This window comes from Myxine glutinosa, chromosome 5 (genome assembly GCF_964187855.1).
Source record: "Myxine glutinosa chromosome 5, kmMyxGlut1.1, whole genome shotgun sequence".
Taxonomy (NCBI): domain Eukaryota; kingdom Metazoa; phylum Chordata; class Myxini; order Myxiniformes; family Myxinidae; genus Myxine; species Myxine glutinosa.
In genome coordinates this window covers 3,945,032-4,050,525 of record NC_136265.1, presented here as the reverse complement: position 1 = coordinate 4,050,525, position 105,494 = coordinate 3,945,032, and the positions used below count along the sequence as shown (strand labels likewise).

Here is a 105,494-nt window from a genome sequence, read left to right as displayed (position 1 = left end):
CCATGTTTGGGAAGGTGTTCTGTTTGACTGTAGGGAAGGTGTTCTTTTTTTTAAAGGCTTCATTTTGTTTTCTGTAAACATAGAGATGATGTGCTTTAGCAAAAAGCTCTAATTTGGTCTCATCTGTCCACAGAAAGATTTTGGCTTGTTCAGGTGTGTTTTGGCAAATCTGTTTGGCATTGAATCTGTCAGCTTGAATCTGTTTGGCAGTTGATCGAGGTGCTTTCTCCACCATTCTAACAATCCTTCGCTGCAATCTTCGATCAAGTTCTCTCTTGCGGCCACGTCCAGGGAGGTTGGCTACAGTGCCATGGGTCTTAAACTTCCTGACAACATCGTGTACGGTGGACACAGGAACATCAAGGTCTCTGGAGATTAACTTGTAGCCTTAAGATTGTCTATGCTTGGATACAATCTTGTGTCTGACCTTCTCAGACAATTCTCTGGTTTTCTTTCTTCTCTCCATGCTCATTGTGACACACACAGTGACACAAAACAGCAGAATGACTCCTTTTCTCTTTTCAAACTGGTTGAATGAGTGACTTTTATATCGCAGACACCTGCAATGCACCACAGCTGAATTCAATTCCAAAGTGAAGGAGAATCACCTGCTTGAAATCTAATTATTTCTAACAACTTCTAAAAGGCCCCAATAATATTGTCCGTGCCATTTTTGGATTTCTGAGTGGAATAAGCTAAGATTTAGAAATTTTTTCAGCTTTTTTTGTTTTGTTCCACTGCAAACCAAAGAAATACATTTGTTGATACAAAAATGTTTTTTTTATTTCAACAATTTTCTGGAAAAAATGGTGAATTCTTTGAAAAAAGTGCAAGGGTGCCAATATTTTTGGACAAGACGACATGGATTGGTACCATACTGCAGATGGAGTTCCTGCTTCTAACTGGTTCGGATATGAAATCTTTCCTCTTCTCCAATGGCTTGATCTCTGATCATCAATTTGGTTTCAGACCTGGTCACTCTACTCTGGACAGTGGACATGCTGCTTCTGCTGTCTCAACAATGGATGGAGGTCCTCAATGCCAAACAGAAAATTAGAGCCGTCTCCCTCGACATATCAGGTGCCTTCGATACGGTCTGGCACCCTGCCCTGCTCACCAAACTCTCCTCCTTTGGTATCCATGGAAATCTCCACGCATGGCTGGCGGACTTCCTCTCTAGTCGTAGTCAACGTGTGGCCCTGAATGGGTTTCTCTCATCTCCTCTTCCTGTTCAGGCTGGAGTTCCCCAAGGCAGTGTTCTGGGCCCTGCGCTTTTTCTGGTCTTCATCAATGATCTCCGACTCTCTTGAAAATCCTCTCCATCTCTTTGCTGATGACTCCACTCTCTGCCACTCCATTCGTCATCCCTCAGATCGGCAGTCTGCAGCCTCCTCACTCTCTGCAGACCTGGACAAAATCACAGACTGGGCAAACAAGTGGAACATGTCTTTCAATCCTGACAAATCTCACACTCTTACGATGTCTCTCCGAAAAGACCGACTGGACAACCCTCCCATCCACTTTCTGAATAATCCTCTCCAAGAAGTTCTGTCACTCAAGCTAGTGGGTCTCACTATCTGCCATGATCTTTCCTGGGAAAACCACATTTCAAATCTGGCCTCCAAAGCCAGTCGCCGACTGGGCATCCTCCGTCGTGCGAAGTCCTTCCTTGGCACACCTGAGCTCCTCACCACATACAAGGCTTTCATCCGCAGCTCAATGGAATACTGCTCTCCCCTCTGGGCTGGTGCTCCTGCCTCACACCTAGCTCGTCTTCACGCTGTGGAAACCAAAGCGTTCAGAATCATTGGAATCTCCCGTGATGAAGCTACCTCCGAGGGCCTTTCACTTACTCACTGCAGGCAGGTTTGTGGTCTTTCTGTCTTCTACCGACTCCTCTCCGTCCTTCAACCGGCCCTGCTCCTCCAGCTCTCTCTGAGATCTGTCCCCCAAATATTCCTACAGGTCGCACAAGATCTGCCTGCAACCCTCTTATGGTTAAACTGCCAAAATCAAGACTCTCTGCTCACCTTCACTCCTTCATTCCTCCTTTCTCCTGCCTCTGGAACAAACTCACTCACTCCCACTCCACCCTCCAGGTCTTTAAAACAGATGTTCACCACCATCTCTTATCTTCCCCCATCCAAAACCTTGATCTTTTCTATCCCCGCTAATTCCACCCCAAATCCACTTTTTTGAAATACCAACTTTTTTCCTGGAAGTCCTTGGTGTCCTTGTATTTATACTTCTCCCACCTCCCCCCACCCCCCTTCCCACGCCGCCTCCCCCCAAGCCCTCTCCCTCCCACACATTCCCGATGTCCCTGCTCTCAAATGTTGTGTTTATGTGCTTCCCCTTCTCTCCCCATCTTGTCTACCGCTCCCCTTTTTATACACTTTGTTTGTTTGTCTGTTTGATTTGTTTGTGTGATAAATGTTAGCTCTTTCACGAGCCTCGATTATGTATACAAAAAAAACAAAAAATAAATAAAAAACTCACTTTGTTCAAGAATGTTAAGTTTCTTTCACTCAGATCTTCAGTTACTCTCCTCATTAAACCATGTTTCGCTTACTCCAACTATATCGCACTCCTCGCTATCTGCTTTGGCCTCAAGTCCTTAAATCTTATTTAAACTCCTGGCAATGGTGTAGAATATATTTAACTTTTCCTGAAATTACATTTCCCTGCTTTCGCTTACCAATCACAATTACGTCATCAGTTCCTCCCTTTGTTGCCTCTCCATCCTCCTCAAACCTAAAAACAGCCTGAACTCCTTCCTCAATTCCCATTGAAAATCTTGCTGTCCCCTTTCTGTTTAGCATATGGTGATCATTCTGGAATCACTCGCTTTGCCCCTGAAATGATTCCCACTACTTACCGAATGCAAACCCTTCCTCCTTACACAATTCTTCCAGCCATAGGTTTACATCCATCACTCTGCCATTCATTATTTTCCATTTCCAAATCTTTGGGAAATACCAAAAAACATTACCTCACAACCCTTTGCTTTTAATCGCTGCTAACCCAATATTTTTCAACTCCAATGAGTAAGCTTTAAATATCTCATTTACTCCTACATGTACCACAACCAACGTCTTCATTCCATGACCCAATCGTGATGTCCTTTAACCTTCCTTCAATGTCCCTGACTCCTGCTCTTTCAAGTTTGCACACAACTCTATGTCTACGATCCTTCCTGCAGAATGATCTGCATATTCAATAGTTTCATTGTCAACAAAAACTGTCTCTCATACCTCATTCCCACCTCTCTCTATTGCTTCTCCCTCACCACTGCCTGCACTCACTACACCATCACCACTGCCTGCACTCACTACACTCACTACACTCTCACCCTTGCCTGCACTCACTACACCCTCAGCCCTGCCTGCACTCACTACAGCCTCATCCATGCCTGCACACTCTATGCCCTCATCCCTGCCTGCACTTGCTATAAACTCACCACTGCCTGCACTTGCTGTACCCTCAGCACTGCCTGAACTCGCTACACACTCACCACTGTCTGCACTCGCTACACCCCCAGCACTGTCTGCACTCGCTACACCCCCACCACTGTCTGCACTCGCTACACCCTCACCATTGTCTGCACTCGCTACACCCTCACCATTGTCTGCACTCGCTACGCCCTCACCACTGTCTGCACTCGCTACACCCTCACCCCTGCCTGCACTCGCTGCATCCTCGCCCCCTGCCTGCACTCGCTGCATCCTCGCGCCTGCCTGCACTCGCTGCATCCTCGCGCCTGCCTGCACTCGCTGCATCCTCGCCCCTGCCTGCACTCGCTGCATCCTCGCCCCTGCCTGCACCCGCTGCATCCTCGCCCCTGCCTGCACTCGCTGCATCCTCGCCCCTGCCTGCACTCGCTGCATGCTCGCCCCTGCCTGCACTCGCTGCATCCTCGCCCTTGTCTGCACTCACGAAACCCTCGCCCCTGCCTGCACTCGCTACTGCCTCACAACTGCCAATCTCCTCTGCAAATTTACTCCACAAAGGTATCCAACTTTTCTATATAAATTATTCACACTCTGATACCTGCTGCAAAGTAATTATCTGTTCATTTAACCTAGTAATAACCGTCTTCATGTGAGGTATTTCCTCACACTTCCAAATCCTTGACTACACTCTGTTTCTACTAATCCCTGATATGGCCCACATCAAGCATCCATCACATCTTATTTCCTGTTTACATCACTCCTTGTTACCCCATTTCCCAACCATACTTCTAATTGATTTTACTACTCGACTGGAAGCATCAAACCAATAGGCCTCACCCTGACAATTAAATTAATACAGTTACCCCCGAATCTGCTACAAACACATCTGCAACCTTGAGTGCTAATAGATAATATTAGCTCTTACACGAGCCTCTACTCTGTATACAGAAAAAAAAACAAAAAAAAAACACAACACCTGACACAAATCATCTTATTATAATAGAGCGTTTGCTCCATGGTTATGTATGTATGTATGTATGTATGTTGATATGCGACTAAAACGTCTTCAAATAAAATTACCACCCTCTTAATTAACCCTCTTAATTACATTTAGACTGCTGAAACCTATCAGACGTTTGACGACCCTTTAAGTCCCCCAAGATCCTTAAGACCACCAACACCCCCTGAAGACCCAAAACACCCCAAAGACCCAAAATACCATTGAAGGCCCTGAGGCTCAAAAATACCCAAATGGCCCCGAAGACCCAAAACACCCTAAAGACCCAAATGGCTCCGATGATCCAAATGGCCCCGAAGACCCAAAACACCCCAAAGCCCCAAAAAACCCTTTTAGAACCAAAAGCCCCTGAAGACACCAAAGACCTTTAAAGGCCCAGAGGATCCAAAAGACCCTGAAGACCCAAAACACCCTGAAGACCCAAAACACCCTGAAGACCCAGAGGAACCAAAAGACCCAAAAGATATTGAAGACACAAAAGACGCTGAAGACCCAAAATAGCACAAAGACCCAAAACACCCAAAAGACCCCTCAGACATTTGGTGGCCCTTTAAGTCCCCCAAGATCCTTCAGACCACCAACACCCCTGAAGACCCAAAATACCCTTAAAGGCCCAAAATACTCTTAAAGACCCAAAATACCCCAAAGACCCAAAACACCCTGAAGACCCAAAACACCCTGAAGACCCCAAAGACCCTTAAATACCCTTTAGGTCCAAAATACCCTGAAGAACCAAATGGCCCTGCAGACCCAAAACACCATGAAGCCCCAAAACACCCTGAAGACACCAAATACCCTTAGAGACCCAGAGGAACCAAAAGACCCTGAAGACCCAAAAAGACCCTTAAAAACCCAGAGGAACCAAAAGACCCTTAAGACTCAAAAGCCCCTGAAGACCCGAAAGACATCGAAGACCCAAAATACCCCAAAGTCCCAAAATGCACTTAAAGGCCCCGAGGATTCAAAAGACCCTGAAGACCCAAATGGCCCTGAAGACCCAAAACACAATAAAGACCCCAAAGGCACCGAAAAGGTCAAGGATGCCCGATGAAACGACGTGTGTTGAGGCGCACGGAGCTGCCGAGTCACGCTCGTAATAACAATTATAAATTAAGAACCAGAACAATACTCTTCAATGTCATGACGTCGACCGATATGCCGCCGCCCACATTATTACATCATTATAATACTTGTACCAAGCTTGATTTAAATCCATTCAGCTGTTCACATGGTATCACATTTTTATCTGACATGACCTCTGACCTGTGGCCTTTGACCTCGGGTCCCCAAAATCTAATCAGTTAATCTTTACATCATTATACACATTTGTACCAAGTTTGAATTGGATCATTTCAGCTGTTCTCAAGTTATAGACATTTTACAGACTTTGACCTCTTGACCCCAAACTCGAATCAGTTAATATTTACATCATTATACACACCTGTACCAAGTTTGACAAAGATACCTTCAGTCATTCTCACGTTATCGCGGTAACGAAAACCTATCACGGACGGACGGACGGACGGACGACCTGAAAACGTAACGACTCCGGCGCCTTCATCAACGGAGGAATAAAAATAACAAAAAACAAGCACTGATCATGTACATCCGTACAAAGCCATGAAAATTTCACGTGCACCTTCAACCTGAAGAAGCGGAAGTGTCGGTGGTCCACCAGGTAATGCCCAGATCGTGGTGCTGAGGGCCTGAGGACGTCCTGTGTCAGTAACACTTCTTCCCTCCGTTTTCGGGCTGTGATTTGAGGTGACAGCACCGTCTGGTGACTCCGCACTTTGTTTTGGATTGAACAATGTGGGATGTTCACCTGTGGGTTAAGATGTGCCTAACAGCAGGTACTGCTTCGTTCAAAATGCCTTATTTGAGCACACGCCAAGCTGATTGGCCCATGTCATTTGGGTCTTTAAAGGTATTTTGGTGTATTTTTCCTCCCCATAAAGATTGGGCAGTGAAGCAGGTGTCCGAATGAAATTCCTCAGGTGCATTGAAAGCAAAGTTTGCCTTCCTCATCTATGGACCATCACAAGACCAATGGGCTTTATACCTGCTGAGCATCCAATGGAATATCATATCCGATCTAATGATGATCATTTTACCAGGTGTAGAAAAACGAAAAGAATCAATTAATTTTATTTCAACATATAAACTGTACAGGTATTTATATATTTCCACATATAAACTGTACAGGTATTTACATATTTCTACATATAAACTGTACAGGTATTTATATATTTCTACGTATAAACAGTACAGGTATTTATATATTTATACATATAAACTGTACAGGTATTTATATATTTCTACATTTAAAATACAATGGCTTCAAGAATACATCCTGTACCGAGTGAATGAAGATGGTTTCAATGTCCTGTGTCCATCAGTGTTTGTTATACACCTGTTATCTCAAACATTGCGTTCCCTGAAATCTGTTCCTCTTCACTTTCATCAACCGCGAGGTTTGTGTTCATCGTGTAGTTCAGTCTGTGCTTGTTCACCTGCAAGCCACAGCACACACGAGCACCTTTACCACGGTAACTGCAGGTGTGTTTCACACTACACGGATAAGTCACGCTGTAATGTACACGCTGTAAGTGTAAGTGTAATGCAATGTAAGTCACGCTGCGTCCATCGCATGATATTTGTGGAGTGCTGTTCTTGGTTTTTTTTTCTGTGACGTCACACAAGGTACCACAAGAGTTCTTCCACGAGCCTCGACTTTTTATACAACAAACAAAAAGAGCCAAACTGAGTGTGAAGCTCGAGTCAAACCTGCATCGTGTCTCATCATTGTGTCACAGTGCATGTAAAGGTAATACAGGTTGTGTCATACCTTCCCATTGGTTATGAAGGTATGGTGTAAACAGGCCTATCCAGTCCAGCACCATGACGTAAACCAAGGTGCTTTTGCCTCAAACTATGTAAACAAGATATTCCACTCAAGGTTCAGACATACATGGCGGCGGCCATCTTGGATTTTGACGTGGCGACCCAATTTTCAAAAGCCTTCTTCCTTACGCGAAAAATACACCCACACACCAGATTAGAAGTTAGTAGTTCGTTTATTTTTCAAGATATTTCGCTCACAAGGTTCAGACTTGTATATGGTGGCGGCCATCTTGGATTTTGACGTGGCGACCCAATTTTCAATAGCGTTCTTCCTTATGCCTAGATACACCCACACACCAGATTAGACATTGGTACTTCACTTATTTTTCAAGATATTCCGCTCACAAGGTTCAGACAAACATGGTGTCAGACATACATGGTGGCGGCCATCTTGGATTTTGACGTGGGTTGCACCCACACACCAAATTAGAATGCGGCCCTTCGCGCACGCCCGCACGGACGGACACACGGACGGAGGGGAAAACCATAGTCCCCCTTTCGCTCCGCGGTGCGACGGGGGACAATAACTATTACCTGGTTTATTTTAACGAGCAAACAATCTGTTTTTACGGACGGGTTAATTCCTCCACTGTCATGGCGTCTCCGACATTTTAATAATATCTGTAACACAGAATTCCACCATGTGATGCTGCACAACACGTATTTACGTGGAGACAATTGGGGTGTCACCCGACATTGACATCCTGGGGGTACAAATTGTTTTTACTGACGAAAACCTTCCTGTTTACTGTTTACTCAAAACACATGAGGTCCCTTCTTCCTCCTTCAAGTGAGGTCTCTTGTTCTCTTCTTTCCCCTAGGCGAAGTTCTCGTCTTCCTGTCCCACCCAGTGTGTGTGTGTGTGTGTGTGTGTGTACGTGTGTGTGTGTGTGTGTGTGTGTGCACGTGTGTGTGTGTGTGTGTGTGTGTGTGTGTGTGTGTGTGTGTGTGTGTGTGCGTGTGTACGGGGTTGGTTGTTATCTCCAAGTATGGGTTTCAGAAGGTGCAACAGAGCCCTCCCAGGTCTCGATGTATCCACCTTTACATGTGTTTGTGTGTGTGCATATTCATGAGTGTGTGTGTGTAGTGTGTCTATGTGTATTGGTGTCTTGGTGTAGATGTGTATGTGTATGTGTGTGTATAAACATGAAAGGCAGCTCTATCAACAACTATTCTTTCTCTATCCCAGTTGAGCTGACCTCTTCTTTGTCGACTCACAATCTGTCCAACTCTTTTTTTTTCTTCTTTAATTTTAATACCTTCCTGCTCTTATATCGTTTTCCCAGTTGTCGGTGTATATCTGTTGATATCAAGTTTTGTATTTTTCTTTCTTCTTTTTTGCAATCGTTGGGGCTGCACTCATTGTTTCGGTTTCTTGTGTGACATCATCCATAAAGCCGAGCACATGTCTTTGGAATTGTTTTGCTAGGTGGGTTAGGGATACTAGTCCAGCAGAACTTTGAGGTAACCTTGCACTAAAGGTCCCACAATGGTTTTTTCTTGATTTTGCATCTTCAGACCATGTAGAATCAGAAACTCGAGGGAGCCAAGCTGGCACCCTTGAGCGTTTTGCAGAAATCGCGGGTTGCCAAGGTAACCATGCCCATCGATTTGGGTGTAAATAATAACAACGAAATCTGCATATATTAGCAACTATAGCTTCCCTGATATTGATTAATATGTCAATTTGTATGTTTTCTGACACGAGGAATCCGTTGGACATATTATTCTGATGATTGAAGGTCAAGGTCATATTACAATGTCAAGGTGACACCAAAAATATGATAATTCGAACATTGTTTTATTGTTAAAACTAAATATTTCACCACACTGAGTAGTGTTATGGTGTTCTAAAGTGTACATAAAGTGTCACCAGTTGTAGATACAACTTAAACACTCGATATTTAAACGAAAACTTAATAATGTTGACACGAAAATAAGTGTGTATAAGTCCGACCATAAGGGCAACATATCATTACGAAGCTAAATATGAGTCTAAAGCACGGAAAAGTTCAGCGGTCAGCCCAACACAATTTGCTCAAATATGATAAAGCTCTTAATTGTTATTACAATATGAGCATCAACGGTTTCATATATAGTGGGGCGGCTTAGCCCAAATATTCAAAAGAATTGTGCATTTTGTGAAACAAGCACCAAATTTGGCACAAATGTACATTAATATGTTGCGAACATTTTCAGATATTGGGCCACTTGAAATTCCGTAATGTTTTTTTTCAAATTTTTTCAAATTTCGTAATTTCAAATTTTTCGGGTGACACCGTCACAATTTCGGTCTTCGAGGCCGGCCGATAGGCAAAGTGTGACCGGAAGGGACGAGGTTCTCCTTACCACATGGCCCTCGATCCGGGAAGCGAGAGGCGTTCCATTAGTGGACGCGCCCCTCACGCCAGACTTTTGGGCGGCCCCGGCAGGCCGTTTGTTTTGACGTTCCGTGACAGGCCCCGCACCCCCACCTCCGGGCCGACCGGAAGCTTGTGCTGAGTACATCATACCTGAACAACTCAGTGAGGCAGAACACAGCAGTGCACACCAGGGTGACCCCTTCAGTGCATAAACCAATTAACCTGTCCACTGCAGGGCATATAGAAATGAAGTTATTTTCTGCATATAATAATAATATAAGTTCAGTTCTATATAACAATTTCTGTTATCACCACTACCACTACAACTACCACTACTACAAGCTTTGTCTGGAATTTTGTGGACTAACAGACAAACAGACATACAGACAAGCTGGGATCAAAACATTACCTCCTTCCACCATTGAGTGTAGAGGTAAACATCATGGAAATTATATCATGCCCTAGATTTAATTCATGCTTACCCGTGTATTTGCTTCACTGGTTCACAAGGTCTTTTGCATACATGTAATTCAGACTCTCGTCTTCATTGCTGACCACACAATGTTCGCAACATATTAATGTACATTTGTGCCAAATTTGGTGCTTGTATCACAAAATGCACAACAGGTTTGCTATGCTGCTACACTAATACATGTATATTATATGTACAGTCGGTACTGTTTATTACCCCCCCCTGGGATTTCAGCAAAATGTGAGATAAGCGATGCCGTAATAAGCAGCACAAATAAGGTATTTGTGCTGTGTATGATAATGTTTTTCAGCGTCCTAGTTTAATCAGTTTATCACGTTAATTGTTTATAATTCTGCATTTACATCTTCCTCATCAGGTACGTCCGGCACTACCATTTTAGTACGTTCATTACAACAGTCCGATCCACCTTCACAATGACAGAATATTGTGTAGGGCAACATTGAAGATGAACATGAACACCTTGATGACTTGCAGTTTTCGCAAGTGCACTTGATCAGTTTGAGTATGTCATCCGGTGCAGATGCTGTGTCCTGTGGAACCATCACAGGTTGCAAAGTTTTGTTCTCTGTATCTCGTGTCCATCCATACATGGTAGGGTCCATGTCTGGTGGACTAGCTTCTGCGGCATGTTTCCAGAGGCAGGCTTGTAAGTGGCCCCTCATTACATTAAGTTGAAAAGATTCATTGGTCGGGGGCAGAGACATGAGCTTTGGAGCAGAGACAATATTTGCCCTTGCTGTTTTCACTTTCCACATTTTGTAGCGCACGTCGGTCATAGATGTGGCTTCAGCATGTCCATAACACGCAGCTATGAATGTAGTTGCCTCTTGGACAACATCTGCAAGTTGAGCTGTGATACTTCCCATTTCAGATAGTTGATGGCCTGCTTGAAGCACTTTCACTATTTTAACTTTTCCAATGCCCCAGTACTGAGCCACACTATCACATCCTGATAGGGCATGAGTTGATCATAGTTGGCCTGCAATGTCTTTGTGCTGGAAGGCAGTCGCTTGGATGTCAATACATTTCCTGTCTTTTGATGTGGCTTCCATCGTTACAGGGCACGTGAGCTGCATTTGCTGATAAAAGTGGACTAACAGTACGAACACGTCAGTATCATCCGAAATGACATTGATATTAACGTTCATAGCACCCTCTTCCACAATGGATAACATCTGGTGGATGATGATCAAATCAGCCTCCTCTTGGGTGTTTCTCATGTCTTCCCGGTGGATCATTAGTCCTTGGTTTATTTCCACAGGGACCGGATCGCTTCCTGTTACCACCAATTTGTGGCGGGTCGTCCTTAACTGCTCTCTCTGCTGACATAGTGTGTCAACGATCAGATGGATCAGCTGTACTTTGTTACAAGTCACAGTTAATACAACTTTCTGTGGTGGAAGAAGCATCGAACGTGAGAGATGATGTTTTCTGCTTGCTTCCTTCCCTCTTGATGCACGAGTAACACCTTTGATACTATAGTCTACATATCTATCAAACACTAGGTATACATCAGAATACTTCATCTTACTTGCCACATATGCAACAAAATTGTCGAGAAATTGTTGCACTGTACCTTGCGTTGGCCAGTGAACGACCCACAATATGGCGGAACCGTCGACTATCACACTGGTAGCTTTGTGTACAGATCTTGCAGTTACTTCAACTTTTAACCGGTTTCTGAGTTTGGATTTATTTATTGCTAATCTCATTTCGCCAGTGTTAGTGAACATTGAAGTAGGCATCGGTGCTAACTCGTACTTCAGAACTTCTTCAATATTCAAGTCCCTACCAGAAGCCTGCAGACCGATAATGCGCGAATAAATCAGATTGGTGTCATATACCTTTGTCGAGCCTATTTTAATATGTCTTTTTGAGTCTGCCATAGTGTGCACATGTTTAGGAAGAGTATCATGGAAACCTTGAGGCCATGTGCTTTCATACTGCTTCATCATCTGCTGACCTATTGACACCGCTTCATGTACATTTACGTTAGGATCGGTAGCTATTCTACCACTCACAATCTGGATGATGTGATCATTTGGGTGAGTGGCTGGATCAAGTGGATCAACTGATTCTTCCAGTTTTTGCTTGATTTTCGTTCTGTCCTTAGCATCTGATGTCACCCGAGCTTTCGTTTCCTCTTTGTGTAGATATGAGTCAAATTTCTCCTCTGAGGTCATCTGAGATATGTCTTTTGCCAGAACACTAAAAATGTGAAGGCTGAGGGCCCACGTCTTCAGGGTGTTTGGTTTTAGTGTAATACCGATAATGCCATTGGGTCCCTTTCCATACCGCATGAATGTCGTTTCAATCATCATGTCGGTCCACATGCCATTCCAAGTGCCTGGCGTGTGCCGGGTAACATGATCTCCATTCATGAATCTTTTGAGGATGTGTGGCGGCATCGCTGCAACTGAGCGGAGATAATAAAGACCACAGTGAGCATAATTGGGATGATGAGCTGCAAAGAAGTAGGGTATCATATACTCCACAGCAAGCAGGTGAAGTGCCCAGTCTCCTTCCTTCTCAGCTCGACAAAACAACATCATTAGTAGAACTGGTTTGATCAACATATCTACTCAGAGCCGCGTGGTTCTGCTTTGGTTAGCTCTGTCTTCTAATACGGACATTAGGTCATTTGGATCGTCAGTTTGCTGCACGATGCTACTAAGTAGCTCCTCAACTACCATTCGCAGAGCTCTATAGTTCTGTGGAAACCGTTTGCCTGCCAGCATGTGAGCAACACCTCCAAAAGCACTTTCAATGACATCTGACAGCCCAGTATCTGCCATCAGGGTTCCGACACACCCAATGAAGTTCATTATGAAGTGCATACCTCCCAAACGTAGAATGAAGTTCTGGAATCGTTCTGGGTATGCCCATGTAATCTTCACTGCTACTTTATAAAGTTGCTGGTCACATGTGAATACTACTATATTTTGTCCGACTGATTTCATACGCCTCTCTGCCTCTAGCATAGCTGTTAACATAGTGTCTGGGTCAGATGGCTTCATATCAATCAAAGGCGTGTGATCAACATGCGGTTGCTGGCCTTACCGTGTGACCCTCGTGTCTATTCAAAACGCTATTGAATCCATTCCACTCTGGACATGCCTTGCCCCATACTATTTGTGATAGAAAGTCGAAGTCCCTCAAATATGCCCTCTGGAGTGTGACAATGACTTTGACATTGTAATATGACCTTGACCTTCAATCATCAACATAATGTGTCCACTTTATGTACACTTTAGAACACTATAACACTACTCAGTGTGGTGAAATATTTAGTTTTAACAATAAAACAGTGTTCGAATTATCATATTTTTGGTGTGACCTTGACATTCTAATATGACCTTGACCTTCAATCATCAACATAGTGTCCAACGGATTCCTCGTGTTAGAAAACATACAAATTGACATATTAATCAATATCAGGGCAGCTATAGTTGCTAATATATGCAGATTTCGTTATTATTTACACCCAAATCGATGGGAATGGTTACCTTGGTAACCCGCGATTTCTGCAAAACGCTCAAGGGTGCCAGCTTGGCACCCTCGAGTTTCTGATTCTACATGGTCTGAAGATGCAAAATCAAGAAAAAACCATTGTGGGACCTTTAGTGCAAGGTTCAGCTAAAAATCCCTATTTAGCTGCCGGACTATACCTTCTCTAGTTTTTTTTCTTCGTGTCTCCTTACAAATTGGATTCGGTAGTCTGCTACACGTTTTACGTATTCAGCTAGTCCTACACTCATCGCTCTGTGCACCTGGTTGAGTTCCATCAGGGTGCTCCCTCCCCTTATCTTGGCAGGTACATTCTCGAGATGCACTGGATTTTGTTAAACATTTTCTGGATGGTAAGGAGTTTTCTTGTTTTAACGTCTCACTTGTTGATTTCTGATTGGGCCCAGTTTATTATTCCACAGCTATGTCAGAACACTGGTATTGCGAGCTGGTTTATGGCTTTGATTTTGTTTTTATGGGTAGAGGTATGTTTTCGGGATCAGCTTCATTCTACGTAGGTATTCTTGGGGAGAGGTATGTTTTCAGGATCAGCTTTGTTCTACGTCGGTATTCTTTGGTGATTGTTTTGTGCATTTGTTTGTGACATATTTGGTGGCCCTCTTCGACTCAGAGGTATTTGTGTGATGCTTCGTTGTCTAACTTGGTACAAAGACGATACATATGCAGAGGATTTTGTTTTGTAGTCCAACCAAACATGGACGACTGGTGACCTTTAACTCCGTACAGCAAAATTACTAAAACCACGGGGGCCATTACATATTATGTCTTTTTCTCCTTGTATGGCTCTTCGCCAGGTTTATTCCCTTTTAAATTCATTTTCTCAGCAACTGTTGGTCCGTTTGACAGGAAATGTTCATCATATTATGCGCCTACTCATCTACATTCTTTTTTAGAAACTTTACAAGTTTGATCTAGTTCTCAAGGAAAATCCTTGATGTTTTTTTTTTTTTTTTTTTGTATACAGAGTCGAGGCTCGTGAAAGAGCTAACATTTATCAAAGAAACAAATCAAACAAACAAGCAAACAAAGTATATAAAAAGAGGAGCGGTCGACAAGATGGGGAGAGAAGGGGAGGAAGCACACAAACACAACATTTGAGAGCAGGGACATCGGGAAATGTGTGGGAGGGAGAGGGCCTGGGGGGAGGCAGGATAGGTATAAAACGCAAGGACACCAAGGACTTCCAGGAAAGAAGACAAAAGTCACCTCAAAAAAGTGGATTTGGGGTGAAATTAGCGGGGGTAGAAAAGATCAAGGTTTTGGATTGGGGAAGATAAGAGATGGTGGTGAACAGCCATTTTAAAGACCTGGAGGGAGGAGTGGGATTGAAGAGAGTGAGGGAGTTTGTTCCAGAGGCGGGAGAAAAGAGGAATGAAGGAGTGAAGGTGAGCAGAGAGTCTTGCTTTTGGCAGTTTAACCATAAGAGGGTTGCAGGCAGATCATGTGCGACCTGCAGGAATATTTGGGGGACAGAGCCCAGAGAGAGCTGGGGGAGCAAGGCCGGAGAGGAGTCGGTAGAAGACGGAAAGACCACCAACCTGCCTGCAGTGAGTAAGTGAAAGGCCCTCGGAGATAGCGTCATCGCGGGAGATTCCAATGATTCTGAACGCTTTGGTTTCAACAGCGTGAGGACGAGCTAGGTGTGAGGCAGGAGCACCAGCCCAGAGGGGAGAGCAGTATTCCATTGAGCTGTGGATGAAAGCCTTGTATGTGGTGAGGAGCTCAGGTGTGCCAAGGAAGGACTTCGCACGACGGAGGATGCCCAGTCGGCGACTGGCTTTGGTGGCCAGCTTGGAAATGTGGTTTTCCCAGGAAAGATCATGGCAGATAGTGAGACCCAAAAGCTTGAGTGACAGAAGTTCTTGGAGAGGATTATTCAGAAAGTAGATGGGAGGGTCGTCCAGTCGGTCTTTTCGGAGAGACATCGTAACAGTGTGAGATTTGTCAGGATTGAAAGACATGTTCCACTTGTTTGCCCAGTCTGTGATTTTGTCCAGGTCTGCAGAGAGTGAGGAGGCTGCAGACTGCCGATCTGAGGGATGAGGAATGGAGCGGCAGAGAGTGGAGTCATCAGCAAAGAGATAGAGAGGATTTTCAAGAGAGTCAGAGAGATCATTGATGAAGACCAGAAAAAGCACAGGGCCCAGAACACTGCCTTGGGGAACTCCAGCCTGAACAGGAAGAGGAGATGAGAGAAACCCATTCAGGGCCACACGTTGACTACGACGAGAGAGGAAGTCCGCCAGCCAAGCGTGGAGATTTCCATGGATACCAAAGGAGGAGAGTTTGGTGAGCAGAGCGGGGTGCCTGACCGTATCGAAGGCACGTGATATGTCGAGGGAGACAGCTCTAATTTCCTGTTTGGCATTGAGGACCTCCATCCATTGTTGAGACAGCAGAAGCAGCATGTCCAGAGTAGAGTGACCTGGTCTGAAACCAAATTGATGATCAGAGATCAAGCCATTGGAGAAGAGGAAAGATTTCATATCCGAAGCAATGATGGATTCCATGACTTTGCTGATAATTGGGAGAAGGCTGATTGGTCTGTAGTTGCTAGGATCTGTTTTTGCACCTTTTTTGTGCAAAGCGGTGATGTTGGCTGATTTCCAAGCAGATGGCAGTTGACCTTGAGCAAAAGAGAGGGTGAAGAGAACAGAGAGAGGGAGTGAAAGAGCGGAAGAACAGGATTTTAGGACCCGTGGGCTGATGCCGTCAGGTCCAGTTGCAGAATCAGAGTCGAGGGTTGACAGAAACTTTTCCACCTTGTCAGGAGGAAAGGACACGGAGTCCAGGAGCAGCTGGGTACGACTGGGTACGGTGGGTACAGAGAGGGATGGGTTTGGGACACAAGATTTGGAGGCAAACACAGAGTTGAGGCATTCAGCTTTTTCACGTGCGGAGTCAGCCGTGCAGCCGTTTGAGGTGAGGGAGGGGATGGAGCGGGAACAAACACCAGAAACAGATTTGACCAGACGCCACCAGGATTTGGAAGAGGGAGACAAATAAGAGAGTTCGGTCTTGAGAACGGAGAGATATTGTTTCCTGGCTCTCCTGAGGGTGGACACACACTTGTTTCGGGCTTTGTGAAAGGAAATGAGATTTCTTTCCGTTGGATTTGCTTTACAGGAAACGAAGGCAAGTTGTTTCTGGGCAACAGCCTCACCACAAGATTCTGTGTACCAAGGACGGGAGGAAGGGTATGACAACTGAAGACGAGATGGGATAAATCTGTGCATGAGAGAGAGCAATTTACTTTGGAAGAATTCCCAGGATGAGTTGATGTCAGAGGTGGTAGAGATGGGAGACCAGTCCAGATGATTGATGGCTGCTTGAAGACCGTGCCAGTTGGCCTGAGTGAAATGCCAGACTCGTCGATGCTGAGCAGGCTCCCTGAGAATGGTCAGAGAGATGTCCACTTTAACAAGCACATGATCAGATGAGCCGATTGGAGCAGAAGAAGAGCAGCAGACATTTTCAGGGAAGTTAGTCATAACCAAGTCCAGAAGAGAAGATGCTCCGTTGACTGAGATCCGGGTCGGGAAATTGACAGATTGTGTCAGTCCCAGTGAGTCGCAGAAGTCCTTTGCTGAGGAGCCATGGCTGGTGAGAGTGGTACCCACACCCAGCCAACTGGCATGGTGACAATTGAAATCACCACATATGAGGAAGAGAGAGTTGGGATGAGTCGACAGAAGTTGGTCCATATTATCAGACAGCGAGATGTAGATGGAATCATCACTGTTTGGTGGACGGTACAACACATATATGAACAAGAGGTGGGAGCGAAGGGGAAGCCGTAGCCAGAGGTATTCCTGGGGGTGAGGTGGAGAGAGTGCAGTGCAGGGCGAGTGAGGAAGAGAGTTTTTGATAAATATAGCAACCCCACCTCCAGGACGAAGCTCAGGTCTATCATACCGGAGGAGGGAGTAACCCGGGAGAGATACTAAGGAATCAGAGACATTATGAAGGAGGAAAGTTTCTGTTAAGCAGATCACGTCTGATTTGACAGAAGCAACCTGTATGGAGAGATCAGTTGAGTTTGAACGAAGGCCCCGGATGTTTGAGGTCCATACCGTTAATGAAGAGGCAGGGGGAGCATCCGATACAGAACAGGGGGGAGGAGGGGTAGGGTAAGATGTGGAAGAGGTGGAAGAGGTAGGGAGAGCTGTTGAAGGTGTGTCAGAGATTTCAGAATAGCTCGGAGAAAGGGAAGGATGGGGCGGACAAAAGGTTTGATGGTGATTGGGTGAGGCACAATGAGGTGTTATTTGAGGAGGGGGAAGAGCGAGGCAGAAGGTTGGGGGAGATGGAGGTGAGAGTTGGAAGGGGGAAGAAGCGGGGAGGACGCTTTGAGGAGGGGGAGTGAGAGGGGGGAAATTGAGAAGAAATGAGGGTGGGGAGATTTGAAGGGGAGGGGTGAGGGGGGAGTTTAGGAGGGAAGGGACAAGGGGAGGGATTTGAAAGGGATGGGATATGGGGGAGATTTGGAGGGGAGGGGTGAGGGGGGAATCTAGGAGGGGAGGGGTGAGGGGGAGTCTTGGAGGGGAGGGGTGTGGGGGGAGTTTAGGAGAGAAGGGGCAAGGGGGGAGTTTAGGAGAGAAGGGGCAAGGGGGGAGATTTGAAAGGGATGGGTGATGGGGAGGATTAGGAGGGGAGTGGCAAGGGGGAAGATTTGGAGGGGAGGGGTGATGGGGAAGATTTGGATGGGAGGGGTTATGGGGAAGATTTGGAGGGGAGGGGTGAGATTGGATTTTAGAAAGTGTACGATTAATGGGAAACGAACATTTATTGCAAAATGAGTTTCTTGTGACCGAGTCAAAAATACGTTTCAGGACATTCTCCTCATTTGGCTCCATTCATTGTTTCCTCTATCCTGACAAGTCTCCCAATCCCTGCTGCTGAAAAGCATCCCCATAGCATGATGCTGCAACCACAATGCTTTACTGTTAGGATGGTGTTATATGGGTGATGAGCTGTGCTCAGTTTCCACCAGACGTAGCCAAACAGTTCAATTTTCATCTCATCAGACCACAGAATCTTTTGCTTCATGCTCTGAGACAGTCTTTCATGTACCTTTTTACAAACTCCAGGTGTGCTGTCATGTGCCTTTTTCTCAGGAGTGGTTTCCATCTGGCCACTCTCCCATAAAGCCGAGATACCTTTAGAGCCTTTAGACCATCTAGAAACTTTGAAACTCACACCATGCAAACATCTATCGTCTTCCTTCAAAACGCAGACTATACCTTTTTCAGCAAGTAATGCCGAAACTCGACCCGCCCAGGGGGTGCGAGCTCTGTAGGTAACATTAAATTATGCTGTTATCATTAGTGTTATTACTTTACATCGTACTTTGATCATGGGCTTCCCAGCACGACCTCACATAGTACACAAACTCACCTTATTCTTCAGCATGTACACCATGCCAATGAGCAGAGTTGAAGTTGCCATGCCCAGCAGGAATGTTCCGAATTTTGTCAGCCATTCTTCGGATCTTTGTTGCTGGTCCGGTGTTGGGTTCGCTGCCCAGGAAGAGGTTAATAAACATTGTCACATTATATTCAGCAACATTTGGCCTACTTTTGGGAAGGGGAACAATGGGCATTCATATTAACATCGGGCAACTTCATCATGACATAACTTCATATATATATGTATATATATATATATATATTGTTATGGTTTTTAGAACCTTCACTAGTGAATTTTAGTAAATGCATCCCTTATAAATGTCCCCCTGTAAATATTCCCATCAATTGGCTTGTTAAAGATCGCACCCTAGTTAGTCCATGAACAACACGTAGCGAACCATAGGACCTCTCTGTAGTTATTTCATTATTATGTGTTTCAGTTAAGGATCTGTTCCCAGTAGTTGAATCTGCGTTGCATTAATGAAATAAGAGTCGGCTCCAAAGTCCCCTTCAAAAGCGGTGCGAGTGGTTTTCTACCTCCCGACAAGACGCCATTGCCCATGTGCTCCATCTCGGAGAAGAAGGGGGAGGAGCCGCCAGATCACGGGCGTGGCACGCCGACGCACCACCCGAGGCGGGGCGAGCGAGCCCCCACCAGCCAACCAGGGCTGACAAAAGATCATCGCGGGCGTGTCTCCATGAAGCGCGCATTGATTTGCAGCACGCGTAATATAAGCGCGGGCGCGAAGCCTTTTTAGGAGTTGGAGGAGTGGGACGAAAAAGGCAGAGAGAGTCGGGTGAGAAGGTGATAAACGAGAATCCACTTGGGTTGGAGATGGTGCTTGGTGGGGTCTGGCTGTGAGAGACGAAGCTGCGCGGAGCTGCTTCGGAAAGCCCTACCGTATGAAACCGAATACGTGGAGCTGCCGTTGGCTGTTCACTTCCAGCCCGGAGCATGGACCTGGAGTGGACCTCCTTGCTGTGCCTTCCCCCCGAACCTTCCAGCCCTGCTGTCCCACACGGACCCTTCTCCTTCTTCCAGCCATTCCTGCCTGCTATTCCCTTGTCGTGTAAGTCTGTTTGTCCGTCCTGTTTGTTGTCTGGGAATTAATATAAGACTGTTTTAAGGTTTGCCCTGTGTATCTGCTTCTTCCTCTTCCTGTGCAGTCTCACCTTTCGTTTCTTCTTCATTTCTTGTAGATAGTAAATAAACCTGTGTTCTTCCTTTACCCTTTTTGGTTCTTTGGCTTCCTCTCATCCGATCGCTTTAGTCCTTTCTTTCGATTGAGTACCTGTGGCACGATTTGGCCAACGCGCGGAATCGGGTTTAGTCAATTGATAACGGCTCGAACCACGGATTGCTAAACCACTCGGCAAATACCATCTTGTCCGTGGTTCGAGCGGTACTTGTCTCCCTGTTTTGCGGAGGGATTGGTAAAGGTATACAGGAGAGCACCTTGACCAATAACCCTGATCAATTCCACCCCGCAAAAGAGCGTTACAGGTACCAGGACCAGAGACGGCCAGCTTAACAGGCCAAGGGGATTAACCCCCCCTTGCTAAGGGGAGTGCCGTCTCTAAGATCCATAACAATATATATATATATATATATATATATATATATATATATATATATATATATATATATATATATAACTCCATGGTAAGATCTCCAACCTTTAATTGAACGAACAATGACTCAACGTTTCGATTAACAACATGTGACAAAGCCACACGCCTCCGTTAATCTTCCTCAAGAGTGATAAAATCATCTCAACATCCCCTTATATGCAAAGTGGGCGGGGTATATGCAAAGTGGGGTGGGCAAAGCTGGACAGCCAATTAAACCGCATCACACCACTCTCGTGAACTGAGCACGTTACTGACCAAATTAAAAAATCAACCGCATATTAACGGCTCAAAATAATCCTGTAAGCAATGCTGGATTATAAATCAAGTGTTTAGAATATCCGGAACAATCATGACATTTAATTAGAAGTTAAACTTGTCAATACTTAAATTGTAAATTAAATTAAAACTGTAAATATATTAAAGCAAATTTTTTTTAAGATTGAGGAATATATATATATATATATCTGTGCAGCGTCTGTCCTGTGTTGTGTTGTGTTGTCTTGTCACTGAACTACTTTCTCGAACTTTCCTGAAATCGTACCAAACTTCTGGTATGCACATATCTCTCCCGTCGGTATGTCCTAAGGGTATTTGTTTTGAAAAAAATTCCAATTATTATTATTTATTTTTTGGGGAATTTTTGGGGGAATTTTTTTTTTCAACTTCAATTGTTTATAAAAACTAATATCACGTATATTACAAATACATTTGTGCAAAATAATTGTTTGAATTATGATTGGTTTAAACCATGACAAAAGGGCAACTCAGGTACAGTCATTTATCTATATATCTACACATCTGGGCAGTGTCTGTGTTGTCACTTAACGACTCCCTCAAACTTTTGTTTCCGTGGTTGTGAAGTGTTTTTAATAATGTTGTGGTGGTTTTGAATCACGTGGTGGTGAGGTATTTTGAATTATGTGGTGGTGAGGTGTTTTTAAATGATGTGGTGGTGAGGTGTTTTTAAATCACATGGTGGTGAGGTATTTATAATTACGTGGTGGTGAGGTATTTATAATTACGTGGTGGTGAGGTATTTATAATTACGTGGTGGTGAGGTATTTATAATCACGTGGTGGTGAGGTATTTATAATTACGTGGTGGTGAGGTATTTATAATTACGTGGTGGTGAGGTATTTATAATTACGTGGTGGTGAGGTATTTATAATTACGTGGTGGTGAGGTATTTATAATTACGTGGTGGTGAGGTATTTATAATTACGTGGTGGTGAGGTATTTATAATTACGTGGTGGTGAGGTATTTATAATCACGTGGTGGTGAGGTATTTATAATTACGTGGTGGTGAGGTATTTATAATTACGTGGTGGTGAGGTATTTATAATTACGTGGTGGTGAGGTATTTATAATCACGTGGTGGTGAGGTATTTATAATTACGTGGTGGTGAGGTATTTATAATTACGTGGTGGTGAGGTATTTATAATTACGTGGTGGTGCGGTATTTATAATTACGTGGTGGTGAGGTATTTATAATTACGTGGTGGTGAGGTATTTATAATCACGTGGTGGTGAGGTATTTATAATTACGTGGTGGTGAGGTATTTATAATTACGTGGTGGTGAGGTATTTATAATTACGTGGTGGTGAGGTATTTATAATTATGTGGTGGTGCGGTATTTATAATTACGTGGTGGTGAGGTATTTATAATCACGTGGTGGTGAGGTATTTATAATCACGTGGTGGTGAGGTATTTATAATTACGTGGAGGTGAGGTATTTATAATTACGTGGTGGTGAGGTATTTATAATTACGTGGTGGTGAGGTATTTATAATTACGTGGTGGTGAGGTATTTATAATTACGTGGTGGTGAGGTATTTATAATTACGTGGTGGTGCGGTATTTATAATTACGTGGTGGTGAGGTATTTATAATCACGTGGTGGTGAGGTATTTATAATCACGTGGTGGTGAGGTATTTATAATTACGTGGAGGTGAGGTATTTATAATTACGTGGTGGTGAGGTATTTATAATTACGTGGTGGTGAGGTATTTATAATTACGTGGTGGTGCGGTATTTATAATTACGTGGTGGTGAGGTATTTATAATTACGTGGTGGTGAGGTATTTATAATTACGTGGTGGTGAGGTATTTATAATTACGTGGTGGTGCGGTATTTATAATTACGTGGAGGTGAGGTATTTATAATTACGTGGTGGTGAGGTATTTATAATCATGTGGTGGTGAGGTATTTATAATCACGTGGTGGTGAGGTATTTATAATTACGTGGAGGTGAGGTATTTATAATTACGTGGTGGTGAGGTATTTATAATTACGTGGTGGTGAGGTATTTATAATTACGTGGTGGTGAGGTATTTATAATTACGTGGTGGTGAGGTATTTATAATTACGTGGTGGTGAGGTGTTTTTAATTTTGTGGTGGTGAGGTGTTTTATGGCTGTGAGGTGTTTTTATTACGTGTTTTATGGCTGTGAGGTGTTTTTATTACGTGTTTTATGGCTGAGGTGTTTTTATTACGTGTTTTATGGCTGTGAGGTGTTTTTATTACGTGTTTTATGGCTGTGAGGTGTTTTTATTACGTGTTTTATGGCTGTGAGGTGTTTTTATTACGTGTTTTATGGCTGTGAGGTGTTTTTATTACGTGTTTTTTTATGGCTGTGAGGTGTTTTTATTACGTGTTTTATGGCTGTGAGGTGTTTTTATTACGTGTTTTATGGCTGTGAGGTGTTTTTATTACGTGTTTTATGGCTGTGAGGTGTTTTTATTACGTGTTTTATGGCTGTGAGGTGTTTTTATTACGTGTTTTATGGCTGTGAGGTGTTTTTATTACGTGTTTTATGGCTGTGAGGTGTTTTTATTACGTGTTTTATGGCTGTGAGGTGTTTTTATTACGTGTTTTATGGCTGTGAGGTGTTTTTATTACGTGTTTTATGGCTGTGAGGTGTTTTTATTACGTGTTTTATGGCTGTGAGGTGTTTTTATTACGTGTTTTATGGCTGTGAGGTGTTTTTATTACGTGTTTTATGGCTGTGAGGTGTTTTTATTACGTGTTTTATGGCTGTGAGGTGTTTTTATTACGTGTTTTATGGCTGTGAGGTGTTTTTATTACGTGTTTTATGGCTGTGAGGTGTTTTTATTACATGTTTTATGGCTGTGAGGTGTTTTTATTACGTGTTTTATGGCTGTGAGGTGTTTTTATTACGTGTTTTATGGCTGTGAGGTGTTTTTATTACGTGTTTTATGGCTGTGAGGTGTTTTTATTACGTGTTTTATGGCTGTGAGGTGTTTTTATTACGTGTTTTATGGCTGTGAGGTGTTTTTATTACGTGTTTTATGGCTGTGAGGTGTTTTCAATTACGTGGTGGTGAGGTGTTTTTAATTACTTGGTGGTGAGGTGTTTTGAATTACGTGGTGGTGAGGTGTTTTGAAATACGTGGTGGTGAGGTGTAATTGTCCCAAACTTCCAGTCTGCACCTACCCCTCCCCTATGTATGTGCTGAGGGGTTCTTTCTTGAAAAAAAATCATTCAATCTAAATCTTGAACCTAAATTGCCTATAAAAATGTAAAATCACAAACACAACAAATACATTTGTGCAAAATAATTGTTTGTATTATGATTGGTGTAAATCATGACAACACAGCAACTCAGGTACAGTCATTATTCTCACCTAAAATAAGCCTGTTCCTCAGTAACAACGCGTGGTGAGGTGAGCGCAGCGAGCCGAGCCAAGCTAGTATATATATATTGTTACAGACGCGGTTAAAGATGTTATTTTACCGAGCGGTTGGTATTACCGCGTCCGAACAGTTACTCCCCGATTAGCCCGATTCCACCCGACGTTGACCAGATCGCCCCACAGATATTCAATCGGGAAACCTCTAAAGCGACCGAAAGAGAAGGAAAAAGAGAAGACAGAGTACGGAGGAAGAACAGATTTATTATACACACACAAGCAATGGATGGAAGAAGCAGTCACACAGCGAATCGTTAACTTACACTATTCATTTTTACTTAACCCCAAGACAACGAGTAGGACAGACGACGTTCACACTTACTCGGGGGATATTGCAGGCAGGTAGGGCTTGAGGTGGATTGCTGGAGAGGGAGGCAAGGTCGGAGGCAGCAGCTCTCAATTCCTCGCGGTTTTGGCGGGAAAACCCTCCGTCGCGTATCCGCTGCTGTAGACGTCACGCGCTGGCTCGGCACACCTGCTCCGCTCCTTCTGGTGGAGCCGTCTCCCTCCTTTCAGCGCGTCTCTCCAAAGCTGGTTTCCTTTCCGAGTACCTCTCCTCTTTGGCTTGGAGCGTTTCGCATCTCCCCGCTCCTCTTGGTGCCGCCTCTTCGCTCCTCTCCCAGGTCATCTGGTAAAGCAGTCCCTTTCAGTCGCTTTTATCACTCGGGGCGGAATCAAGCCGCCGGCTCCGAGGGCACGCCTACCGGGTCGCTCACCGCGGTGCTGATTGGCTGTTAGGGCTGGCTCACTCCTCCCCTCTATGACGAGGTGGAGACACGCCTTTCTTCTCCGAGGTTAGCACATGGGCAATGGCGGCTTGCGGGATTGAACACAACTCACACCCTTTTTAAAGGAACTTTGGAGAGCTTTGATGTTTGGGGAAATTGCAAGGGCCTATGCTTATTTTGTTTGATACAATGCAAAGTCAATCTAGTGGGAAACACATATTTAGCCTACATAGAATAAGGAAATACACTATTTAAAAAGATATATCGTGACCTGCGTGTAAGTTTCATGGAATTAACTAGGAGGACGGCTGCGACCATTATTTACATTAACAGGGTGTTACCATACTTTTGTAACGTTCACATTGTAACGTTTTCACATTCGTTACACTTCCTCCAAAATTGTTACACTTCTCAAAAAACCCGTTACACTTCTCAAATTCGTTACACACTTCTCAAAACCGTTACAATATATATGTATGTATAGTGCCCTCCATAAGTATTAGAACAGTGAAGTCGAATTTGTTATTATTGCTATTTACTCAAGAAATTTGAATTTGAGACCAAAAGATGAATGGGGCAAGAATATGTGTTGCCATTGTAGAAAAATATCACTGTTTTTATTCAGCCCCCCATTTGAGGTGAGCATAAGTATTGGAACAGATTAACGTAAAGTAAATTAAAGGAGTATAATACTTAGTATTTGGTTGCATATCTCTTGCATGTAATTACTGAATCGAGCACGTGACCCATTTACGTCACAATCACCAAACTTAGACCATAGGCCCAAACCGCTAGTCTGTCACCTCGATGCAAATTTTCACACCAGATGTACTTATGATGTTGAGATTAGGAATCACCGATGTTTCCGCATTGCCATTTGCACATTAATAATGAGGGAACAACTGCGCCAGTATTGGTTGTTGTTGGTTCAGTACCTAGGACGTGACGTCATCTGGCGCCGTTCTGCGCATGCTCAGTTGTGACTTTTTGTCGCGTTGATGATCTTCTTCCTCTTCGCTCTCTGATTTCCTTGGGCTTGATGTGTTTTGCGTGAGCTTCTAATAAAGCTCGATCTATTCACAGAAACGGTGTGGTGTACCGTGTGTGTGATCCGATGGAGTGATAACACGATAAGGTCTATCTCGGCTAACTGTCGTGGTGGCAGCGATTCCGACCCTACGTTCCAGCCTTTCAGCCGACGAAACGTGCTGCAGCCGAAGGCCTCGTGCTTCTTCTTCACAATCTGTGACGGACCACCCGGGCTCTTACGACCTGAGTAACGCAGCCGTCGACACGCTTTCTGTGAGTAACGTTTGTATCTATACTTACAACGATGGCAAACTCACATCGGGCTCCCAAACAATGGTGCCTCACTAAATCAGAGACGATTAATTCTTTTGAAAACTGGAAACAAAATCTCCATCACACGTTATCGCTAGACCCGAGTTTCGACCCTTTTCTTGTGACTGGCTCTCAATGGCTCAAGAAAAACGAGGACAACACCTCTCCGGGGCTTCACTGGCGATGGTGAAGATGTTATTCAAGGCAATCGCCGCACAGCTCAGCTAAAAGTGAACACATTGGATTTGATGCTTGGTCAAATCGCCAATCATTGGTCAAATCGCCAACCATTGGTCAAATCGCCAATCATTGGTCAAAGAGCCAATCATTTCCCAGTCATTGCACGCAACACGATCGTCCGTGATTCTATGTCCGCAGATCATATATGTCAAGTCATCCGCCTGCATTTAGGTTTTCAGTCGACACATTTCCTAGATTTGTCTGATATCCGTTTAGAACCAGAAGAACGCCCAGAAGACCTGTACCAGCGCTTGGCAGCTTTTATCGACGACAATCTGTTCCGCCATGACGGAGGCATCTCGCACCATGGTGAAGTTCCTGCAGATGATGAGGAGCTAACTCCATCCCTCGAAAATGTCGTCGTCCTCAGCTGGCTTCAACTGATCCACCCGACGCTACCGAAAATAGTGAAACAACGTTATGGTACTCAACTACGTCCTCGTACATTGGCTTCCATTAAACCGAAAGTCTTGCTGGCCCTACCGTCCTTGTTAGATGAAATACGGTCCGGTGAAGACACAACAGTCATGCTTTGATGATGAAGATGAAGGGCCCGTCTTTCTAAAAGTCAAAAGAGAACTGTCTTTCCACTAATAACATCGACTCCTAAATCAAGATACAAACCTTCTCAGCGCTCCCAAAGATCCTGCCCATTATGTCACCAAGCGGGGCGTGCGGACTGCCATTTTCTCGGCGAGTGGAGCTACCACTCCCTGAACAAGATCGTAAATATATGGTAAAGGCGAGGCAGATATCCAACATCTTGGACCCCTCTGATGATGGTGAGGAAGTGGTAGACCCCACCATCGACTCTCCAGATGACTCTGACAAGTCCTCCACCCCTGCGTATAGAATTCAAGTACCCCAGGCACCTTACTTGGACACATTTTACCGTCGCCACACTATCTGTGCCATAAGTGACAGTGGAGCCATTGGAAACATGATGAGCCTACCGACTGCCAAACGTCTCAGTCTACCCATGAGAAAGAGTTCTCAGTTAGCTCACCAAGCTGATGGCTCCTCTGCACTCACAGTGCTTGGTGAAGTCAGTTTTATCATGACCTGTGACGACCGACAGTTTACCTTCAAAGGCCTTGTTGTTGAAAACCTGGATGTTGATGTCCTGGCAGGAACATCTTTCATGGAGCTGCATGACATTTCTGTTCGCCCGGCTAAACGCCACATTATCCTCGGCTCAATGATGGGTCCATATACCGATACGGTTCCTCTGATTTCTCTCCCACTCACCATGCAGTCCATCGTGTCCATTTGTTACGTGCCCCTCTACAAAGTACAACTATATGGCCCGGCGAGTACATCGAGCTAAACCTCCCTGGCAATTTGTCTGATTCTACATATGCCCTTGAACCTCGCAGTGACTATCGGCCTCATCGTCCTTCAACCGAAATATCGCCTTCCTCGAGTCTCGCATCGAGCGTATCTGTACTTGTACCTTGCAGAACTACAACGCAAGTTGAATGAACGAGAAGATTTTTTTTTTTTTGTATACATAATCGAGGCTCGTGAAAGAGCTAACATTTATCACACAAACAAATCAAACAGACAAACAAACAAAGTATATAAAAAAGGGAGCGGTAGACGAGATGGGGAAAGAAAGGGAGGCACATAAACACAACATTTGAGAGCAGGGACATCGGGAATGTGTGGGGGGGGGGGGGGGGGGGAGGTGGCATGGGAAGGGGGGGGGGTGGGAGAAGTATAAACACAAGGACACCAAGGACTTCCAGGAAAGAAGTTGGTATTTCAAAAAAGTGGATTTGGGGTGAAATTAGCGGGGGTAGAAAAGATCAACGTTTTGGATGTGGGAAGATGAGAGATGGTGGTGAACAGCTGTTTTAAAGACCTGGAGGGTGGAATGGGATTGAAGAGAGTGAGGGAGTTTGTTCCAGAGGCGGGAGAAAAGAGGTATGAAGGAGTGAAGGTGAGCAGAGAGTCTTGATTTTGGCAGTTTAACCATAAGAGGGTTGCAGGCAGATCTTGTGCGACCTGTAGGAATATTTGGGGACAGAGCCCGAGAGAGCTGGAGGAGCAAGGCCGGAGAGGAGTCGGTAGAAGACAGAAAGACCACCAACCTGCCTGCGGTGAGTAAGTGAAAGGCCTTCGGAGGTAGCTTCATCACGGGAGATTCCAATGATTCTGAACGCTTTGGTTTCAGCAGCGTGAAGACGAGCTAGGTGTGAGGCAGGAGCACCAGCCCAGAGGGGAGAGCAGTATTCCATTGAGCTGCGGATGAAAGCCTTGTATGTGGTGAGGAGCTCAGGTGTGCCAAGGAAGGATTTCGCACAACGGAGGATGCCCAGTCGGCGACTGGCTTTGGAGGCCAGATTTGAAATGTGGTTTTCCCAGGAAAGATCATGGCAGATAGTGAGACCCAAAAGCTTGAGTGACCGAACTTCTTGGAGAGGATTATTCAGAAAGTGGATGGGAGGGTTGTCCAGTCGGTCTTTTCGGAGAGACATCGTAAGAGTGTGAGATTTGTCAGGATTGAAAGACATGGTCCACTTGTTTGCCCAGTCTGTGATTTTGTCCAGGTCTGCAGAGAGTGAGGAGGTTGCAGACTGCCGATCTGAAGGATGAGGAATGGAGCGGCAGAGAGTGGAGTCATCAGCAAAGAGATAGAGAGGATTTTCAAGAGAGTCGGAGAGATCATTGATGAAGACCAGAAAATGCACAGGGCCCAGAATATACTGCCTTGGGGAACTCCAGCCTGAACAGGAAGAGGAGATTAGAGAAACCCATTCAGGGCCACACGTTGACTACGACTAGAGAGGAAGTCCGCCAGCCATGCGTGGAGATTTCCATGGATACCAAAGGAGGAGAGTTTGGTGAGCAGAGCGGGGTGCCAGACCGTATCGAAGGCACGTGATATGTCAAGGGAGACCGCTCTAATTTCCTGTTTGGCATTGAGGATCTCCATCCATTGTTGGGACAGCAGAAGCATCATGTCCAGAATAGAGCGACCTGGTCTGAAACTAAATTGATGATCAGAGATCAAGCCATTGGAAAAGAGGAAAGATTTCATATCCGAAGCAATAATGGATTCCATGACTTTGCTGATAATTGGGAGGCTGATTGGTCTGTAGTTGCTAGGATCTGTTTTTGCACCTTTTTGTGTAAAGCGGTGATGTTGGGCGATTTCCAAGCAGATGCAGATGACCTTGAGTAAAAGAGAGGGTGAAGAGAACAGAGGGAGGGAGTGAAAGAGCGGGAGCACAGGATTTTAGGACCCGTGGGCTGATGCCGTCAGGTCCAGTTGCAGAATCAGAGTCGAGGGTTGACAGAAACTTTTCCACCTTGTCAGGAGGAAAGGACACAGAGTCCAGGAGCAGATGGGTACGGTGGGTACAGAGAGGGATGGGTTTGGGACACAAGATTTAGAGGCAAACACAGAGTTGAGGCATTCAGCTTTTTCACGTGCGGAGTCAGCTGTGCAGCCGTTTGAGGTGAGGGAGGGGATGGAGGGGGAACAAACACCAGAAACAGATTTGACCAGACGCCACCAGGATTTGGAAGAGGAAGACAGATAAGAGAGTCCGGTCTTGAGAACGGAGAGATATTGTTTCCAAAGACATATGGGTGTCTTTGTCAAAGCAGAAGATGCAGGAGTCAACATGGAGTACCTAAACCTGTCTTTCTTGGTGAAAAAGTCCAGTGGCGGGTTCCGACTGGTCACGGCATTTGCCAATGTTGGCCGATATAGCAAACCCCAGCCTTCGTTGATGCCCAATGTCGATTCCACTCTTCGACAAATCAATGGAAGCACATTATCACGACTGACTTGACTAATGCCTTTTATCCAATCCCACTATCGAAAGAGTCAATGAAGTACTGCGGTGTTGCGACTCAATTTCGTGGTGTTGGAGTCTTCCCCCGATCAGCCATGGGTATGCCTGGCTCTGAAACGGCACTCGAAGAACTAACTTGTCGCGGCTTTTGAGACCTCGTGGAGGAGGGTGTTGTGGCCAAACTCGCCGATGATCTCTATTGCGGTGGAGCAAGCGTAGACGAACTGTTAGTCAACTGGAAACGACTGCTTGATGCACTTCAAGCCAACCCCTTAAATCTGTCAGCATCCAAGATTGTTATTGGACCATCTTCCATCCCTATCCTCGGGTGGTTGTGTAATCAAGGCACTATCGCAGCCAGCCCCCATCGCATCTCCACATTATCCATGTGTGCCCTTCCCTGAAAAGGTCTCTGGCCTTCGATCCTTTATTGGCGCTTGCAAAGTCCCAGCTCACGTTTTCTCTGGCTGTTCGAGCTTACTCTCGCCATTAGATGATGCTGTGGCTGGCCGCCTATCCAAGAGAAAATCGCTTGGACCTCCGACCTCATTGAAGCAATCCACTCTGCCCAAAAAGCCCTTTCTTCAAACAGAACCATTATCCTTCCACGCCCTGAAGACCAATTGTGGACTTAAAAATTGTGCTCAGCTGCCACGTGACCATGGCGATCAGCCAATCAACAACCTCGATGCATCGGGCGACACCCATCTCCTGCTTCCTCAATCCAATATGGAGTCACGGGGTGTTGTTTGCACAGTGTGCCGGCTAAAAATGACCCTATTATACCAATTTCTGACGTCAGTTTCCAAAAACTGTCAATGTGTTAAAAGATGGGAAAACCTGGATGATGAGGGGCAAAATATTGCCATTGAATTCCCTGCTACGATCAAGGATTCCAGTCAGAAACCTGAATTTGGATACTATCGAGAATGGTATACGAGGTAAGCAATTGATATCATCCGCTCACTATCTAGCACTCTGCCTGTTTGTGTACTTTTTATATTTCGCATATTTGATATACCACCTGACAATGGAGGAGTACCTCCATGAATTTGGAAATCAAGTTTTGAGATGATCATGAACATCACCAGGTCTGAACCAAACACTCCTAAACAGTTCAAGAAATTCCTCTTGTGTGGGGAAAAACAAGGAGTCCCTCGTCGAATTTTTATTCAAGTAGTGGAGAAAAAGTGCTCGTCCCCAACGACATCTCCGAATTCTGATTTACCATGGTGCAGATTGTCACTGGATTCGGCCGGATGAGAATGGAACTAGTGCAATCAATGTTCCCAAATTACGCTGTATCCACGATGAAGCAGACATGAACATGACACCAGGGTGTTGTTACACCCCAAACATGGCACCAGGGTGTTGTTACACCCCAAACATGGGTGTTGTTATACCCCAAACATGACACCAGGGTGTTGTTACACCCCAAACAATGGGTGTTGTTACACCCCAAACATGACACCAGGGTGTTGTTACACCCCAAACATGACACCAGGGTGTTGTTACACCCCAAACATGGGTGTTGTTACATCCTGGACCCCCTGCCCGTGTGCATCCTGGACCCCAAACATGACACAGGGTGTTGTGACACCCCAAACATGACACCAGGGTGTTGTTACACCCCAAACATGGCACCAGGGTGTTGTTACACCCCAAACATGACAACAGGGTGTTGTTACACCCCAAACATGACACCAGGGTGTGTTACACCCCAAACATGGGTGTTGTTACATCCTGGACCCCCTGCCCGTGTGCATCCTGGACCCCCAAACATGACACAGGGTGTTGTGACACCCCAAACATGACACCAGGGTGTTGTTACACCCCAAACATGACACCAGGCTGTTGCTGCATGCTAAACATGACACCAGGGTGTTGTTACACCCCAAACATGACACCAGGCTGTTGCTGCATGCTAAACATGACACCAGGGTGTTGCTGCCTCCCAGACCCCACGCCCATGTGTGTGTCGGACCCCTTGCTCGTCTGATCAACGTTCTGTTGGATCCATCCATCATACACCAACCACTCAGTCGTGTAACTTTTCAACATGAGCCACTGTCGGAAGTTTCCAAAGCATCACTCAGAGTTACGAGTCGAGTTTGTGCCTCCGGCCGATTTACCTGTAATTAAGTCGTTAATAGAGAAGTTGTCGCATGAACATTCATGTCCATGAAACCGTTTGAAATTCCACAGTTCTTTCATGTGAGAAAATACTTCGTGGATATTGATTTTCGTTTCTCTGCTCGCGGCATCTTCCATTTGGAAACGGCTCTAGAAAAAAAATATATCAATTAAAATAAGGAAACAACCAAATCGTTCGTTAAACTCGTAATGAATGTTTTCAATTTCATCGAGGACAAGACGGAACCAAAGTATAATCAAAGTTTCCTTTACTTTTATGTTTGTTCACAGGTAACCAGTCTTTATGCATTTCCTTCACCAACGTGGAGAGAAATTTGTTACTCGTTTGTCTACATATTACATACAAATATTGGAGTGTAAAGGGAATTGGGGTTGAGAAAGATTCTTTCATAATAGTGATGTGTATTATAGTGATTGAACGGTGTTGGTAGTAATGGATTAATACGAAACATGCAACACATTTTAATCCTTGCAAAAATCCGTGCCCATCCTGGACCCCCCGCCCATGCACGTCTCGGACCCCCCTGCCCGTGTGCATCCTGGACCCCCCGCCCATGCACGTCTCGGACCCCCCTGCCCGTGTGCATCCTGGACCCCCCCCCTGCCCATGTGCATCCTGGACCACCCCCCCCCCCCCCCTGCCCGTGTGCATCCTAGACCTCTCTGCCCGTGTGCATCCTGGACCCCCCTGCTCGTGTGCATCCTGGATGCCCCGCCCATGCATGTCCTGGACCCCCCCTGCCCGTGTGCATCCTGGACCCCCCCCCGCCCGTGTGCATCCTGGACGCCCCCTGCCTGTGTGCATCCTGAACCCCTCCTCCCCCCACCCATGCACGTCCTGGACCCCCCTGCCCGTGTGCATCCTGGACCCCCCCCCCTGCCCGTGTGCATCCTGGACCCCCCCCGACCGTGTGCATGCTGGACCCCCCCCCCCCCCGAGCGTGTGCATGCTGGACCCCCCCCCCCTGCCCGTGTGCGTCCTGGACCCCCCACTGCCTGTGTGCATCCTGGACCCCCCCGCTCGTGTGCATCCTGGACCCCCCTCCCGTGTGCATCCTGGACCCCCTGCCCGTGTGCATCCTCGACCCACCCTCACCCCCGCCCGTGTGCATCCTGGACCCCCCTCCCGTGTGCATCCTGGACCCCCTGCCCGTGTGCATCCTCGACCCACCCTCACCCCCTCCCGTGTGCATCCTGGACCCCCTGCCCGTGTGCATCCTCGACCCACCCCCACCCCCGCCCGTGTGCATCCTGGACCCCCCCCCCCCTTCTGCCCGTGTGCATCCTGGAACCCCCCCCCCCTCTGCCCGTGTGCATCCTGGACCCCCCACCACGTGTGCATCCTGGAACCCCCCGCTTGTTGCACGTCCTGAACCCCCCCCCCCCCCCCCCCCCACCCACTCAGTGCGCGTCCGAAAGCTCCATCCCCACCCCGTGTGCATCCAGGTCCTCCTGCCCATGTGCATGTCCCAATCAGTGGTAATAAAATAAAAACTGTTCCGACTTGATTTCACTTACCCAGACATTACTCGACTTGATGTTGATGTGTTCAATATTTTGCTGAATATTGTTTGCAAGTTTTGTGAGATTCTTCTTCACCATCCCTTCGCCAAATTTTTTGGAATAATTTCGCAATGCCTCAGCATAGAACCACACCTGCAGCAAGACCCTGCACAACTGCGCACACAAGTGTTAGTCGTATCAATTCAATGTTTCCGTGATCGCCAATTATGAGATACATAGTGGAGTTCCGTGCACGAACCTGTAACCATGACACCACCATTCATGCAGCACCAGGGCGGCCATGGAATGCTCGCTCCGGTCCTCTCTAATGCCAGGTTTGATCCCCAGTATTATTTGATCTGCCCAAACCACCTTTTGGGGTGGGAGTGAGGAGTAACCCATCCTCAAGCACACCATCCTCTGGAGGGGAAATGCAGCTGCACATCTTGTGTGCAGTTACTGTGTTTCCATGCTAAACATGGCACCAGGGTGTTGTGACATGACATGACATGACACCATGACACCAGATCCAAATGTGTATTTCAAAAGAGAAACACAGGCCCTATGGAAAGTGTACATCCCGTTTCATAATGTTCACCTTTTGTTACCTTATAACCTGGAATTCAATTACTTTAAATCGGACTTTTTCCATCTTTATTTACACATCGTAACCCACAACTTCCAAGTGAAAAACAAATTCAACAAATTTCAGAAAATTAATTTAAAATTCAAAACTAGAATATCTTGGTTGGATAAGTATCCCTCCCCCTGAGTTAATACTTGGTAGAAGCACCTTTGACAGCAATTACACCTGACCTGTGAGTCTCTTGGGATAGGTCTCTACCAACTTTGCACACCTTGATTGGGCAATATTTGCCCATTTTTCTGGATAAAACTGGTCAAGCTCATTCAAGTTGTGTGGGGAGTGTTGATGGACAAAAATCTTCAATCCATGCCACAGATTTTCGATTAAAGTTAGACTCCAGGTAAAAGTAAACCTACAGTCTAGGTAACACTCCTCCCCACCCCCACTTCCCCTCACGTCCCACTACCAAATGCAAATTGAGAACCCCTGCCCCCTACCCCTCAAGTCGCCCTTCCAAGCTCAAGTTAAAAAAAACCCCCTCAGCCCCCTTTTCCCCTACCAAACACAAGTCGAGAATACCCCCTTCCCCAGTGCTGTGTTGAGGCGTCGTGGTGATGGTCATGGTTTAACCCTCGACCAGTCAAATACCCCAGAGGATGGTGGGGTGTGAGGGGGTTAAATATTACTGCAAGGTAAGCTTAGGTCGGTCTTATCTCGCTCTCCCACCTGTTTCTCTCTATCCTTCTTTCTCTCTCCCTTGCGCTTCAAGCCGCACTTCGCTTCATGCCACATAATCCTGCAGCGACCTACACACCACAAACTTGTGCCTGCCACAAGCCCTCGCCTGCCCATTTGTTCTTGCTATGTGAATCTGGCATTCCGGCGCCATTAGGGGTTTTATTCAGTTCTCTTTGTACAGTGCATTCAGAAAGTATTCAGACCCCTTCACTTTTTTCACATTTTATGTTGCAGCCTTATTCTGAAATCGTTTAAATTCATTTTTCCCTCATCAATATACACTCAATACCCCATAATGACAAAGAGAAAACAGGATTTTAGAAATTTTTACAAATTTATTAAAAAGAAAAAACTGAAATATCACATTTGCATAACTATTCAGACCCTTTGCTGTGACACTTGAAATTTAACTCAGGTGCCTCCCATTTCTCTTGATCATCTTTGAGATGTTTCTACACCTTGATTGGAGTCCACCTGTGGTAAATTCAATTGATTGGACATGATTTGGAAAGGCACACACCTGTCTATATAAGGTGTCACAGCTGACAATGCATATCAGAGCAAAAACCAAGCCATGAGGTCGAAGGAACTGCCTGCAGAGCTCAGAGACAGGATTGTGTCGAGGCACAGATTTGGGGAAGCCTACAAAAAAAATTCCTGCTGCATTGAAGGTTCCCAAGAGCACAGTGGCCTCCATAATTCTTAAATGGAAGAAGTTTGGAACAACCAGGACTCTTCCTAGAGCTGGCCGCCCGGCCAAACTGAGCAATCGGGGGAGAAGGGCCTTGGTATAAAAGGTGACCAAGAACCCCATGGTCACTCTGGCTGAGCTCCAGAGATCCTGTGTGGAGATGGGAGAAACTTCCAGAAGGACAACCATCACTGCAACACTCCACCGATCTGGGCTTTATGGCAGAATGGCCAGACGGAAGACTCTCCTCATTGAAAGACACATGAAAGCCCGCTTGGAGTTTTCAAAAAAGCACCTGAAGGACTCCGACTGTGAGAAACAAGATTCTGTGGTCTGATGAAACCAAGATTGAACTGTTTGGCTTCAAGAATCAGTTTTTTGTTTTTTTTTGGTTTTTTTTGTATACTGAATCGAGGCTCGTGAAAGAGCTAACATTGATTTCACAAACAAATCAACCAGACAAACAAAATATACAAAAAGAGGGAGCGGAAGACAAGATTGGGAGAGAAGGGGAAGCACACAACCACAACATTTGAGAGCAGGGAGAAGTGTGGGAGGGAGAGGGCTTGGGGGCAGGAGGCATGGGAAGGGGAGGGGGGGCGGGGGGGGTGGAGGTATAAAACACAAGGGGACCGAAATTAGCGGGGGTAGAAAAGATCAAGGTTTTGGATGGGGGAGGATAAGAGATGGTGGTGAACAGCTGTTTTAAAGACCTGGAGGGTGGAGTGGGATTGAAGAGAGTGAGGGAGTTTGTTCCAGAGGCGGGAGAAAAGAGGAATGAAGGAGTGAAGGTGAGCAGAAAGTCTTGATTTTGGCAGTTTAACCATAAGAAGGTTGCAGGCAGATCTTGTGCGACCTGTAGGAATATTTTGGGGACAGAGCCCAGAGAGGGCCGGGGGGGCAAGGACAGAGAGGAGTCGGTAGAAGACGGAAAGACCACCAACCTGCCTGCGGTGAGTGAGTGAAAGGCCCTTGGAGTTAGCTTCATCGCGGGAGATTCCAATGATTCTGAACGCTTTGGTTTCAACAGCATGAAGACGGGCTAGGTGTGAGGCAGGAGCACCAGACCAGAGGGGAGAGCAGTATTCCATAGAGCTGCGGATGTAAGCCTTGTATGTGGTGAGGAGCTCAGGTGTGCCAAGGAAGGACTTCGCACGACGGAGGATGCCCAGTCGGCGACTGGCTTTGGAGGCCAGATTTGAAATGTGGTTTTCCCAGGAAAGGTCATGGCAAATAGTGAGACCCAAAAGCTTGAGTGACAGAACTTCTTGGAGAGGATTATTCAGAAAGTGGATGGGAGGGTTTTCCAGTCGGTCTTTTCGGAGAGACATCGTAAGAGTGTGAGATTTATCAGGATTGAAAGACATGTTCCATTTGTTTGCCCAGTCTGTGATTTTGTTCAGGTCTGCAGAGAGTGAGGGGGCTGCAGACTGCCGATCTGAGGAATGAGGAATGGAGCGACAGAGAGTAGAGTCGTCAGCAAAGAGATAGAGAGGATTTTCAAGAGAGTCAGAGAGATCATTGATGAAGACCAGAAAAAGCACAGGGCCCAGAACACTACCTTGGGGAACTCCAGCCTGAACAGGAAGAGGAGATGGGAGAAACCCATTCAGGGCCACACGTTGACTACGACCAGAGAGGAAGTCCGCCAGCCATGCGTGGAGATTTCCATGGATACCAAAGGAGGAGAGTTTGGTGAGCAGAGCAGGGTGCCAGACCGTATCGAAGGCACGTGAAATGTCAAGGGAGACGGCTCTAATTTCCTGTTTGGCGTTGAGGACCTCCATCCATTGTTGTGAAAGCAGAAGCAGCATGTCCAGAGTAGAGTGACCAGGTCTGAAACCAAATTGATGATCAGAGATCAAGCCATTGGAGAAGAGGAAAGATTTCATATCTGAAGCAATGATGGATTCCATGACTTTGCTGATAATTGGGAGAAGGCTGATTGGTCTGTAGTTGCTGGGATCTGTTTTTGCACCTTTTTTGTGCAAAGCGGTGATGTTGGCTGATTTCCAAGCAGAAGGCAGATGACCTAGAGCAAAAGAGAGGGTGAAGAGAACAGAAAGAGGGAGTGAAAGAGCGGAAGCACATGATTTTAGGACCCGTGGGCTGATGCCGTCAGGACCAGTTGCAGAATCAGAGTCGAGGGTTGACAGAAACTTTTCCACCTTGTCAGGAGGAAAGGACACAGAGTCCAGGAGCAGCTGGGTACGACTGGGTACGGTGGGTACAGAGAGGGATGGGTTTGGGACACAAGATTTAGAGGCAAACACAGAGTTGAGGCATTCAGCTTTTTCACGTGCGGAGTCAGCCGTTAAGCCGTTTGAGGTGAGGGAGGGGATGGAGGTGGAACAAACACCAGAAACAGATTTGGCCAGACGCCACCAGGATTTGGAAGAGGGAGACAGATAAGAGAGTTCGGTCTTGAGAACGGTGAGATATTGTTTCCTGGCTCTCCTGAGGGTGGACACACACTTGTTTCGGGCTTTGTGAAAGGAAATGAGATTTCCTTCCGTTGGATTTGCTTTCCAGGAGACGAAAGCAAGTTGTTTCAGGGCAACAGCCTCACCACAAGAATCCGTGTACCATGGACGGGAGGAAGGGTATGACAACTGAAGACGAGATGGGATAAATCTGTGCATGAGAGAGAGCAATTTACTTTGAAAGAATTCCCAGGATGAGTTGATGTCAGAGGCAGTAGAGATGGGAGACCAGTACAATTATAGTGTGATACAATTTTTAGTATGGCTTCCAAAATCATTCAGTCTGCTTCAAAGTTACTCGTACTCCATTTCTACTTCTATCACATGTACGATGATTCTTGCTGCAAACTCACTGTTTGTTCGTCCCTGGAAGTTGTCACATTTTTCACAGTCAGGGTTGCATCTTTCTGGATGTTCTTTTTCTGGAAGAGAGAATAAAGCATTCATTGTGTTGAAAAAATGTTCATTATATTATAATTATATTTGAAATGTTATAATTGTATTTGAAAAATGTAACAAATTTCATGTCATCTTACTTCATACCACTCTGGAGCTAGACAACATTCCTTCACTTGATTACTTAGTGAGTTGTAATTCTGAACCCACTTTGCAGTTTCTCTTTTCAACTTGTTCATTAAGTTTCACAACCGTGAACCTTGTACAATCGGCTGCACACGTCTCTGATGGTACCGTCGCCACGGTCCACACAAAAATGAAAAAAACAAGTTTGGGTATCCACAAATGTGTGATGTAAATATTAATATAATGTAAAGTGTGGTGTGGGGTGTAGTGGGTTGTGATGTACAGTGGGGTGTGGATTCAGCGTGAGGTACAGTGCGGTGTGGGTTCAGTGAACAAGTTACAGTGGACAGTGAAGTGTGGATTCGATGTGAGGTACAGTGTGTTGTGGATTCTGTGCGCTGAGGTAAAGTGAGGTGTGGGTTAAGTGTGACGTACAGTGTGGTGTGGATTCAGTGTTAGGCATAGTGTGGTGTGGATTCTGTGCGCTGAGGTAAAGTGTGGTGTGGATTGAGTGTGATGTGAAACTCACTGTCTCGTTCATCAGAATGGTGAGGGCACTCGTCATAGCTAGAGGACCACAGGGTTTTGGAAGGACAACCATGGTCTGTGCAAATAGAATCGATGCAAGAGCAATGCAAGTCACCTGTGAAGGTACCCAAAGTCACAATGGTCAACAGGCTTTTATTTTCAATGAACTCCTTCATAGTTTGTGCAATAAATTTGGAATCTGCTGCATGGTTCTCTTGCAAAATGGGAACAAAATTTCTTTTCTTTTTTTAACCATTCAGGCTGTTGCAAGTAATTCAATCTGTATTTTGAGTCGTTCGATCTGCTATATGAATCATTTGATCTGTGTTACAAGTAATTTGATCTGTTACGAGTCATTCGATCTTTTATGCGAGTCGTTTGGTCTGCTTTGAGTCATTCAATCTTTGTTACGGGTCATTTGATCTGTGTTACAAGTTATTTGATCTGTTACGAGTCATTCAATCTGTTACAAGTCATTCAATCAGTTACGAGTCATTCAATCTGTTTCGAGTCATTTGATCATTGTTACGAACCATTTTATCTGTCACGCGTCATTTGATCATTGTTACGAGTCATTTGATCTGTGTTACGAGCCATTGGATCTGTGTTATACGTCATTTGATCTGTGTTATGAGCCATTTGATTTGTGTTACGAGCCATTTGATCTGTGTTACGAGCCATTTGAGCTGTGTTACGAGCCATTTGATCTGTGTTACGAGCCATTTGATCTGTGTTACGAGCCATTTGATCTGTGTTACGAGTCATTTGATTGTTACGGTCATTTGATTGTTACGGGTCATTTGATTGTTACGAGTCATTTGATTGTTACGAGTTATTTGATTGTTACGAGTCATTTGATTGTTACGAGTCATTTGATCATTGTTACACGTCATTTGATCTGTGTTTTGAGCCATTTGATCTTTGTTACGAGTCATTTGATCTTTGTTACGAGTCATTTGATTGTTACGAGTCATTTGATTGTTACGAGTCATTTGATCATTGTTACGAGTCATTTGATCATTGTTACGAGTCATTTGATCTGTGTTTCGAGCCATTTGATCTTTGTTACGAGCCTTTTGATCTTTGTTACGAGCCATTTGATATGTGTTATGAGTCATTTGATCTGTGTTACGAGTCATTTGATCTTTGTTACGAGCCATTTGATCTGTGTTATGAGTCTTTTGATTGGTGTTATTGAATCATTGGTTTTGTATTACAATTACAAATCATTCGTTCTTATTTTTAAAATACCAGTTTAATTAATATTCGTTTATGAAACAATACGTTCTTGGTTTTATTTTGGAATAATTTGGTCTTATGTTGGAATCATTCGTTCTTGAATTTGAATCATTCGTTCTTGGTTTTAATTATTACCCTCGCAGGAGGAAGAGGGTATTGCATTTGGGTCCGTTTGTCTGGTTTTTTTTTTTTGTCTGTCTTTGTCTGCACAGAATAAATATGATTTTCTTGGCAACCATTGGTCCGATTGACACGACATTTCTACCATAGGTGCAACTCCACCTGTAGAGGTTTTTATGATAATTATGACGTCATAGGTCACGTGGTATGGGCGCCATCTTGGAAAAGGCGAAAAACTTTGCACCTCTATATCTCCGAAAGCGCTGCATGGAAAAAATTGAGACAGCTCATTGTAAAGAACTCTCCATGGGGAATAAAATATGCTAATGATGATGGCATAGGTACCTCCATTATGACATCATAATTCGACAAGTACAAAGCTTCATCCAATCAAGATGAAATTTCTTGATCATCATCTAGGGATAAAGTAGTGGAGAAAAAATAATAATGATGACGTCATCGGTCACGTGGTTCGGCCACCATATTGGTTTTAAACGCAAAAGCCTTAAAAACCCCTGAAAACACATCCTGGCGAGGGTCTGCAATCTCTGATTGCTCTTTCTCGTTTGTTCTTGGTTTTTAACCATTACATCAACAAATGTTCTCACGCCTGTTTTTGGTGTCTGGCTGTCTGGTTGTTTGTCTGTGAGCAGGATATCTCAAAAAGGTGTGGGCGCATTCTGATTAAACTTGGTGGACAGGTAAGGATGTTTGACGAGGACAATGCAAATTTAATTCTGGTGAAGATCCGAATGCGGATCGTCACCATTCGATCATATCGATTTAAGTCGCAATCGATTTAAGTGATTCGTCACCATTGAGTGATGGGACCAAAAACGGTATCAAGCAAGATGTGTCAAAAAGTTATGAATGGGTTATGACAAAACCAGGTGGATGAGTTGGGTAGGTGACAAGAACAAGTCGATTCGATTTTATTCAGTTAGTAGTAGTAGTAGTAGTAGTAGTGCTTTTGTTGGAAAGGTTACAGAGATTTGCGTTCAGAGCTCATGCAAGCTCAGGCAAACATATGTTCCCAGTTTAATGTCGCTCAATTCCTCATCTCTGCAAGTCCATGGTTTGAACTACAGTAGACAAGGTAGAGCATTTTGAAGAGAAAGCACTACCAAGACAGATAAGGGGAAGGTAAAAGAACGCCAAAGAACACCAAAAAAAGAACGCCAAAGAACACCAAAAAGAATGCCAAATAACACATTTATACAAATAAGAGCAAAGTATCTTGTGGGGAGACCGTACAAAGTGCATCATTTATAGTCCAGGTTTCCTTAAACTTTTGAACAGTGTTACTATATTCTCCCGTCTTGTACTCCGAAATAATGCGTGAGCGTATTAAGCCCTTCAGACATACAGAACTGTGTTCCACCACATCTTTCTCAATTTTTGCCTTCCTGGTTTTATATATTGCCATTTTTGCACAGGCTAAAATAAAGTTAACAAGGAGATCTCGTGACTTGCTTAGTTTCTTTACCGGGTGCCCGATGATAAAAAGTGTCGGAGAGAAGTGAAGCCAGAAGCGCAAGAGAAGATTTTTCATCAGTAAGAACACTGGTTCAAGACGGTGGCATTGAAGGTATATGTGAAATATAGTTTCCCTTTCACCACAAAAGCAGCAATCCTCTGAGAAGTTAGTGAAATGCCGCATCATAGATCCAGAGCTCAGTGCACCATGTAGCAACCTCCAACTTAAGTCTGCCATCATTCTTGGCGTTGGGTAGAGATAGAGTGAATCCCAACGTGGATGAACAGTCGAAGGAAGTGGAAGAGTCTCACGCCAGGGAGTATCCAGTCGGGTTGCAAGAGCTATATAATGGAGCGAGTGGATCACTAGCAGGTATATATTTTTCCTTGATAGCCCACAGAACGACATTTCCACTGTACCAGGGGTCTTACTCATATTGTTTGCAGGTATTGGCTGAGAGAGCTCGCAACATCGTGGTCAGATTTTAAAATCCATGGAGTTACCGATGGACAGCTGTCCAGATCCATCACCCTCTTTGGGATTCTCTAGATATTCCAGACAATCGGGAGGCAAGGAGCTTTTGACCTCTTCAAGTATCCTGGAGGGGATCCTGATTGTCCTCAGGCCCATTTTCGCTGCGAGTTCCTTGGGTAAAAGCGTTCTCTTACCATCGTTCAGAAGGTCTCCCACTGTGGATATGCTACCAGCTAAGAGGCTCCTTCTTACTGAAAAGGAAGCCAGAGTTGGGCCCTGTAGAAGAGGGTTGAGAATGAGCGGTTCTTCTAACAGGTCCTTGCCTGGATAAGGAACTGTTCTTTGTACGTCGACTACATTCCAAGCCCTCAGCATTTCTTGATAAAAAATAGGCAATGTAGCACTAGACAGGCTCCGAGATGTAATGATGAAAAGATTCCTTTTGTACCCAAGATTGAGCACTTTGCTGAAGACGTATGATGCCAGTGAGCACCATTGCGGTGCAGGGTTCACATGTAGGTAACGTTGTATGGTCTTCAGCCTGAATGCGTGGTAGTGGCTTCGAAGGCAGGGAAAAGACTGTCCACCTTCTGAAAAAGTCAAGCTCAGAATGCCCAGGGAAACCCAGTGTTTACCATTCCAAAAGTAGTCCAGTAGCTGCCTCTGCATCTTAACCAGAAACTCCTCTGGAGTGCTTATGCAAGAGAGCCTGAATACTCACTTCGGAATTATAAACTGTTTAATAAGGAGTGTTTTTCCCCTCAGAGACAGGACTTTGAGTAGTCCACTCCAGTCTCTCAACTTTGCTTCGATCTTGTCCCCTAAAGTGTTCCAGTTAATGAGTGGTGAGGACCCATGGGAAGTGGATAAGTGCACCCCCAAATATTTGAGCTCATTGCGACTCCAGGTCAATTTCTGAAAAAGTGTTGGTAACTCCTTTACCTGCATTTGTCCAATTAGAAGCCCCGAGCTTTTCCTCCAATTGATTGTAGCAGACGATGCTGCTGAATAGACCTGCTGACAATCATAAACTATTTGCATATCCCTTGCATTACTGGCAAACACGAGAACATCATCTATATATGCAGAAAGTTTGAGGTTGACCCTGTTGTGTGGCACCACAATGCCAGTTAGCCACCTTCTCATCAAACAAAGGAAGGGTTCGATACATAGGGAATATAATTGGCCGGACAGGGGACATCCTTGTCTTATTCCTCTCTCAAATGGAAAGGGCGCGAGCAAGAAACCGTTGACTTTGACTAGGCATTCTGCCGACATGTACAACGTCTGAATCATGCCTACAAATCTCCTCCCCAACCCAAATGTTAGCAAGGTTTCAAACAGATACTCATGGTTCATCTGGTCAAAGGCTTTCTCCTGATCCAAGGAAAGAAATCCGACTTGAGTCCGAGTCATGTCCGCATACTGTATCAGGTCTCTGACAAGGGATATGTTGTCATGTATTGTCCTGCCTGGAATGGCATAAGATTGGTCCGGGCTGACTAATTTTGTCAGGACTGGTCCGAGACGGAGTGACAACATTTTAGCCATGACCTTATAATCCACACACAGCAGAGACACAGGGTGGTAATTCTTCAAGTCTCTCAAGTCACCCTCCTTGGGAATCAAGACCAGCATCGCTCGACGCCAAGAAAGGGCCATTATACCTGTATCACATGCTTCCTGAGCTACGCTTAGGTAATCAGGTACAACCAAGTCCCATACTTTTGTATAGAATTCACATGATAAGCCATCCATGCCAGGGGCTTTATCTCTTGATAGGCTGTGCAGGGCGGTTTTCAATTCTTCCAGAGATAATGGAGTCTCCAGCTGCTCCCGGTCTTCTACAGAGGCTTCAGGAAGACTACTCCACAAAGTGCCACCTGCACCTGCATCTGTGCTCTTACCCGGATACAGCTGAGCGTAAAAGGCTCTAATTCGTTTTTGAACACCCTCAGAGCCATTGAGCAAGAGACCATCTTCTGCGAGAACACTCGCTATAGTCCTGAATTGACCTTTGCGTTTTTCCACCCCTTTGAGATAATTCAGGACATATTCATCCTCAGAAATAAACTGCAAACGAGAGCGCACATACGCCCCTCGTGCCTTCACACGACTACATGCTTTAAGGGTGCTCTCTTTTTCTTGGTATGCCTGCAGTTCAGTAGAGGTAAGTGTGGCCAGGTGCTTCTCAAGGTGCAGCAGTTCCTCTTCCAGTCTTTTGATCCCTAACCCAAGTGTTTTGCTCGATCCATACGAGTATTCCTGACACAGCAATTTCAATCGTACCTTGCCTACATCCCACCAGAATCCAAGTGAGCAAAAATCTCCTTTTTTATTCCTCCAGGCTTGCCAAAAATTCAAAAAGATTGACAAAAAGGCTTCATCCTGACTTAAAGCATTGTTCAGGTGCCACAAGCCAGGGCCTCGCCTTGTTTCCGCCAGGGAAAACTTAATCCAGGCCAAGTTGTGATCTGTGAAATGGGCAACTTTTATGCCGGAGTCACTGACAATCTTACACCAACGGTGAGACACGTAAATTCTATCGAGCCGGGATTGTGATATATGACCACCTCTGATACTCGTATACGTGAATGTTCTGTCTGTGGGGTGTTGTATGTGCCAAGTATCCCTCAAGTTTAACAGTGTTATGGTTTGTTGTAATATTCTTACAGAGGGATTATGCGGCTCCTGACCTATTCGATCAAGGGAGGGGTTTAGAGTGAAATTAAAGTCTCCTCCAAGAATTACACACTTTTCACCAGGCAAGGTGAGCATGAATCTCTGCAACCGGTTGAAGAAAATCCCCCTTGCAACTCCTACACAAGGTGCATAAATGTTGACGAAATTGACAACAAATTCTTCAAACTTTGCTTTTATATGTAGCAACCGCCCCACACTGGCTTCCTTTACGACAAGTATTTCAGGTTTCCTCTTTGGTGAAAAGAGGGTAGCCACTCCACAAGATGTGTCCGTTAGGTGACTGAAAAAGGCCAAGCCTTCCCATTGGTTTTCCAATCGGGATGCAGCCTCTGGGGTCGTGTGGGTTTCCTGCAAAAAGGTTACTTCAAGTTTTTCCTTCACACAGAATGACAATACCTGGTGCACACGGAATGCATCCTTACAGCCATTGACATTCAATGATCCTATTCGTAAGTTTGATGTCATTATTGTATTGAGAGTTTTGTTTCTGTGAAATTCATCCTCCTAAACGAATTTATATTCAGGCCCGTAACTCAACAACTTTGCTAGAAACTTCCTGACTCGGGCTTGTTCGGCCGAGCCTGAAGTCCTTGTTTTATGTCCCTCTCTCCTTAGTGCATACAAGGAATGCACTAGCAAGTCATAATCTTTCCACCGTTTCAGCGCATTTTCTACTTTCTTCCTGCTATGCAAGCTTTGTTCCAGGAACTCGAGTATCTCCTGGCTGGGAATGCAGGAATGGCGTCCTGCAGGTAGGTCTGTCTCTAAACCAGTCAGTGACCCTTGATAGTCTTCCCCATCACCAATACTTTCCTCATCATTGCTGTCTGGAGGTTCAAGATCCTTCTCCTTTGGTGTACTTGTACAATGTGTCAAGTCTTTTGCCATGTCGTCTCTCAAGGCTGACTTGGCATAATCTTCTGGCGCAGAGGAACGCTCCTTTGGCTCTGATGCGGCGGACGTTGCTTCACCTGTGGGAATGGATGCCTCCTCCTCAGTTGGTATAGGAGATCCAACCTTTTGGGGTCGTAAAATAGAGATGTGCTCAACTATTCCCCTTTCTGCGCCAACAGTGAGTGAACTGACATCACCTGAGATGTCGGTCAGTGCCAGCAACTTTATTGATGCTTGTGTGTCTGGTTCCCTCTGTCTGTCCCACCGATGAATGCTACTTCAGAATCCTTTGAAACTTCGGTGTTAATCCTTCGGTTCAGAACTGCTCTTGTAGATGTTTCAATCCCTGGTTTATTTTGAAGCTTCGTTGCAGTTGTTATTATTGGATGCATTTTCTCAGGAGCCAACATCACAGTATCGTTTGGCCCTGTCAAGTCAGATACCTCTTGGATGTTTGTCTTTACCGTGCTGGGTTTACTACCTGACGGTCTCCCTTCCTGTTCATTCTTCAAACTGTCTTTGGGTGGATCTGAGAGAGAAGACTCTCCATATCCTGTCGTTTGATGAATAGTTTCCTCTTCTTCTTCTTCCATTTCTTCAGATTGGGTGACCACTCTTTTCTCCTTCAGAATACTAGGCTTTACAAATCCCTTTGACACATTACTTCCCGTGTCATCCTCAATTGTACCAGGGTGTTCCGTGGTCCCCTCCTCTGCGGGTTCTGATTTCCTCTTCTGTGCTCTCTTTGCCTTCCCTGCTCCCACTGCCTGCCATTGATTTATGGCAGCGGAAGAGTTGGGATGAGAAGCTGGTATAGAACTTTCTTGAGGGTCCACTGCCCTCGAGCACAAAGGAGCAGCCACCTCTCTTAGGTTACCTTCAGTGACGCTGGGATCCTCTCGAGGCTGATCTGGACGTTGAGGAGCTGCAACCTCTTTAATGATAGTGGGGCAGTCTGCTCTCCTGTGATCCTTTACTTTGCATACAAAACAACGGGGTTCGTTTGTCATATAAAACACCCTGTAATTATTTCCGTCAAAAGGAATAACAAACGACCCCTCACATTCAGCATCCTTTCCCAATTCAATGGATACTTGTCTTTTAAAAGACCAGACATGTTGTAGATAGGGTTCATGACAGCCCAAAGCCACAGGCTTGATGGGTGATCTCAACACTCCCAGTCGTTCCAGGAAAGGCACCACGACATTGTCAGGCACGTAAGGGGGTATATTAGATATAATTATCATTGTACCAAGACTTGAGAGTGGCTCGACTTGTACAAAGAGTCCTCCCACACTAATCCCTTTCTCAATGGCTTTGTTTGCTGCAGCCTCTGAGTTAAGAAAGAACACAGCTTGTCCATACATTTTCGAGGCTGCAACTATCGTTGCTGGATCAACCACACTAGCGAGTGCGTTCACATAGGCCTCTATTTGGGTGATTTGTCCCAATTCGCATTTCACCCCGTGCTTCCTTGTTAACGCCTTAAACGGGTGGGCAGGGCGGTTCCCACCTGCACCAGAGGTAGTAGCGGCCATTCTTGCCCATGTACCATCCAGGCATGATTGCTATTAACGGTATATTTCCCGTCAAATGAAAATGAAAAAAAAAAAATCAATGAGCTCGTTCGCGAGCTTTAGCTTATTTCAGCACGACCGGACAGGTATGCTAATGATTAACTCAAAAGGATAATCAAACGGGCGTTGAGCAAATAACTTATCGGATTAATCGCCAAAACTATGCAAATTTAGCACAGAAGGTCAAGGGTCATTAAGCAAAAACAAGGCAGTCAAACAGTTTGTGATATGCCACAAATCTGGCGCGGCAAATATAGTCCCACACGGGTGCGGCCGCACGCCGCGGCTAGGCCCGAACACAAAAGAACTAATAACTCAAACGGGACGTCAAAGTAAAATAACAAAATGAACCAACTCGGTTCAAATAACCCAAATAAACCAAAAATACAAACGAAAACGGAAGAGGATGAGAAGGAAATGTCGAAAATAGCACGGCTCGAGGAGCAGCAAAATGGCGTGGCGTAGTAGTAGTAGTAGTAGTAGTAGTAGTAGTAGTAGTAGTAGTAGTAGTAGTAGTAGTAGTAGTAGTAGTAGTAGTATTACTACTACTTCTACTAATGCTTTTGTTGAAAAGGCTTTAAATGTTTGCACTCAGGACTCAGGTTTGTTTGCTCAGGCAAACATACGTTTCCTGTTTAATGTCACTCAACTTCCTCATCCCTGCAAGTCCATGGTTTTAACTGCAGTAGACAAGATGGAGCATTTTAAAGAGAAAGCACTACCATGACAGATGGAGAGGTAAAAGAACACCAAAAAACAAAATAACACATTTATACAAATAAGAGCAAAGTACCTTGTGGGGGGAAACTGTAAAGTGCATAATTTATGGTCCAGGTTTCCTTAAACTTTTGAACAGTTTTACAATATTCTGCCGCCTTACTGTATACTCTGAAACAATACGTTTGTGTATTAAGCCCTTCAGGCCTACAGAACTGTGTTGCACTACATTTCTATAGATGTTTGCCTTCCTGGTTTTATATTGTCACGTCCCCTGGGTTAAGACCCCTGGGTGACGAATGGCCCACCGAGCTTTAACTCTGAGGCGTATGAGCCAAATTGATGGTGGTTCCTTTGGCATGCGCGGGGAAGGGGTAACGAGTCCCTTACCTGAACGGACAGACGCAGCGATGGTTTTCTGAAACCACAAACAAATAAACGTACAAGTGACAGGAATTGAAAATGCACAAATAATTAATGAGTTTAATGAAAACAAGTCAGGAGACGACGATGGTTCACAAGCGAGTGGTATTCAATGACAAAGGACGGACTATAACCGAAACAGGCCTGGACTGAGGGGTCGGGGGCCCACGTGGCAGGTGTCGGCCCCCGACATGCGGTGTACATGCCTATTTACAAAGGGCCCCAATGCGCTGCGTGCGCAGGCCTTTAAGAGCCAGCTGTACGTAATTGTGTGTGGTGCTGGCCTGGAAATGTCAAAACGAAGGTTACTGACATTGAAATGAGATAGAAAATAATGTATAATCAGTTATGAGGTTAGTTAGCTACACAATACCGAAAATTCGGTTTGATTCCGACAACTTTGAAAATTTCACCTTTGTGACCTTCAAAGGTCAAAGGTCGAAGATTCTGAAATTTGTTGGAAAACTTGTATTTTATGATGTATGTGATAATATAAGATCATGTACGTCATTTCACCCTACTAGGAAGCGAACAATGTAATAAAACCATCAAAAATTGACTTTTCTAAATTTTGTGACCTTGTAACCTTGACCTTGGGGCGAAAATGAAAAATCGAGCTCCATGTGGCTTGACACATGACATTGGCCTCACCAAATACCGAAACCCCTGTCAGATTCCACCAACTCCCTCGGAGAAGATGTAGCTTGAACTCGATTACCCCCTAAAAAGACACCTTTTTCGGGCGTGGCTCCGCCCACAATGGGCGCAATACGCCCACCTTAGGCAGGACACACCTAGATCATGATATCAACCTCCCACCCAAGTTTCATCAAGATCGGATGATATCATCGGGTAGTTATGCTGCGCACACACATACACACAGACACACACCCATGACACATCATTCGTTTATTCTTTCTTATTCGTTCGTTCGTTCTTCGACCACGTGTTTCTCCCCCATTTCCCCAGATAGATTGTCAAATTTCAATTCGTTATTTTATCGTCCATGTGATATTGTTTGATTATAGTTAGTTTTGGTTTGAATTTCCTGTAACTCGTATTTAATTAATCGTGTTCTGCTCCTCGTGTGTGGCCTTGTACTGTAGTTGTACCCCCGTCGGTGTTTTGTTAACTTAAGTGTGTTTTGCTTGGCTCTTGGTTTTTTCCCTTCTACCCCGAACATAATACTGTCTAACGTTCTAAATCCCCACCCCCCCCCCCCCCAAAAAAAAACAAAAAAAAACCAAAAACATTTATTTTATTTTCTCCACGTGTACTGTTGTCTCATCCTGTATTTTCTGTCCAGGTGTGCTGTTCGCCCCACCCCCATTATCTCCTTGCCATCCACCGTTTGCCCTGTTCACGTGACTCGTGGTGGTCCCTCTCGGCTCTCCCCCCGTTGGTATTTTTGTGCATATAAGATTGTTCATAGTTCTGTTTAAATATTATTTAAATATGTTTAACCTTTCCCCTTCTGTTTTTTATTCAGTGGTATATTACAACACGCTGTTTTTCTTCCTATTTAAAAGGCTTTTCTCAATTTCCTCTCCAACTCATTCCACTTCAAAAAAAAGAAATTCATTATCTTATACGTCTCCCTCACTACATGGTCTAAATTCACATTCATTCCATCCCTCCTCCATCATCCTGAACCGGATTGCTAACTTGAAAATCACAACAAACCCAATTTGTTATCAATGTTCGTCTTTCATTAATCATCCACTTTCTAAACTCCCCTCTTGCCACTCCCATCCAAATCCCCCCCCTTGCACCTACACTCCGAAACTTCCCCCTTGCCCCTCCACTCTTAAACTCCCCCCTTGCCCCTCCACTCCTGAACTCCCCCCTTGCCCTTCCCCTCCTAAACTTCCCCTTTGCCCCTCCCCTCCTAATCCCCCCCTTGCCCCTCCACTCCTGATCTCCCCCCTTTCCCCTTCCCTCCAAAACTCCCCCCTTGCCCCTCCCCTCCTAAACTCCCCCCTCACTCCTGCCCTTCAAAACTCCCCCCCAATCCCTCCCATTCAATTCTCCCCCCATACCATTCCTCTCCAATTCTCTCTCCTCCCCCCTCCTCCTCCAAGCTGCCTCCTCCCCACTTCGTCTCCCTTCTATCTCATACCTCCACCCCCCCAAACCTTCTACTTTCCTCTGCCCCCCCTCAAACAACCCCTCACTGTGCCGCATCCCTTCACCAGCAAACCTTTCATCCTCCTCATCCTTCCCTTTCTTGGAACTCTTCTGCAACATCTGAAACACTATCAACTGCTCTCCCTACCTCCCCCTCTCATACTTCATCTTACCCTACTCCTCCCCTCCCCTGTCCTGTACCCGATGCTCCCCCTCTCTCTTCATTAACGGTATGGACCTCAAACATCCGGGGCCTTCGCTCAAACCTGACTGATCTCTCCATACAGGTTGCTTCTGACAATCCAGACTTGATCTGCTTAACAGAGACTTTCCTCCTTCAAGATGTCTCTGATTCCTTAATATCTCTTCCTGGTTACTCCCTCCTCCGGTATGATAGACCTGAGCCTCGGCCTGGTGGTGGGGTGGCTATCTTTGTCAAAAACTCTCTTCCTCACTCTCCTTGCACTGCTCTCTTTCCTCCTCACCCGCAGGAGTACCTCTGGTTACGGCTTCCTCTCCGCTCCCACCTTTTGTTCATATGTGTTCTGTACCGTCCCCCAAACAGTGATGACTCCATCTACATTTCAATGTCTGACAACATGGACCAACTTCTATCCACTCATCCCAACTCTCTCTTCCTCATATGTGGTGACTTCAACTGTCATCATGCCACCTGGTTGGGTGTGGGTTCCTCTCTCACTAGTCATGGCACCTCAGCAAAGGACTTCTGTGACTCACTGGGATTGACACAGTCTGTCAATTTCCCGACCCGGATCTCAGCCAATGGAGTATCTTCTCTTCTAGACTTGGTTATGACAAACTTCCCTGCTAATGTCTGCTGCTCTTCTTCTGCTCCAATCGGTTCTTCTGATCATGTGCTTGTCAAAGTGGACATCTCTCTGGCCATTCTCAGAGAGCCTCCTCAGCGTCGACGAGTCTGGCATTTCACTCAGGCCGACTGGGACGGTCTTCAAGCAGCCATCAATCGTCTGGATTGGTCTCCCATCTCCACTGCCTCTGACATCAATTCTTCCTGGGAATTCTTCCAAAGCAAACTGATCTCTCTCATGCACAGATTTATCCCATCTCGCCTTCAATTGTCTTACCCTTCCTCCCGTCCATGGTACACTGAATCTTGTGGTGAGGCAGTTGCCCTGAAACAACTTGCCTTTGCCTCTTGGAAGGCTAATCCAACTGAAGGAAATCTCAGTTCCTTCCACCAAGCTCGGAACAAGTGTGTGTCTACCCTCAGGAGTGCCAGGAAGCACTATCTGTCCTCACTCAAGAATGAACTCTCAAACCTGTCTCCTTCCTCCAAATCCTGGTGGCGTCTGGTCAAATCCGTTTCTGGTGTTTGTTCCCCCTCCATCCCCTCCCTTACCTCAAATGGCCACACAGTTGACATCGCACGTGACAAAGCCGAATGCCTCAACTCTGTGTTCGCCTCGAAATCCTTAGTCCCAAACCCATCTCTCTCTGTTCCCACCTTTCCCAGTCGAACCCAACTGCTCCTGGACTCTGTGTCCTTCTCTCCTGACAAGGTGGAGGAGTTTTTGTCAAACCTCGACTCTGATTCTGCAACTGGACCAGACGGCATCAGCCCACGGGTCTTAAAATCCTGCTCTGCCGCTCTATCTCACCCTCTCTCTGTTCTTTTCACCCTATCTTTTGCTCAAGGTCATCTGCCAGCATCCTGGAAATCAGCTAACATTACCGCTTTACACAAAAAAGGTGCAAAAACAGATCCTTGCATCTACAGACCAATCAGCCTGCTCCCAATTATCAGCAAAGTCATGGAATCCATCATTGCTTCGGATATGAAATCTTTCCTCTTCTCCAATGGCTTGATCTCTGATCATCAATTTGGTTTCAGACCAGGTCACTCTACTCTGGACATGCTGCTTCTGCTGTCTCAACAATGGATGGAGGGCCTCAATGCCAAACAGGAAATCAGAGCTGTCTCCCTTGACATATCAAGGGCCTTTGATACGGTCTGGCACCCAGCTCTGCTCACCAAACTCTCCTCCTATGGTATCCATGGAAATCTCCATGCATGGCTTGCGGACTTCCTCTCTGGTCGTAGTCAACGTGTGGCCCTGAATGGATTTCTCTCATCTCCCCTTCCTGTTCAGGCTGGAGTTCCCCAAGGAAGTGTGCTGGGCCCTGTGCTTTTTCTGGTCTTTATCAATGATCTCTCTGACTCTCTGGAAAATCCTCTCTATCTCTTTGCTGATGACTCCACTCTCTGCCGCTCCATTCCTCTTCCCTCAGATCGGCAGTCTGCAGCCTCCTCACTCTCTGAAGACCTGGACAAAATCACAGACTGGTCAAACAAGTGGAACATGTCTTTCAATCCTGCCAAATCTCACTCTCTTACTATGTCTCTCCGAAAAGATCGACTGGACAACCCTCCCATCTACTTTCTCAACAATCCTCTCCAAGAAGTTCTGTCACTCAAGCTTTTGGGTCTCACTATCTGCCATGATCTTTCTTGGGAAAACCACATTTCCAAGCTGGCCTCCAAAGCCAGTCGCCGACTGGGCATCCTCCGTCGTGCGAAGTCCTTCCTCGGCACACCTGAGCTCCTCACCACTTACAAGGCTTTCATCCGCAGCTCAATGGAATACTGTTCTCCCCTATGGGCTGGTGCTCCTGCCTCACACCTGGCTCGGCTTCACGCTGTTGAATCCAAAGCTTTCAAAATCATTGGAATCTCCCGCGATGAAGCTATCTCTGAGGGCCTTTCACTCACTCACCGCAGGCAGGTAGGTGGTCTTTCTGTCTTCTACCGACTCCTCTCCGGCCTTGCTCCCCCAGCTCTCTCTGTGCTCTGTCCCCCAAATATTCCTACAGGTCGCACAAGATCTGCCAGCAACCCTCTGATGGTTAAACTGCCGAAATCTCGGCTCTCTGCTCACCTTCACTCTTTCATTCCTCTTTTCTCCCGCCTGTGGAACAAACTCCCACACTCCCTTCAATCCCTCTCCTCCCTCCAGGTCTTTAAAACAGCTGTTCACCACCATCTCTTATCTTTCCCCATCCATAACCTTGATCTTTTCTACCCCCACTAATTCACCCCAGATCCACCTTGTTTGAAATTCCAACTTATTTCCTGGAAATCCTGGCAGTGTCCATATGTTTATACCTCTCCCACCCCCCCCCCTTCACATGCCTCCCCCCCTTCACATGCCTCCCCCCCTTCACATGCCTCCCCCCCAAAGCCCTCTCCCTCCCACAGATCTCTCGATGTCTCCATGTCTCTCGGTCCCTGCTCTCAAATGTTGTGTTTGTGTCCTTCCCCCTCTCTCCCCATCTTGTCTACCGCTCCCGATGTTATTTGTTTTATGTGTCTGTTTGTCTTTCTGTGTGATTAATGTTCGCTCTTTCACGAGCCTCGATCTTGTATACAAAAAAAAAAAAAAAAAAAAAAAAAATATATATATATAGTGGCCACTCTGTTTGATAACTCGTGAACCAATAATGCAAGAGAACAAAATTAAAGGTAAGGTAAAACTAATTTCTATGTTGAGGCGCCTCCATTCAAACTTGCATACAACACAAGGGGAAAACTAAAGTAAAAATACATTGTTTCTTCCAGCCGGCACTTAACTCTGGCCTCGACGAGCACTTGGTGGGGTCGTCTCGAACCACTGCGCTGGAAACGCACAAGATTAAGCCGAACTGCTCCCGTAGCCAGCTGCCAGCGTGAGGCAGGCAGACAGGATAGCCTCCTTATGATGGGAGTCGTCCACAAAAACTCCCCCACAGCTCCGAGGTTTCTCTCATGCGCACACGGCACAAAGCTCAGCCGTCACGAGGCCAGTACCAGAGAATGAAATATGAATGATCGTTTTAAGGTCATTTTCCCCGCTAGAGCGGGGGTTAGCCTTGCGGGCCCCATGACAATCATGGTTCCCTGTTTTGAGGCAATGTTTTTATGGCCGGATGCCCTTCCTGACGCCAACCCTTGGTCACGCTCTTACGGTGCGCAGGGATACTGTGTACCTATTCTAAATCGGGGTACACACCGTGATCATTCATCCCAGCAAGCTGGTACTCAATTTGCCGACCTTGGAAGGATGACAGGCTGAGTCAACCCCCCTGGCGTTAATTCAGCGATCGACCGGGATTCGAACCCAGGATCCTAGGATCCCAAGCCGGCACCCTAACCGCTAAGCCAACACCAGGCTAGTACCAGAGAGTCAACACCAGTACCAGAGAGCGCGAAATAATGCATCTGCCTGCTACGAACACCAACTGGAACCGAGAGAGAGCAAAATGCCAGTCGCTTCGCCTTTCCTTTTCCCCGTTCTAGAAAGTTCCCTCTTTTTTTTTTTTTTCTTTTTTTTTTGTATACTGAATCGAGGCTCGTGAACTGACGTAACGCACGCTCCAATCACCGTGCGCCGTCGAATCGTCCCAACCAATCGTACTTCGGGGCGTGGCCTCACGGCCATTCTTGACGCCCATCAAAAGGTTTCGCCAGGCGGGGTAGTAGTGTTTGGGTACCGTCAAGAATCGGGTTGTTGTAATTATGTGCCGTGTGCATGGCTGGCCGAGTACGTTTTAGAAGAACAAAGGGAAAAATCACAGGGGCAACACACTGGCAATTTATCCTTATGCCCTATCTAATTAGCATAGCTCCACCCCTCGCATGGAGACACAAACGCTTACACGGACATTCAGCCCTGACTTAGATATATGAAGGTTCTTCTTCGCAACATTCGGAGCACGCTACTCTATGCAATTCTACCTCGACGAAGGTGTTTCATTGCCTACCCCCAGACACGTAACAATATATTGCCATTTTTCCACAAGACAAAATAGTACAGGTGGTGATGGTAGTAGTAGTAGTAGTAGTAGTAGTAGTAGTAGTAGTAGTAGTAGTAGTAGTAGTAGTAGTAGTAGTAGTAGTAGTAGTAGTAGTATAAAGGGGGAGGTATAATTGCAGAAGTTAAAGTTGTGGTCGTTGTAGTAATAATAATAATAGTAGTGGACTAGTAGTAGTATAAGAAGGTAGGTATAATTGGAGAAGTTAAAGTTGGGGTTGTAGTAATAATAACTAGAACTGCCACTTTATAACTGCTGGCAGTGAGGACCGGTTTCCTCCACCTTCCCACGTTCATCCAACCCCGCTTTTGATACAACCCCCCGCTTTTGATACAACCCTGCTTTCATCATAATTAAATCTACACCGAAAAGTCACATGGCTGGAGAAGATATGGAGTTTCTTCCTCTTCACACAAAAACAACTTCTAGCTTCCAAACCGTACATCCAATTATTTTGAAATTTTGCACACTTGTTCCACTTCAAGACCTCTACTTTATTATAAAGTTTCACGTCGATCATTTAAAAAATATTTTCGTTCAATTATGTATCACTGCCATTCCATGTGAGCTATTGCAAATTCCAAAAGGGAATTTTTGCATGCCGACATGGGGAACATAATTGTGGCTTTACCATTCGATACGATCAAAAATGAGAGGAGCTCGGTTTTAAAGGTTTATGCTTCAAAACGTCATAGCTCCTAAACCATGTGACTTATGACGTCATGCTCGCTGAACTTTTTGTTCGTCATGAGTATGCGATTCCGCATGCAGAGGTTGGCCTCGATCTGTTCGGCTGTTTCGGAGAAAATGGGTTTTTAGTGGGGTTTCAGGCTTTTTGTCCCCCGTCGCACCGCGGAGCGAAAGGGGGACTATGGTTTTCCCCTCCGTCCGTGTGTCCGTCCGTCCGTCCGTGCGTGCGTGCGTGCGTGCGTAAGCGAAGGACTGCATTCGAATTTGGTGTGTGGGTGCAACCCACGTCAAAATCCAAGATGGCCGCCGCCATGTATGTCTGATGCCATGTATGTCTGAACCTTGTGAGCTGAATATCTTGAAAAAATAAGCGAAGTACCAACTTCTAATTTGGTGTGTGGGTGTATCTCGGTACAAGGAAGAACGCTATTGAAAATTAGGTCGCCACGTCAAAATCCAAGATGGCCGCCACCATATATATGTCTGAACCTTGTGAGCGGAATATCTTGAAAAATAAGCGTAGTACCAACTTCTAATCTGGTGTGTGGGTGTATCTAGGCATAAGGAAGAACCCTATTGAAAATTGGGTCGCCACGACAAAATCCAAGATGGCCACCGCCATGTATGTCTGAGCCTTGTGAGCGGAATATCTTGAAAAATAAGCGAAGTACCAACTTCTAATCTGGTGTGTGGGTGTATCTACACATAAGGGAGAACGCTATTGCAAATTGGGTTGCCACGTCAAAATCCAAGATGGCCGCCTTGCGTCTTCCACTTTGTCAACTCGCATCACTTCACCGACGGGGGACCTAGGCGTAACGCTTGTTCACTTAAAACAATATGGCGGCCGAACCACGTGACCTACCACGTTATTATAATTTTTTTCTGCATCACTTTATACCGAGATGATGCCCAATAAATTTATTGGTTAGTCCATGGTGGATTTAAAGCAGGAAGTGACACATACTGGTAGTTAGTGTAGGCCGCACGGTGCCAAAAGTCAAACACTTTCTCCCTTTGACTCAGTTCATTTCTCAAAGCTCAGTTCAAGTTCCTTTCCTTCCCAAACATAAACATCATTTCCGTTTTGGGAAAAGCCTCACCCTGAGTATCAGCCAAGTCTGTCATCACATGCGAAAACTGCCGGTTTGGGAGGAATGCTAAATCAAAACTTGGATTCATCAAAGAGAGACATCACCGTATATGGAATCCATATGTGAAGCTGAGGCCATCGAGACGAACTCCTCTGACTTAATGCCGCTTCTTGGAGCCAAATGGATTCCATCTTTCAACGCAAATGGATGCATGGAGAACAATGTTCCAAGAACAACTCATGGCATTGACCCCTTTCTCTTCCCATATAGATCCCATGTTCCAAGAACAACTCACGGCATCAACTCCTTTCTCTTCCCATATATATCCTATGTTCCAAAACCAACCCCTTTCTCTTCCCATATAGATCCCATGTTCCAAGAACAACTCACGGCATTGACCCCTTTCTCTTCCCATATACATCCCATGTTCCAAGATGAACTCACTGCATTGACCCCTTTCTCTTCCCACATACATCCCATGTTCCAAGATGAACTCACTGCATTGACCCCTTTCTCTTCCCACATACATCCCATGTTCCAAGATGAACTCACTGCATTGACCCCTTTCTCTTCCCACATACATCCCATGTTCCAAGATGAACTCACTGCATTGACCCCTTTCTCTTCCCACATACATCCCATGTTCCAAGATGAACTCACTGCATTGACCCCTTTCTCTTCCCACATACACCCCATGTTCCAAGATGAACTCACTGCATTGACCCCTTTCTCTTCCCACATACATCCCATGTTCCAAGATGAACTCACTGCATTGACCCCTTTCTCTTCCCATATACATCCCATGTTCCAAGAACAACTCATGGCATTGACCCCTTTCTCTTCCCATATAGATCCCATGTTCCAAGATGAACTCACTGCATTGACCCCTTTCTCTTCCCATATAGATCTCATGTTCCAAGAACAACTCATGGCATTGACCCCTTTCTCTTCCCACATACACCCCATGTTCCAAGATGAACTCACTGCATTGACCCCTTTCTCTTCCCATATACATCCCATGTTCCAAGATGAACTCACTGCATTGACCCCTTTCTCTTCCCATATACATCCCATGTTCCAAGATGAACTCACAACATCAACCCCTTTCTCTTCCCATATACATCCCATGTTCCAAGAACAACTCATGGCATTGACCCTTCTCTTCCCATATACATCCCATGTTCCAAGTTGAACTTACAGCATCAACCCCTTTCTCTTCCCATATACATCCCATGTTCCAAGTTGAACTTACAGCATCAACTCCTTTCTCTTCCCATATAGATCCCATGTTCCAACATCAACCCCTTTCTCTTCCCACATACATCCCATGTTCCAAGATGAACTCACGGCATCAGCCCCTTTATCTTCCCATATACATCCCATGTTCCAAGATGAACTCACTGCATTGACCCCTTTCTCTTCCCATATATAATATATATCCTATGTTCCAACATCAACCCCTTTCTCTTCCCATATACATCCCATGTTCCAAGAACAACTCATGGCATTGACCCCTTTCTCTTCCCATATAGATCCCATGTTCCAAGATGAACTCACTGCATCAACCCCTTTCTCTTCCCATATACATCCCATGTTCCAAGATGAACTCACAACTTCAACCCCTTTCTCTTCCCATATACATCCCATGTTCCAACTTCAACCCCTTTCTCTTCCCACATACATCCCATGTTCCAAGATGAACTTACAGCATCAACCCCTCTCTCTTCCCATATACATCCCATGTTCCAAGTTGAACTTACAGCATCAGCTCCTTTACTGCATCACTGCATCACTTCCTCTCTGAACAAATGTACCAGAGAGGGGAGGACACACCAACAGCAGGTTTGTGTGACAAAAGTGAGAAATAATGAATGTGGGGAGAAGTGAGGGGAAAGTGAACACACTGTGGACAGGATGATGTGGAAGGAAAAATACTGGAAATTTTGAATGAGGTGATCCAGGGGAGGGGTTAACGAGGGTAGAAAAGATAATGATTTTGGTTTGGCGACGATCTGAGGTGGTGGTGAACAGCTGTCTTGAAGACCTGGAGGGAAGAATGAGATTGAAGAGGATGTGGAACTTTGTTCCACACACGGGAAAAAAGAGGAGCGAATGTGTGGAGGTAAGCACTGATCCTGGTTTAGGTAGTTTCACCAGAAGGGGGTTGATGGTGGACCATGTGAGCCCTGCCAAACCTGAGGTGGGGCTGGGTGGTTGGAGGATACAAAGCACCTAACCCTAACCCTAACCCTAACCCTAGAGGGTGCAAGAACAGAAAGGAGGCGGTAGAAGACAGAGACAGTGGGTTTGACAAGGTCCTTTCGGAGAGTAGTTGTGGTGGTGGTTTGTGTGCAGCCCCTCGCTGCTTGGCTGCATCATTGTCTGGGGACGTGGCTGTGCCGCTGATGCAATGCCCCCCTCCCCCCCACCAGTTGTCTGGTACTCATTTTGAGGATGACAGGGTGAGTCAACCCACCAGGTGTTAATTGAACGACATGACAGGGCCTCAAACACAGGACCCTATGGTCTCAAGGTAGCCACGTCAAAGGGGAATCCAAGCGCTCAGACCACCTGGACGCTAATCTATCACGTGATACCCTACGATATAGGTATGGTGCATGTTTTTGTGAATTCAGATTTATAAAGTCGGTAATTTTGCAATTAAAAGTCGAAATCTTCTTCACTATTAGCCGTGACATCACCTAGTGAAAGCGACCCCCACTTCGGTATTGTCCACCGATAACATCAACGAACTAAAACGGCACTCGGTAGAGAGCATACACACCTCCACCTGGTGAACACTTTATGTTTTGTATCCACCGATAGGCCGGATCTGGATTCGCACCTGAACCAAAATCTCATCGGCTTGTTCTCGTCACCAAACCAACTCGTCCCCCAAGTTTAGTCATAACTCGTCCATAACTTTTTAAAATAATATGTTATTTATCGCTTTTCACCCGATCACTCAATGGTGAAGAATCACTGAAAAATTAAATAATTGTTGTATCCGAAACCACATTCAGATCTTCACCAAAATCGAAAGCTTTAGTCCTTGTCAAACACGCAACCTCTCCACCAAGTTTCGCCCAAATCCGTCCATAACCTTTTGAGATATCCTGCTATATGTTGCTTTTAGCCCCGTCTTCCAATGGTGAAGAAGAAAATTAACCTCTTTTTGAGATATCTCGTTCACAAACGGACAAACAGACAGATAGACAGAGGTGAAAACATAACCTCCATCCACCTTTGGTGGCGGAGATAATGGCAGGAGCCAGAAACAACATCTTGCGGAAGTTGTCCAACTCTAAATGGGGACACACCAAGGGACCACTTGCCACGTGCTATTCGTCAGCGGATTGTACCTGTCCTGTTTGGGGCCATTCCTGGAAAGCGAAGAACATGGATCTAGTCTTCAACACAGTCTGCAGTGCTATTTCTGCATGCCTTAAACCAACACGTGTGTATAACCTAACATCTATTCGCTAAATGGTCTTGCTAACCTAACCTCTATTCGCTAAGTGGTCTTGCTAACCTAACCTCTATTCGCTAAATGGTCCTGCTAACCTAACATCTATTCGCTAAGTGGTCTTGCTAACCTAACATCTATTCGCTAAGTGGTCTTGCTAACCTAACATCTATTCGCTAAGTGGTCTTGCTAACCTAACATCTATTCGCTAAGTGGTCTTGCTAACCTAACATCTATTCGCTAAGTGGTCTTGCTAACCTAACATCTATTCGCTAAGTGGTCTTGCTAACCTAACATCTATTCGCTAAGTGGTCTTGCTAACCTAACCTCTATTCGCTAAATGGTCTTGCTAACCTAACATCTATTCGCTAAGTGGTCTTGCTAACCTAACATCTATTCGCTAAGTGGTCTTGCTAACCTAACCTCTATTCGCTAAATGGTCTTGCTAACCTAACCTCTATTCGCTAAATGGTCTTGCTAACCTAACATCTATTCGCTAAGTGGTCTTGCTAACCTAACCTCTATTCGCTAAATGGTCTTGCTAACCTAACCTCTATTCGCTAAGTGGTCTTGCTAACCTAACATCTATTCGCTAAGTGGTCTTGCGAACCTAACCTCTATTCGCTAAATGGTCTTGCTAACCTAACATCTATTCGCTAAGTGGTCTTGCTAACCTAACATCTATTCGCTAAGTGGTCTTGCTAACCTAACCTCTATTCGCTAAATGGTCTTGCTAACCTAACCTCTATTCGCTAAATGGTCTTGCTAACCTAACATCTATTCGCTAAGTGGTCTTGCTAACCTAACCTCTATTCGCTAAATGGTCTTGCTAACCTAACCTCTATTCGCTAAGTGGTCTTGCTAACCTAACCTCTATTCGCTAAATGGTCTTGCTAACCTAACATCTATTCGCTAAGTGGTCTTGCTAACCTAACCTCTATTCGCTAAATGGTCTTGCTAACCTAACCTCTATTCGCTAAGTGGTCTTGCTAACCTAACCTCTATTCGCTAAATGGTCTTGCTAACCTAACATCTATTCGCTAAGTGGTCTTGCTAACCTAACCTCTATTCGCTAAATGGTCTTGCTAACCGAACATCTATTCGCTAAGTGGTCTTGCTAACCTAACCTCTATTCGCTAAATAGTCTTGCTAACCTAACCTCTATTCGCTAAATGGTCTTGCTAACCTAACCTCTATTCGCTAAGTGGTCTTGCTAACCTAACCTCTATTCGCTAAATGGTCTTGCTAACCTAACCTCTATTCGCTAAATGGTCTTGCTAACCTAACCTCTATTCGCTAAATGGTCTTGCTAACCTAACATCTATTCGCTAAGTGGTCTTGCTAACCTAACCTCTATTCGCTAAATGGTCTTGCTAACCTAACCTCTATTCGCTAAATGGTCTTGCTAACCTAACCTCTAATCGCTAAATGGTCTTGCTAACCTAACATCTATTCGCTAAGTGGTCTTGCTAACCTAACCTCTATTCGCTAAATGGTCTTGCTAACCTAACATCTATTCGCTAAGTGGTCTTGCTAACCTAACCTCTATTCGCTAAATGGTCTTGCTAACCTAACCTCTATTCGCTAAGTGGTCTTGCTAACCTAACATCTATTCGCTAAATGGTCTTGCTAACCTAACATCTATTCGCTAAGTGGTCTTGCTAACCTAACCTCTATTCGCTAAATGGTCTTGCTAACCTAACCTCTATTCGCTAAATGGTCTTGCTAACCTAACCTCTATTCGCTAAGTGGTCTTGCTAACCTAACATCTATTCGCTAAGTGGTCTTGCTAACCTAACCTCTATTCGCTAAGTGGTCTTGCTAACCTAACCTCTATTCGCTAAGTGGACTTGCTAACCTAACCTCTATTCGCTAAGTTTGGGTTTGGCTCATTGTGTGTGTCATTGTGTGTGTCATTCGCTAAGTGGGATGGTTGTGGTACATTGAGTTTGGCTCGGGGTGGTTATGGTACATTGAGTTTGGCTCGGGGTGGTTATGGTACCTTTAGTTTGGCACGGGGTGGTTATGGTACCTTTAGTTTGGCTCAGGATGGTTATGGTACCTTGAGTTTGGCACGGGGTGGTTATGGTACCTTTAGTTTGGCTCGGGATGGTTATGGTACCTTGAGTTTGGCACGGGGTGGTTATGGTACCTTTAGTTTGGCTCGGGATGGTTGTGGTACCTTTAGTTTGGCTTGGGATGGTTATGGTACCTGGAGTTTGGCTCGGGATGGTTATGGTACCTTTAGTTTTGCTCGGGGTGGTTATGGTACCTTTAGTTTGGCTCGGGATGGTTATGGTACCTGGAGTTTGGCTCGGGATGGTTGTGGTACCTGGAGTTTGGCTCGGGATGGTTGTGGTACCTGGAGTTTGGCTTGGGATGGTTATGGTACCTTTAGTTTGGCTCGGGATGGTTATGGTACCTGGAGTTTGGCTTGGGATGGTTATGGTACCTGGAGTTTGGCTCGGGATGGTTGTGGTACCTTTAGTTTTGCTCGGGATGGTTATGGTACCTGGAGTTTGGCTCGGGATGGTTATGGTACCTTTAGTTTGGCTCGGGATGGTTATGGTACCTTTAGTTTGGCTCGGGATGGTTATGGTACCTGGAGTTTGGCTCGGGATGGTTGTGGTACCTGGAGTTTGGCTCGGGATGGTTGTGGTACCTGGAGTTTGGCTTGGGATGGTTATGGTACCTTTAGTTTGGCTCGGGATGGTTATGGTACCTGGAGTTTGGCTTGGGATGGTTATGGTACCTTTAGTTTGGCACGGGGTGGTTATGGTACCTTTAGTTTTGCTCGGGATGGTTATGGTACCTGGAGTTTGGCTCGGGATGGTTGTGGTACCTTTAGTTTTGCTCGGGATGGTTATGGTACCTGGAGTTTGACACGGGGTGGTTATGGTACCTGGAGTTTGGCTCGGGATGGTTGTGGTACCTTTAGTTTTGCTCGGGATGGTTATGGTACCTGGAGTTTGACACGGGGTGGTTATGGTACCTTTAGTTTGGCTCGGGATGGTTATGGTACCTTTAGTTTGGCACGGGGTGGTTATGGTACCTTTAGTTTGTCTCGGGATGGTTATGGTACCTTTAGTTTGGCACGGGGTGGTTATGGTACCTTTAGTTTGGCACGGGGTGGTTATGGTACCTTTAGTTTGGCACGGGGTGGTTATGGTACCTTTAGTTTGGCTCGGGGTGGTTATGGTACCTTTAGTTTGGCACGGGGTGGTTATGGTACCTTTAGTTTGGCTCGGGATGGTTATGGTACCTTGAGTTTGGCACAGGGTGGTTATGGCACCTTTAGTTTGGCTCGGGATGGTTGTGGTACCTTTAGTTTGGCACGGGGTGGTTATGGTACCTTTAGTTTGGCTCGGGATGGTTATGGTACCTTTAGTTTGGCACAGGGTGGTTATGGTACCTTTAGTTTGGCACGGGGTGGTTATGGTACCTTGAGTTTGGCACAGGGTGGTTATGGTACCTTTAGTTTGGCACGGGGTGGTTATGGTACCTTTAGTTTGGCTCGGGGTGGTTATGGTACCTTTAGTTTGGCACGGGGTGGTTATGGTACCTTTAGTTTGGCACGGGATGGTTATGGTACCTGGAGTTTGGCTCGGGATGGTTATGGTACCTTTAGTTTGCCACGGGGTGGTTATGGTACCTTTAGTTTGGCACGATTGTACCTTCCATGGACCATGATAAACACGTCGTCACACAATACGCAAGCATATCGGGACACAGTCATGTAAACATATGCAAATTCGAGTGTAAATTCCGCATTACTCGCATTGCAAACATAACACACACGCAGCTCAGGTATTATTCCTGCAGGTGTTTACCTGTCAGTAACACCCTTAACCTCAAGTTTGTGGTTAAGCTGTTTGTGGTGGTTATCCATGAATTGCAAGGCTATCGGGATGATGTGAACGAACAGATGGATTACAAAAGGATTTGAACGTTGTCATCGAAGTTTCATATCGTGCGCAGGTGTTCGAGAAACCGCACTTTCCTTCTCAGATATATAAAGCCCACAACTCTTGTGAAGGTACAGGTACCTACCTTGGGTATCTGTTTCACTTCATCTCAAATCTACATTTTATCCAAATACATTGACCTTTTCTTCTCTTATAAAACCGAAACAACGTTTGGGATACTCCATCGTTTTATACCAGTAATCGCGTTGCTACCTGTCCACCTGAGCCCTCCTGACCAAGCTTACCGAGTTTTTCATGGCGAGTCGAGTCACCTGCACAGAGGACGTCCGGCCGTGGAGCCGAGTGCGAGGTTCTGTACCAGGACAGGTGCCGGGTGGCTACGGTGACGTCTCTCGTAGGAAGACAGGTAGCAGTCGTAGCGTCTCGTCTTGCATAGGTGGACGAGGTTGGCGTCTCTGCAGCCGAGGCGGACCAGAGTCCAACCCGGTCGGGCAGGTATAAAAAAAATTGTGGCTCCGGGGTGATGAGGAAACGAGAATCAAAGGTGAGCTCGGTAGCAGGTTGCTCACATTGCACGAGGTTTTTGGTCTCCGAAGGTGTTGAGAAGGAGCGATTGTACTGTCTCTTCCTCTGGCGTCTGAATCCGGTCGGTGTCACATCAGGGAAACTGTGAAACAACAAAATGGTTTAAAATGAAGTGAAACCCAAGTTGCTCCTCCTACTCGCAACGTGCCCTCTCAATCCCTTGGGTTTTACTCTCTTATTCTTCTGATTGGATTGTGAGTGTTTTCCCCAAACTTGTCACCTCTCGCTGTTTGCACTCTGAGATATCATGAATTCCATTGGAATGATCAGGTAAACTCAGGTACCCCACAAGGTGTACAGTATAAGGACGCCTTACGTAGGTCTCAACTAACAGTTGCAACACTTACTTTTGGAGTTTGGCTTGCGTACCGGCACACAATGGCCTTCTCTTTTTGAATGGGGCTGTAGGAGCTTGAACATCCTGAATGCAAGCAGATGGCACAGCCGGCTTAATGTCCCCTCAGAGATAGGACGGACCCCTGCCTGCGTCGCCCCAGTCCTACAGTTTATTGTCGGGTCAGGAATCGAACCCACACGACTCCCATCGTGAGTTATCCCATCAATCTCACATCCCATAAACAGTTACCATAATCACAATAGTAAACAATGATTTTAATGTATATGGTATAAGATGTATTTCATCATTACTGTGACAATATTGACATTTTAATGTTTTCTGTTAACAGGTTTTTCAGGAGTATAAATTAGACTGGAACCATCGATTTATGTTTAGGCCTCGGTACTTATTAATCACCTTTGGGTTATTGAGTTTTAAAGGGAACAAGGTAAAGCAATCGAGTGTTTTTACAGTAATGTGTTATTCATAACAAAGATATCTGTGGGTTCAATGTGAGGTACAGTGTGGTTTCAGTGTGAGGTACTGTACAGTGTGAGGTACAGTGCAGTGTGGTTTCAGTGTGAGGTACAGTGCGGTGTGGGTTCAGTGTGAGGTACAGTGCGGTGTGGGTTCAGTGTGAGGTACAGTGTGGTTGGTGTGTGTTCAGTGTGGTTGGTGTGTGTTCAGTGTGAGGTACAGTGCAGTGTGTACAGTGCAGTGTGTTCAGTGTAAGGTACAGTGTGGTTGGTGTGGGTTCAGTGTGAGGTACAGTGTGGTTGGTGTGTGTTCAGTGTGAGGTACCTTGCCGTGTGGGTTCAGTGTGAGGTGCAGTGTGGTTGGTGTGTTCAGTGTGAGGTACCTTGCCGTGTGGGTTCAGTGTGAGGTACAGTGCAGTGTGGCTTCAGTGTGAGGTACAGTGTGATTGGTGTGTGTTCAGTGTGAGGTACCTTGCCGTGTGGGTTCAGTGTGAGGTGCAGTGTGGTTGGTGTGTGTTCAGTGTGAGGTACCTTGCTGTGTGTGTTCAGTGTGAGGTACCTTGCCGTGTGGGTTCAGTGTGAGGTACAGTGCCGTGTGGGTTCAGTGTGAGGTACAGTGCCGTGTGGGTTCAGTGTGAGGTACAGTGCCGTGTGGATTCAGTGTGAGGTACAGTGCCGTGTGGGTTCAGTGCCATGTGGGTTCAGTGTGAGGTACAGTGCCGTGTGGGTTCAGTGTGAGGTACAGTGCCGTGTGGATTCAGTGTGAGGTACAGTGCCGTGTGGGTTCAGTGCCATGTGGGTTCAGTGTGAGGTACAGTGCCGTGTGGGTTCAGTGCCATGTGGGTTCAGTGTGAGGTACAGTGCCGTGTGGGTTCAGTGTGAGGTAGTGCAGTGTGTGTTCAGTGTGAGGGTACAGTGTGGTGTGGGTTCAGTGTGAGGTACAGTTCAGTGTGAGGTACTGTACATCATAGTAAATAAGACCAGTTCTCTTTGTTAATCCAGTTGGCGGTTTATTGCAACTTCAACAATGAACACGGTCTGAAAGACATAAGAACAAACATAATGATCAGTAATGATGAAGAATCCTCTATCTCCCCCCAAGTCTTTGGCATGGAAAATATGTGTATAACAAGTGTGTGTGTCTTTTGGCATGGCAAAGACTGAGAATATGAAGAATATATGGAACTGTAGCAGTTACCTTATTGGGACATAATCCACGTGCACGGGCCAATGGGGCTTTTGATTGTGTGGGCGTGACGTGTGCACGGTTGTTGAAGCCACGCCCTCCGAAGAGGGTGTTGGCGCTATTAAAGCTGTATGAGTTCCGTTCGCGTGAGGATTTCTGTCGGAATAAAGAAGCTTTGAACACCTAAGAAATGGCCTCGTCTTCTCGTCATCTGCAACTCCTAAATCACTAACTTTGAAGCCAATTGAAAAACTGGTGAACCAGAAACCAAACACAATGTCAGTAATGGTCAATGCCAGAATCACATGTCATAGTCAGAGTGCCAGGCAGGCTTGCTGGTGCTTCGGCCGGACCATCTGGGTGCAGCAGCTGGTTTGTGAAGCGCAGGGCGTGTGGTAACCGTATTGGGTTTGGGACCACTGACTTGAGGAGGTGACATTGGAGGCGCTGCGCTGATATGCCGAGTTACCTGCGATGACTTAGCCATAGATGGGGATGTAGCATCATCAAAGAGCTGATGGCAGCCAGGAGGGCTCCGGTTGACCCTGGGTGATTCATCAGGAAATGTAGCAGGTGGCTGCGGTGGAGTGGTGTTCGAGTTGATGGTGGGATGTTGTGGTGGCATTGGACTAGTAATGGATGGGCCACAAGCCTCCTTGTGACTAGTTGGGGTTGTGGTGTGCACAATGCATGGGTGCGGGATGTCCTGCCGAACCATTGGTCTCTGCACTCCAATATCACCATATATCGTCAATCTTGGTAGGGGTGTTAGCACAGGAATGTACTTTCGCAGGAATCTCCTATTGCGCAGAGTAACCCTTCCTGAACCATCAACTCTGCTCCTGGACTCTGTGACCTTCTCTCCTGACAAGGTGGAGGAGTTTTTGTCAAACCTCGACTCTGATTCTGCAACTGGACCAGATGGCATCAGCCCACGGGTCCTAAAATCCTGCTCTGCCGCTCCATCTCACCCTCTCTCTGTTCTTTTCACCCTATCCTTTGCTCAAGGTCATCTGCCAGCATCCTGGAAATCAGCAAACATTACCGCTTTACACAAAAAAGGTGCAAAAACAGATCCTTGCAACTACAGACCAATCAGCCTGCTCCCAATTATCAGCAAAGTCATGGAATCCATCATTGCTTCGGATATGAAATCTTTCCTCTTCTCCAATGGCTTGATCTCTGATCATCAATTTGGTTTCAGACCAGGTCACTCTACTCTGGACATGCTGCTTCTGCTGTCTCAACAATGGATGGAGGTCCTCAATGCCAAACAGGAAATCAGAGCTGTCTCCCTTGACATATCACGTGCCTTCGATACGGTCTGGCACCCAGCTCTGCTCACCAAACTCTCCTCCTATGGTATCCATGGAAATCTCCATGCATGGCTTGCGGACTTCCTCTCTGGCCGTAGTCAACGTGTGGCCCTGAATGGATTTCTCTCATCTCCCCTTCCCGTTCAGGCTGGAGTTCCCCAAGGCAGTGTGCTGGGCCCTGTGCTTTTTCTGGTCTTTATCAATGATCTCTCCGACTCTCTGGAAAATCCTCTATCTCTTTGCTGATGACTCCACTCTCTGCCGCTCCATTCCTCTTCCCTCAGATCGGCAGTCTGCAGCCTCCTCACTCTCTGAAGACCTGGACAAAATCACAGACTGGTCAAACATGCGGAACATGTCTTTCAATCCTGACAAATCTCACACTCTTACTATGTCTCTCCGAAAAGATCGACTGGACAACCCTCCCATCTACTTTCTCAACAATCCTCTCCAAGAAGTTCTGTCGCTCAAGCTTTTGGGTCTCACCATCTGCCATGATCTTTCTTGGGAAAACCACATTTCCAAGCTGGCCTCCAAAGCCAGTCGCCGACTGGGCATCCTCCGTCGTGCGAAGTCCTTCCTAGGCACACCTGAGCTCCTCACCACATACAAGGCTTTCATCCGCAGCTCAATGGAATACTGTTCTCCCCTATGGGCTGGTGCTCCTGCCTCACACCTGGCTCGGCTTCACGCTGTTGAATCCAAAGCTTTCAGAATCATTGGAATCTCCCGCGATGAAGCTATCTCTGAGGGCCTTTCACTCACTCACCGCAGGCAGGTAGGTGGTCTTTCTGTCTTCTACCGACTCCTCTCCGGCCTTGCTCCCCCAGCTCTCTCTGTGCTCTGTCCCCCAAATATTCCTACAGGTCGCACAAGATCTGCCAGCCACCCTCTGATGGTTAAACTGCCGAAATCTCGGCTCTCTGCTCACCTTCACTCTTTCATTCCTCTTTTCTCCCGCCTCTGGAACAAACTCCCACACTCACTTCAATCACACTCCTCCCTCCAGGTCTTCAAAACAGCTGTTCACCACCATCTCTTATCTTCCCCCATCCAAAACCTTGATCTTTTCTACCCCCACTAATTCACCCCAGATCCACCTTGTTTGAAATTCCAACTTCTTTCCTGGAAGTATTGGCAGTGTCCATATGTTTTATACCTCTCCCACTCCCCCCCCCCCCCCCTTCCCATGCCTCGCCCCAAAGCCCTCTCCCTCCCACAGTTCTCTCGATGTCTCCATGTCTCTCGGTCCCTGCTCTCAAATGTTGTGTTTGTGTCCTTCCCCCTCTCTCCCCATCTTGTCTACCGCTCCCGATGTTATTTGTTTTGTGTGTCTGTTTGTCTTTCTGTGTGATTAATGTTCGCTCTTTCACGAGCCTCGATCTTGTATACAAAAAAAAACCAAAAAAAAAAACTCTTACCACATATTGGTCAAACTGGCGAACCTCGATGATGATGCCGGTTTTGTCCCTTTTGAGGGGGTGTGGCCCGGTCTGATTCTGGATGCGAACACAGTCGCCGACAACAAGGGGCAAGAGTCTCTTGGTATGTTCAGACCAGCGCTCAGCGTCTCTCATGTGGCAGTTGCGGAGTGCTTCCTCCCGAGCCGCCAGAGTCCCACGCCAAGTGTTATGAGGTTTGTATCTGCCAGGTGGTATTGGGATGAAGTCTCGAATTGGGCGGCCAAAATGCACATCGCTGGAGAGAGTTTTGTGTCTCTGTCTGGAGTATTTCTATACTGGAGCAGTGCACGTTGGAATGCATCGGTATCAAGGCCTCCATTAGGGCTAGTGTTGTCCATGAGAAGACGCTTCACAGTCTTGACACCAACTTCAGCACGGCAGTTGCTTTGTGGATAAGCTACTGAGGAGAGTCGATGATGTGCACCCCAGTCCTTGAGGAATTGACGTGCAGCGACAGCTGTGAATTCAGGACCACCATCGGAAGCTAATTCATCAGGGATACCAAATGTGACAAAGGTACGTCTTAGGCAAGCGATGGGTCCACTTGCACCATGTGAGGCTCTCTCAACTATCGACCAGTTAGAATACCGGTCGACCACTACCAAGTAGTTGCATCCTTTGTAGTGAAAGTAGTCGGCACACGTGCATTGGAATGGATAATCTGGAGGTGTCAGAGGAGTGGGTGGTGCACTTGGATTGGAGGGCACAATCCGATTACAATGGTAGCACCCAGCACGAAGGACCGCAATGGCAGGGGCGATGCCAGGCCAGAAGATGGAAGACTCGGCTCTCACAGTCATAGAGGTGACCCCTTGATGAGCAGTGTGCAGAGCGGCTAACACCTCGTCCCTGAGAGACGGTGGTATAAGGACACGATCCTCGTAGAGTATGACACCATCAACTGTATGTAGACTATCTCGAAATTGGAAGTATTCGCGTAGGGGTCCAGGGAGCTCATGACGGAATTCAGGGATACCTGACTCGATAAGGTCAACAAGGCTCTGCATGTTATTGTCACTCGCTATTGCGGTTCCAACCCTGTCCCATGTTACAGATTTGAGGCTGAGTGAGGCGAGGGAGGACATTGCAGACATGGAAACATACTCGTCGGGGGGTTTCTGGTGCTGATCTACGTAAGCCACTCAGGAGAGTTTTGGAATGCGTCAGGGTGATGGGTGTGGAATCAATGGCCGCCATATCGTCAGTGAGGGTCAGTTTCACAGGCTCTCCAGTAGGGTGGCGTGAGATGCAGTCTGTGGCACGAACCAAGGCTGTGGATGACCTTTATACCAGCAAGGCAACTCTGGCACCCTGTGTCTGCCATCGCGGGGACATGGCAAGTCATGGTCTGAGTGGAAAGGTCAAAGCCAAGGGCTGCGTAGTCTTCGCACATGATTTTGACAGTCACACTAACAAATGGTTGAGGTTTTGAACCCTTCCTGATCCATGTATTAGAGCAGGGGTCGGCAAGTAAGTTTGGCCTCGGGCCAATTTTTTTCGAAGCCACGAGGTGGCGGGCCAGAACATAATTAATGGCTAATTTAAGAAATTGATTGATAAAAAAATTTAACTGGAACTTGCAGTTACAGACCGCCTTATAAGACACGCATGTGTGGGAGATGCAAAGATTGGATTTCCATATTGTAAATAATAAATGTGTATCATTTTAATTTTGAGGACTGACTGCTTCTCTGTTACGCACGACACATCATCACCTGGACTGACCATTTAGCGGAGCCAGCTTATTGTACACCGCTCCTTTCCTATGCCATCTCCAGGCATTGCAAATCGTCATTGCCGGGCACCAAAGGGGGCTCGGCAGTGACGCACGCTGAAAGAGAGTACTCAGTTTTCACTCTGGTTTCTTGTTGTACACCGCTCCTTTCCTATGCCATCTCCAGGCATTGCAAATCGTCATTGCCGGGCACCAAAGGGGGCTCGGCAGTGACGCACGCTGAAAGAGAGTACTCAGTTTTCACTCTGGTTTCTTGTTGTACACCGCTCCTTTCCTATGCCATCTCCAGGCATTGCAAATCGTCATTGCCGGGCACCAAAGGGGGCTCGGCAGTGACGCACGCTGAAAGAGAGTACTCAGTTTTCACTCTGGTTTCTTGTTGTACACCGCTCCTTTCCTATGCCACCTCCAGGCATTGCAAATCGTCATTGCCGGGCACCGAAGGGGGCTCGGCAGTGACGCACGCTGAAAGAGAGTACTCAGTTTTCACTCTGGTTTCTTGTTTGTTTTCTTGTTTGTTTTCTTTCTTGTTTTCTTGGTTGTCCGGGCGATATCTCAGCCATCCTTTGAGCTAGGAAGCTGAAATTTCGGCACAGTAGTGAGCAAGTCCTTTGTCAAATACGGTATTTTTTGTTTTTTGAATAATCAATTAATTGAGGAGTTATTTAATTATTAGCGTTTAATTAAGTACTTATTTAATTAATTAAATTTCATTTCTCTTCTGACCATTATTAACTCAGGCACCTTTTGAGTTAGGAAGCTGATATTTGGACATGCCAATGACCAGGTGATTTGGCTGCAAAGGATATTTTTGATTTATTAATTAATCAATTAATCGATTAATTATTTAATTATTCGATTAATGACAAAAAAATTTTTTTTTTTAAAGTTACAGATTCTGATGAAATAGTGGTAGTTTATGTGTTCTCTGACCAAATTGATTAATAATTTAATTTTTTTATGATTATTATTTATTTATTTTCATTATTAATCATTTATTTATTTTCTTTCTCATTTGGCCAATATCTCAGGCACCTTTTGAGCTGGGAAGCTAATATTTGGACATGAGTGACCAAGTGATGTGGCTATCAAGGATATTTTTGATTTATTGATTAATCATTTCATCTATTAATTATTTATTGATTAATCGATTAATTATTTATTGAGTAATCAATTAATTATTTAATTTTTTATAAATGACTTATTTAATTAAATTTCTAAAAGATACATCTTCGGATGAAGCACTAGTGGTTTAGTTATGCGATTAGCCAATTGATTATGAAAATATTTTGTGATAATCTTTTATTGATTTTAATTATACAATTAATCAATCAATTAGTGTACACCTCTCCCTCCCAATGCAGCCTCAATGAGCTGCACTGCGGTATTGCCGGGCGCCAGAGGCGCCCCGGCAATGCCGCGCTGCAGCATATTTAATTATTTGGCATGGGGCGGTGTACTTTGAATGTATTTGTACTTGTTTGTTTTCTTGTTTGTTTTCTTGCTTGTTTGTTTGTTTTCTTGGTTGTCCGGACGATATCTCAGCCATCCTTTGAGCTAGGAAGCTGAAATTTCGGCACAGTAGTGAGCAAGTCCTTTGTCAAATACGGTATTTTTTGTTTTTTGAATAATCAATTAATTGAGGAGTTATTTAATTATTAGCGTTTAATTAAGTACTTATTTAATTAATTAAATTTCATTTCTCGTCTGACCATTATTAACTCAGGCACCTTTTGAGTTAGGAAGCTGATATTTGGACATGCCAATGACCAGGTGATTTGGCTGCAAAGGATATTTTTGATTTATTAATTAATCAATTAATCGATTAATTATTTAATTATTCGATTAATGACAAAAAAATTTTTTTTTTTAAAGTTACAGATTCTGATGAAATAGTGGTAGTTTATGTGTTCTCTGACCAAATTGATTAATAATTTAATTTTTTTATGATTATTATTTATTTATTTTCATTATTAATCATTTATTTATTTTCTTTCTCATTTGGCCAATATCTCAGGCACCTTTTGAGCTGGGAAGCTAATATTTGGACATGAGTGACCAAGTGATGTGGCTATCAAGGATATTTTTGATTTATTGATTAATCATTTCATCTATTAATTATTTATTGATTAATCGATTAATTATTTATTGAGTAATCAATTAATTATTTAATTTTTTATAAATGACTTATTTAATTAAATTTCTAAAAGATACATCTTCGGATGAAGCACTAGTGGTTTAGTTATGCGATTAGCCAATTGATTATGAAAATATTTTGTGATAATCTTTTATTGATTTTAATTATACAATTAATCAATCAATTAGTGTACACCCCTCCCTCCCAATGCAGCCTTAATGAGCTGCACTGCGGTATTGCCGGGCGCCAGAGGCGCCCCGGCAATGCCGCGCTGCAGCATATTTAATTATTTGGCATGGGGCGGTGTACTTTGAATGTATTTGTACTTGTTTGTTTTCTTGTTTGTTTTCTTGCTTGTTTGTTTGTTTTCTTGGTTGTCCGGACGATATCTCAGCCATCCTTTGAGCTAGGAAGCTGAAATTTCGGCACAGTAGTGAGCAAGTCCTTTGTCAAATACGGTATTTTTTGTTTTTTGAATAATCAATTAATTGAGTAGTTATTTAATTATTAGCGTTTAATTAAGTACTTATTTAATTAATTAAATTTCATTTCTCTTCTGACCATTATTAACTCAGGCACCTTTTGAGTTAGGAAGCTGATATTTGGACATGCCAATGACCAGGTGATTTGGCTGCAAAGGATATTTTTGATTTATTAATTAATCAATTAATCGATTAATTATTTAATTATTCGATTAATGACAAAAAATTTTTTTTTTTTAAAGTTACAGATTCTGATGAAATAGTGGTAGTTTATGTGTTCTCTGACCAAATTGATTAATAATTTAATTTTTTTATGATTATTATTTATTTATTTTCATTATTAATCATTTATTTATTTTCTTTCTCATTTGGCCAATATCTCAGGCACCTTTTGAGCTGGGAAGCTAATATTTGGACATGAGTGACCAAGTGATGTGGCTATCAAGGATATTTTTGATTTATTGATTAATCATTTCATCTATTAATTATTTATTGATTAATCGATTAATTATTTATTGAGTAATCAATTAATTATTTAATTTTTTATAAATGACTTATTTAATTAAATTTCTAAAAGATACATCTTCGGATGAAGCACTAGTGGTTTAGTTATGCGATTAGCCAATTGATTATGAAAATATTTTGTGATAATCTTTTATTGATTTTAATTATACAATTAATCAATCAATTAGTGTACACCCCTCCCTCCCAATGCAGCCTTAATGAGCTGCACTGCGGTATTGCCGGGCGCCAGAGGCGCCCCGGCAATGCCGCGCTGCAGCATATTTAATTATTTGGCATGGGGCGGTGTACTTTGAATGTATTTGTACTTGTTGTACACCGCTCCTTTCCTATGCCATCTCCAGGCATTGCAAATCGTCATTGCCGGGCACCAAAGGGGGCTCGGCAGTGACGCACGCTGAAAGAGAGTACTCAGTTTTCACTCTGGTTTCTTGTTTGTTTGTTTTCTTGGTTGTCCGGGCGATATCTCAGCCATCCTTTGAGCTAGGAAGCTGAAATTTCGGCACAGTAGTGAGCAAGTCCTTTGTCAAATACGGTATTTTTTGTTTTTTGAATAATCAATTAATTGAGGAGTTATTTAATTATTAGCGTTTAATTAAGTACTTATTTAATTAATTAAAGTTCATTTCTCTTCTGACCATTATTAACTCAGGCACCTTTTGAGTTAGGAAGCTGATATTTGGACATGCCAATGACCAGGTGATTTGGCTGCAAAGGATATTTTTGATTTATTAATTAATCAATTAATCGATTAATTATTTAATTATTCGATTAATGACCAAAAAAATTTTTTTTTTTAAGTTACAGATTCTGATGAAATAGTGGTAGTTTATGTGTTCTCTGACCAAATTGATTACTAATTTAATTTTTTTATGATTATTATTTATTTATTTTCATTATTAATCATTTATTTATTTTCTTTCTCATTTGGCCAATATCTCAGGCACCTTTTGAGCTGGGAAGCTAATATTTGGACATGAGTGACCAAGTGATGTGGCTATCAAGGATATTTTTGATTTATTGATTAATCATTTCATCTATTAATTATTTATTGATTAATCGATTAATTATTTATTGAGTAATCAATTAATTATTTAATTTTTTATAAATGACTTATTTAATTAAATTTCTAAAAGATACATCTTCGGATGAAGCACTAGTGGTTTAGTTATGCGATTAGCCAATTGATTATGAAAATATTTTGTGATAATCTTTTATTGATTTTAATTATACAATTAATCAATCAATTAGTGTACACCTCTCCCTCCCAATGCAGCCTCAATGAGCTGCACTGCGGTATTGCCGGGCGCCGGAGGCGCCCCGGCAATGCCGCGCTGCAGCATATTTAATTATTTGGCATGGGGCGGTGTACTTTGAATGTATGTGTACTTGTTTGTTTTCTTGTTTGTTTTCTTGCTTGTTTGTTTGTTTTCTTGGTTGTCCGGACGATATCTCAGCCATCCTTTGAGCTAGGAAGCTGAAATTTCGGCACAGTAGTGAGCAAGTCCTTTGTCAAATACGGTATTTTTTGTTTTTTGAATAATCAATTAATTGAGGAGTTATTTAATTATTAGCGTTTAATTAAGTACTTATTTAATTAATTAAATTTCATTTCTCTTCTGACCATTATTAACTCAGGCACCTTTTGAGTTAGGAAGCTGATATTTGGACATGCCAATGACCAGGTGATTTGGCTGCAAAGGATATTTTTGATTTATTAATTAATCAATTAATCGATTAATTATTTAATTATTCGATTAATGACAAAAAAATTTTTTTTTTTAAAGTTACAGATTCTGATGAAATAGTGGTAGTTTATGTGTTCTCTGACCAAATTGATTAATAATTTAATTTTTTTATGATTATTATTTATTTATTTTCATTATTAATCATTTATTTATTTTCTTTCTCATTTGGCCAATATCTCAGGCACCTTTTGAGCTGGGAAGCTAATATTTGGACATGAGTGACCAAGTGATGTGGCTATCAAGGATATTTTTGATTTATTGATTAATCATTTCATCTATTAATTATTTATTGATTAATCGATTAATTATTTATTGAGTAATCAATTAATTATTTAATTTTTTATAAATGACTTATTTAATTAAATTTCTAAAAGATACATCTTCGGATGAAGCACTAGTGGTTTAGTTATGCGATTAGCCAATTGATTATGAAAATATTTTGTGATAATCTTTTATTGATTTTAATTATACAATTAATCAATCAATTAGTGTACACCCCTCCCTCCCAATGCAGCCTTAATGAGCTGCACTGCGGTATTGCCGGGCGCCAGAGGCGCCCCGGCAATGCCGCGCTGCAGCATATTTAATTATTTGGCATGGGGCGGTGTACTTTGAATGTATTTGTACTTGTTGTACACCGCTCCTTTCCTATGCCATCTCCAGGCATTGCAAATCGTCATTGCCGGGCACCAAAGGGGGCTCGGCAGTGACGCACGCTGAAAGAGAGTACTCAGTTTTCACTCTGGTTTCTTTCTTGTTTGTTTGTTTTCTTGGTTGTCCGGACGATATCTCAGCCATCCTTTGAGCTAGGAAGCTGAAATTTCGGCACAGTAGTGAGCAAGTCCTTTGTCAAATACGGTATTTTTTGTTTTTTGAATAATCAATTAATTGAGGAGTTATTTAATTATTAGCGTTTAATTAAGTACTTATTTAATTAATTAAATTTCCTTTCTCTTCTGACCATTATTAACTCAGGCACCTTTTGAGTTAGGAAGCTGATATTTGGACATGCCAATGACCAGGTGATTTGGCTGCAAAGGATATTTTTGATTTATTAATTAATCAATTAATCGATTAATTATTTAATTATTCGATTAATGACAAAAAAAATTTTTTTTTTAAAGTTACAGATTCTGATGAAATAGTGGTAGTTTATGTGTTCTCTGACCAAATTGATTAATAATTTAATTTTTTTATGATTATTATTTATTTATTTTCATTATTAATCATTTATTTATTTTCTTTCTCATTTGGCCAATATCTCAGGCACCTTTTGAGCTGGGAAGCTAATATTTGGACATGAGTGACCAAGTGATGTGGCTATCAAGGATATTTTTGATTTATTGATTAATCATTTCATCTATTGTACATCGCTCCTTTCCTGTGCCATCTCCAGGCATTGCAAATCGTCATTGCCGGGCACCAAAGGGGGCTCGGCAGTGACGCACGCTGAAAGAGAGTACTCAGTTTTCACTCTGGTTTCTTTCTTGTTTGTTTGTTTGTTTGTTTGTTTGTTTTCTTGTTTGGTTGTCCGGGCGATATCTCAGCCATCCTTTGAGCTAGGAAGCTGAAATTTTGGCACAATAGTGAGAACGTGCTTTGTCAAAAACGGTATTTTTTTTTTTTGATTAATCAATAAATTGAGGAGTTATTTAATTATTAGCGATTAATTAAGTACTTATTTAATTAATCAAATTTCCTTTCTCTTCTGACCATTAACTCAGGCACCTTTTGAGTTAGGAAGCTGATATTTGGACATGCCAATGACCAGGTGATTTGGCTGCAAATGATATTTTTGATTTATTAATTAATCAATTAATCGATTAATTATTTAATTATTCGATTAATGAGAAAAAAAATTTTTTTTTTAAGTTACAGATTCTGATGAAATAGTGGTAGTTTATGTGTTCTCTGACCAAATTGATTAATAATTTAATTTTTTTATGATTATTATTTCTTTATTTTCATTATTAATCATTTATTTATTTTCTTTCTCATTTGGCCAATATCTCAGGCACCTTTTGAGCTGGGAAGCTAATATTTGGACATGAGTGACCAAGTGATGTGGCTATCAAGGATATTTTTGATTTATTGATTAATCATTTCATCTATTAATTATTTATTGATTAATCGATTAATTATTTATTGAGTAATCAATTAATTATTAAATTTTTTATAAATGACTTATTTAATTAAATTTCTAAAAGATACATCTTCGGATGAAGCACTAGTGGTTTAGTTATGCGATTAGCCAATTGATTATGAAAATATTTTGTGATAATCTTTTATTGATTTTAATTATACAATTAATCAATCAATTAGTGCACACCTCTCCCTCCCAATGCAGCCTCAATGAGCTGCACTGCGGTATTGCCGGGCGCCGGAGGCGCCCCGGCAATGCCGCGCTGCAGCATATTTAATTATTTGGCATGGGGGCGGTGTACTTTGAATGTATGTGTACTTGTTTGTTTTCTTTCTTGGTTGTCCGGACGATATCTCAGCCATCCTTTGAGCTAGGAAGCTGAAATTTCGGCACAGTAGTGAGCAAGTCCTTTGTCAAATACGGTATTTTTTGTTTTTTGAATAATCAATTAATTGAGGAGTTATTTAATTATTAGCGTTTAATTAAGTACTTATTTAATTAATTAAATTTCATTTCTCTTCTGACCATTATTAACTCAGGCACCTTTTGAGTTAGGAAGCTGATATTTGGACATGCCAATGACCAGGTGATTTGGCTGCAAAGGATATTTTTGATTTATTAATTAATCAATTAATCGATTAATTATTTAATTATTCGATTAATGACAAAAAATTTTTTTTTTTTTAAGTTACAGATTCTGATGAAATAGTGGTAGTTTATGTGTTCTCTGACCAAATTGATTAATAATTTAATTTTTTTATGATTATTATTTATTTATTTTCATTATTAATCATTTATTTATTTTCTTTCTCATTTGGCCAATATCTCAGGCACCTTTTGAGCTGGGAAGCTAATATTTGGACATGAGTGACCAAGTGATGTGGCTATCAAGGATATTTTTGATTTATTGATTAATCATTTCATCTATTAAGTATTTATTGATTAATCGATTAATTATTTATTGAGTAATCAATTAATTATTTAATTTTTTATAAATGACTTATTTAATTAAATTTCTAAAAGATACATCTTCGGATGAAGCACTACTGGTTTAGTTATGCGATTAGCCAATTGATTATGAAAATATTTTGTGATAATCTTTTATTGATTTTAATTATACAATTAATCAATCAATTAGTGTACACCTCTCCCTCCCAATGCAGCCTCAATGAGCTGCACTGCGGTATTGCCGGGCGCCGGAGGCGCCCCGGCAATGCCGCGCTGCAGCATATTTAATTATTTGGCATGGGGCGGTGTACTTTGAATGTATGTGTACTTGTTCTAATAATTGTTTGGCATACCTTTACCCTCAGTATTATTCACTGTAAAATGTGAGTGTTAATTTAATTCTGAGAGTGAACAAATGGACCCTCTCGAGTCCATTTGTTCACTCTCAGAGTTAAATTAACACTCGGATTTTACTGTGTTCATTGGCCTCAGTGACCCCGCTCCTCCCACACGTACAACGCAGCATTATTATTGTTTTGATTGTTTGCGCACTGAGGGTACGCCATTACGTTGTCTGCAGCCTACTTGAGTGTGAAGTTAGCTAAACATTTAACCTGGTAGCTAGCAAAATAAAAATGTGTCAGGACTTCTGTCTGATCGCTTTTATATGTGTTCGTTGTTCTGTCTGGCGAGGTGTGTGTGTGAGTGTGGTGTGACCACGTGTGTTTGTTTATGTTTCTGTCACCATGTGCGTCTTGGCTCCACCTAACTCTGTTTCTCCTGTCATTGCAGGTTGGCTGCTCCCACATTCCTTTCAATCTTCCCCATGCATTCCATGTCCAATCACACGTCTGTCTCTCATTTGTTAATTGTTTGGTCTCAGCTATGTATGCGCCCTCATTCTGTCTGTTCCTTGCCAGATCATGCATGCGTTTCTACCAAGCCGTTGTAATATATACATTTACTGCTGTGATTTTCTGTTTGTTTATTGATTTATTGACTTCCTTGAATTTTTCCTGACAAAATGTTGTTATCCAAAAGTCGAAAGAGGAAAATTGACAGTGAAAACAGGACATTCAAAGAAGAATGGAAAGAGAGCTATGCGTTGATCCGACCTAGTTTCGTCAACGCTAAGCCGTTGTGTGTTATCTGCAACAAATTTGTCATTGCTTGCAAGGAATATAACATTAAACGGCACCACAAGACGAAGCATGGCACCTTCGAAGTGGCTTTTCAGCTCCAGTCGGAGGCACAAAAGCGCAAAATTGATGCACTGACAGCAAGCTATGTGCACAGCAGCAGGATACTAGTGCGAGGCCTCACATCCCAACAGAGTGACAAGTGCGTCCCTAAAGGCATCTTGGGTGCTCGCACGGCACAACAGGCCATTCACTGATGCAGAGGTTTTCAAGGAGGTTATGGTGACAGTTTTGGAGGAACTGACAACCGACAAGTCGATGGATGGTATCATTGCCTCAGTGAAACAGGTGCCCCTCTCTGCGAGGTCCGCTACCCGCTGCATAGAGGCACTGTCGGATGCTGTGCAGGGAGTTATTATCGAGGGTCTCAGTCAGGCCAATTACTTTTCCCTAGCCATTGACGATAGCACTGACAACACAGATGTAGCCCAGTTGTGCGTCTATGTTAGATATTTTGATGGAAAAGTGTTCAGGGAAGAGCTGCTGTCTCTTATCCCATTAGAAGGGCACACCACTGGGGACATTATATTTACTAAACTGGAAGAGTTGTTTAGGCTTCATTCATTGTCATTTGAGAAGATTAACCTAATCGTGACAGATGGGCTCCTGCTATGATGGGAAAGCGCAGAGGTCTGGTGAGCAGGTTGAAGGAGCTCGCCCCACAAATGCATGGGCTGCATTGCCTCATCCACCAGAGTGTCCTTTACACCAGACTCAGTGGTGAGCTAAAGGAAATTATGGATAAAGTGATGCGAGTAGTGTAATAATGTTGCTTCTGGGACACCTCCGTTTAACATGGGAAATCCCTATCTAATGTCATTTACCCCCTTGTCTTTTTCAAAAATCATAAACACCTCTATTTCTCCCACCCTCATCTTTATGAACCTTTTGTCTGTAGTACCTATCCTTAATGTTGTTCATTAGACCACTCAAACACTACAAATATTTGTTTTCTCTTATAGACCTATCATCCTTCTTCTACATATCATCTGGCAGATTAATCTTTGACCCACTCAAACATTGACCCATTCACTTCCATATTAATTCTTTCCCTCCCTCATTGCCCCTAAACACCTATATTTCTCTCACCCTGTTCTTTACGAACCTTCTAACCTTTTGACATGTTATCCTTATTCATTAGACCACTTAAACACCTGTGATCCTTCTGACCTCATGGACCTTTTAACCTTTTACTCTTAATATCATCTGGTGAATATAACCCACTCAAACAACGACCCTACAAATATTTGTTTATGCGTGGCAAATAATTTAATTCTCCTACAACTCTCTTCACCATCTAATATATTAACAAAAAATATGTTTGAGTTTGGTTCTTTATTAAGATATTTTAACTGAGCTAAGATAAAATGGTAAACCTCCCTCAATGTTCTTGCTTGAGCGCCTCCAGTGCCACATACCATTTTTAAATTAAAGTATATATTTTCCTGACAACCATCAAAGTTTTCCGTCCACTCAAAAATATTTCCATCTTTTTTACCCAATTCACCGGTATTTAAATTAATTCTCTTATTTGTTTTGTGAACTTTTTTACCAGTTGCCTTTTCAATTATACCTATTTGATATTTTTCACATTCATTATGTTTTCCATTTATATACCAAGGTTGATTACACCTCCACTCTTTAGTCTGGTTGATACTTGGTTCTATCATTTATATAATAGTAAAAAAGGCGGCGGTAGCCCGTTAAAATCCCCAACCCCCCCCCTTTTTAACTTATCACTTATATATATCTTATCACTTATATATATCTTATCACTTATGTATATCTTATCACTTATATATATCTTATCACTTATATATATATCTTATCACTTATATACTTATATAACCATAAGGGAGACTATCAATTCCATTTTCTAAAATAAACCTCTTATCATCAAAAGCCCCCAATGCTTTCTTATTTATCTCTTCTGAATATAATTGATGTTTATAACTTCTTATTCCATTAATCTTTCTAAACTCTTCTTTCTTTGTTGTTAAACAGTTATAATAATCCTTAAAGTTTATTGTTTCTTTAATAACATTTTTCTTTACACCTTTTAACTTCTTATCAGTCTTTTCAACGTTATTCACAATGTATTTATAAGCATAAGCCTTTGACCTCAATCCCACAAATTCACTCATAACATTTCCTCCTAATTCATCCTTGAACTTTCCAATCACCTTTTTATTTTTAGAAGAGAACAACTCACTCTCTGGACTGTAATTACTCGTGTCATAGATATTAATGTCTCTTTTCATGTCTGAATAAACATCGTTGGTATTAATTTTCAAAATAAAACTATCTGTATCCATATAAAGTAGATTAACATCATTTTGATATTTCTTCCTCAAGTTATTATAAAAGTAATCATACATTAATGACTTTGATAAATCAAGAATTGTTGTTCCAATATAAATAGGTTTGTTCATTTCAATACTCTCTTTAATCAAATGGATCGCACAAAAGTTCTCAGTAAAGACCTCAGCTCGAGTAAAACTCGGTCTATTAATTAATTTTGATGCTTGTTCCCAAGATGTTGATAGTCTGATATTTTGTCTTTTCCTCACATTCTCCATAGTCTTACCAAAGACCGCATTATTCATCAATTTATAAAAGTCTTTCTCAAAATCTGTTTTTGACTCTGTTCTTCTTTGTGTATTAAAATCAATGTACCCCTTTAACCAATGACTTTGATTGAACTTTAGAACCCTATGGATCTTCTCTACTCTTAGACCTTTTGATAAATATTGTCGCAAATTTCTTTGGTGTAGAACATAATTTTTCTTGTTATATAATGTAGTAAGTAATTTTTCTGTTGATTCACCTATATCAAACGATCGTTGATAATCACTCAACCATTCTTTCTTTGGACTTTCTTTCTCACAAGCAAATGGGAGATCTTTGTGTAGGTTATGGAGTTCCTCTGGATATTTTAAATCAATTTCAAAATAATAACCAACTTTTTCTTCATCCAATTCTTTTTGTGTAGAGATACATACATCTTGTAAAACGTTTTTGTAGTCTTTTTCCTTTACCCATCTAAGTTTTCCATAAGGAAGAGCCTGAGACATTGCCCAGCCATACAGGTTGTTCGCGTCATAGTACATCAAGTAAGAACTCTCTTTCGTTGGATCATAATTTGGAAGATATTTGTTATTTGCTTTTGCGTATCTACTCGAGCAGACTTGTGAAATTCCACCTCTTTTTGCCTTTTCAATCATCAAAAGCATATCAACATCGGTTATCAAATCCAAATCTTGTTTTGTCATTTTCAACATCGCACTCCAGGCCAATCCAGGTGCTGTGTAGTAGTGAGCAGGATCCAATCCATATCCAGTGCGACAAACAGATCTAAAGGCTTCAAATACATCGGCCAATAAAAGCACATCAGTTTTGAGATACAAATCGTGATACTCGCCAAGATTCTTGATGTTATATTTTTCCCAAACATTTTGTGCGTGTACATAATCTTTATCAGATATATGACTATTATTTAATTTGTTATAGAAATTTTCTTTTGAAGGAAGTTGTGTTTCATTGAATCTCTCAAATGAGTCCATATAGTCATAGGGGTAAATTCCCTTTTGTGTTAGAAAATCTTTATCTAAAAAATACTCTGAAAGACATGGAAACTCTTTTAGATTTTGAACCAAGTTAACCAATGGACTTGCCATGAATTTAAATGTATCAAGAAATCTGATATGAGTAATAGGAGATGTGTGAATTGTTTTTGTGAATGAAATGTATTTCTGATCCGTGTTTGGAATTGCTGAGATACTTCCAGAAGTCTTTGAGAGTTCCTTGATAAATAGATGTGTATCATAATGAGCGTTGTTATGAAGAAAGACAGGAATGAAAGAGGGGAGTTGATAATTAATATTACAACTTTGATGAGCCGGACCTCTATATTTACCAGTGAGATGACAATGGTCTCTAACCTTTAGACCTTTACCAATTTTCTCCTCACAAATATGACAGACATTGTTTTTTATAAATTCCCTTTTTTCTTTACTTGTTAAGGACATTGGTTTATTGGTTTCTCTCATTATCTTGGTTAATCGAACACAGTCTTTTTCTAGTCGTTTCACAAACTCCTCTGGGGTATTTGAGCCTCTATACATCTCTAACTTGTTATATTTATCACCAACGGATGATTTGATATAATAACAAAAACCACAAGGAGTATGTTTTTGATATTTATTTGTGTATGATTCTTTTGGATCTTGAGAAGCAGTATCAATTTTTTCTAAAATACTTTCAAAATCAGCATATATAACAAATGGATGTTTGATCTTTTTATTTTCATCTTTGAATGTGATCTTTGAGCCTTCTTTAGGCATATTGATTACCGTTGATTTATGTTCGCCACAATAATTTGAATGTTTATCTAATCTTTCTTGTGAATTGAAGAAGTTAAGACAACGCAAACAAATATATATTTTATTTGTTCTCTTACAGACTTGTGGTTTTATTAATTTAGCAATATCTTTGATGTATGTATAATGTGAATTTTCGTCTGAATTAAAATATAGAAGATTAATATGAGTTTGTTTACAATTGTCAGAAAGCTTTAAAACCTGAATGTTGTTTGTTTCTGTTAGACCATAAACATTAACTGATAAATTATTCATCTTTTCAAATTTAGGAATATCATTTAAAGTCATCGGAAACTTTAGATCTTTCGTATTTAATGTATTCTCATATTTTTTATAATGAGATACTCTTTCATCATGAAAATGTGGAGGATGTAAGTGTGCTAAAATAGACCAGAGAAAACATTTATTGTCTTTATTTTTGATATTGATAACTGCTTTTCTATTTTTGATAACACTGGGTAAATCAATGTAAGAAGAAGCTTTTAGAGGATCTGATTTAAGAATATGAATGTCTATGTAAATAATTTTTCCTATATTGAATCCACTTCCTACGATTGAATTATCCACATCTTGCTCTTGTTTAATAAGTTCATCATAGACTCCTGATGTTTTAAAATCTTGATATGAAGATATAAAGTGTGGCTCAGTTCTCATGTATGGTGCATCTATAACTCCTTCATCCTTTGTCATTTCTAATTTTACTCCCATATAAAATTTAAGTGGTTTCATTTCCTTTAGTGTTTTTTCAATCAACGTTTGAACAGCAGGTTTAACTATTTCTACAGCATCAACTATAGACTCTGGTTCAGGAGGTTTGAAGTTAAAGACTCTTATTTTAATATGTCCTTTGAATGCTCCATCAGAGTTTTTAGTTGTGATAAAATTTGATAAATGTAGATTTGTTTTAAGATGTATTTTGAAGCCTTTCTTGAGGATATTTTTATTACATGTAGAACAGTGTTTTGTTTCAGGTGGAAGAGGGGAAAGTTTGTTTAAAATGTTGTATGTATGTTTTGCGGTGAGAATATGTTGTTTATAACATTTTACTTCCTTCTCGCAAGTATCACAATAAACCATATTTATAGCGTGAGAAAACGTGGTGTTTTATATATATCACTGTGCTTAAAATAAAACACTTTTGAGCTTTACAGCTCCGTTTTATATATATCACTGTGCTTAAACTAAAACACTTTTTCACTCAGAATCATCTAAGTCATAACTATCACATGAATACTCAGAATCATACTCAGAGTCATCAATAAAGCTACTCTCATAACTATCATTTGAGCACAAACTATTAGTATCATAACTATCATCTGTGTTCAATGAAATACTATCATCACCATCATCCAAGTTCAATGAAATACTATCATCACTATCGTCCGAGTTCAATGAAATAGTAAAATCTTCACTGCTGTATTGACTCATATTTAATTAGCAAGAAAAATATTCCCATCAATATCTATATACTTTCTTTCATTAACAGATTCAATCTCTACAATTTTTATATCAAAAGTTATCTTTAAATAATCTCTAACTATCATAGAACGAAATGACATTTCACCAGAAATATTAACATCATTCATTTTACTTAGATCTACACCCTTTGGATTATTAAAGAAAATACAAATGTCTCCTCTAGAATTATTAATGGTCTTATCATTCTTTTTCAAAGTATCGTGGTCAATCACTTTTTCAAGCTTTGAATAAATTGCCAGGAGTAGAGGAGAAACTTTTGTTAGATTTACTTTAATGGATGTCTTTCCAGGTATAGTTAGAGCTCTTCCTTTAAATGAAATAGAGGGGCTCATGTTATTTTCCATAACTGGTTTTACCCAAAAATTTCCATATTTATCTTTGTTCAATTTAACATCTTTGACATATTTTTCTATATCTTCCACCGAAGTAGAGATTGATTGAAATTTGTCTTTTGTGCTTTGAAACATTGTATTTATTAATGAATAAACTTGCGTTTAGTTTAAGTAAAAATTTACCACATAAATATGATAAGTTCTGAAGGATATTTAGAATTTCCAGACTCTCCATATGATAAATTAGAGAATTGTCCGGCTTGTGATAGAGTGGGGCTTAATGATGAGGATTCATATAAACAATGTTTATTCTGTGATTATATTCTAATTAATGATAATAAGAAATATAAAAAAACATATAACTCTTTTAAATTAGAACCAAAAATGAATTACTTTACAAGATTAATAAGAGAGATGAATGTTAAGCATTATGGTGATAATACACCATTTCTTACAAGGAAAGAGACTCTTTGTATTGAGGAAATGTATAAGGGTTTAATGATATTTATTATTCAAAATAATTTTAATGGAAATGTTAATACAAGATACTACATAAATAAAATAATGAATTATTTTGAAATTAAACCAGAACTCAGGATAAAATATAGAGTTTCTAAAATAGCTCAAAAAAAGTTGGATGACTTGTTTTCCAAATATATAAATGAATGATTTTTTACCCGTTTGGGAAAATAAGATAAAATTTAATAACCATAAAAACATTCCAAATTCATTGAGATGTCTAATAGTTGGTTCAAGCGGATGTGGGAAAACCTGTTTACTTTTAAAGATGCTCCTTGGTTCTAATTTTTTAGATTATGATAATTTAATAATTTTTACAAAGTCAAGTTTTCAACCCGAGTATCAACTACTCTCACAGGGTTTTAATGCGGGTCTTAAAAAGGAAGACATTATCGGTTTATTTAAACTTCAAAACAAACTAAATGATTATAATATTGATGATATAATACAATTATTTTGTGATACACAGAAATCAAAATCGAAACCCATAACTTGTATTCTCAGTGATAATACGGATGATATACCTTCACCTCAAGATTTAGATAAATCAAAAAAGAACCTTGTCATCTTTGATGATTGTGTTAATGAGAGAAACCAAACAGTAATGGATAGCTACTATACAAGAGGGAGACATTCTTCTTGTAATTGTATATATCTTAGTCAATCATATTTTCAACTCCCTCGACGCTCAATAAGAAACAATGCCAATACTTTTATTTTATTTAAGTTAAATTCAATAGATGTAAATAATTTTTGGAGAGATAATTGCTCTACGTTATGTAGTAAAAAAGAATTTGAAAATTATATGAAACACACGATTGGAAAATATAAATATATTGTTGTGAAACAAGATGAGATACTAAATGATATTTTTCAATACTAAATGAATACCGAAGAAAGAGAAAGAAAGTTTAAGGAACATCAACAATTAGTTTCAAAAGTTGTTAAACAACAGGAAGAGATAAAGAAGAAACGGAAACAGAAACTAACTGGTGAAGAAGCCTTTGAAAGAAAACAAGAGAAATTCTTTAAACCACTTTTGAAAACTCAACACCCTACAGTACCCACGGTAGAATTTACTCCGAAAAAACTTCAAATGCTCAAAGATTTTAGTCAGATAACAAAACAAGAACTTGGTGAATTAGAATATGATGACGAGGGATTATTTCGGAAACTTGAGGAGGTAAATCAACCCCCTAATTATGTTGTGGAAGCTCTTCAAAACAATGAATATTCGGCGGGTTCAAAAACCAGAGCAGGTCTCATTCCAACAGAAGAACCAGCAGTGTTTCATCTTGTGGAAGAAAAGGTATTGATATTTAATGATGAATTGATGTTCTTGAGTTCTACTCAACCAAATGTTAAATTAACTCCAAGATTAATGTTTCTTCTAACAAACCCCGGATTCAGCGGTTCAAAATATTTTGAGGAACCACTTGATATGGAAAGAGAGGAAGATAGGGTATATATTGAGTTGCTAAATGCACTTGATTATGGAGTTTCTGTTGCTGGTAAAAGTAAGAAGAATGAGAAGGAGAAACATATTATTGATGCTTTAAGTAAGCTTGGTTCGGGTGTTAGTTTTCTTCCAAATGACCCATCACAATTAGTTAATAGGCTATTATTGTTGTTAGGTAGTAAGAAGGCTGGAAACAACAATTGTTTTAATGAATCCTCAGCCATTTTAGATCAGTTGATGAACATGAAAATAATTAATAAATGTCAATACAAAGATATTTTATTAGATATTAAATAAGATGAGAAGCACAATTCTTAGTTTTAATTTCACAACGAGCGATTACACAGCTTCATTCCCTTACCCACTACAACTTGACCCCCTTACCTCATATGAGGCATCTTTGTTGTCAATGGAAACTTACAATACCCTTTTTAATATCACAGAGAAAAACAACAAGTTTAGTTATAATCCAGGAAGTGGATATAAAACTATAACCGTTTCACCTGGAGCTTACGAGATTTCTCAAATATCTTCAGAAGTCTCTCGCCTTATGAAAGAAAAAGGTGATGAACCAAAAAATATTGTAATAGATATTCAAAAACACACTTCAAAATCAACTATTAAACTTAAAAATAATTATAAAGTTGATTTCACGATTGAAAATTCGTTTAGAGAGCTATTGGGTTTCTCTTCAAAAAAGATTGAAAATAACGGGACGTTTTACAGTGATAATGTTATCCAAATATCCTCCGGTATAAATTCAGTATTAATTCATTGTGATTTGATTGATGGTGCTTATAACGATGGAATAAGAACAAATACAATATTTTCATTCAGTGCATACTCAACCCCGATTGGTTATAAATTTAATATGGAACCAAAAAATCTTGTCTATTTACCTGTGTCAGGAAAAACCATATACAGAGTAAATTTTAGGATAACCGACCAAGATAATCGTATGATATCCTTTAATGATGAAATTATATCCATCAGAATTCACCTACGTGAAGTTTTTCAATAAATAAATAATGGTTATTGTGAGAAAACACGAGTTGGGAAAATATAAAATAATTACAGGGGAGGGCATGTTCCTTTCACCAGACTATACAAGGTATGTGGGTAGAGGATACTATAAACCTAAGAGACAACGAGGTGTAGGTCATCAATTTCGAAATAAAGGAGATGGGATAATTGATACTCTAATGGGTATTGGTTCAACCATCCTTAAACATAAAGACCTAATTGGTTCAACTGCTTCTGCCGTGGGCTCCGTTGCGGGTGCTATAAAGAGTATAAAAGATGCTCAAAAGGAGTCTCATAAATTACAAGCAATCAAAGAAATAAAAAAAGGTAAAACTCAACTATCTTCACAAGAACGACAAAAAATCATTAAAATACTTGGGTCAGGGTTTCAACAATTTTAATGCTATATAAATACAAGTATGGAAGCGATTGATAGTATCTATGATTTGGATGATACGATTATCATTTCAAACTCCACTAAAAAGGAAGACTATTTTAAGGTAAATGCTATAACAGGAACAGACTGGAATTCAAACGGAACAAAAAGTTTTGAAATAAATAATCAACAAACTTACTTGAATATAGCTGATAGTTTCTTGCTGTGTAAATTTAAATTCACTAAGGCTGCGAATAATACTAATGCTACACTCGTAAATGATTTCTTCTGGAAAATGTTTGACAGTGTCCGCCTGTATATTGGAACACAAGAGGTTGAAGCGGTTGATTATGTCTCTGCTACATCTGAAATGATGAAATTTACACTATATTCGTTTAGTGATAGAATGGGTAAGGGAGCTGTTGAGGGTTTTATTCCTGATATGTCAACGGGTACAAACGCAGACCCTGGTTATAGTCAAAGGAAGTCAATGTATAATGATGACGCAAAAGCTGAGAATAGTTTTACCGTAGCAGTACCTCTGAAAGGTATATTTGGATTTTGTGATTATGATAAAGTTTTGTATGGGCTTAAAATTAGATTTCAACTACAAAGGAATGATAATGTAAATAGATTGCTTTTTGGGGATGAAAATGCTTTTGGAGAAAATAATAAATTTGTTATTAATGATTTGTGTTGGTATATCAGTGAATATACTCCTAATCTTAAAACGGAAGAGATGTTAAATAGAAGACTTAACTCAAAGAAACCGCTAAATGTATCATACCTTAAAAGAAGATGTCAACACGTTAAACTGGAACACACTACCTACACTTGGAATTTAGGTGTTCTTCAAGGAAAGCCACGATACCTCTGGCTCATTTTTAAAAAACCAGATGGAGAGGACGGTACTAATAAGAATAATGCCCTGAGTGATAATGCAAAGGTGAAACAACTTCGGGTTTCTCTTGATGGCACATTTTATCCGCGAGATAGATTGGAAATTGATTGGGAAAAAAATGATTATGCGGAAGCCTACAAGTCCTACCAAAAGGTGTGTGAAAGTAATGGTAATAATGATCCTATTTTGGATATGGTTGCGTTTCAAAAACTTTATACAATCTACGCAATTGACCTGAGTTCTCAAAAGGAAACTATAAAGTCTAATCGAGTGGATACTTCTCTATACATTGAAAGAGGGGAGAGTGAAGAGGTTAATGCATATTGTTTGCTTTTGGAGGAAACAGAATTACAGATTAATACAGATAATGGTGTTATGATTAATATCACATAGGTTTTTTCTCATAAATAAATGGTTGGGGTATATGTTAATCAAATCAATCTTAATAAATTAACATCTTGTATTCAAAATCAAAAGCCTTGTATTATTAATGTTAATACAATTCAAAGAAAAGGAGCTGTAAGAATTGATGTTTTACTCACACACACACAAGTAAAAACACTAAATGATGTTGGATCACTTAAAATTAAAATGACGAAACCTATGTTAAAGAAATATTCAATAGACGAGTCAAGAGGAGGATTTCTCCCGTTTCTAATTCCTTTATTTGCTGGTTTAAGTGCGGCGGGAGCATTGACTGGTGGTATTTCAGCAGCGGTAAAAACTGCTAACGAAAGGAAGGCACAACTAAAAGCTCAAAAAGAATTGGAAAGACATAACAAGGAGTTGGAGAAACAAATTAGTGGAAGTGGTGTAATTGTAGATTTTGCTCAAAAACTTGAAAGTCTACCTGATAAAGCTAGATTGTTGGTTGGAGATATGCTTTCCTCTATCGCTCAAGCGGGTGTTAAACTAACTAAACGGGGTAATGGATTGTATCTTTCTCATAAATAAATGGATAAATGGTTTAAACAATTTGGAAAGAATACAACGTCAAATATAGAACTAGCTAAGTATTGTAAAACACTAAAAATTGATAATGTGGTTATTTGTATGAGAGATGAATTAACACATATAAATAAGAATACAAAGAATATTATTATGAATTTAGACACACAGAATGGTTCTCATTGGGTTTGTATTCATAATAGTCAGGATAAATATTATTTTGATAGTTATGGTATGCCACCACCTGTTGAAGTAATACAATTCTTACAGAATGGTGTTTATCAAACATTCCAAGTTCAAGAAATTAATTCTAAATGTTGTGGCCAATTATGTTTATATGTATTATTTCAACTCAACAATAATGAAAATTTTTATGATATCATTTTTTATCTAATATAAATGACCTATGTTGGAAAAGATGGTTCTATCTTTGGAAAATCCTCTCAGGATATTGATTTATCAAATTATTATACAAAGGCACAGGCTGAACGACAAAAATATAGTGTAAGTAAAAATATTAATATGAAGAATACTTATAAATTAATCAATTATCCAAACCCTACAGATGCGAATGACTTGATTAGATTCAGTGATTTATCACAATATATATCTTTAAAGAAAACAGCACGTTTTGTGAAACAAGTAAAATTTACAACCACAACACCTGGTTATACTGACCATACACCTTTCCTCATTGAATTTAACTACCTGCTTACAATTAAATTTTATAAAGAAGGACATTTAGTTAATATGCGAATTAATAAATGGGGGTATGATATGCCTGATTTAGGGTATAATTGGTCTTTTTCAATAAACATAGAAGACCTACATGATTTAAATCAGTCTCGTAAAGAAGAATATTATCCACTTGGTGAAGATAAGGATTTATGTGGAAGTACAATTAGTAAACAACAAATACGTGATTTTAAGAAAATAAAAATATATGATAGTATAGCGATGGTTCGCATGACAAAGAAGGAAGGTAATGAGATAAGGATAGAAAGCCGAGGAATACAAACCGATTTGGTAGTGGGAAGATGGGGTGGTATTACCTGTCATAATATTAATCTCACATATATTTCTGATACATAAATGGCAGGAAGAAGACTACAAGAGAATTATAATTTTTGTATTCAAGGATACCTACAAGAAAAGGGTGCTCGGTATTACATACCTTATGATTTGGAGCATATACATGGGAATTTTGTCATAAAAAACTGGCCTTATACTGATATTGTTAAACCCACAAATAGAGACTTGTTTAAAATATTAAATAAAAATGAACTTCTCAAAGTTATGAAATATAAAACTCTTTTAGAAATCGTCAACAAATCTTATTGGTATCCTATTATGAGAAAAATAATTATAGATACAAGAATATCTCAAAATCCAGATGAGTATATGTATAATATTCTTTGGGGTTCAAACTCAAGGGTAGCAAGGGATGAGGAAGGAGTTGAAGAAGAGAAGGAGGAAAGAGAGAAAAAGGAGAAGGAGGAAAGGGAGAGAGAGGAGAAGGAGGAGAGGGAGAAAAAGGAGGAGAAGGAGGAGAGGGAGAAAAAGGAGAAGGAGGAAAGGGAGAAAAGGGAGAAGGAGGAAAGGGAGAAAAGGGAGAAAAAGGAGAAGGAGGAGAGGGAGAAAATGGAGGAGGAGGAGAGGGAGCAAAGAGAGAGGGAGGAAAAATATAAAAAGATGGAAATCACTGAGATTCATAAAAGATTGAGTGTATTAAAGCAAATAAATCAATCTCAACGCACCGAAGAGGAAATTAAAGAATTAACAACTCTTATGAAGATAATGGTTTCAAAAATAAGAACGTCAATGTCTTCAATTTCAGGGAGGAGATTTAAACGAGAAAGTGGTGAAGAAGAAGAAGAAGGAAAAGATTATGTGATTGATGATGTTGGTGTCATTGACTTTAGTTAGTTTTTATTTGTAAATAAATGGAGGAGAGAGTGAAGGCATTCCTTAGGATTCTTTATGTTTTAAAAATAAAGATTGAAATGTATATGTTGAAAACCAAAAAGGTTTTGATACTCTGTCGGAATTTTTCTGATAAATAAATATGAGTTATTGTCTCAAATGTAAAAAGAAAACTAAATCTAAAAATATCTCTTATGTTAAAGCTAAAAATAATAGAGTTTATCAAAAAGGAATATGTCAAGTATGTGGCTCTAAAAAGTGCCAATTCATCTCTCCTAAAAGAGGAGGAGACATACAAAAGTTTCTGTCAGGAAGTAAATTTACAACAACTGGAATTCCAGGGGAATTACACCTTCCAGGGTATTCTTTCTGTGGTCCAGGAACAAACTTGGATAAAAGATTAGATGAGGCTGACAATCCTAAACCTTGGTCTAAACCTACAAATAGGGTTGACGAAGTGTGTATGAAGCATGATATTGCTTATGGGAAAACCACTACGTTGACTGAAAAACATAAAGCCGACAGCGAAATGTTGTATAATTTGTCTTTGATACAAAATCCAACGTTGAGAGAGAAAGTTGATAGGTTTATTGTGAGAAATTTGATAAATGCTAAATTGAAACTTGGTCTTGGTTATTCCTCAAAAAACTATTAGGCTCTAATGATGCCATCAAGACTGAGGAGCTTTTGGCTGAAGAATTACACAAACCTATAATCACAAAGTTTAAAAGAAGGAAGGTTTATTCTAAATACACTGACCACATATGGTCCGCTGATTTAATTGAATTGAATAATGACAGGGGATACAGGTATGCTTTAACCGTTATTGATTTGAGGAGTAGATTTGCCTGGGTTGTCCCTTTAAAAAATAAAAGGGGTGATACTTTAATGTTAGCCTTTAAGCTAATATTTGATCGGGATAAAAGGAAACCAAAGAAGTTATGGACTGATGAGGGAACAGAGTTCTATAACAAAATATTCATGAAATTTCTTAAGGGGAAGGGTATTAAATTATACAGCACCTTTAATGAAGGAAAGGCAGTTGTTATTGAGCGTTTTAATCGTACTTTAAAAGAGAAATTATATAAAAAATTCACACAACTCGGTTCTCAAAAATGGGTGTATTTAATTCAGGATATTGTAGATAATTACAATAATACAGTTCATTCATCAACACAATCAAAACCATCAGAAACATTTACAAAATTAGAATATGAAAAGGAGATTAATTTGAGAAAGCCCAAGTTTAAAGTTGGTGATATTGTAAGAATATACAAATGGAAAAGTCATTTTGAGAAAGGTTATACACAAAAATGGACTCGTGAATTATTTAAAATCATTGATGTAATGGATACAGTCCCTTGGACCTACAAATTATATGATTTAAATGGAGAAGAAATCTTGGGTTCATTTTACTCACAAGAATTACAAAAAACACAAGTAAGCAGATAATACCCTTGAAAATAATAAATAAATAAATAAAATGTAATGGGGATACGTTTTTAAATCTGTGAACCCCAAACACAGAATCCCACAACTTTTTAGTTGGGGCTTAACTTTTGTGTGTGTATAATGGGGATACGTTTTTAAATCTGTGAACCCCAAACACAGAATCCCACAACTTTTTAGTTGGGGCTTAACTTTTGTGTGTGTATAATGGGGATACGTTTTTAAATCTGTGAACCCCAAACACAGAATCCCACAACTTTTTAGTTGGGGCTTAACTTTTGTGTGTGTATAATGGGGATACGTTTTTAAATCTGTGAACCCCAAACACAGAATCCCACAACTTTTTAGTTGGGGCTTAACTTTTGTGTGTGTGTGTATGTGCGAGTGAGTCATAATAATATACAAACCCTAACCCAACCCAAGCCCTAACCCAACCCCATCCCTAACCCAAACCCATCCCTAACCCAACCCATCCCTAACCCAACCCCATCCCTAACCCAACCCCATCCCTAACCCAACCCCATCCCTAACCCAACCCCATCCCTAACCCAACCCCATCCCTAACCCAACCCCAACCCTAACCCAACCCCATCCCTAACCCAACCCCATCCCTAACCCAACCCATCCCTAACCCTCACATTCAAAATCCCAACCCTAACCCAATCCCATCCCTAACCCAACCCCAACCCTAACCCTCACATTCAAAATCCCAACCCTAACCCAACCCATCCCTAACCCAACCCCATCCCTAACCCAACCCCATCCCTAACCCAACCCCAACCCTAACCCTCACATTCAAAATCCCAACCCTAACCCAACCCCATCCCTAACCCTCACATTCAAAATCCCACCCAAACCCTAACATAATCTTTCTTTTCTTCTTTTTTAAATACGTATTTCTTTTTTTTTTTTTTCCTCTTCCTCCAATTCTGTCTTTCAAGGCTTTTAAGTTTGAAGAAGTAGAAATGGGAAGAAAGAATTTTCCAGCATTTTCTTCCTCGAACTTTCTTGATATTGCTTAAATCAAGCGTCATTAAATAAAGAACATTGTTCATTGCTTTAGAATCCAAAGAGTCTCCAAGAGGAACCCCACAGGTAGAGTCTCCAAAATAAAACCAACTTTCCAAGTTCCCAAGGTATAACCACATTCCTGTTGAGCCTCCAAGATAGGTATCACATTCCGAGTCATCAAAACAAAACCCCCATTCCGAGTCTCCAAAAATATAACCATCTTTCCAAGTCCCCAAGGTAAAACCACAATTTTCAGAAATATTGGGGGTTTCCGTGATAAGTCTCACATAGTATAACTGCGGACCATCAGGGAAAACTTCCCTTTCCCAATTTTTTAGGGTTTCTATGATGTGTCTCACATAGTATAACTGCGGACCATCAGGGAGAATTCCCATTTCACAATTTTTTAGGGTTTCTATGATGTGTCTCACATAGTATAACTGCGGACCATCAGGGAGAACTCTCCTTGCCCAATTTTTTAGGGTTTCTATGATGTGTCTCACATAGTATAACTGCGGACCATCAGGGAGAACTCTCCTTGCCCAATTTTTTAGGGTTTCTATGATGTGTCTCACATAGTATAACTGCGGACCATCAGGGAGAACTCTCCTTGCCCAATTTTTTAGGGTTTCTATGATGTGTCTCACATAGTATAACTGCGGACCATCAGGGAGAACTCTCCTTTCCCAATTTTCAGAAATTTGTGGGTCTCCAATGTATGACTTGTATTCTGGCTCATCAAGGTAGAACTTGTTCAGTGGGTTTTGTTTTGATAACTCACAACAAGTATCATCATGGTAAAACTCTTTTTCAGGATTTTGTGGATCTCCAAGGTATAACTCTTTGGCTGGGTCATCAAGGTAGAACTCGTTCTGGGGGTCTTGGTTGTTCAAAATGTCTTCAAACAAAAAAATAACTTCATCCCAAGTTGTGTTAAAAGCAGAATTTTCATTTCGTATCTCAGATACAATTTCCTGTGAAAGAAAATAACAATGTATTAATTTAATACAATATTTTTTATTTGTATAAATCAAGCTCTATGAATATTAAAATAAACTTTGTTAACTCTTACACGAGTCTCATCTTAAAAAAAAAAAAAAAAAAAAAAAAAAAAAAAAATTAAATAAATAAATAAATAAATAAACAAACTTACCTCCATTGATAAGAGGTTCGAGTCCAGTTCATCAATCTGAAGGTTGAGTTCTACACAGGTAGTAGGACTCCATGGAATAGCAAAGTTATCCCATTCCATTTCGGCATAGTAGTCCATTCTCAAGTGAAGCAGAAAGCGTGTTTGAAAAAGCCTGTGTGGTCGGTGCCTTTTATAAGGACTGGGTGTGTCTTCCTGTGGAAATTCCCTGGGCGTGTCTTAACTGGAAATGATGTGATGGAAATTCCCTGAAAATGATGTAATGTATTACCTGGAAATGATACAATGCTGAAGAGTTTATAAAGTGGGTGGGACTTAGCAAAAGTGGGAGGAGCTTAGCAAAAGTGGGCGGGGCTTAGTAAAAAGTGGGCGTGGCTTAACAAAAAGTGGGCGGGTTTAGTAAAAAATGGGCGTGGTTTACCAAAAAGTGGGCGGAGCTTACCAAAAAATGGTATGTGGCACTGGAGGCGCTCAAACAAGAACATTGAGGGAGGTTTACCATTTTATCTTAGCTCAGTTAAAATATCTTAATAAAGAACCAAACTCAAACATATTTTTTGTTAATATATTAGATGGTGAAGAGAGTTGTAGGAGAATTAAATTATTTCCCACGCATAAACAAATATTTGTAGGGTCGTTGTTTGAGTGGGTTATATTCACCAGATGATATTAAGAGTAAAAGGTTAAAAGGTCCATGAGGTCAGAAGGATCACAGGTGTTTAAGTGGTCTAATGAATAAGGATAACATGTCAAAAGGTTAGAAGGTTCGTAAAGAACAGGGTGAGAGAAATATAGGTGTTTAGGGGCAATGAGGGAGGGAAAGAATTAATATGGAAGTGAATGGGTCAATGTTTGAGTGGGTCAAAGATTAATCTGCCAGATGATATGTAGAAGAAGGATGATAGGTCTATAAGAGAAAACAAATATTTGTAGTGTTTGAGTGGTCTAATGAACAACATTAAGGATAGGTACTACAGACAAAAGGTTCATAAAGATGAGGGTGGGAGAAATAGAGGTGTTTATGATTTTTGAAAAAGACAAGGGGGTAAATGACATTAGATAGGGATTTCCCATGTTAAACGGAGGTGTCCCAGAAGCAACATTATTACACTACTGATGCGTGTCATTAATGTTGTCAGGGGTACATCAAGCACCCAGCATTGCCTTTTCCGACAACTTGTGGCTGAGTCAGAAGAGGCCACCCACAATGACCTGCTGCTACATAATTATGTGCGCTGGTTGAGTGAAGGTAAAGCATTGGACCGCTTCTGTGCGCTACTGGATGAGGTCAAGGCGTTCCTTAGATTGAGTTCCTGTGCCTGTGCGCTACTGGATGAGGTCAAGGTGTTCCTTAGATTGAGCAAGATTAGGGCAGCAGCTGAAAACCTTGCCCTTTTGGGAGACGAAAAGTTCATGTCCAATGTTGCCTTTTTAGCGGATATATTTGGCCACCTAAACAAGCTTAACCTACAGCTACAGAGGAGAGGCAAAACCATAGTCAACATGGTTGAAAAGCTCGAATCATTCACGAGGAAGCTGGAGTTGTTAGAGTCAGACATATCAACTGGCAGGCTGCTACATTTCAGTACACTAAAAACACAGGCACCGGGACAAGTGGCAGAGTTGATGGTGGACTTCATCAAGCAGCTACAGGTCAACTTCACTTCGAGGTTTGAGGACTACTCTATCCCAAAGGACATCATTGCCTTTGTACGTGACCCTCTCACAGTCCGACCAAGTGGAGACTTCTCCTCCCTGGCGAAAAAAAATTATACCCTCTTTGGATGAGGCTGCATTACAAATGGAGTTAATTGATTTCCAAACAACCTCCCTGGTCAGCGATGCACTCAGAAGTGCGGAGTCGGTGAGTGCCTTTTGGGTGGCATGCTCAGAGGAGTACAGCATGATCAAGAGACTCGCATTTTATGTGCTCACAATGTTCCCTTCCACCGATACATGTGAGTCGTCCTTTTCATCAATGAATGCGATAAAGACGCATGAGAGGAATTGATTGACGAATAAAAACCTGGAGAACTGCCTGCAGATGAAAGTGACGTCCATATCTCCAGACATCCAAAAAATCGTGACCGATGGAAGATGCCAGTTTTCACATTAAGTGAGTTGTCGTTCGGTTGTGTACTTAATAGCCAAGTTGTATTTTGAATTTAGTTAATGAATGGCTCATTCTAATTCGTATCCCTAATGTTTGAATTTTATATCCTAAAAAATTTTCGTATAAAATTCGTATCCTAAAAATAAAATTTGAATGATTAACTGAACTGGTGTTATTTTTTCATACCACACACCGCATGTCGGCTATTTCAGGACCAGGCGCTGTCCACATCCTACTTAATGACCACTATGAGGGGTTCAGCGTCACAGTGCAGCCCGCTGCCTGTTTCGTGATTGTCTGTGCCTGTCATTCGTATAATAAGCATTTTTCAGGTGGGGGTAGAATCTCTATTTGGACATATATAGCCTATATGTGGGACTGTCCAATATTGTAAATATATATATATATATATATACAGTATATATATATATTTCAGATTATCAAAATAATCTGCTGGGCCAGATATTATTGCTGGCCGGCCAGTTCTGGCCCATGGGCCGCCTGTTGCCGACCTAATAATTAGAGAGTTTGTCATAAACATGGTGGTCAAGGGTGATGGAACGCTCACTGCGTGATCGACCCAAATTAATAACATTATCAAACTCATTACATTCATGCCCAGATATGTTAGGAGTTTCATTTGACTGTTGTTCTGATACGTGGACAGTACATAAGGTATCAAACACAGCATTTTCACTGTTATTAGAAGAGGCACTCGTGCGTTTGGGTTTGTTCCTACTGCGACATACACTCTCCATGTGATTATCGCGATTGCAATGCCCACATCTGTGACCATATGCCGCGCATTCTGTTTTGCGAACGTGGGCTGGGGCGCTCTTCCCGTGTCCCTTTTTGCCACAGTTGGAGCATAGGTCGTTTCTGTCCTTGATGGTTACTTGCTTGGCCTTTTGATATGTGCTGCTGGCTGCTTCCACTGAGTGTGTGTCCAGTAGTGTAGATGCTGACCGTTTGCCAGATTCTTTAGCCTCAATGAATTGGAAAACGTCCTCCAGGATCATGTTCTGGTTCTTGTCACCAAGGAGGTCAAGCTGGATTTCAGGGTCAGCAATTCCTCGTGTAAGAACATCACGCATGATCGCTTATGTGTAGTTAACTTCAGCATCACAACTAGGGCATTTGATTAGGAATTTCCATATTCCCGCTTGACCACGTAGTCGGGCCCCGAAGCTGGGCACTGGCTCATCACGGTCTTGACGCATATTATGTAGTGCTACTCTGGCAACCATAGTGTTCTCTCCGCGAACAGCAAGTTTTTTAATGGCTGCCATTACCACCTCGATGGGTTTGTTTGAAAGGCTACCACCTGTCGATCTTGTTAGATCCTTGCGCAGAGGTTCGTCACAGCACTCTAGTAACTGCACTACTTTATCGCGGCCAGTGATTTTGGTTGCATCGACGAATTCAGACCATCGTGACTCGAAGTCGAAGTGAGCCCACTCTTCACTGGAGCCAGCGGCGACAATTGTTGGCCTTTTGACTTTTTCAACCTTGGCGGCATGTCCAGGGGCGTGCATGGCACAGTGGGCAGTGATGAGTGCGGCCACGATAGCAGGATCGAGGTCTTCAGTGGTGTAGTCACATCCCACAGCAGGCATCGTGGCTTTGGTCAACTTTCACCGTGTTCATATATAAGACCAGTTCTCTTTGTTAATCCAGTTGGCGGTTTATTGCAACTTCAACAATGAACACGGTCTGAAAGACATAAGAACAAACATAATGATCAGTAATGATTAAGAATCCTCTACATAGTAGGTTTTGTGGAAATCATATAGCAAGTTCGTTATGCCGCCATGATTAACGGCATGTACTGAATGGCTGTATTTTTCCTTTTCAGTTTTTACGTGAATTGAAGACACGCTTTTTGAAACCAAGACAAGTCCCGTGACCTCTGAAGATTATAGACATAAAGTGTGATAACCGCCACAGTAAAAACTCTCCTTGGGATTTGCCATGACTGAGAGGAACACCTTTGGATCAAAGAGTGAAACTGGAAGAGAAATCAAGCTTACAGAGAAAGGTATGGATTTACTATGAGAAAAAAGGCATTGTGTCTATGAACGACTGTATAAAGAACTATGTCAAAAGATGCCACGGATCATGTGTGTAATATAATCTGGTGGAACTGCCCACCTGGTACACGAAGAGTATAGAGACTGGGTTTCACAGTATGCTGAGTTTCGGAATGCTGAAGAAGAACTTTTTGGCCTCCTCGATGAAGAAGAGCAATGTCAGCAAACCCAGACTTTTAGCAAGAAGGCCATGAATCTTAAAGCTTTCAAGGCCACTGTGGAGGAATTCTTCACTAAACCGTTGCAGCCCGAGGCCACGGATGATCTTCAGCCTGGTGACACTGCCTCAATAGTAAGCAAGAGATCTCATCAGTCCAATGCTTCAAGGGCCAGTTCACGCTCTCTCCGCTCCAATGCTGAACTTTTACGCCCTGAAGAAGAACAGAAAAGAGCTGAACTCGGTGCTCGCTCTGCTGCTGTCACCCGCAGGCATGAACTGGAACTTGACAATAGAAAACTGATTGAACAGATGGAGCTGTCACGTCTCGAGCTTAAAAGACAGACTGAACTGCTTAATCTACAAACTGAGATGGAAGTGAGTAGAGCTAGGACCAATGTGTTGGATCAGTTTGACGACTGCAACACTCAACTGAAGCAGACAGGATTTGATGTTGTTATTGACCAACCCCATGCTACTGATGGCTCATTACCCTGTGCTTGCGAAGCGAAAAGCAGGGTTAAGCATTCATATGCATACTTGTGCAGTGTGCCATACGTGTTTGCATTTAAAAAATTCATTTTCTAGGATACCGTTGGTCCAATTGACACTAAATTTAACCATAGAAGCGCCTCCGCCTGCAGAATTTTTTATTCATATTTATGACACCATAGGTCACGTGGTACAGACAACATCTTGGAAAAACGTTACACCTCTCCCAAACCACTCAATGGAAAAAATTGAAACATGGCTCATTGTCAATTACTCATGGTGGGGAATAAGATATGTTGATGGTAATGTCATTGATGCCTTAATTATGACGTCATAATTCGACAAGTACAACACTTGCTCTGATCAGTATGAATAAAACAAAAATTCCTCTGCAACTGTTAGACCAAAGGACACGGAATTTTCAGAATATGTGCGGCTCCTCCTGCAGAATTTTTAAATTGTAATTATTACGTCATAGATCACGTTGTACAGTCGCCATCTTTGAAAAAATCGAAAAAAGTTGCACCTCTATCCCTGAAACCGCTCCATGGAATTTTTTTTTAAACATAGCTCATTGTCAAGTACTCCCCTTGGGGAATGAGATACGTTAATGATGATGTCATCGATGCCTTCGTTATGATGTACACATATATATATATATATATATATATATATATATATATATATATATATTGTTGTGGATATGAGGATTGTGTTTTTTTTGTGTTTTTTTATTGCTTTATTGTGGACCCTCCTGCCTCCAGTCTGTGTATAAAGGTCAAAGGTCGTTCCGTAGTTATTTCATAAACAATCACGTTAGCCAATCATAGATTTCCTCCTTATTGGTAGTTATTTCCTTATTCTGTGTATTAGGCTAAGGATTTGTCTTCCATTAATTGACACTCCATTGCACCGAATTCAAATAGATAGATCCCCTTTCATTCCCATTCCCAAAGCCTTTCCTGCCAACCGCATTTGCTGCAGCTGTGGGTTGTTGTTTTCACCGCGACTCCATTAGCCACGAGGTAGGCTCTGAGAAGAAGGGGGAGGAGCTGCCGAATCCTGGGCGTGCCGCCCATCGTCATCAAGGGTGGAGCCAGAGGGCCCGTGCCGACCAATCAGGGCCGAGGCGAGCTCACCGATGGGCGTGTTCTAGCGGCCGGCGGCTTGATCGCCCGCGGCGTTATAAAAAGCGCACGCGGAAGCCTTTGATAGGAGGGATGAGAAGGAAGCCTCTGAGAGAAGTGCGCGAGAGTGATGAAAAAGAGTCGAAGGAGGGTTGCGTTAAAGAGACAATTGTCAAGAGAGAGTTTGGCTCCACCAGCAGTTTGGCTCCACCAGCAGTTTGGCTCCACCAGCAGTTTGGCTCCACCAGCAGTTTGGCTCCACCAGCAGTTCGGCTCCACCAGCCGTTTTGACTCCACCAGGAGCTTCGACCCGTTACCCCGCGGGAACCAGATTGCAGTGGCATCGGTGGCCGTCAAGCTCCAGCCAGCTCCGTGCCTTCCTCCCCTTCTCTGCCGTCCCAAACCATTCCAGTCCTTCCATTCCTGCCTGCAAATTCCCCATTCGTGTGAGTCCGTCTTTGTTTGTTCTGTCCAGGGTATTAATTAAGACTGTAATAGGTAAGCTAGAATTTTCACTGTGTCTTTCTGGTCCGTCCCTCTTTCTGTCTTTATTTTGTTATCCTTCCTTCTTCCTTGGTTTCTTTTGGTCCTGTAAATAGTAAAAATAATAATCGTATTTAAAACCTTTTTTTTGTCCTTCTTCTTCTTCTTCTTCTTCTTCACATCCGCGTCGTCGTTGTCTCTTCCCAATTGAATA

At 42.5% G+C, this 105,494-nt stretch overlaps 1 protein-coding gene across 1 annotated transcript; it reads right to left on the bottom strand.

The window, feature by feature from the left end:
• Positions 1-6,602: 6,602 nt before the first annotated feature.
• On the bottom strand, positions 6,603-66,309 carry LOC137428026 (uncharacterized). The gene is made up of 7 exons (XM_068117942.2): positions 65,877-66,309; positions 39,837-39,950; positions 39,139-39,207; positions 34,303-34,461; positions 32,763-32,913; positions 19,156-19,277; positions 6,603-6,983 (listed from the first exon to the last, which is right to left on the bottom strand). Exons 1-7 carry the CDS (start codon positions 65,886-65,888, stop codon positions 6,876-6,878), a joined length of 735 nt encoding a protein of 244 aa, XP_067974043.2. The 5' UTR covers positions 65,889-66,309; the 3' UTR covers positions 6,603-6,875.
• Positions 66,310-105,494: the final 39,185 nt, after the last annotated feature.

Excerpts from the sequence above, each read along its gene's own strand:
- LOC137428026 (XM_068117942.2), bottom strand. Across the intron at positions 34,462-39,138 it reads CTTCCAGGGACGAACAAACA|TTGTGCAGGGTCTTGCTGCA; the intron begins GTGAGTTTGCAG and ends TTGTGTGCGCAG. Across the intron at positions 19,278-32,762 it reads TATTAACGACTTAATTACAG|CGAACCCAACACCGGACCAG; the intron begins GTAAATCGGCCG and ends CTTCCTGGGCAG.